The sequence below is a fragment of the Phacochoerus africanus genome, chromosome 11 (genome assembly GCF_016906955.1).
Source record: "Phacochoerus africanus isolate WHEZ1 chromosome 11, ROS_Pafr_v1, whole genome shotgun sequence".
Taxonomy (NCBI): Eukaryota; Metazoa; Chordata; class Mammalia; order Artiodactyla; family Suidae; genus Phacochoerus; species Phacochoerus africanus.
Genome location: NC_062554.1, coordinates 91,310,156 through 91,454,334, shown reverse-complemented (window position 1 = coordinate 91,454,334; position 144,179 = coordinate 91,310,156). Strand labels below are relative to the sequence as shown.

Sequence of the window (144,179 nt, the reverse complement as noted above, 5' to 3'; positions counted from 1 at the left end):
CCATGGTCATCAATATATGGCAAATCTCATTTCATCCATCCCACTCCCCTCGCCATAATGTGCTGGATTATTTAAAAACCAACTCGACACATCACTGGTGTTTGGTATGTAAATGAAGTCATGTACGTAGAGCTGAAAGAGTTCAAAGAAGGTGGAGGATGAAGAGAAATCTTTATTGAGAAAGGATGACTTGACAGTTCTTGAGTGATGAGCTACATTGGATAAACAGAGAGAGGCACGGGGAGAAGGCATTCAGGCGGGAGGAAATAATGTGACTTGAAAAAGTGACACTTTTTAAAAAGGTGGTCTATTGGTTAAGGATTTGATGTTGTCAGCACTGTGGCTTGGGTTCAATCCCTGGCCCTGGAAACTTCTGAATGCTTCGGAAACAGCTAAAAAAAAAGAAAAGAAGAAAAGGAGTATAGATGCATGTTACAATGCAGACGAACCTCAAAAACATGCTCAGTGAAAGAAACCAGACACAAAAAGTCACATATTATATGATGCTACTTATATGAAATACCCAGAATAAGCAAATCCATGGAAAGAAAACAGATTGGTGACTGCCAGTGCCTGCAGGGAGATCAGAATGGGGAGTAACTGCTTAATGACTATGAGGTTTTATTTTGATGTGGATGTGGTAAAAAAATTTGGAAACTAGATGGAGGTGGTGGTTGCATAACATTGTGAATGTACTCAATGCCAATGATTGTTCACTTTTTTTTGGGGGGGGGTCTTTTTTTCTAGGGCTGCACCTGCAGCATATGGAAGTTCCCAGGCTAGGGGTTGAATTAGAGCTGCAGCTGCTGGCCTATGCCACAGCCATAGCAATGCTGGATGTGAGCCACATCTGCGACCTACACCACAGCTCAAGGCAATGTCAGATCTTTAACCCACTGAGTGAGGCCACGGGTCGAACCCACATCCTCATAGATACTAGTCAGGTTCGTTACCACTGAGCCACGATGGGAACTCCTGAATGGTTTATTTTAAAATGGTTAATATTATGTGAATTTCACCAGATCACAAAAAAATGAACATCAGTGATTAACTCCACAATGCCTTTTGTTAGTTGTGTCAGGCATGATGCTAGAAACTGAGGATAAAAGGACTCCAGGCTTTATGAGGCTTTGTAGACCAGCTGGAGGCAGCAGCCAAGTGGAGATGCTACAGTAGAAGTATGTGAGGGTGAACATGGAGGGGAAAAAAAGGATCTTCTCAGATCCATCTGGGTAGCACAGTCAAACACAAATATAATGTGAGCCAAGTGTATCTTTAAATTTCCTGGAAGTCACAATAAAAAAAAAAGAGAGAGAGAGAGAAACAGTTGAAATTCTTTTAATATTATGCTTCATTTAACTTAACTCTAAAACATTATTTCAACATGCAATCAATGTGTGAAATTGTTCATGAGATAGCTTATATTTTTCTCATGCCAAGTCTTTGAAATCCAGTATGTACTTTACGCATACAGCATACATCAACTTAGACCAGCCCATTGCCAGAGCTCACTGGCCACCCATGCCAGTGGCCGGTGCGTCACACAGACTAGCTCCAGAGGGACAGGAACAGCATCCCCAGAGGGTAAGCAGTGGCCTGGAGCTTGTGCTGCTCCAGTCAGACAAAGTCAGGGGTGGGGGGGTTCATGGCCTCAAGGGGAGCTGAGGTCTGCAAGCCATGAGGGTGACATGCCTACCCCACAGCCGGGGCGGAGGGTCAAGCCAAATTTTGATGGAAAGTAAGTCTAATAGGGAGGATGTTTTAAGGATTCCCAGGAGTAGAGATAAAGAAGAAACATAGAGGTCGAGTCCTCATTACAGCTAATAGATTTAATGACCACTCCCCACACCCGACTGCCTGTCTCCAGCATTCTTTTCAAAGTGGAAATTTCTTGCAAAACTCGATTGTAAAATTTTTCATCTCAACTTAGTCATCAGCGCCTTGCTCAAGGTCATGTTTCAGTGTCAGCAACAGGGAAATCTCTCAGGGTATCTGATTGTAGAAATGTAAGCTATGGTCCCACAACCTTCTTCAACTTTCATGTTATTTTAAAATAATTTCAGGAGTTCCCATTGTGGTTCAGTGGTTAATGAAGCCGACTAGGAACCACGAGGTTGCGGGTTGGATCCCTGGCCTCGCTCAATGAGTTAAGGATCCAGCGCTGCCATGAGCTGTGGTGTAGGTTGCAGATGTGGCTTGGATCCTGTGTTGCTGTGGCTGTGGAGAGGGGGGCAGCTACAGCTCCGATTCCACCCCCAGCCTGGGAACCTCCATATGCCATGGGTGCGGCCCTACAAAAGACAAAAAGACAAATAAATAAATAAATAAAATAATTTCAAACATATAAGAGAGTTACAAGAATAGTATGAGAACTCCCATATACTCTTTACCCAGACTTACCAATTTTAACATTTGTCACATTTGCACACTACCTAGTTTACATATACTTGTATGTATATACATATATACACATACATACATATTATTGGTTTTGTTACGTATTTATTTAGCATTATTTGTTTATTTTTGGCTTTTAATTCAATGGATTTTATTACATTTATAGTTGTACAATGATCATCACAACCCAGTTTTATAGGATTTCCATCCCAAACCCCCAGCCCATTCCCCCCCCCCCATATTATTGGTTTTTTATGAACCATAGATTGCAGATACTATACTCCTTTATTCTTATTTTCTTCAGTTGAATTTTTTTTTTTTTGGCTGTTCCCATGGCATGTGGAAGTTCCCAGGCCAGGGACTAAACCTGAGCCATAGCAGTAACCCAAGTCACAGCAGTGACAATGCCAAGTCCTTAACCACTAGGTCACCAGGGAACTCCTCTCTTCAGCTGATTATTTCTTAAGATCAACAGTATTCTGTTAATATAAGTTCAGTGAAATTAACAAAATCAGAAGTTTAACATCAATATAACACCGCTATTCAATCCCTAGTTTATTTTCAAAATTTTCCAGCTATCCCAATAACATCCTTACAGCATGCATACCGTCCCCAGACCCTGTCCCCCCAATTTAGGATCCAGTCTAAGATCATGCACTGTATTTAGGTATTGTGTCTCTTTAGCCTTTAATCTGGAACATTCCCTCAGACTACTTTATCTTTTAAGACATTTATATTTTTGAAGAGTGTTGGCCAATGTTATACTGAATGCCCCTTATTTTGGAGTTGTCTGATGCCTCCTCATGCTTAGATTCAGGTTCTGCATTTTGAGTACGGCATAAGTAATACTACTCCCTTTTTAGAGCATTACATCTTCCAATGCCTTCTGAGCACTGTTTATTCATTAAATTGAAGAGGCTATGACTTAAAAGTAAATATATACAAACTCATGGCACAAGACAAGGCATAGAGTAGGCTCTGGACTCTTCTTGTGTTTGCTTTTTTTGTTTTGTTTTTTAAGGGCTGCACCTGTGCCATATTGAAGTTCCTGGGCTGGGGTTGGAATTTGAGCTGAAGCTGCTGGCCTATGCCACAGCCATAGTAATGCAGGATCCAAGCTGTGTCTGGGACATACACCACAGCTCATGGCAACAATGGATCCTTAATCCACTGAGCAAGGCCAGGGATCGAACCTGTATCCTCATGAATACTAGTCGGGTTCTTCACCCACTGAGCCATAATGGGAATTCCATTCATGTGAATTCCAAAACTTGGGTAGCTTTAGAGCTAAATGGTATATATTCCTTAATACTTTACATAAAATGATTGAAAGTGAAACAGGGGTTTTGCTTAATACCTCACACTGAATATGGAAAAGCAAAAGAAATTCAGCTCAGTGAAGAGTGTGTCTGGGCGCACATGGAGTGCCAGAAGTGAGACCTACAAGCAGAGTGAGGTTTAGGGCCCACCATCATGGGCCTCACCCCTGCTTCTCCCAAGGACCCAGGGAAAATGATTATGACTGAAAGCTGACACCAGCTTTCATGGATCCCCTTTCGTTTCATGCTTTTGCCACAGAATACAAATTCTATTACAATTTTTGACTCTGTGTGTGTGTGTGTGTGTGTGTGTGCGCGCGCGCGCGTGTGCGTGTGTGTGTGTGTGTGTGTGTGTGTGGAGGAGGGTGCTGATAATAACAGGTTATAAAAAGCCGGAGTTCCCATTGTGGCAGAGTGGTTAACAAATCTGACTAGGAACCATGAGGTTGCGGGTTCGATCCCTGGCCTTGCTCAGTGGGTTAAGGATCCGGCATTGCCGTGAGCTGTGGTGTATGTCACAGACACGGCTCAGATCTGGTGTTGCTGTGGCTGTGGTGTAGGCCAGCAGCTGCAGCTCCAATTGGACCCCTAGCCTGGGAACTCCATATGCCGAGGGAGCAGCCCTAGAAAAGGCAAAAAGACAAAAAAAAAAGAAAAGAAAAGTGTCTTGTTTGACTGAAGCAGTTACCACCTCCATAGCTATGTTCGAATTTCTGGCAGAAGTTTGGATAGACTATGGTTCATGGCAGGAGGCAATGCTTTAATGTTTAAAAATTTCAATATGTTGTGTTGTTGTTCTTTTGACCAATTACTTAACTTTCTTCGGATATTAGGAAATATTTACTAAGTTATAGCTATGCACTGAACTGGTCAAGGCAGTTGCTTTTGTGGAATAAAGTTTTATTTGCTATGTTTAAATTTTTTATTTCTCACTACTGCCCCTATTTCTCCCAAGTTTTTCTAGGGGAAGACTATGTGGACTGGCTCATTTAGGTTCATGCCTGGGTATTTTTTTTTTTGCTGTGGGGGAAGGTGTGGAGTGCAGTGGCTTGAGGTGGGATTTCAGTTCCCAGACCCGGGAGTGAACCTGGTGAGTGGTGAGAACCCTGAGTCCTACCTGCTAGGCCACCAGGGTACTCCATCATGCCTGGGTCTTAAAGGCAGCTGGGACTGTCAGAATAGGGCAGGGCAAGAGTGTGGGGACAGATCTCACAAAGTCACAGACTGATAAAAAAAAAAAAAAGTTCGGAAAACAGTGATATGAAGCAAACAGAGCAGCCACATTTTTTTTTCAAATTTTTAAAAAGTATATAAAACCTACCACATCCTAACACTCTCTTTATAGAGCTGGCATTTGAGGATTTCTAGGTTTAAAAGTTACACTACATTTCTTGTTATTACTTGCCCTTGTTTGATTGTACCATCATTTTCTCTTCTGCTGAACTGAGAGTGCTGAGTTTCATAAATGGAACATGTAACATGTGAGTCTGGAGAATCAAAGGGGCCACCTGTCATGGCATGCTCCTGGAGCTGGCAGCTGTAACTCAGGGCGGCTCAGATCACATGCTGGGCATTGGCTTCACATCTCCTTGAAACCTGCGTGTTCACATCCTGGCCTTTTTTTTTTTTCTACACGCAGCAGTGTGCTTTGGTTTTAAGCCATTACTTTCATTCTGGTTGTTTGCTTGCTTAACCATTGCAAAAGATCAGTCCCGTGATCCTGATGAACCAGCCATTATGCATTTAGGAGTTTTGACTCTAAGAGGGCAGACTATGAGGCACTATGCAGTCCACGGCCTCACACACCATGGGACTCTGTGCAGCCGCAGAAGGGTCCTGACTGCGCACCATTCAATTTTATTAGAAAAGACCAAACAGAACTTGTAAGAGCTACTCAGCTAACTTTTCTGCTTCTATGGTTTGAAAACCATCTGAAACTATTTGAAAAAGTTGTTCTCTTTTAAAATGAGTTATAACTCTTAGAAAAGGTTGGACTCAAGCTATTGCATATTCTACTCGGAGAAAATATTTCAGATTTCTAGGTCACCTTTCCAAGTTTAAAAATCAACCTCATCATTAGTTAACCATTAGGCAGACACTATTCATTGCCTAGCCAAAGCCATCACTTTATTCCTCGTTCCCTGATGCTGTTTATGTTTTGGGTGGCGATATCTAGCTTGCAAAGGAGGGGGTCCAGCTCCTGGTCTAAGTGAGCATGTGATCCACTGCTGGCTAAACCAAAGCAGGGAGTCTGCTGGGGTAGGGGCATCTCAGGGAATATTTTCCTCCATTATAAGAGAGGGGTATAACCAGGTCAAGTTCTTTGCCTGCATTGCTGCCAGTTTTCTGCCTTTGAACATGGTCACTTGAAGAAACTCTCTGAGGAGCTGTCTCCACTCTCTTGCAACTCTGATGGGACAAAGGAAGAGACCTTGAACCAGGGCCCTGATCTGACATCACTGAGCTACTGAATCAGTCTTACCTCTGGATTCTTTGTTATGTTAGAATTAAAAACCCCATCAGGGAATTCCCATTGTGGCTCAGCAGGTTAAGAACTTGTCTAGTATCCATGAGGATGTAGGTTTGATCCCTGGCCTTGCTCAGTGGGTTAAGAATCTGGCATTGCCAAGAGCTCTGGTGTAGGTCATAGATGTGGCTCAGATTCCACGTTGCTGTGGCTGTGGTGTAGGCCAGTAGCTATAGCTCCGATTTAACTCCTAGCCTGGGAACTTCCCTATTCTGCAGGTATGGCCCTAAAAAGCAAAAAAACAGAAAACAAAAACAAACCAAAACCCTATCAGTAGGGTGTTCTGTTACTTGAAACCAAAAGTAGTCCCATTGTTATGAATAGCACTGGTTACCTGCAAGGCCCTGTGACGGGACGTCAGGGAAATAAAAGGTCTACTGGCTACGACCCCCTCTTCAGGGGGCAGGCAATCCAGTTGGTTGACTTTTTCAGTTAAGGTCCAGAAAGTCCATACTTCAGACTTTGTGAGCTGTACAGGGTCTGTCACAACTACACAGCTCTGTCTGTAGCTGTGCTGAGAAAGCAGGTGTAGATGAGAGAAATGAGTGAATTTGGCTGGGTTCCAATAGACCTTTATTCACGGACATGACATTCATAGGTTGTTCAAGTATCACAAAATATTCATCTTCTGGTTTTTTCCTCAACCATTTAAAGATGTAAAAACCTTTTTTAGCAAGCTGTACCAAACTGTGAGGTAGGCTAGACTCGGCTCATGAGCCACAGATGACTGACCCTTGTGCTGGACAAAGGAAAAACCTACAAAAAAAAGACTCTCTTTTTGATTTACAGGTAGGGGGAAACTGAACGTTTGGTTGTTTTTCCACTTTTGTCCTTAAGCAAAGGTAACCTCTTGAGAAGGACTGACCAAGAGGTGAGGGAGGACTGGAAAACAGAAGTGAGTGGAAGAAATGGCCAAAGACTTTCATGCTTTTGAGATCTGGTTTAAGAAGTTATCTCCTCCCGAGGTTACTGAGATATTGACCCATACTTCCTTCTATTATTCTCATTGTTTCAGTTTTCAGATTCTGGTTTTGAACTGACCTTGCGTTCACTTCACTTGTAGTGGTAGGTGGGGATCCAGTTTTAGTTTCAAACCTAGAGTAGCAGGATTTCCCAAGATCATCTTCCGAGGACCCTTCTTTTCCCCCATTTGTTGTAGAGGATGGTCTGGGGGCAACCCGAGTGTCTGTCACCTGGGGAATGGGAGGTGCTTCCATCCTTTGTAAGGATGGGCATTCTGAGGTGCAGACAGCAGGGAGAAGCAAAGCCAGGGAGAAGCAAAGCCAGTAAATCCTCATAGTAGCGCAGATCCTAAGACTGCAGAGGCAACATCTTGCGTACATATGTAACTTTAAAACATGCATTCATCACCACCGCAAAGTCTTTCCACAAAGCCTGAAACAGAGTCACCTCAAGCACAGAATGCTGGCATCGTCGGGGGGCGGGGTCGGGAGGGAGGAAAGTGAATAGGAGAATAAAAAAAATATAAAGCAAGGGAACAGACTTATTAGGGAACCAATGGGACTAATTAATGTGGAGACTAATTCTTCCAAACAGAGGAATAAAATTAACTCATCATATAGGTTATTTAAAAAAAAAAAAAAAGATTAATGAGGATCTTGAAAAACCAGATCTGTTTCATGTTGTGACCTGGGGTTTCCTGCTCATTCCTGCCTTCTGAGTGAAAGCTTGGTGAGTTATCCTGCCTCAGCGAGGAAACTTCCTCTGAGGGGGGGTGGCAGACCTCTGGATGAGTGAGAAAATGCCAGAGGTTTTGTCAAGCGTGAGAGAGTGTGAGAAAGGATGGGAGCACTGCAGCAGGAAGACCATGTTGGCAGGGTTGTGAGGCTAGATCATAGAGAGTAAGTTAACTGTCACCCACTCCCAAGGGCCACAATGGCAATGACAGTGAGTGCTTTTCACATGTTGGGCAATAATTTAGATGTTTGACATCCTCACAAGAACCTGCCAAACGGGGGAAGGGTGGGAGAGGAACTCTAATTGTTCTGATTTTTCAGATGAGAAGACTAAGACACAGAGAGGTGAAGTCATTTGCCCAAGATCACACAGTAAGTACTGGAACAGAGACTTGAATCCCTGCAGTCTGGGTCCAGACTCTGCCACTGAATCCTCTTACGGGGCTAAGAGTTTCACTAAGTGTTGGCAGTACCTGGTGAAGCTGTATCACCTGCACCACTTATGGTATTATGGCTTTATCTAAAAAAGATTTAACCTTTAAAACTTAGGGAAGCATTCAGCATTACAGGGGACAATATACAGGTTTTTGGGTTTTTTTTTTCTGCCTTAAAATCTTCTTTCAGGAATATCTGTTCTGTGGTTTTCCTTCTTAATAAATTCATTTACCACAAACTATTTTTAAGTAGAAAATATTGAGGGCCATATTCTTTGCTGGTGCCACTAAACAGACCCTGAAGTGTCTTTCCTGGGTTTGAATATTGAGAATGACACAGGTGAGAAGGGGCCACTCTGATGGAGGTACAACTATGGCAAAGGAACAGGTTCACTGGACCTTTTAATCTCTATTTATATTATTTGTAACTTAATCAGTAGACAGGATCTTGGCTTGTCTTTACTAGTCTCAAGAAAAACCAAATGGTTACATTTTACACCACCAAACAGATAAAAAGAGTGTCAGTGAGCAGAATAAAATGAAGAGGAAAGAAAACGATTAGAATAATGTCAGTGAGCTGTAAAAAAAAGGGAAAGTTAAAGATTTTTGTGTTCAGGGCAGTCCAGTGTTAAACTGATCTTTCAGGCCAATGTTTTGGAGGGTGTTCAAACCAAGAAAAAAGAGTGACATTCTTCATTAGCCAGAGGTAACAAGAGGCATTTTCAGTGGGGTTTAATGCTGAGTAGCGAGTGCAGCAAGCATGGAAATAACTGAGGCTGAACTCATTGAACTGATTTGTGCTGTTTACTGATGTTCAAAAATAAAAAGACCCCATTGATTCGCATTTTCTGCCCCCCAATCCTTTCATCAAGCGTGTAAGGAATTGGCATAACACTCAAGGCCAGAAAAAGTGACACCATGAAAGAGAGACCCGTAAAGGAAGTGGACTTTTCTGGCAGGAGCACCCCACAGTCTGTGAAAGGGAACATTGAACGTCTGTGGGGCCAGGCCAGAGGCCACAGCTGTCAGATGGGGCCTGAGCAGAACACGTGGCTCCTGTCTAAGGAATTGGGTTTCTGAGGAAGAATTAAGGCTCGGCCGAGGTGGTGGAGGAGAGCTCAGAATGGTGAAAAAGACAGCTGGGGTTGGCACCAGGAGAGAACACCAGGCCCCCTGAAAGGCAGCGAATAAGGGCCATTGTTCAAGGACACAGCCCCCAGGGGCTCAACCAGACCTGCTGAGAGGAGGGGGCTGTCCCCCTGGGGTGGCTCACGCTGGACTCCAGGACACACAGAGCTGGAGCTTGAAGGCTTACTCCAACGTGAAAGATGGGAAGATTAGAAAAAATATGCTTTAATAGGTATATTTTCCAGAAATAGAGCCCACCCAAAGGGGATAACCTTGTGAGACAAACAAAAAGGACAATCAGGAAACATCAATGCAAGGAAGGGGCAGGGGGGAAGAAAGAGGATGTAACTTGCTCTATACACACTCATCTATATGTGTAGATATTTACATTTTGTTATGAAAAATTTGAGAGGTACCTAAAAGCAGAATAGTACAATAATTCTCTGTATATCCATCACCTGGATCTAATAATTACTAGCATTTTCCCACCATTTCTTTCTTTCTTTCTTTTTTTTTTTTTGTCTTTTTAGGGCTGCAGCCACTGCCTATGGAAGTTCCCAGGCTAGGGGTCTAATCGGAGCTGTAACCACCGGCCTACACCACAGGCAGAGCAAGGCAGGATCTGAGCCTCGTCTGAGACCCATACCACAGCTCACGGCAACACCGGATCCTTAACCCACTGAACGAGGCCAGGGAACCACCACCTCACGGTTCCTAGCCGGATTTGTTTCCACTGTGCCACAATGGAAACTCCCTATCATTTCTTCTTATATTTTTATATATTTCTTTACCGTTATTTAAAAATGAATTGCAGACACTTCCAGAATATTTCAGCTATGCATCGCTAAAAAAATTAAAATAGAATTTTTGTAACTCCAAATTGTAACAATTATAAGTTACTAATTCCTTAATACCACTTTATACTTAATCCATTGTATTAATTATCTGTTACTGTGTAACAACACAAACTCAGTGGCTTAAAATAGCACAAATTAATTCTCTCCCAGAACCTATGGATATGAGGGGCTGCTGTATGATTAATTAAAACAATAATTCTTAGTTAGAATATTAGTAATTATTATAATAACAAGCACATATACTTATTTTGTGACATATATTGTTTTAAACACTTTACAAATCTTAACTCATTTAAGCCCTCATAACAACCTTACTTGAGCAAATTCTATTACTATTCCAATTTTACAGATGATAACAATTGAGGAACAGAGAGGTTAAGTAAGTTGCTCAATGTCACACAGCTAACAAATGATGTGTAGATATGAACTCAAGCAGACTAGTTCTAGAATCTGTGCTTTGTATCACTACACTATGCTGCATTTTATTACCCTGCCTACTATACATCTTCACTAGTCTATCTAAAAGATACCTTGAAGTTACATGTTTAAAACTGAACTCCTGATTTTCTCCCCTGAACCAACTCCTGTGATGGGTATTGTGGATTGGCCTGCTCAACATCTATCCCAAGCTTCTTCTAAACTACCTGCCAACATTGTAGAGGCTGGAAAGCTAAAAACTTCATTCCCCAGACTTTCTTGAAGCTAGAGTTCTAGATGTCAATTAGGTTTTGACAATTAGATGCAAGACCTAAATTTCGAAATGATTTTATGAAGAGAGGCAGGACATAAGCATCTGTTTACTAGTGAGAATCCCAATACAACTGGTACAGCTTTGAGGCCAGGGTGGCTTCCTAGCTTAGCAGAAGAGGCTCTCTGACTGTAGCAAGCTTGGTCATAAGACTTTGAGAGTCGTTCCTAGAAACTCAGTCTAGAACCATATTGTCTACCCTTGTAATAATCCTGTAAGTCATTTTATACCCTGAAAAGTCATTTTCTGCTTAAATTACTAGAGTAGATTCTGTTCTCCACAACTGGAAGTTGACTGGTGATGTAGCCTGCCCTCCCATAGCAGCAATCCCACTCTTCCTGGGTGTGTGTCTATGTCAAAGTTATTAAACTATACATTGTAAATATAAGCAATATATTATGCATTACTCCTCAATACAGCTGTTTAAAATATGGTCCAAGTTAATTTTTATCTATGATGTGAGGTATGGTGCAAAGCTCATCTTTTGCATGTGACTATCCAATTGCTCCAGCACAATTTGTCCAAAGACTACCCTTTCTTCACTGAATTGCCTTCAGATATTTGTCAACAGTCAGCTGTCCTATATATGTGGATCTATTTCTAGACTCTTCTGTTCCATTGATCTATTTGTCCTTTGGCAACCCCACACTGTCTTGATTACTGTAGCTTTATAACACATCCTAAAATGAATTACATTAAAGAGAATAAAAATACCTAGGAATAAACCTACCCAAAGATGCAAAATACATTTACTTTGAAAACTGTAAGACACCAATGAAGGAAATCAAAGATGACACCAACAGCTGGAAAGATATGCCATGCTATTGGATTAGAAGAATCAATATTGTCAAAATGACTATACTACCTAAGGCAATCTACAGATTCAATGAAATCCCTATCAAATTACCCAACATCATTTTTCACAGAACTAGAACAAAAATTTTTTTAAATTTGTATTTAAACACGAAAGACCCTGAATAGCCAAAGCAATTTTGAGAGAGGAAAATGGAGCTGGAAGAATCCTTGAAGGCTCCCTGGCTATATTACAAAACTACATTCATCAAAACAGTATGGTACCTTCTGAAGAAGACAGATAACCAAAAAGCACATGAAAAGATGCTCAACAGCACTAATTATCAGAGAAATGCAAATCAAAACTACAATGAGGTATCACCTCACACAAGTCAGAATGTCCATCATCAAAATTTCTACAAACAATAAATGCTGAAGAGGGTATAAAGAAAAGGGAACCCTCCAATACTGTTGGTGGGAATATGAATTGATGCAACTATTATGAAGAACAGGATGGAGGTCCCTTAAAAAATCAAAAACGGAACTACCATATAATCCAGCAATCCCACTCCTGGGCATCTATCTGGAGAAAACCATAATTTGAAAAGATAAATGCACCCCAATGCTCACTGCAGCTCTATTTACAATAGCCAAGACATGGAGGCAATCTAAATGTGCATCAATAGAGGACTGGATAAAGAAGATGTGGTACACGTATACAGTGAAATATTACTCAGCCATAAAAAGAACGAAACAATCCTTTTTGCAGCAACATGGATGGATCTAGAAATTATCATGCCAAGTGAAGTAAGTCAGACAAAGAAAGACAAATATCATATGTGATCACTAATATGTGGAATCTAATTTTAAAAAATAATACAAAGAAATTTATTCACAAAACAGAGGCATATCAAAGATTTCAAAGCCAAACTTATGGTTACCAAAGGGGAAATACTGGGGAGAGGAATAAATTGGGATGTTGGGATTGGATATATACATTACTAAATAAAATTTTGATAAGTAAAAGGCACTTACTGTTTAGTGCAGGGAAATCTACCCAATACTCTGTGATGGCCTATATGGGAAAACGATCTGAAAAAGAATGGAAATGTATGTATATATATCTATAGGTATTCTATGAACACCTGAAGCTAACACAGCATTGTGAGTCAACACTACTCCAAAAAATTTTTTTAAAAAAATCATCAGATAGTTAGTCTTCTTTGTCCTTCTTTTCTAGACTGATAGATTCTTATTAAATGGATTTAAATCCACTAGTATAATTATTAATTTTAGTGCTCAAATTGTTCCATTTGGCTGGTGGGAGCCCCTTTGAAGTAGTTCTTTCATTCTTTTGAAATGTCCTTATAATTAATTAACATATAATAATTTATTTAATTTATTACTTTTTTTGGCATAATAAGGTATTCTAGGCTTATCTGGTATTTTCCCTGTCCCAGCACAGGAGTCAGATATTTCTCCAAGGAAATTTGCCCAAATTTCCCTTTTTCAATGAGATCTTACTTGACCATCTTATTTAGAATAGCAATATCCCCACCCCTCAGTGCAACCTATTCCCTTCCTTGCTTATTTTTTATATAGTATTTATCACTTGCCTATATATTCATATATAATTTACTCATTTTAAGAAAATATAATTTACTCAGTTAAAGAAAATGGTATCCCCCCATCAGCTCCAAAAAAAAGCAGGGATTTGGGCTTGTTTTGTTCAGAACTATAGTCCCAGCCCCCAAACAGTTCCAGACATAGTAAGTGTTCAATAAACATGCATTTAGTGAATGAATAGATTAGATTCTTTTTGTGGATCCTGTTGTAGGTGTCTTGTAAGTGTCTAGTGCTCTGGGGCAGGATAACATCTAGTTAAGGAGGCAGAGCTGGACCTACTGCATGGCCTGGGTGGTGACCCAGGTCCAGGGGCAAGTGCCCCCACCAGCTCTGACCTTTCACCCAGAGACCTACTCCAGCTTGCTTTAAAAGAGTCTATTAGGAGTATCTGTTGTGGCTCAGTGGTAATGAAAATGACTAGTATCCATGAGGATGTGGGTTTGATCCCTAGCCTCTACAGTGGGTCAAGGATCCAGCATTGTCATGAGCTGTGGTATAGAGCACAGATGCAGCTCAGTCCTGTGTTGCTGTGGCTGTGGCATAGGTCAGCAGCTTCAGCTCTAATTAGATCCTTAGCCTGAGAACTTCCATACGCTGTGGGTGAGGCCCTAAAAAGACAAAAATAAAATAAAATAAAATAAGAGAGCATGTTAGGCTGTACGGGAATACATGCCACTGAACCTCTACCTACTAAAATTTCTTGTAGGAAATTCCTGTGGGGACTCATCTGAAAATCTCAGATAAAAAACTTTCTATCTAAAAACTCCAGGAAGGGCTAAGGGTGCTTTTGGTGGTGATGGTTATTTGTTTGTCTCTTTATTTATCTGTCAGCCTTGTAATGTGACATGTAGACTCAAAAATTAACTTATTCTGAAAAATCAAGTATCTGTGTTTGTGTTCTGAGATTCACATGCTTTGTAGAACGTGGAGGAATTATCCATACCTCCCATCTGGGGTTGGCAGAATGACCAGGTACAGGTGGCCTTCTCTGCAGGCTTTTGTCCTCACCAAATCCTTCAGTTTTTCTCAAAGAGATTTATCCTGCTTAGGGCCAGGTCCATGGGTGTGTGACCTGTGCAGCCCCATGGGGCCCCCATTACAAGGGTTCTGTGGTTGTGTTAATGCTCTGTTGTCACCATCTTGAAATTCCTTTTTTTTTTTTTTTTTTTCACTTTTGAGGGCCACACCCACAGCATATGGAAATTTCCAGGCCAGGGGTCAAATCAGAGCTGCAGCTGCTGGTCTATACCACAGCCACAGCAACGTGGGATCCAAGCTGCATCTACAATCTACACCACAGCTCACGGCAACATCGGATCCTTGACCCACTGAGCAAGGCCAGGGATCAAACCCGCATCCTCATGGATACTAGTTGGGCTCATTACTGCTGAACCACTATGGGAACTCGTGAAATTCTTAATTGATGAACCAGGGGCCTTAATTGATGAACCAGGGGCCTTGCCTTGTACTTGGCCCACAGATTGTGTAGCCAGTCCTGATCCTGCCTCCAGCTCAACCCCTTAGAGTGCAAAGCCTGGAACAGCCACATCCCAAGATGTGTCAACGGGGCTCCTCTGAACTTGCTGATACTGAGGAGTTTGCAGAGCTGGCTTAGAGGTAACCACTATGGAGGTGAGGGCTGACACCCCTGCCAGGCCGCCCAAAACACACACAGAGGCTAAGCCAACCAACTACGTTGGGTCCACAAAGGGCATAGTCTTGGTTCCCCAAGTGATTTCTGATACGTGCTTTGGCCGGAAGCCTCCACCCTTGCTTAAGCAGCAGGTATCAAACAGCCCTGTGAAGCCACTACGGTGCCTCCTAGGGATGTTACTAAGGATTCTATTGATGCCTATTAAATCTAATGTCACGAGTACTCTGATCTCAGCACACAGAATGGTTAGCCTGGTCCTGAGCAGCTGTTTGTGTTCTCTTTTTAGGAAAAAAGTCAGTGTCACTGTGGGCCATATCACTCATTGTTGCCTTCACCTGTCTCACTGTTAGGAAGCCAAGAGGCAGTTCTGCCTCTGCTAGCAAGTGCAGAGCCTGTGCTGCATACATTTTGGAGACAGGCCCCATTCTTGGCTTCATTTTATTTTTCCTGCCCACACTTTTGTCCCAGTTTCCACATCTACTTGTTTAAAATTTTATCTTATTGTGTGTATTTTTGTAAGCCATCTCACATCCTTTCTAGAAAAAAAAGCTTTTAACTCAATAAATAAATGACAATTGTTAAACAATATTAAATTCTACAAGATCAAGTGCCTTCATGCCATAAAATTCCTATAAAATAAGATTTTTCTTTTTAGGACCCATGGACTTGAGCGGTATTATTTGCAGGAGCATTCTGGCACGATAGTGAGTGGGGGCAGTTCCGTGGAGTCATGGGATTTGCTCTCCAAGGGCCTGTGCCTGGTGTTGAAATGCCTCCAGGATAGCAAGTCCTGTGACTCCAAGTCAGCTGCCCAGGGCTCCTGGCAAGGAGATCATTACCTTCCTCTTCTTCTTTCTCAAAAATAAAACAAATCCAGTGAACTCAGTGGCCACTGAACAGAAAAATGCCCACCATCTTCTCTGTTACCCAAACACAGCACAGGTAGTCCAGCAGATGGACTCTGCTTTGCTGCACCAGCTATGCAGGAAAGGGGAGCCCAGAAAGCTAGTCGCTAAGTTACCTTCCTTGCCTGTGGTGGATTATTTGAAATACTGCAGGAAGAAGGATGGATGAGGGCCAGGTATCATATTATCCAATTCTGAAGAAGTATCATGACGTCTTAGGCAGAGTGAGAGAGAGCAGGGTCTTTTCAACCCCAGTCCCTCTTGTAGCACCTTCATGGTTATTGTCATATCCATGTACTTTCACTGTTTTTTTTTAAATTTACTATTTATCTTTGAATCCACTAGTGCTAACTTAATCTCATCCTAAGCAATAGTACCTAATTCAGAGGTTTGATGTGTTAGTTATGTTTCTATCTGTAGAAAAATAATTGGGGACACAGTTTTGAGGGCACTAGCCTGCTGTGGCCCCCTTTGCCTGGCAAAGCAATAAAGCTATTTCTTCTCTACTTTGCTCCCCTCCCCCCCAAAAAAAGAGAAAAAAGGAAAATAATCAGCTGTAGCTATAGAAAAGTAATCTGTCTTAAAATGAATAGAGTGAATCTATAAAAATTTCAAAACGTGTTCACATACCTTCCAGAGTCATCTCAGGGACCTCCGGTGGCAGATGTACCATACTCTGGAACACACTAGAGACGAAAAAAATCCTGGATCTCACAGGGTCACAGAAATGTGCTGCCTGTAGTGGGATTAGAGAATCTGTTCTTTTAAAAGCAACACACGTAGTAGGTACATGCATTTTTATAAACCGATACATTAAATACAATAAATGTAATTGACACCCAACCCCAGGTAATCAGGAAACACTTGTACATTTATTCACTTTCTTAATTAGGTAATGAACTTAGGCCAGCTGGGCTTTCTTCTGCTTCCAGTATTGTCTTAGTAGAAATTCTGTTTCAAGTTGAATAACTTTTTTTTTGAGCACCTCTCTTCTAAATCTCACAAATCAATGGGAATGAGGGAGCTTTGCAGAGGCAGCATGCTGCACGATAAAGGGTCACTCATATATGCAGACCTAGAAAAACAATTAGGCTTTGGAAAACCAAAACAATCACAAAGTAGGGACAAAAGCTTGTATACCATTCCTGTTTCTGTTTTGAAGCTTCTGATAAAATTGAGTCTTTTAAACAAATCTGTTTACTAGAGCCAAGTGTGGTATTTGTAATTCCCTTTAGAAAATATGCTGGCAGTTATAAGTTCTCTATACAGTTTATGAGTAGTACTTGTTCATTTGGTTTACCAAGTGCCAGTACAAAAAAAAAGATTTGTTTATAAAAATATCAGCCAACGTTGTGACCCAAGGGCAGACTGTCATCCAAAGTGGGCTGGGAATTTCCCTGCAGAGGTGAGAATGTCAACAAAGAGGGGCAGAGATCCCATCAGAAAGGGGCAGGAGAGAGAATATTTTCAGTCTGTGTTTTCACACTGCACTGGGCATGGGGGGTGAAGGAAGAGGAGGAAGACTAGTGCTATAAGGACAGGAAAATGTGATCGGTGGTGTTTTGCCATGGCACCACGGAGGATGTGAAGGAACAAGAGAAAAACATGGGGAAAAAAATTTTTTTTTCAGTGGAAATTTTTCAAAATTTCAAAAAAAAAAAATTGAAAGCTTTATTTATCCACCATAAAAGGACAGGAAGTGTAATCAACTATTAGCTGGAGATTCAGACAGTGTTAGAGCTGAGTTCTAGGACTTCAAAACTGAAGCTAGCTCAGGAGTTCCCATTGTGGCCCAGCGGAAATGAATCCGAACTAGGAACCATGAGGTTGCGGGTTTGATACCTGGCCTCACTCAGGGGGTCAAGGATTTGGCGCTGCTGTGAGCTGTGGTGTAGGTTGCAGATGCAGCTCGGATCTGGCGTGGCTGTGGCTGCGGTGTAGGCTGGCAGCCACAGCTCAGATTTGACCCCTAGCCTGGGTCGAACCTCCATATGCCGAGTGTGTCCCTAAAAAGACAAAACAAACAAACAAACAAACAAACAAAAAACAAACCTGAAGCTAGCTCAGAGAGGTTTGTAAAGACATTATTATTATTTATTTTTTTTTTTGGCTTTTTGCTATTTCTTTGGGCCGCTCCCGCGGCATATGGAGGTTCCCAGGCTAGGGGTCGAATTGGAGCTGTAGCCATCGGCCTACGCCAGAGCCACAGCAATGTGGGATCCGAGCCGCGTCTGCAACCTACACCACAGCTCACGGCAACGTTGGATCGTTAACCCACTGAGCAAGGGCAGGGACAGAACCCGCAACCTCATGGTTCCTAGTCGGATTCGTTAACCACTGTGCCACGACGGGAACTCCCTGTAAAGACATTATTTTTAAAAAAATCAGGCATCAGAAGAGAAAGAATACATGGTACATGGCATTCTTCTGAGAGATGCTGCATTTATTTAGCCAGAAGTACTGATTTATGGCTTCAGGGGGATAGGTTGGCAGGATCAGGGCATTGCTGGACAGGCAAGGCCATTAGCACAAAGCCAGAGACCAAGTCAAGGGCTAAGGAGTCAGGCATTGATCTGGGTGGGATGTCACCTCTTTGAGGATGGAGATTGGGGGGTTGTGGCAGTGGCTTTCTCTGTGACTTGAGTCATAGCAGCTCTTAGTCAATGGCAAAAGAAGGGAAATTAGAAATTTCAAGGTTTTTAACAGTTCTTTTGAAATGTTATGGTGGAAATAGAGGCTACAGGGCAGAACAGATTAGGAGAAAGTGCATCTCCCCACACCCCCAAGTGACCCAGAGATATCAAAAGACCAGTCGGGCTTCCATAGCCATTTGAAGTTTTTCTTCCAATTTTAGGGTAAACTTCGTGGAGCCCCTATCCTGACATCTGTACCACATTTGGTGAACTGAAGACAATGAAGACAAAATCTAGACCTTGCAGCCTCCTGAGGGCCCTCCTCACTTCTCTTCCTCAAAGTGGTCGCAGAAACAAGCAATGTGACATGCTGCTGGCTGCTGGTGTGATGGCAAGTTCCTTAAAAGCACAAAAAGCAAAATCAGCAGTCATGAGTTTGATGAGTTCAGTGAAGGAAGAACTGTGTAAGCATGAGTGTGCATGTGCGTGGGCAAGGTCCAAGAAAGTGTATCCTGGAATTTTTTGTGCTAGTAAATTGATAGAAAAACCCAAATGTCCATCAGCAAAGGAGAGGTTAAACAATGATGCATTCATGCAATGGAATGCTATGCAGCTGTTAAAAAGGAGCAGACCTCTGTATTAGGGTTTGGTCAGGACATCAGAAGAGCCTCTGTGTATTCCATAACTCATCCAGGAAGAGTGCATAGCCCTGATGACAGCCAGAGAGGCTGTGAGAATATGTTAGGAATTCTAGGAATCTTTTCTGTTCACTGACTCAGAAAAGACATAGGGTGGCAGGAACTGTGGCAGGAATGTTGTCAGATGAAAAGGGAGCCTGAAAAGAAACCTAATAAGCAGTAAGATCTCAGCAAGGACAGTTTGAGTAGTGGTGTCACATAGTACATGTAAAGGCTGGACTTGGAGTGCAGAAGAGAATGACCAATGTCCTCTTGGATGGCTTTGAGTTCTCTGTGAAGTATGAGGAGGGGTCATTCCTCTAAAGAGAGAAGACAGATTAGGCAACAGTGAAGAATACCTTAGGTGGGAACGGGTGCCACGTCCCCTGGAAGAACCATGTGGATTTCTGGGTAGTGTCATTGAGACAGCACGCTGTGACTTCACAGAGCAGTTTTCTTAGCAGCATTCTGCCGTGCAGGTGTGCTGGTCACAGGAGACAGCCTCCCAGGGTTTCAGATTGACCAAGCAAGCACCTGGAGGAAAGGGGTACAGAGGACTTGAAGTTTAGCATCCTCAAGAGTGGTTGACTGATGGGCCATGTGAACTAAGCTGGATAAGGATGCATGTGAGGCCGGGATGTGCCTCAATCATTTGGGGATAGATCTCTCCTCCCTTATAGAGTTTCATCTTCCTCTCCCTTTGGCAGGTTTTCCCATTTCTGCCTTAGGATTGGCCAGTTAGAAAGCTGGAGTTGTTTATTAGAGCCACCTCTGTCTACTTCTGCTCTAACTGCTGAACTGCCTAAAGTGGTACCTTCTTCTAATATCATTTTTTTTCCTTTGTTTCATGCGATTCAGCTCTCTGGTCAAATATAAAAACTGGTCTGCAAGGCAGATTATCATCAGAGCAGTTGGGAATCCTTTCTCTCTGGATCTCTGGTTTTTATTTATTTTTTATTTTTTTGCTTTTTAGTGCCCCTCACTAGCGGCATGTGGAGGTTCCCAGGCTGGGAGTTGAATTGGAGCTACAGCTGCCAGCCTACAACACAGCCACAGCAATGCAGGATCTAAGCTGCATCTGCAACCTACACCACAGCTCATGGCGGTGCCAGTTTTAACCCACTGAGCGATGCCAGGGATTGAACCTGCAACCTCATGGTTCCTAGTTGGATTTGTTTGCGCTGCACCATGATGGGAACTCCCAGGTTTTGATTTTTTTAAAAAAGCACATAAAACCTAAAGCAACATCCATTCAATACTGGTCCAGGGGCTCGCTGGAAGGGACTCAACAGAAACACTGCTGATCTGGCTCCCAGTCCTCATGGCTCTTTTGCTGTGTACATTCAATGACAACAAATTCATCATCTTTTCTCCTTTCAAATGTGAATAGTTTACATCTTCTGTTTTCAGAACCTACATGGCGGGCGGGGTGGGGGGGGATAAAACAGTAAGATATTTCAAAGAAAAATTCAACAAACTCTATTAAAAGGAAAACTTTTCACACTTTGAACTCAGCATTTTCATTCTTACAAAACACTCCCTCAATGCAAAGATGTGTGTTCTAGAATGTCCTACTGAAGAATTGGCCCATAAATAGGGGCATGGTTAAATAAATTAAGTAATGGACACAAAATGGAATACTACAAGGCCTTTAAAAACTGGTGAAGCGGAGTTCCCGTCGTGGCGTAGTGGTTAAAGAATCCGACTAGGAACCATGAGGTTGCGGGTTCGGTCCCTGCCCTTGCTCAGTGGGTTAACGATCCGGCGTTGCCGTAAGCTGTGGTGTAGGTTGCAGACGTGGCTCAGATCCCGCGTTGCTGTGGCTCCGGCGTAGGCCAGTGGCTACAGCTCCGATTCGACCCCTAGCCTGGGAACCTCCATATGCCGCGGGAGCGGCCCAAAGAAATGGCAAAAAGACAAAAAAAAGAAAAAAAACAGTGCACACAAAAAAATCAAATACCTGGGAATAGACCTGACCAAGGAGGTGAAAGACTTATATGCTGAGAACTATAAAAACTTTATCAAGGAAATTAAAGAGGATTCAAGGAAATGGAAAGCTATTCCATGCTCCTGGGTTGGAAAAATTAATATTGTAAAAATGGCCGTACTACCCAAAGCAATCTACAGAATCAATGTAATCCCTAACAAATTACCCATGACATTTTTCACAGAACTAGAACAAACAATCCAAAAATTTATATGGAACCACAAAAGACCCTGAATTGCCAAAGCAATCCTGAGGAACAAATACCAAGCAGGAGGCATAACTCTCCCAGACTTCAGGCAATATTACAAAACCACAGTCATCAAGACAGTGTGGTGCTGGTACCAAAACAGACATACAGACCAATGGAACAGAATAGGGAATCAAAAAATAAACCCAGACACCCATAGTCAATTAATCTTTGACAAAGGAGGCAAGAATATAAAATGGGAAAAATACAGTCTCTTCAGCAAGTGGTGCTGGGAAAACTAGACAGCCACATATAAATCAATGAAACTGGAATACATCCTCATACCATGCACAAAAATAAACTCAAAATGGCTTAAAGACTTAAACATAAGACAAGACTCTATCAGACACATAGAAGAGAACATAGGCAAAATATTCTCTGACATCAACCTTACACATATTTTCTCAGGTCAGTTTCCCAAGGCAACAGAAATAAAAGCAAAAATAAACCAATGGGACCTAATCAAACTGACAACTTTTGCACAGCGAAGGCAACCATAAAAAACAAATAAACAAACAAAACAAACACCAAAAAGACAACCTACAGAATGGGAGAAAATAATTTCAAATGATGAAACTGAAAGGGCTTAATCTCTAAAATATACAAACAACTTACACAACTCAACAGCAAAAAAGCCAACAACCCAACTGAAAAATGGGCAAAGGACCTGAATAGACATTTCACCAAAGAAGACATACAGATGGCCAACAAGCACATGAAAAAATGCTCAGCATCACTGATTATTAGAGAAATGCAAATCAAAACTACAATGAGCTACCACCTCACACCAGTCAGAATGGCCATGTTTAACAAGTCAACAAATAACAAATGCTGGAGAGAGTGTGGAGAAAAGGGTGCCCTCCTGCACTGTTGGTGGGAATGTAAATTGGTACAACCACTATGGAAAACAGCATGGGGGTGCCTCAGAAAACTAAACATAGAACTACCATATGACCCAGCAATCCCACGCTTGCGCATATATGTGGACAAAACTTTCCCTGAAAAAGACACATGCACCCGTATGTTCATTGCAGCACTATTCACAATAGCCAAGACATGGAAATAACCTAAATGTCCATCAACAGATGGATAAGAAAGTGTGATAGGAGTTCCCATTGTGGCTCAGTGGTTAACAAATCCAACTAGGAACCATGAAGTTGTGGGTATGGTCCCTGGTCTCGCTCAGTGGGTTAAGGATCCAGTGTTGCCATGAGCTGTGGTGTAGGTTGCAGACTTGGCTCAGATCCCGCATATCTGTGGTTGTGGGGTAGGCTGACGGCTACAGCTCCCATTAGACCCCTAGCCTGGGAACCTCCATATGCTGTGGTAGCAGCCCTAAAAAGACAAAAAAAAAAAAAAGGTGTTGTAAATATACACAATGGAGTACTACTCAGCCATAAAAAAGAACAAAACAATGCCATTTGCAAGAACATGGACGAACTGGAGACTCTCATACTAAATGAAGTCAGAAGGACAAATGCCATATGATATCACTTCTATCTGCAATCAAATATATGGCACAAAAGAACTTTTTCACAGAAAAGAAAATCATGGACATGGAGAACAGTCTTGTGGTTGCCAAGAAGGAGGGGGAGGGAGTGGGATGAAGTGAGAATTTGGGGTTAATAGATGCAGACTATTGCCTTTGGAATGAATAAGAAATGAGATCCTGCTGTATAGCACTGGGAACTATATTCAGTCACTTAGGATGGAGCATGACAATGTAAGAAAAAAGAATGTATATATGTATGTGTGACTGGGTCACCTTGCTGTACAGTAGAAAATTGACAGAACACTGTAAACCAGCTATAATGGAAAAAACTAAAATCATTAAAAAAAAAAAAAAGAATTGAGCATCGCCACAAGCTGAAGCATAGGTCATAGATGCACCTCAGAGCTGGCACTGCTATGGCTGTGGTATAGGCTAGCAGCTATAGCTCTGATTCTACCTCTAGCCCAGGAACTTTCACATGCTGCAGATGTGGCTGTAAAAAGAAAAAACAAACAAAAAAACCTACTACAGGACAACACTAAGTGTGGTACCGGCAGAAAAACAGGCATATAGACCAATGAAATAGACTAGAGCCCAGAAGTAAACCCTTGCATATACAGCCAAATAATCTTTGACAAAGGTGCCAAAACTACAAAATGGGGGAAAATCATCTATTTAGCAAATGATATTGGAAAACCTGGACATCTACATGCAAAAGAATGAAACTGAACCCCCTACTTTACTCCATGAACACCAAACTTAAAATGGATTAAAAGCCTAAATGTAAGACCTAAAAGTATAAAAACTACTAAAAGAAAACATAGGAAAAAGACTTCAGGACAATGGATTTGGCAATAATTTCTTGAGTGTGATATCAAAAACACACACGACAGAAGCAAAAATAAGACAAATGGGACTAAACTAAACTAAAACACTTCTCTGTCAGGCATTCCTGTTGCGGCTTGTGGAAACAAATTGGACTAGCATCCATGGAAATGCAGGTTTGATCCCTGGTTTTGCTCAGTGGGTTAAGGATCTGGTGTTGCAGTGGCTATGGTGTAGACCAGTGGCTACAGCTCTGATTTGACACCAAGCCTGGGCACCTCCATATGCCATGAGTGCCACCATAAAAAAAGACAAAAAATAAAAACAAAAAAACAAAACAAAACTTCTCTGTCAAAGGAAATAATCCACAGAGTGAAAAAGCAATCTATGCAATCAGAGAAAATATTTGCAAATCATATACATGATAAATGGTTAATATTCAGAATTCGTAGGGAATTAAAACTCACAAGAAAACAAATAACACTATTTTAAAATTGGCAAAGGAGTTGAACAGATAGCCTTCCAAAGAAGATATATAAATTGTCAACAAACATATAGAAAGATGCTCAACATCACTAATCGTAAGAGACATGCAAATCAAAATCACAATGAGATACCACCTTACATCTATCAGGAAGGCCACTATTTAAATAAGAAAATAAGTTTGAGGAAGATGTGGAGAAACTGAAATCCTGCTGGTGGGAATGTAAGATGATGTAGCTGCTATGAAGGACAGTGTAAAGATTTCTCAAAAAACTAAACAAAGAGTTGCCATATGATCCCGCAAACCTATTTCTGGCTATATAGCCAAAATAATTCAAAGCAGAATCTCAAAGAAATGTTCATTACAACATTATTTACAATAGTGAAGAGGTAGAAGCAACCCAAATGTCAGTAACAGATGAATGGATAACAAAAATGTGGTTCATACACTACTATTACACAACCTTAAGGATAGGAAATTCTATCATATTCTACAACATGGATAAGCCTTGAGGCCATTACACTAAATGAAATAAACCAGTCATAAAAGGACAATTACTCATGAGGTATCTAAAGGAGTCAAATCAGGAGTTCCTGTTGTGGCTCGGCAGGTTAAGGACCTAAAGTTGTCCCTGTAAGGATGTGGGTTCAATCCTTGGCCTGGCTCAGTGGCTTAAGGATCCAGTGTTGCCACAAGCTGCAGCATAGGTCACAGATGTGGCTTGGACCTGATGTTGCCATGGCTGTGGTTAGGTCTGCAGCTGCAGCTCTGATTCAGCCCCTGGCCTGGGAACTTCCATATGCTGCAGAAGCTACCACAAAAAGAAAAAATAAATGAAGCAGTCAAATAATAAAGACTGTAGAAATGTGATTGTTCTTATAGGAGAAAGGAGGGAGGGAAATTCTATTCCATATGCTGGGGTTCCAAAACTGTTTGAATCATACAGTTCTTCAAAAGTTGTAACGGAAAATCTGGATCCTCTGAGGATTGAATCCTTTGCATATATACTAAAGTCATGTGGAGTGCATCTTTTATAAGTTTTTATTTTATTTACACCTAAAAAAAATCAGTTCAATATCAGATCTAGTTTAGGTAACTATTCTCAAAGTGCCAGCTGTGTCATTTTTGAGGCTTGAGAAAGAAACACTGAATTCTGACATATATGCTTCAGCTCATGACAGGTCTTTGGCTACTTGGATCAACTACATATAAGATATACAATATATTGCCCTCATCTGAGGACACAGACAGACACAAACGTGTCTGAAAATTCTAATAGAAACAGCTGGTGAATTCGACTCCTCTACATATACTATTTATTCACATGAGATCATAATTTCCATTCCTCTTAGAATCCAGCCACCTGATGGAAGAATGTGAGGAAAAAACAGTATTACAGAAAAATTAGGCCAAGATAAAATTAGCCTAAAATTGCCAAAGAAAACTCAGATGGTCCATGAGACAGTCAATATTGAGTGGGAACAATTCTGAGAGGTGGAGTTCCCTTGGGTGCAGCAGGTTAGGGATCCTGCATTGTCACTGTGGCACTTGGGTCACTGCTGTGACTCGGGTTCATTTCCTGGTCTGGGAACTTCCGCACACTATGGGAGTGGACCATTAAAAAAAAACTGTGAGGGGAAAACGCCCCTTAGGTCCTGAAAATAAGTTTCTGCCCTTTAAAAATTGCTATTTCGTTAAGAGAATCTTCTTGAACATGAAAGTCAGGCTTCTGATATTTATTTGGTAAGTAGGTTAAACATTCAAGCATTTTTCCCTACTGGTTCTAAAAACTGTCTCATTTCTTTAAAAAAGTTTAAAGCCAAAATTTTAAATAAGACAGTAAAGTGATGTAGAATAAGAAAAGTACTTTATTCAGTGTGCATTGATCATTTTTTCAGTTTCATTCATAATAATAGTTAAAAAAATCTGTTCTTCAGTATTTTTTATGTTCCATTTAAATAGTTAGGTTCAAGGGAAAAATGTTAAATTTAAAAACTAATGTTATTAAAAGTTTATATTTCTTATAAATTTAAATGTGTATATATATTTGCTCTTTCATATGAACCACTCAAAACAATTTTAAAAACTGTTCTTTTCTATATTTAAAATTGCCCTTTTAAATATTTAGGAGTTCCACAGGTGGTGGCTTTAAGGGAATTTTTCCCAAAGTGAATTTCTTAGATTGAAATTGTTCTAGTTCTTCCACTGTTAGTTGATCCTTGGGTGTGAATAATACATTATCTGTTGTGCCATGTGAGACTGGGAGAGAGGTGGATAGGCTGCTATTTCCAAAGGTGTCATTGGATGACTTGGAAAAAGCAGCATGAGAATGTGACCCAGGACTACCAAAACCAGCCACAGAACTGCCACTTCCAAAGGCTGGGGCAACAGGGTCTGCTGCCATTGGAGCTGGAAATCCTGAAAATCCAGATGATCCAAAACCAGAAGCTGCAGGGGTTTTAAACGAAAATGAAGCAGCAGATGTGATTTCGGGCTTCCCAAGTCCAAAAGTTGGGGCAGAAGCGCTGATGGCAGAACTGGCAGAGGGTGTGGCTCCAAATGCCGGAGTACTCCCAAACACAGAAGGACTTCCAGAGGGGGCAGCAGCAAACGAAGACCTTGGTTTAAAACTAAAATTCTGAGCACTACAACTGCTGTTGCTATTCACTGGAAAACCTACAAAAAAAAAAAAAAAACCAGAAAAAAAAAAGATTAGAAAAGGTAGCTATATGTCTATCCCATGCCTCCTTTTTTTTTTCTTATTTCCGCCATGTTTAAATGATGAGAAACTTCCTGGAAGGAAGAAGAAAAACATGAAAATGAGAAGCCAGGACAAACCCACGAAACCCTGTGGTCCGTCTTTCTGCTACACTAATCTCATCTGTACTGTAATTTACCTTTACTCACAGAGACTGCTCTTGAGAAAACTCAGGGATGAGGGAGTGACTCTTCATTTCAGCTTGTCCCTCATGTCACTGGGTCTGTCACTTGAGGTCAAAATTCTGCTGTTACGTACAGGGACAAGAAAGTCCTCAAAGGTGCTACTATCATAGTAACGTATTCCTATAAAACTCTTGAAAAACCATTCCTAAAATATACTTCTAAGCTAGAGGGTCTTTCAGAGAACATGCCCATTCCGGCCCCCATTTCACAAATGCTTGATGAGTCAAATTCTTTGAAGCTCTCTTATAGAAGGTGGTAGAATTTACAAGAGTGACTTGAAATGGCACTTAATCAACCTTCAGGCTTTATGATTTGAAACCTATAAAATCCTATTTTTAGAAATCAGTGAAGTCCTGCATTACTCCATCACTTACCTGGTGACCCAAATGTTACTGCCTGACTATTGCCAAATCCAAATGCAGGTGCTACTTGCTTTACTCCATCTTTTACATCAGAGAGCTATTAAAAAAGAAAGAATATACACTTTATATAGCCAAATTAAATTTTTACAATGTGCACTTAAAAATGTGATGGTAAATGCTTAACATAGAAAAATGCCCACAAATGAATACTCAGATTAAATATGGACCAGCTTCAATGAACTCAGAGTGATTATCTAGCTGATAAATTATGGATGGTTTTTATTTATGCTTTTAAAACATTTTCTGAATTTCTTTGATGAATACATATTAAAACAGAAAGATACCTTTTATTTTATTTAACTTTTTGGCTGCACCTGTGGCATATGGTAGTTCCTGGGTCAGGGATGGAATCCACGCCATATCAGTGACCCAGGTAACTGCAGCAACAACACTAGATCCTTAATTTGCTATACCACAAGAGAACTCCAAAAAAATAATTATTCTTTTTTTTTTTTTTTTTTAAACAGCTACACTTATGTCCTGGAAATTCCCAGGCTAGGGGTTGAATTGTAGCTGCAGCTACAGGCCTATGCCATGGCCACAGCAACACCAGATCTGAGCCACATCTGTGACCTACACTATAGCTGGCAGCAACTTAACCCACTGAGTGAGGTCAGGCATTGAAACCGCATCCTCACAGAGACAACATTGGGTCCTTAACCCACTGAACCACAAGGGAGCTCCCAGGAAAAAAAAAATATATTTTTTGTCTTTTTGCCATTTTTTTTTTGGCTGCTCCCATGGCATATGGAGGTTCCCAGGCTAGGGGTTGAATGGGAGCTGTAGCCGCCAGCCTACACCACAACCACTGCAACGTGGGATCCGAGCCGCATCTGCGACCTACACCACAGCTCACGGCAACAACACCGGATCCTTAACCCACTGAGCAAGGCCAGGGATCGAGCCCGCAACCTCATGGTTCCTAGTTGGATTCGTTAACCACTGAGCCATGATGGGAACTCCAGAAAAATACTTTTCAATGATAGACTTTAGTGTCTATGGGTTGATCTGCACTTATCAAGAAAAGTAAATACGAGGGAATGGACCTTAGAGGCTACCCAGTCTACTTACTCAAATGCTTCCCTAAAGTTAATTCACACTTACATTATTAAGGAGTTCCCATTGTGGCTCAGTGGTAACAAACCTGACTAGTATCCATGAGGATGCGAGTTCCACCTCTGGCCCCACTCAGTGGGTTAAGGATCCGGCATTGCTGTGAGCTGTGTAGGTTGCAGACATGACTCAGATCCCTCTGTTGCTGTGGCTGTGGCGTAGACCAGCAGCTGCAGCTTCAATTCAGCCCCTTGCCCAGGACCCACCACATGCTGCAGGTGCGGCCCTGAAAAGAAAAAAAAAAAAAAAAAGAAGTTATATTATTAAAAACTTTCTGCTGGGAGTTTCCATCGTGGCTCAGTGGTTAACGAATCCAACAGGGAACCTGGTATAGGCCGGTGGCTACAGCTCTGATTAGACCCCTAGCCTGGGAACCTCCATATGCTGCGGGAGCGGCCCTAGAAAAGGCAAACAGAAAAAACAACAACAACAACAAAAAACTTTCTGCTAAAATCTATTTTCTAGTCCCTGAAAATATTTTATGCTCTTGCTTTTTTTTCTCTAGAAATGTCTTTCATCTTTGCTTACTGAAATCTTAATCTCCCTTTTTTTTTTTTTTTTTTTTGGTTGTTGTTGTTGCTATTTCTTGGGCCGCTCCCGCGGCATATGGAGGTTCCCAGGCTAGGAGTCAAATCGGAGCTGTAGCTACCGGCCTACGCCAGAGCCACAGCAATGCAGGATCCGAACCGCGTCTGCAACCTACACCACAGCTCATGGCAACGCCGGATCGTTAACCCACTGAGCAAGGGCAGGGACCAAACCCGCAACCTCATGGTTCCTAGTCGGATTCGTTAAGCACTGCGCCACGACGGGAACTCCTTAATCTCCCTTTAAAGGAAATTTTCACTTAATCCTCACCTGTAACAGGCCTTTCCTAATCAACCTAAGCAGATATTCCTCTCATTTGGAAGTCCTATTGGCTTTTTTTTTTTTGTCTTTTTAGGGCCACACCTGTGGCATATGAAAGTTCCCAGGCTAGGGGATGAATCAGAGCTATGCCACAGCCATAGCAACACCAGATCTGAGCTGTATCTGTGATCTACACCACAGCTCACAGCAATGCCAGATCCTTCAACCCACTGAGTGAAGCCAGGGATAAACCCACATCATCATGGATACCAGTCAGATTCTTATCTGCCGAGCCACAACAGGAACTCTGCTATTGGCATTTAAAAAAAAAAATCACTTTATTGAGGTACTTAACATATAATAAAATGCATCCATTAAAAAAAAATCTAAAACACAACCATTCAAAACCTATGGGATGCAAAAAAAGCAGTGCTTAGAGGGAAATTCATAGCAATACAGGACTTCCTCAGAAAAGAAGAAAAATCTCAAATCAACAACTTAACATACCACCTAAAAGAATTAGAAAAAGAAGAACAAACAAAACCGCAAGTCAGCAGAAGGAAGGAAATCATAAAGAACAGTGAGGAAATCAATAAAATAGAGATTTTTACAATACAATACAATAGAAAAAAATCAATAAAACCAAGCACTGGTTCTTTGAAAGGGTAAACAGAAGTGATAAAACTCTGGCCAGACTCACCAAAAAGAGGAGGGAAAGAACTCAAATAAACAAAATATGAAAAAGGATAAATCTTAACAGATACTGCAGAAATACAAAAAACCGTAAGAGAATACTATGAACAATTATGTGCCAATAAATTTGACAACCTAGAAGAAATGCACAACTTTCTAGAGACATAGAGCCCACCAAAACTGAATCAAGAAAAAAAGATCAGTTGAATAGACTGATCACTAGAAATGAAATTGAATATGCAATAAAAATACTCCCTATAAAGAAAAGTCCAGGACCAGATGGCTTCACAGGCAAATCCTACCAAACATACGAAGAAGAACTTAGACCCAGCCTTTTTTTATTTGTTTTTTAAATAGTTGATTTACAATGATCTGTTAATTTCTGTTGTACAACAAAGTGACAAAGTGACCCAACCATATATATACACATTCTTTTTCTCACATTATCCTCCATCATGTTCCATCACAAGTGACTAGATATAGTTTTCTGTGCTATACAGCAGGATCTCACTGCTTATCCACTCCAAATGCAATAGTTTGCATCTACTAACCCCAAACCTCCAGTCCATCCCACTCCTTCCCCCTTGGCAACCACAAGTCTGTTCTCTATGTCCATGAGTTTGTTTCTTTACTGTAGATAGGGTCATTTGTGCCATATATTAGATTCCAGATATAAGTAATATCATATGGTATTTGTCTTTCTCTTTCTCACTTCACTTAATATGAGTCTCTAGTTCCATCCATGTTCTTGCAAATGGTATTATTTTGTTATTTTTTATGGCTGAGTAGTATTCCATTGTGTATATATACTACATCTTCTTAATCCATTCATCTGTTGTTGGACATTTAGGTTATTTCCATGTCTTGGCTATTGTGAATAGTGCTGCAATGAACATACGGGTGCATGTGCCTTTTTCAGGGAAAGTTTTGTCCACATATATGCGCAAGCGTGGGATTGCTGGGTCATATGGTAGTTCTATGTTTAGTTTTCTGAGGCACCCCCATGCTGTTTTCCATAGTGGTTGTACCAATTTACATTCCCACCAACAGTGCAGGAGGGCACCCTTTTCTCCACTCTCCAGCATTTGTTATTTGTTGACTTGTTAAACATGGCCATTCTGACTGGTGTGAGGTGGTAGCTCATTGTAGTTTTGATTTGCATTTCTCTAATAATCAGTGATGCTGAGCATTTTTTCATGTGCTTGTTGGCCATCTGTATGTCTTCTTTGGTGAAATGTCTATTCAGGTCCTTTGCCCATTTTTCAGTTGGGTTGTTGGCTTTTTTGCTGTTGAGTTGTGTAAGTTGTTTGTATATTTTAGAGATTAAGCCCTTTCAGTTTCATCATTTGAAATTATTTTCTCCCATTCCGTAGGTTGTCTTTTTTTTTTTTTTTATAGTTTCCTTTGTAAGTTTGATTAGGTCCCATTGGTTTATTTTTGTTTTTATTTCTGTTGCCTTGGGAGACTGACCTAAGAAAACATTTGTACAGTTGATGTCAAAGAATGTTTTGCCTATGTTCTCTTCTAGGAGTTTTATGGTGTCTCGTCTTATGTTTAAGTCTTTAAGCCATCTCGAGTTTACTTTTGTGTATGGTGTGAGAAAAAGAATGTGTATACATATATATATATGTGTGTATATATATATTTATGACTGGGTCACTTTGCTGTATAGCAGAAATTGACAGAACACTGTAAATCAACTATAATAAAAAATTTTTAAATCTATATTTCAGTGAGTTTTGAAAAACTTTTAACTACCACTATAATCATGATTTAGAATATTTCTATCATCCATAAAAGTTCCCTTTTATCCCTTTCTAGTCAACCTTCTCCAACCGCTGCCTGCAGGGGAACTATTCGTCTACTTTCTATCACTACGGATGAAGTTTATCTTTCCACATAAATGGAATCATATAATAAGTACTTTTTTGGGGGGTGGAGGAGTCTATCTTCTCTCCCTCAGTCTAGTATTCATGAACAGGTATGTGGATAACCAAATTACATTATATCCATATAATGGATTAAAAGAATAAAGAATAAACCAATCAGCATGAAGAACTGATACATGCTAAACCAGTTGTAGGTAGGCCATCCAAGATCCTCACCTATGGAAGGGCACCTAGAAAGCTGGCAAAGAACATGGAACTTCCAACCCTGAAGGAAGTTCTGAAGTTCTTTGGCTCCAGTTATCCTCTACACCAGCTCAGCAATGGTGATGACGGGTCAATTCTCATCTAGAGACAAATACTTTCAAGATGTCCTATAGAATTCAAACAGCATTACAGCAACTGAAAGATGAAAGAAATGAGCTTGCACAAGAAGCTAGTTATTTAGAAGCACGTATTTAAGAAAGGAGTTGGGTGTTAGGACTTTCAAGCAGTCATTCAATAAGTTTAGGAAGCTACTACTCTCATAGCCTTTTTCAGAAAGTAGAAAGATGAGTTCCTACTGTGGTGCAATGGGATTGGTGGTGTCCCTGGAACACTGGGATACAGGTTTGATTCCCGGTCCAGCACAGTGTTAAAGGATCCGGCGTTGCCACAGATGTGGCATAGGTTGTAACTATGGCTTGGATCTGATCCCTGGCCTGGGAACTCCACGTGCTAAGGGGCGGCCAAAAGAAAAAAAAAAAAAACAAACAACATGCACACATAGAAAGAAAAACCACCAGGGAACTGGAAATATTAAATTCTGAATGTCAATATCTTATTTAAAAATAATGTTTCTGGGAGTTCCCGTCAAGGCTCAGTGGTTAAGGAATCCGGCTAGGAACCATGAGGTTGCGGGTTTGATCCCTGGCCTTGCTCAGTGGGTTAAGGATCTGGCGTTGCCGTGAGCTTTGTGTAGGTCGCAGACGTGGCTCAGATCTGGCGTTGTTGTGGCTGTGGTGTAGGCTGGCAGCTGTAGCTCCGAATAGACCCCTAGCCTGAGAACCTCCATACACTGCAGGTGCGGCCCTAAAAAGCAACAACAAAACACTGCAAAAAAAACCCCCAAAACAAATAAAAATAGTATTCCTGGAGTTCCCACTGTGGCACAGTGGGTTAATAATCCAGCTTGTCTCTGTAGAGGCACAGGTTTGATCCCCAGCCCCAATGCAGTGGGTTAAGGATCTGGTGTTGCTGCAGCTGTGGCATAGGTACAGCTCCAGCTCAGATTCGATCCCTGGCCTAGGAACTTCCAAATGCCATGGATGTGGCTGAAAAAGAGCTCCCCCTAAAAACGTTATATGGGGGTAAAAAAATAAACTTTATTGACAAAGATAATGAATATGCTATAGCAGGATCATGTTATCTTTGGAGGCACATGAGTATATATCTCCTAAAGGCATTTCTGCATAAGATAAGGAACATATACGTAAATGTCCTTTAGTCACAAAAGTATACAGTATTCTAAATATGCATTCATATCATTCATTCATATCAATTCAAAACAATTTCCTTTTTTTTTTTTTTTGTCTTTCTAGGGCTACGCCTGTGGCAAATGAAAATTTCCAGGCTACGGGTTGAATCGGAGCTGGAGCCGCTGGCCTACACCACAGCCACAGCAATGCTGGATCTGAGCCACATCTGTGACTGCTCACGGTGATGCCAGATCCTTACCTATCGAGCGAGGCCAGGATGGAACATGGGTCCTCATGGATCCTAGTCAGGTTTTTAACTGCTGAGCCATGATGGGAACTCCAAAAGCAATTTCTTTTAATGCTGATAACCTAGAACACTTAAATTTATATAATAGTTTCCAATTTTCAAAACTAGTACCACCAAAATTAAAAACCTTATCCTAAAAATAGTTTTAGATAAGCATAATTATCTGTGATTTCCTAATGAAAAGAGAGAATGCAATTCAAGGACCTTGACTTCAAGTGATAATGTAGGAGTTCCTGTCATGGACTCAGTGGTTAAGGAACCTGACTAGTAACCATGAGGTTGCGGGTTCCATCCCTGGCCTTGCTCAGTGGGTTAAGGATCCAGCATTGCCGTGAGCTGTAGTGTAGGGTGCAGACGCAGCTCGGATCCTGCATTGCTGTAGTGTGGTGTACGCCAGCAGCTACAACTCCGATTTGACCCCTAGCCTGGGAACTTTCATATGCCGGGGGTATGGCCTGAGGGGAAAAAAAAATGACAAAAAAAATGTGTATCATAATTCTTTACAGAGAATTTTATCTTTGCTTTCCAAATCCAAAGTAACATTCTGCAAAAAAAAAAAAAAAGCAACAGATAAGACAAATCTCTGCAGAAAATTCTCCAGTACTCACCAAAGCTATTTTAGTTGACGTATTTAGATTTTTGAGTTCATTTACCCTGCTCCTCCACTGATTTATTAAATGTTGTACGGAATTTAGCTGAAGAGAGAAGAAAAATAATGAGTCAATATTGAGTGTTTAAGGTGATCTTTTCAACAATAACTTCATGTCTTCATTTCCAAAGTCACAGCAAGTTTATAAAACATTTTTATACCCCATAACTTGTAAAATTTGCACTGATCTAATCCTACTTGCCAAAGATATTCCAGCTGTAGTCCCCTCTCCCTGTTCCCCAACTCCCTGTATCACCTTGTTTAGATTATAAGTACCTGGCAGCACAGATTTAGTTATACTTGGGAGACGAACACGTGTAGTAGATGAAATACATGATATTTGACTGTAGACGATGAAAAAATACGGAGTTTGTGTTATTTCCTTTAGGCACCAAAGTTACTTAAGCCCAGCTTTTCAATTTTTGGATATTTAATATGTGAGGATGTTAATCTGTATAACACACTGCATCCTGGTGTCTGTACCGAAGAGATGTTCCACAAATGTTTGTCAAATGATGAAAGGGTTTGATTTCTGGGACTGATTGCTAGATAACTGGTAATAAAAAGAATGATAGTCCTAGTTGCTACAGCCAAAGCATATTATCACCATTTCAGATAGCCAACCAATTGCAAAGAAAAAATAACTTATAAAATAAAAATAGCCTTGTTCTGAAAAAAATTATAAACTTCATCCACTTTGACGATACACAAGCAAGCCACTACAGAGAAGATAGCTAATCTGTTAAATAGATGAATAGGAAACAAACTTACATAACTCTGTAAGTTATTGCTGGTTAAGAAGTTATGGTATTCAAGTCTCAACTCCTCTGGTGAAATGTCTGTAAAACCTGAAGTGAGGAATCAAGTGGAATCTTTAAATACCAATACTTTTGATGTATAGTAAAATGAGAGATGCTAGACAGGAAAATACGCTAATGCTAATCACTAGAAAAATTTCATAATCACAAGGAAAAAAATCAAAGCCTGCACTCTACTTAATAAAGCATAAAATTAGAAAAAAATATAGTTGGTTATTTGATCTTTGACAGTGGACAATTTTCTAAAGATAAATGGAGTGGAAGGAATAATAAAGAAAAGAAAAAGAAAGCGTTGACTGCATATTAATTCAAACTTCTAAAAAATGTATTCTGCACGTCAGAAACTACAATAAACAAAACTGAAAGGTTAACTAGGAAGTTCCCATAGTGGTTCAGCAGATTAAGAACCCAACATAGTGTCTGTGAGGACATAGATTCAATCCCTGGCCTCGCTTAGTGGGTCAAGGATCTGGTGGTACAGTAAGCTGTGGTGTGTGTAGTCACAGACGTGACTCAGATCTGGCATTGCTGGGGCTGTGGAATAGGCTGGCGGCTGCAGCTTCAATTTGACTTCTAGCCTGGGAACTTCCACATGCCACAGATTGGGGCATAGAAAGGGAAAAAAAGGTTAATTGGGAGATACCATAACTGCAACATATATGACAAAAGAAAAGCTAATGTCAACATATAGCTCTTACAAATCAGTAAGAAAAATAATATGAGGAAAGATAATGAATGGGCAATTCACAAAACAATTCAAGCAGTCAGTAAATAAAAGAAATTTAAAAGTTGCACTTAGGAGTTCCCGTTGTGGTACAGTGGAAACAAATCTGACTAAGAACCATGAGGTAACAGGTTCAATCCCTGGCCTCGCTCAGTGGGTTAAGGATCCAGCGTTGCTGTGAGCTGTAGTGTACGTCGCAGACGCAGCTTGGATCCTGCATTGCTGTGGCTATGGTGTAGGCCAGCAGCTACAGCTCCGATTCAACCTGTACCCTGGGAATCTCCATATGCCACGGGTGCGGCCCTAAAAAGAAATAAAAAAAAAAGTTCAACTTATATACATACACACATACACACACACATATACACAAACAAATATATATATATTTATATATTTAGGGCATAAACATATATATTTAGGGCTGCACCCACAGCATATGGAAGTTCCCAGGCTAGGGGTTGAAGTGGAGATGCAGCTGCCGGTCTACACCACAGCCGCCACAAAGCCAGATTCGAGCCTCGTCCATGACATCGACCACAGCTCACAGCAATGCCAGATCCTTCACCCACAGAGCAAGGTCAAGGATCGAACCTGAGTCCTCATGGACACTAGTCAGGTTCGTTACCCCTAAACCACAATGGAACTCCAAGGAAAACTTTTTAAGAAAGGGGAAAAGAGGTTCAGGATATTTTCTACAGAGAATTACTTGTAACCCAGATACCATTAACTCCAAAAATCCATACCTCAGAATAAAGAAATGACCAAACATTCAAGTCAGAACCCTGGATTCTTTCTAACAACTTGTCTTTACTATCTTTATTTATTAACTGCTCATGCCACAAAACCTAGAATCACCTTGCATTTCTTTGTGTCCTCACACCTAATTAATAAGCATTGTGACAGGTCTAGCTCCAAAGCAGAACACAAATTGGATTAGTTCTGTCTCCACTGACAGTAACTCTAATTCAGTCATCAGCTAAGTTAACTCTCATCTCATCTTCATGCTTCTTCTTTGCCCCCTTATCCCTGCTTCCAATTGACCATTTCTTTTCACACAACAGTCTGACAGAGGTTTTTCAGATCATATACCTCTCCTGCTCAAAGCTTTTTGTGGCTTCCTAGTGCAATTAGGTCCAACTTGATCCGACCCCTGGTTGCCTCCCTGGACCCTATGTCATTTTACTCTTTCTCTCATTTACTCTCCTCCAGCAATTCAGGCCTCCTTAGTCCTCAAACATGCCAACCTTGTGTCTACCACGGCCTTTGCACTAGCTATGGAATTGCCAGCAACACTGTTCTCCAAATCTTCCCATAAGAGATATCGTCTCTTCATTCAAGGTCCGGCTACAATACTGCTTCCTAAGAACAGATAACCACTCTATATAAACAAATACTGTCCCTCTGGTTACTTTCTCCTCCTTTCAGCTGTTACTCATCTGAACCCTGAAGACAGAAAATCATTTCAGTGACTACTTCCTCATTTCTGTCAGGGGTGGTGCAAAAGTAAGTATCATTCTAGCTGCATAGGAGAAATCAAGTCACTATAATGGATACCTAAGGACAACCATTCTCCAACATTCTGATTTCAGGGCCCATTTACATTCTTAAAAATAATTAACGATTCCCAGGCTTTCACTTACATAGGTTACATAAATCAATATTTACCACATTTGAAACAAAAAATGAAAAATGTAGAAAATATTAATTCACTTAAAAATAAGAAACCAATTGCATATCAACATAAATGAAAAAGAATTTCCAAAACAAAACATAAAAATTTAGTGATTTATGTGGTGCCATTTTAGATTCATCTTTTAAATGTTTGGCTTAATAGAAGACTACTGGGTTATTATATACGTTTCTGCTGTTCAATCTGCTTCAATCTGTTGTAATACCTTCCAGGTTCAAGTACATGAAGAAACCTGTTCTCACGTAGATGTGTAGCTAGTAAAGGATGACTTTAACGGTCTTTTCAGATAATTGTGGATATTCTTCTTTGATACACACCAAAACTTGACAGATGGTAGTTTCTTAAAGGTTAGCTATAACATGGACTCAAATCATACTAATGAACCTTCTGTGCTCTTATATTAAATCCAATCATTTACCTTGAACTTAGAATGGATTTTTGAACCATGCATAATTTTGTAAAATCATACAATGGTCATTTGCAAAATATTGGTTTACTGAGTTATCCAGAGCCTCCAAATGTTGGCATGTGTAATCTTACAATACCAAAAAATTGATTCTTGTGTCACTTTATGTGTGCTTCCCATTTTGCCACAGAAAATATTTAAAAGGTGTGCACTTAAGGGTTAATATTTAATAAAATTAACAATTTTTACCTCTTCATCAAGGACATTCTTAAGTGAAAATGGTGTTACATTTTTTTTGTTGACTACTAGAGTCTGCCAGTACAGTTTATTGCTTCTGCTTCATCAATGCTTTTGCACCAACAGTGTAAATGTCAATGCAGTGAAAATGGCAGTTAATATCTTAGTGTAATTAAGAAAATATTTCTGAACTTCTACAGCCCCTATAATGATCTCAGGAACAGAGTTACCAGATTTAGCAAATAATAATGGATGCCCAGTTAAATCTGAATTTCTGACAAACAATAAATACCTTTCTAGTATAAGTATGTCCTAAATACCACATGGGATATTCATATACCAAAAATATTATTCTGGAGTTCCTGCTGTGGTTCAGCAGAAATGAACCTGACTAGTACTCATTAGGATGCAGGTTCAATCCCTGGCCTTGGTTAGTGGGTAAAGGATCCTGCATTGCTGTGGCTGTGGTGTAGGCCAGCAGCTGCAGCTCTGATTCAGCCCCTAGACCGGGAACTTCCATTTGCCACAGGTATGGCCCTAAAAGGACAAAAACAAAACGAAAAATATTATTCTTTATCTGAAATTTAAATTTAACTGAATGTCCCATATTTATCTGGCAACCCTGCTTAGGGATCCACATTCCACATTGAGAACCATTGCTTTAGGGCACTAGGCATTATGTTCAATTCTGAACTGACTAAAAAAGGTTTAATACTTATTTTCTTTAGAGACAAATTATTTTCTAAAAATTATCTTATTGGAGTTCTCTTGCGGTGTAGTAAGTTAAGAATCTGGTGTTGTCACTGTAGCAGCCAAGGCTGCTATGGCTCAGGTTTGATTCCTGGCCCAGAAACTTGTGTATGCCGCAGTAGCAGCCAAAAAAGAAAAAAATATATCTTATTTATTTGTATTACTTATTGCCTCTATCCCTCAAGAATATAAACTTCATAAGGGAGGGATCCTGTCTACTTAGCCACTGCTATATCCCTAGCACTTAGATAGGGCCTGTCACAAAAGAAATTCAGTAAGTATTTGTTGAAAGATTAAGTGAATAAACTTAATCTAAGGAGTATATGACACAAATGGCCACAGAGAATGAGCAGGTAGAAGGAGGTGAGGTAGAGAAATCCCAGAGTTCTGAGGAACTGAAAGGGCTCTCATCTTGTAGTACCTGCTGATCACTAAATAGGGCACAGGACCACCCAGAGTGGGCTTAGAAAATGGTGGCGGTCTAGTTTTCAGACCCCAAAAGACTATAGATAAAAGAAAATGGGAAGGAAAGGAGTAGTCTAAAGAAATGCTATTTCTACAGTTCAGCTAAGGCTTCTTACCTTCAAACATTATCTCCAGGGTGGGTCTCAACATGCTTTATGAAAGATAACCATCTTTGGGGGGAAAAAAAAAACACAGGAAAGAAAGAGAACAGAATCAGGCAGCAAAGGTCTTAACTTAGGCAGATAGAACACTAGCCTTTGCTGCAAGCAGCTAAAGGTTCTGAAGTTTTATCTACAGGGACCCAGAAAGCAGAGCCTCTTCTTGGGGTTACTGAGTTGGAAATATGATGGGTCCTGACTTTACTATTTTCTCAAGGAGTCTATATATCTTGAAAGAACTGTATCTTCCAACTTCAATCTCTGAGTTATGAAGTTCTGCTAGAATACTCGGATACTTTAAACAATGTCCAAACTCTTCTAACTGTAGCTAAGTTCATGGCTAATTTCTTTATTTGACATGGTCTTGGTTTTAGAAAATAATAGTTGTAAAACATTTTAAAAACAAAATTTCACAGTTACCTGAAATATTCAGTTTCTTTTTCATTGGTGAATATACAGAAAACATCCACTGCCCTGATGATTCCCAAACCTCCATATCTTTCACAATTTCTTCCCTGAAAAAAACGGAAAGGACAAAAGATCTTTTTCTTCTGCTTGTTAAAATTTATCATTCATAATAAATCAGTCATTTTTAATGACTGAAATTTTAAGTTGTAGTATATATATCTAATTTTAGATTTTTTTCCATTATATTTTCTGAAGAGTGTTCTTTTCACTTATTTATTTCTGGCTGCACCCATAGCACGAAGAAGTTCTTAGGCCAGGAATCAAACAGAGCCAGAGCAGTAACAATGCCAAATCCTTAACTGCTAGGCCACCATGGAACTCCTGAAGAGTTTTCTTTAAAGCAGAGGCTTATTGGGAATTCCCTTCGTGGTTCAGCAGTTAACAAACCTGACTGGGATCCATGATGATGCAGGTTTGATACCTGGCCTCACTCAGTGGGTTAAGGATCTGGCATGAGCTATGGTATAGATTGCAGGCACGGCTTGAATGCCCAATGGCTGTGGCACTGGCTGGCAGCTGTAGCTCCAATTTGACCCTAGCCCAGGAACTTCCAAATGCTGCAGGTGTAGCCCTAAAAAAGAGGAAAAAAAAAAAAAAAGCAAGCAGAAGCTTATAGAAATATGAGCTACATTTCATGATCATAAATATTACATCAAAGAAGTTCATAATTTTGGCTTTCTAGTACACTGAACCATTAACCAATATATTTACTAAGTGAGTACTATCATAGCATACATATCATTAAGAACTAAAATATAATAAAATATACAATACTAACTTTAATCTTTGTTCATTATCATAAACATCAATGATCACTTAACTGGGAAAGAAAGAACCAGTAAGTAATAAAGAACCATAAAATATTTAAAGTGGGTAGGACTTCAGAGATCATTTCATCTAATTCTCACATTTTGTAAAAAGGGAATAGACTCATGTCCATACAGTTAATTTGTTGACAAAGTTATGGACAGAGTCAGCTCTAAATTAAACATTTCCCCCCATCCAGAATGATGCAATTAATAAAATAATAACTGATAATAACATGATAATAATGGAACTCCTGTTGTGGCGCAGTGGAAATGAAGCTGATTAGTAACCATGAGGTTGCTGGTTTGATCCCTGGCCTCGCTCAGTGAGTTAAGCATCCGGTGTTGCCATGATCTGTGGTGCAGGTCTCAGATATGACTCAGATACTGCACTGCTGTGGCTGTGGTGTAGGCTAGCAGCTGTACCTCCGATTTGACCCCTAGCCGGGGAACCTCCATATGTCACAGGTATGGCCCTAAAAAGCAAAAACTAAATAATTTAAATAAATAAAATGATAATAAAATTTAGGATTTTTACAACAACATCAAATATGGGAAAGAGGGTTTCTTTTTTTTTACTTTAATTATTTATTTCAATCAGTTGGATATGGTACATGGCTCAAAATGTTTACAGCTAATTCTAATTTAGTTATGGGATGTAAAAGGCTAATGAATATATTTAAGTTCTGTTCTAGGAGCTGGGAGCTAAAGAAAAAGTTACAGCCAGGCACTGTCTTGGCACCAGTCATAAATTCTACTATAAATGTTCTCAATAAATGATAAGAAATACACTCCACAATAATGAAGGAAATCAAATTAAATCAGTTTCCATGGGGTAACTGAAGTAAAAATTTTAGAAAAATACTAGATGCTATTAGTGACCTCCCAGATCACAAACTGCTTTAAATCACTTCAAACTTTGTAACGAACCAATAACTTACACCATACTTAAGCAGGACTACTTTAGAAAGATATTCACAATACAATGTTATCAATAGAAAAGTGGAGAGTTCTGGTCGTGGATCAGCAGTTAGTGAACTGACTAGCATCCATGAGGACATGGGTTCATCCCTGGCCTTCCTCAGTGGTCAAGGATGTGGTATTGCCGTGAGCTGCACTGTAGGTGGTAGATGCGGCTTGGATCCGACATTGCTGTGGCTGTGGTGTAGGCCAGTGGCTATGGCTCTGATTTGACCCTAGTCTGGGAACTTCCATATGCCTAAAAAGCAAAAAAAAAAAAAAAAAAAGAAGAAGAAGAAAAGTGGAAAAAGCATAATTAGCCTCAAGAAGACGTTTTTCTGATACAGAAGAATGACATTTTTAAGTGAAATAAAGTCTAGCCTCATACATGCAAGAGAGTGGTTATACCTGATCAAGGACGCTTCTTCTTCCTTTCACTTATTCTGATTTGTTAGTAATTTATTTCTATTTTATTTTTTGGGTGGAGAAAAAAATAGCTTTATTGCTTTGCCAGGCAAAGGAGGGTCACAGCAGGCTAATGCCTTAAAGATCCCCTACTAATTTAATAAAGTAATAAAATTACTTCTTTTAAAATATCGTAGGTACTTTTGAAAAAAAATAAGCAAGTGGTAGGAGTTCCCATAACAGCATAGCGGAAACGAATCCGACTAGGAACCGAGAGGTTGCAGGTTTGATCCCTGACCTTGCTCAGTGGGTTAAGGATCTGGGATTGCTGTGAACTGTGGTGTAGGTCACAGATGCAACTTGGATCTGATGTTGCTGTTGCTGTGGCTGTGGCGTAGGCTGGCAGTGTAGCTCTGACTGGACCCCTGCCCTGGCCTAGGAACCTCCCCTTATGTCGACGGTGTAGCCCTAAAAAAAAAGCAAGTGGTCAATAATTTTTCTAGAGGCTTTCACTTACAGAAGTTTCTTTTCATCTTTTTGCCCATCACCATCAGAGCTAGATGAAGCAAATGGGTTCTGAGACAATCCAAAACCCCTATTTCTGCTAGTTGATGCTCCAGAATCAAAAGAACCAAAAGATGGCTTTTCTTGATCTCTGCTGCCCCCCCATGGTGTGGATTTGGAGAAACTGGATGGCTGGATAACATTGGAGTATCTCTGGTTAGTGGTATTCCATCCACGTCTGTTACTACCTGAAATAAACAACAAAATCAAAAATTTTACTAGCAACTCCTCTTTTAAATCTCAAAACTCTATTATATTTTGTCTTATTATGTGCAGACATTATGCAAAGATTTAACAGGCACTACATTTCCACTCTAAATTATAAAAAGTTTCCTATGGTGCAGCGGGTTCAGTCCCTGGCACAAGAACTTCCACATGCTGAGGCATGGTCAAGAACAAACAAACTTATCTCAGCTGAATTTAGAAATACATCATTATTTTTCTATGGATTTAGTCTTCTCAATATTGTTGACTGGACCATTACGTAATTTGTTGATATTACACTTAACTATATAAATTGAAAATGAATAGCTTTGTGGTTTTGTTTGTTTATTTGTTTATTTTGGTTTTTTTTTTTGACTGCAGAGCGAGGCATGTGGGAGTTCCAGGGCCAGGGATTGACCCTGCACCACAGTAGTAACAATATCGTATCTCTGACCCGCTGCACCACAAGGGCACTCCTGACATAAACAAACAATTTTTTTTTCTTTTTAGTTTTTTTTTTTTTTCTTTCTTTTCCCCCCCAGTCTCACCTTTGGCATATAGAAGTTCCCAGGCTAGGGGCTGAATCAGACCTGCAGCTGCGGGCCTACTCCACAAAGACAGCAACGCCAGATCCCAGCCACATCTCGCCACCTATGGCGCAACCTGCATCAATGAGGGATCCCTAACCCACTGATCCGGGTCAAAAATCCAACCCGCTTCCTCACCGATACTAGTCGGATTCTTAACCCGCTGAGCCACAGCAGGAACTCCTAGCCCGGAGTTCTTAATTGGGCATCCCATTCTCCCAATTTTACCCCCAATTTTATCATCATTTGCATTTATCTGAAGCTTATGGCTCTGTAGTTTTTATTAGATTTTTCAAAGGAGTTTACGACTTTCCCCAAATTGAGAGTCCTGACTATGACCCCAGTTGCTAGCCTCTCCCTATAAAAAAAAAAAAAGTTTAGAGAAAGTTATGCTCAAGGCGTCAACGGGAAAAAAAAAGTACCCAGGAGTACAGTAAAGCAAGGAAGAGTCTGCCTCGAACTACGCCAATTCTCCGAACCACTGCCACCAAAAGACAAGATAGTTTTGACACATAATTCCGACTTAAAAATTCATTGTTTTGCATTAGCACCCACGACGAAGCAAGCACCTGCCTTCACCTGCCCAACAAGTCTACGGAGATACTAATAAATGGATAAAAATGTCGGTGGGCGGGGCGGGCGAGGGGACGACGCAGGCACGTCCGCGTCACCCTACTGGTACGCCGTGGCGCTGTGCCCGGCGGCGGGCCCCACGGCGGCCGCTCGCACCTCTCTAGCCGGACTCACGCCAAGCTCTGCCCAGATCAACTAGCGGCGAAGGCTTGATGAGAACGTCACCTGGAGGCTGCTGCTGCTGCCGTCCTCCGCCCGCACCCCCGGCGCGGGGGTGTTCGTTCCAGCACCGGTCTCCAAAGCGGCACCGGCCTTGAAGGAAAAACTGACAAATGGTCATGGCAAGGGCGTCTCAGACGGAGAGGCCTTCCTTCCTTACCCTCTGCCAGCAGAGAACCTAAAGCTACGGGAGGACCCGGAACCGCTACTGTGACGTAATCTTCTCGCGCCTGGGAAAGGCCCTGGCTCGCTTGTGCGGTGAGAGGAGCGGATTATACCCAATAGGGTTTGAGAAGAGAGGGTCCGCCCCTATGCAACAAGGATGGCCTGGGAGGGCGGGATGTTTGAATCAGCTGTGGAGGAAAAGCGGGTAAGAGACCCTGGCAAAGGACCTCGGCCTTCAAGGGAAGCTTGAGGTCCAAAATGAGAGGAAAGCTAGTCAGGCAAACCCAGAACTCCAGCACGGCCCTGAGAGGAGGATTAGCTGTGGCTGTGGTTTGAGAGACCTAGTCGTAATTTTCATTTGTAACCGGTGAGAGCAAAGATCTGCCCAGTCATTCATCAGGATGGACAACAGTGTTAGATAAAGCCAGTTGTGAGGGTTAACAGGAAATAGTTTTGGGTTTTTTAGAGCCAGTTCCCAAGCCAGGGCTTGAACCTGGACCACATGGGTGAAAATGGTGAAAGCGCTGAGCCCTAACCACACTAGACCACCAGGGAATTCCCAGGGAAGATTTTAAGGACAAACTGTAAATAAAAAGTATCATAATAACCCCCATCTTCAGATAAGTACTACATTCTTATCTTACTACACACAGAGAAACCTTGTTCTTTAAAGTCCACATATAAATAAAAAAAGTCCACTTAATTCTACTCCTGGGCATATATCTGGAGAAAACCATAATTCAAAAACATACATGCACTCCAGTTTCCATCACAGCACTATTTACAATAGCCAAGACGTGGAAGCAACCCAAGTGTCCATGGACAGATGATTGGGTATAGATGTGGCATATTTACACAATGGGATACTACTCAGCCATAAAAAAGAATGAAATAATGCCGTTTGCAGCATCATGGATGGAGCTAAAATTCACAGGGAAGTGCATCAAAGGCAAATATAATGATATTTTATTTTTATTATTATTATTATTTTTAGGGCCACAACCTCAGCATATGGAACTTCCCAGGGGTTGAATTGGAGCTATAGTCACTGGCCTGTGCCACAGCCACAGCAACGCAGGATCCAAGCCATGTCTGCAACCCACACCATGGCTTACACCAATGCTGGATCCTTAGCCCACTGAGTGGGGTCAGGGATCGAACCCAGGTTCTCATGTATATTTGTTGGTTTGTTACCACTGAGCCACAACAGGCACTCCCAATATGATATCACTTACATGTGGAATCTAATAAGAATCATACAAAGGAAATTATATGAGTTCCCTTGTTGCACAGCAGGTTAAGGATCTGGTGTTGTCACTGCAGTAGTGTAGGTCTCTGCAATGGCTTGGGTTTGATCCCTGGCCTGGAAACTTCCACATGCTGTGGGTGTGGCCATTTAAAAAAATTATTTATGAAACAGAAACAAACTCACAGATTTCAAAACCAGTCTTATAATTATCATAGGTGAAACCATTGAGGGGAGGGAGGAATTGGGAAGGTGTGAATAACATATTCACACTACTGAATAAAACATGATTAACAGGAACCTACTGTATAGTACAGGGAAATCTCAATAGTTTATAACAACCTATATGGGAAAAAGAATAGGTATAGGTATATGTATAATGGATTCACTTTTTTTCTGTACACCTGCAACTAATACAGCATTGTAAGTCAACGCCAATAAAATAAAACAAAGTCCACATAAATGTAGCTATTTGAAATTTTATCGGTAGGAATGAAATACCCACTCTTGCCTGGAGGACCCAAGGCACTTTGACAGGGAGAAGCAGCTTTGATTTCTAACCAGGTGCAGAGCTGCAGATAAGGGGTTCCTGAAAAGAACATTTCATATTCTCTTAAATCTGTGGTTACCAAGGAAACATGACCCTACCTCCATTTCTCACTCCAGATGTGATGTTGATGCCTTTTTACACTGCTCTATCAAAACTGTTTCATTTAGATTTTACTTAAACTCCACCTTTCCCACAAATCCTACAACTACATTTTCTTTTGTGTGTGAGACACCCTGCAGTTCCTCTAGTGTGCAGTCTCCTTGGTTGCAGTGAGTCAATAAATCTGACATTGTTGGATTACAGGTTCATCCCTAGTGGTTTAGGATGGCCAGCCATTGTTCTTGCTTAAATACTTAGTTTGGATTTTGAGAACTGTGGAATCTCCAGGAGCACTGGGAATAACTGATGCAACTTTTTACTTTTTTAAAATCAGTTTATTTTGAAACAAACTTATGGAAGAGTTACAAGTATATATAGTACAAAGAACTTTTTCCTGAACCATTTGAAACTATATTGCAGACCTGATACCTCTTCACCCAACAGCAAAATGTATTTCCTACAAACAAGGACATTCTTCTACTTAACCACAATATAATCACCAGAATTAGGACATTAATATTGCTGCATCCTACTATCCAATCATTAGATTCTATTCACATTTCGCTAAATGTTCCAATAATACCCTTTAAAGGACAAAAATGCAGTTTGAAATTATCATTGCCTTATTCATATTTCTTTAGTCTTCATTCTAGAACATCTTCTCAGTCTTTCCTTGTCACTATTAGATTACAGCTAGTTATTTTGTAGAATTTCCTAAATGCACACTTATCTGATGTTTTCTAGTTATTAGATTTAGATTATGGATCTTTGACATGGTCTTCACAATGCACCTATCAGGTAGTGCACAATTTGTCTCATTAATTATAATATTCACTTTGATCATTTCAGGTGTTGTCTGCCAAACTGCTCCACTGTACAAGTACTCTTTTCCTCTTTGTTATTAATAGGGATTTTATAAGGATGTTGAAAGTATATAAAAACCTCATTCCTCACAAAACTTTTAGTTCACTCATTTACTTATTCCTATCATTACAGACTTTATGGATTCCAACTTTATTCATTGGATTATAATCTTTCATTGATTCTGATGCTCAAATCATTCCCAATTGACATATTCCATGATTCTTTGAGCACTTCTTCATTTCGTGGCCCAAAGATGCTCCAGGCTCATCTGACACTTACCTTACTCCAGTCCTGCAATCAGCCTTTTTTCCAATGGAGCCCACCTTTCTGCTGGTACTTAGAAGCCAAGACCTAAGCTCTTAAGTTTGCTCATTGCCATTGTAATGACTTGATTCCCCAACCCAATCCCAAAACCCTGGGTATTACTAGAGAATATAAAACTACAGACAGAAATGTTTACATCAATACATATTTCTGTATCTATATATTAAAAACTATTGAGTTCATACTGATAACCAGCAATTTCAACCCAAGATCACAGAATTCATTTTATTTTGCATCTGCATTTCTAAGTGTTTTTATTTCATAGTGAGAAACTTGACTCCTATTATTCCTTTTTTTTTTTTTTTTTTGCTTTTTAGGGCCACACCTGCAGCACATGGTGGAGGCTAGGGGTCCAATCAGAGCTACAGCTGCTGGCCACAGCCACATCAGATCCGAGCTGCATCTGTGACCTACACCACAGCTAACAGCAATGCCAGATCCTTAACCCACTGAGTGAGGCCAAGGATTGAACCCACAACCTCATGGTTCCTAGTCAGATTCAATTCTGCACCATGATGGGAACTCCCTATTATTCTCAACATATCTATTTTGAGCACTAGTAACCAGACCCCTTGTAGTAACCAATCTCCCTATGACTACTGACTTTTTTAAAAAATTTTTTACAGAATAAAATACATACATTTACACACAATTACATTCACACAGATTATTATTACATGGATCTTAAGAAAGAGATTAAGTGACTCCCACTGGAGAAGTGGAATGGAAAATATGCTGAGACAAATAGGAAATTTATTCTATACTTTATCCCAATTTTATGGCTTTCATCTTTACTACTTAGTTTTATCTATTACATTTCAATTTTTCTTTAAAAATTAGCATTATATTAAATTGTTATATTATGCAACTAAAATTTATAAGGAAAGCCTTATATACCATTAAATATTTTATATAGCATAGTAAAAAGAATAACAGCTGGTAAGCATAACAAAAATAATACACCCTCTGAAAATAAGTAAAATATAAAATGCATAAGGTGGTTAAAAAACAGTGTAACTATATAAATATGTCCTCACAATTTGTTCCATCTCATTGATTCTTCAATAAAGGCATTACACCATTCTAGGTGATGTGATAAACAAGACATTATAGACTTTACATTGTACCATGGAGAGAAATGGTTATTAATAATACAATTGTAGAACTGTATTATTTAATTGTACAGTGGTATTATTTAATTATAATTATCATAAGTTCTTTGATGGAGAGGAAATCAGAATCAGATCTAAGAAGACTTCAGCATTCAAAGAATGATGTCAAATGACCCCCTTCATGGTGGATTATGCACTTATTTACTATGAGATATATTTCTTCTCCAGAGATTCCTTGTTTGTGTATCAATTGTAGATTTTTGGTTTGCAGTTATTCTGAAGTTTTGATGTAAGAGTCTATATGTATATGAGATTGTTTTAAGTTGTTGTTCTCTTAATTGCAAGATCATCTCCGGGGTTCCGCATTTGTACCCACCTCTTCTCATGATTTCTGATTTTTTTTGGTCTTTTTTTGTTGTTGTTGTTATTGTTGTTGTTGTTGCTATTTCTTGGGCCGCTCCCGCGGCATATGGAGGTTCCCAGGCTAGGGGTCCAATCGGAGCTGTAGCCACTGGCCTACGCCAGAGCCACAGCAACGCAGGATCCAAGCCACGTCTGCAACCTACACCACAGCTCACGGCAACGCCAGATCGTTAACCCACTGAGCAAGGGCAGGGACCGAACCCGCAACCTCATGGTTCCTAGTCGGATTCGTTAACCACTGTGCTACGACGGGAACTCCTGATTTCTGATTTTGATGGTATAATTGTGCATGGATGATTTCGTATCTTTACTGTATATATACCTTTACTGTGAGCCTCATCATTTGTGGAATTTTTGTTTCCTGTTGCTGATCTTTTCTTTCCTGCCTAGAGAAGTTCCTTTAGTATTTGTTGTAAGGCTGGTTTAGTGTTGCTGAATTCTCAGGTTTTGCTTATCTGAGGTTTTTATTTCTCCTTCAAGTCTGAATGAGAGTCTTGCTGGGTAGAGTAATCTTGGTTGGAGGTTTTTTTCCTTTCATCACATTAAGTATATCATGCCACTCCCTTCTGGACTGCAGAGTTTCTGCTGAAAAATCTGCCGATAACCTTATTGGGGTTCCCTTGTATGTTACTTGTTTCTTTTCCCTAGCTGCTTTCAAGATTTTCTCTTTGTCTTTAATTTTGGTCAGTTTGATTAATATGTGTCTCAGTGTATTCCTCCTTGGGTTTATTTTATATGGTACTCGTTGTGCCTCCTGGATTTGAGTGAGTGGTTCCTTTCCCATGTTAGGGAAGTTTTCGGCTATTATCTCTTGGAATATTTTTTCTGTCCCCTTCTCTCTCTCTTCTCCTTCTGGCACCCCTATAATATGGATGTTGGTGTGTTTAACATTGTCTCAGAGTTCCCTGAGACTCTCATTTTTTTTCAATCTTTTTTCTCTGTTTTGCATCCGTAATTTCTTCTAATCTGTCCTCCACCTTGCTTATTTGTTCTTCTGCCTCCTGTATTCTGCTGTTAGCTGCTTCTAGTGAGTTTTTTATTTCAGTTATTGTATTTTGCATCTCTTCTTGTTTAAGTTTTATATCTTGTATCTCTTTGCTCAGTGTTTTCTGTAAGTTATCGATCTTTGCCTCCAGTTTATTTCCAATGTCTTGCATCATCTTCAGCATCAACAGTCTAAAGTCTTTTTCCTGGAGGCTGAGAATCTCCTCATTGCTTAGCTGATTTTCTGGGGTTTTTCCTTTCTCCCTCATCTGAGTTATAGTTCTCTGTCTTTCCATTTTTATAGGTTTTTGGTGTGGTGACCTTTTTATAGATAATAGAGCTGTAGCCTCTCTTACTTCTGGTGTCTGCACCCCTTATGGCTGAAGTTGGTATGGGGGGCTTGCTGTAGGCTTCCTGATGGGAGGGGCTGATGCCTGCCCACTGGTAGGTGGAGCCGATTCTAATCCCTTTGGTGGGTGGGGCTTAGTCTCTGGATGGGACTAGGGGCTGCTGTGTGCCTGATGCTCTTTAGTTAGCCTGTTTACTAAGGGGTGGGGCTGTGACCCCACCTGGATTGTTGTTTGCCCTGGGGCTTCTCAGCACTGACTGATGGGTGGGGCCAGATTTTCCCAAAATGACCACCTCCAGAGAAAGGCAACTGCTGAATATTCCCGAGAACTTTGCCTTCAATGTCCTTTCCTCACACAAGTCACATTCACCCTGTTTTCCCATGATGTCCTCCAAGAACTGCAGTCAGGTTTGACCTAGGTTTCTGTGGAGACCTTGCTCTACCCTGGGACCTAGTGCACGTGAAAGTCTGTGTGCGCCTTTTAAGAATGGGGTCTCCGTTTCCCCCCGTCCTGTGGAGCTCCTGCGCACAAGCCCTGCTGGCCTTCAATGCCAGATGCTCCAGGGGCTCTTTCTCCCAGTGACAGATCCCAGCATGTGAGGGTTTGATGTGGGGCTCAGAACTCTCACTCCTGTAGGTGAGTCTCTGTGAGCCAGTTGGTTTTCAGTCTGTGGAGCTTCCCACCCGGGAGGTATGGGGTTGTTTATATCACGAAATCACCCCTCCTACCTGTGGATGAGGCCTCCTCTTTTTCTTCTGGAGTAGGGTATGGGTTTCCAGTCCATTTGGGTGGAGATTGCTCAGTCTTTAGTTGTGAATTTTGTTGTTTTTAGGAGAGAAGTTGAGCTCCAGTCCTTCTATTCCGCCATCTTAATCCCGTCTCCTCGACCACTGACTTTTCATCAGTTGCAAATGCCAACATGTGTAAGGGGTTTGCTGGAATCAAAAACCTAAAATATCAGTGGTGGCTGAAGCTTAAATGAAGGCGAGTATGATGCTCAGTGAAAGTGGAGAGGTAGGGAAGGCCAGAGTCCTGACTGAGATCTTTTGGATGGAGTGCTGTTGTGAGATGATGATAGCAGGGCTTGAGGCATGCACTACTCAGTAGTGATAGGGGAGGGTAAGGTGGAAATCAGGAGAGTGGAGCCACAGAAAAGAAACTTCTACTCTCAAGGCAGCAAAGTAAAAATATCTCTGCTTTTCTTTTCTCCTGAAAATCATCTCAAAATAAGGGGGAAATAAGCAAAAACATCATCTTTGTTTATACTAGGAGATAACCATAATTTCAAACCACAATTAGTGAAGGCTGAATGCACATAAAAGAGTACACAGTAAATTACTTAGAGGAAGAAAATCATATTCTTGTAAGGTGGACAACTGATGTCCCCAGAGAGGGCTCAAGAGCCTCAGGAATGAACAGCCACCAGGTATCACAGAATGATGAATTGTTTGAAAATCTGTACAGGGTTCAGTTAGAACTGAGATTCATAAACCCATCCAGTGAGGTGACCATCCCTATTCTGATGGGAGATAGGTTTTTCCCCTTGGGAAAAAGGGGAACAAGAGAGGCTTCAGAATTCAGGACATAAATATGAGGAGGCAAGTTATGGTACTGACAAAAGAGGAACCCAACTATGTTTGCTGAATGGTACAATGTTTGAGCTCCAAAATCCTGCAGCCAGGCTTATAGCCAGTCTTTCCCCAGCTTGCCCTCCCCCTTCCCAAGGGTCAGGAGTTTGAAAGTTTATTTTCTGGAAAATCAGACATCCCAGAAAAATATCTATGGATCTCCAACAAAAGCAGGCAGCCATTCTTTCATCATATAATGAGGTGCACTGACAAGTCCACATTTGTACACAAAAGTTCACAACTTTTTAATGTTTCATTTTAAATATAACTGCACAGTGAGGAACAAGATATTTGAGGAAAGATTCCAACAGGAAAGAAAAGCAATCAGAAGAAGTCAGAGGAAACAGAAACACACCAAGAGTATAACTAATGTTAGGGAAACTAAAATATTCTCAGGAAAACACGAAACAAGACCAACGTGCCATATAAAAAGACAATCATAAAAAGAAAGTGGATCGGGGAGTTCCCGTCGTGGCGCAGTGGTTAATGAATCCGACTAGGAACCATGAGGTTGCAGGGTTCGATCCCTGGCCTTGCTCAGTGGGTTAAGGATCTGGTGTTGCCGTGAGCTGTGGTGTAGGTTGCAGACATGGCTCGGATCCGGAGTTGCTGTGGCTCTGGTGTAGGCCGGTGGCTACGGCTCTGATTCAGCCCCTAGCCTGGGAACCTCCATATGCTGCAAGAACGGCCCTAGAAAAGGCAAAAAGACCAAAAAAAAAGAAAGAAAAGAAAGTGGATATGATAATTCTATTTTTAGTTTTTTAAGGAAACTCCATATTATTTTTCCCAACGGCTGCACAAACTGCACCCTCTCCAGCATTTATTATTTGCAATTTTTTTTGGAGGGGGGCTGCCAGGGGTCGAATCGGATCTGTAGACACTGGTCTACACCACCACCATAGCAACGCCAGATCCAAGCTGCGACTTCAACCTAAACCACAGCTCACGGCAACGCTGGATCCTTAAACCACTGAGCTGGGCCAGGGATGGAACCTGCGTCCTCATGGATTCTAGTCAGATTTGTTTCCGCTGAGCCACGACCTGAACACCAAAAAATTTGTTGTTTTAAGCCACCAAGTTTATGGTAATTTGTTACAGGAGCCATAGGAAAGTAATACAGGGAAAATGAGGAAGGAGTGCTAATGAATATAGGGTTTATTTTTGTGGTAAAGTGTTCCAAACTTATGGTGATGGTTGTTTCACTCTGTGAAATATATTAAAAGACTACTGAATGGTACACTTGAAATGGGTGAACTGTATGACATAAATTATATCCCAATAAAGCTGTATGTTCATAAAAACCTCACATAAAGAGAAATATATCTGTCATTTTTCTTTTTTTTCTTTTTTCTTTTTTTTTTCCTGGCTGCAGCTGCAGCATGTGCAAGTTCCCAGGCCAGGGATCAAACCTGAGCCACAGCAGGCAAGGCAGCAACCTGAGTCACTGCAGTGACAACACCTGCTGTGCTATGAGGGAACTCCTTTACCATTTTGCTTTTTTTTTTTTTGTCTTTTTTGCCATTTCTTGGGCCGCTCCCACGGCATATGGAGGTTCCCAGGCTAGGGGTCTAATTGGAGCTGTAGCTGCCAGCCTACGCCAGAGCCACAGCAATGTGGGATCCAAGCCGCATCTTCGACCTATACCATAGCGCACAGCAACGCCGGATCGTTAACCCACCGAGCAAGGGCAGGGATCGAACCCGCAACCTCATGGTTCCTAGTCGGATTTGTTAACCACTGCGCCACAATGGGAACTCCCCATTTTGCTTTTTATAGTTCCTTTTTTATTTAAACATTTTTAGGGTTTACAATTACAACCCCCATATAAAGAAAACAATGAAAATTTTAAAAGAAACACTGCTTCACAAGTTTTAAAACCAACCATGACCTAAAACATTTAAAATAATGAATGAACTTAGCAGTCTATTTTAAGTTTAAAAATATTTAATATTATCAAGTAAAAACATTGATGGTGATAGCTTTACATGGCTCATTCCATACATTTCATAATGTAAGAGGGCAAAATACTACTAGGAAAGAAATAAGTAGTTGGATTTATACACGATTTACTGACCACATATAAGCAATTAATATAAGATGACAAATTGATTATGTCCTGCTAAAGAAAAATCATGTACTTTTCTAACCCATAAGAAATTCAAAGTCAGCAATGACAGTGTATAACTATCAGGGTTATTTGAGTGATCTAGAAACTTGCAATAGATAGCTTTCTTTTGCTAGGTTATAATTCATGTAATGATTGGATTTTATTGAACAGAGTGAGCACTGAAGAGGCATAATCTTTTTTTAACCCCTGGATAAAACAAGTGAAATGAATTAGTGATGGGTGCCAAGCTTGACATTTTGCATTAAAAATATGGAATTATTTAAATGGACTGAATGTATTTCATGAGGAGTTGGGTACATTTTTTAAGTCCCACTTTAATGTGTTTATGAAGTTTTTTGAGCGATACGTGTATTCCTTGACTCACTCTGGCTTGCTCTTAAAATGGAATACATTTGGTACTCAAGGGAACAAATGAAGACAAGCAAAATTATGTGAGACTAAGCTGTTCCACCAGAATTGCCTAACTTTGACTTACAATTCATACCATTTCTTAATTCTTGACTGAAGAGAAACAAATAGACCTAACTACATAGCACTTCTATAATGTATGAAAATAGAATCTAGAGCTAAGATGAAACTGCTTCAATGGTGAGTCAGTATCCCATTCTGCCATAATTATAGTTACAAATGTGAAATTCATTTAAGAATTCATATTTTCACCAAGTTCTTGTAATTTTTCAAGTTTTCTTGCTCGGTATGTTCTTGGTTATGTGGCCAACAGAAATATGATCTTTGAATTAAGTAAGGAAATCCATATAAAAGAAAATCTACTTTATAGAGCTGTTATTTTACCAGAAACTTTCTTGAAAAAAAATCAAAACACCAAACTAAAACTTTGTAGCCAAACTCTTGGAACAAAGCACTGGTGGCCATATTTTTCTGTCCCCAGTGAGTCTTGATGTTCACTCATTTTTCATGTTTCAAGGGTTTCTTCATTTGCTCCACAAGTATCGACAACACAAATTAAACAACTTGTTACTGGAAAAGCACGGACTTTGGAGTTGGCGACCCACTTATCTGTTTCAGTATTGTACTCAAGGATGTGTCCTAACCGACCCACACCTTGAAAACCAGCCAAGACATAAACTACAGAACCAACTGCTGCACACTTCACTGTGACACCCTTCCATGGCATTGGTGAGACCATCTTCCATTCATTTAATTTAATATCATAGTATTCCACATTGTCCAGACCACCTTCAAAGGAATAAAACAGCATGAACAACTAATGAAAATCCTAAGATCTCTTAAAGAATTAAAAAATTCTTTGCATTTTTCCAAACATTTTATTATGAAAAACTTCAAACATGCAGAAAAGATGTAAAAATTTTACAGTGAATGCCCACACATCTACCATCTAAATTCTTGTTCTCATTTTAACATAATAGAAATGTAACTTGATTTTTGTCATTTTAGACTCATGAATATTTACATTTATTCTATAAAATTAAAAATAACCTGTTATGGAAAGATTAAAAAGTAGACCAGTTAGTGAAGTTTTCTTCTGATTGTTTGATAATAATCATTCAAATGTCCTTTTTCCTTCTACCATCTTTCAGAAGTTTATGGAAAAACAGCAATGGAGAAAAACAGAGGAAAAGAAGTTATTTCTTTGTTATATTTAAGTGATGATTAAAGGTACTGACTAAAATGAGCATTGTGAATTATCTATAGATTCAGTCCACACTATACATTATTAAAAGCAGTTATTTAAGATTATTTAGTACAGTATTACTTAAGAAAATAAAAAGATCAGAGTTCCTGTTGTAGTGCAGCAGAAACAAATCCGACTAGGAACCATGAGGCTTTGAGTTCAATCCCTGGCCTCACTCAGTGGGTTAAGGATCTGGTGTTGCTGTGAGCTGTGGTGTAGGTCGAAGACGAGGCTTGGATCCCACATTGCTGTGGCTCTGGCATAGGCCGGTGGCTACAGCTCTGATTAGACCCCTAGCCTGGGAACCTCCACATGCTACGGGTGTGGCCCTAAAAGGACAAAAGACAAAAAATAATAATAATAATATTAAAAGAAAAGGAAAATAAAAAGATCAAATTTACTCATTGAAAAGGAGAATATTGATGTTTTCATGCAAGGTTTAAAAATGTTTAGGAAACTTTGCCATTCAAATCCTGGATACAACCCTAAAAGTTAAACTTAACAGTTTTAAAAGTTGTATTAAAGTTTGAATGTTTCTATAACTCAACAGCTCTTAAGCTAGTGTGATACCATTACCTAAGAGTATTTGGAAATGTGTGAAAGCTGTCTCCAACTGTCACAATGACTGGTGGTGGCCATTACCCACATTTCATGAACAGGAATTACTTTTTTTTTTAAGGCCACACCTACAACATGTGGAAGTTCCTGGGCTAGGGGTTGAATGAGAGCTTCAGCTGCTAGCCTACACCACAGCCACAGCAATGCAGGATCTGAGCCACATCTGTGAACTACACAGCAGCTTCAGCAACACCTGATCCCTAACCCACTGAGCAAGCCAGGGAATGAACCCACATCCTCATGGATACTATGTAGGGTTCCTAACCTGCTGAGCCAAGAACTTCAGGAATGTTAAATGTACATATAATGTATCATAAAATGTTAGTTCCCGGAAACTAAAAATAAGTATGACAATGTATGTAATCAATGCATGTATGTAGATCTTAAGAAACATTCCTATAAATTTAAGATAAGGAGATAGCAGCAAGTTCATTGGGAAAGTTGAACAGTGAATTATATCACATACCTAAGCCATTCTGACCACCCACAGCAAATATCTTGTCCTTTACAAACACCAGTCCATGATTCTTCCTGGCCTCAATCATTGGACACAGTTCAGTCCATCTGAAAAAATAAAGTTTTCAGTGTACTTGTTCACAAGAAGTAAAAGGACTCATACTAATTTATAAGAAAAGTCTGTTATCCCAACCAAGCATGCATTTACCACTCACTTATGTGTATGTACACACACACACACATGCATGCATGCACACACACATTTGGAAAGATAGAAAACAAAAGTTTAACACCTATTTATTTATAGGTGGGGTAAAAGGGGACTTTATCCTTTTCAACTCCAACAGGAAGAAAGAGATGATATGTGGAGACTATTAACATGTCTTTGGGAAAAAATCCATTTCCTGTAGTTCATAATAACTGGTAAAATAGTGTCAACAGAAAAAAAAAAAAAAAAACAACCCACAATGTGAGAGCTGTGAGTTAAGTTTTATTTGGAGTAAAATGGGGACTATAGCCCAGCAGATAGCACTTCAGATAGCTCTAAGAAAGTGCTCCAAAGAGGTAGGGGAAAGGTCAGTATATATATGATTTCACTAAAGGCGGATACATAAAGGTGAGCACACATTTTGCAGAAGGTTACTGCTAGTCACGAGGAGCGGATGTCACCATGAATAATTCTAGTGCTTTTCTAGTTATAAGGAGATGCAAAAATTGGGCTCAAAAAATCTTCCTCTGAAAATTTCTAACTATCTGAAGGCCTGTTTCTGCCAGTTTTCCCAGAGAACAGTGTGTCTCATTCCTCATCTCCACCCTGAACATCTTTCAGCAGGTGCTGAAGGTCAGCAGCTGCACTGGCTCATGATTTAATCCTTGTAGAGGTAAATGCCAAGTGTTAATTTTTGGTTGGCAATAGTAACAAAAAGAGAAGGGGAAGATACATAAGAAAATATAAGGCAATAATGTAAGAGCAAGTAAAAAAAGTAAAACAAATTTATCACGGGCCTCTAGCAAATGGCAAATGAGCATATCTCTTTACTATTTACTTGTTCATGTTTAAATACACACAGAATTTTAGCCAGCTCTAGTAACTACAGCACTATTATTCTGTCACACTTAGTAACATTAGTATGTTGCTGTGTTTCAGGCACTACTAAGAAGAATGAGACTGAGAATGTAAATGTGGATACAAGTATTGAAGGAGACTAATTCACAGGTAGCAGCATTAAACACAGTCAACTTTATTCAGTTATTTTGTTTTTTTGGTTATGAGATCCAACCACCTCTTTTACATACACCCCCATACGTACAACTGACGTTTGTGACTGTGAAGATGGCACACAGGCTTGTGCTCTTAACAACTGATATAAGCCAAAAGACTCCAAACAACAACAAAAGGGAAATGTGGCACAAGTATAAGTCTCTGATTATTTATAACTCTCTTTTAAAAAATTTAATAATTTAACTTTTCAAAATACACAGCATAATGATGAATTCTGAAAAACTAACAACACTTTTGTTGCCTTATGTTTATATAATTTTGGTCTGTCTTTAAAATGGTTTGACAGTCCCCACTCCCACTTTCTGAGCATTTAGTTAAGGTGAGTTGGGCAGGCCCTCCTGTTTTTCAGGATAAATGCACATGCTCCTCCAGGTGAAAAGACCAGCAGACAGCTCCAAAATGGGAGAGCCTGTTCCCTGCCCCCATGGCCTTGCCACAGTGAGTTGTCAAAGTGCATTAAACAGTGTCTGCTGTAGAAAGAATTCCATATACATATGCCTTTCTTCTCTAAATATGTCTTTGACATAAAGTAAGAATGTTTTTACGTATCTCTGAGTCTCCTGAAATTTCAAATTAAGGAAGTCCCACAAAACACAGTTCCTTCCTCTTGTAATTCACATGCAGAGTATGTACTAGGTCATCACTCTTCCCAACCTGAGTTTAGTGTTCAGTAGCTTTTCTTAAAATTCTGTTTGCATGGTGTTTCCATATGTTTCATTTCTTAGCTTCCAATTAAACATATTCTAGTTAAAAAAAACATTTATTGCATTTATTGGCATTCCTGCATGGCTCAGTGGTTAATGAACCTGACTAGCATCCATGAGGACAAAGGTTCGGTTGCTGGCCTCGCTTAGTGGGTTAAGGATCCGGCGTTGCCCTGAGCTCTGGTGTAGGTCACAGACGCGGCTCAGATCCAGTGTTGCTGTGGCTGTGGTGTACGCCAGCAGCTACAGCTCTGATTTGACCCCTAGAGCCTGGGAACCTCCATATGCTGCAGGTACAGCCCTGAAAAGACAAAAATACAAAAAAAAAAAAAAAACCCTCACTAAAATAACTGTCCAAATTGGGAAGAAATAGTCTTACCAAAAATAAGTTGGAGGGACATCACATATTAGAAAGGAAATCATAGTAGTATATAACATCTTTCATTTTGAGATATGGATAATTATATTCACACCAGCTTTTCACTTAGGAAAATGTAAGAGCATTGTTCAATTCCTTGTTAGTTAATTACACTATACTTACCACCACCCCACTATTCAATAGCTAGCACATTTCCTTTAGCTATATTGAATGGCTTCCACCACGATCAGAAAAACTGGCTAACCATTCGATTTTTTGTTAGTATTTTACCTTTTTTAAAAGCAAGTTATTTGCTTCCCAGTTGATTTAAGAATAATTTTATTTAATAAATATGAATCCAAACATACTTTAGCAAAGCAGAAACTCAAAAAAGGGCAGTATATCTAGGGGTGTGATTCATTAATGCAATGGACCAATATGTAAATACGTCTAATGAAAGGCAAATTTACTATTGATCATAAACTGTTTCCCCCCCAACACACACCTGCCAATCTCTCAAAGAAAAATACTTTATGAATTTGATGAATCAGTCATATTTGTCTCATTCACAGGCATTTATTGCACAAGCAGGAACAGAAAGAGAGGGAATCCCACAGGGTATAAGGTAAAACCATCTCTTAAGGTGTAGAGAAGAGTCCAGGCTGTAAACATGCCCCCCACCCCAGCACATTCAAAACTGTATGTACTTCCCCCCCCCTTTTTTTTTTGTCTTTTTAGGGCTGCACCCACAGCATATGGAGATTCCCAGCCTAGGGGTCGAATCAGAGCTGCAGCTACCACCATATGCCACAGCAATGCAGGATCCAAGCTGTGTCTGCAACCTACACCACAGCTCATGGTGACACTATATCCTTAACCCACTGAGTGGGGCCAGGGATCAAACCTGTACCCTCATCGATACTAGCTGGGTTCATTACCACTGAGCCATGACGGGAAATCCCTGTATGTACATTCTTAATGTAAGAATAAAAATCCTTCCTTTGTGTTCCTTCTGGCTTTTGACATCTTCCATTGAGCTTACAGAATACAATTAATTGTGAAATAAGAGTTTTAAATTGATACATACGTTTCTGTGGCAGGATCATAGACTTCACAGGAATTCAATACTCGCCCAGAAACATTGTTTCCTAAACTTCCACCACAAACATAGATCAGGCCATTGGCTTCCACCATCCCATGGCTGCAGCGCTGAGTCAGCATGCTGGGCTTAGTGTGCCAACTTTCAGTTCTCGTATCGTAGCACTCAAATAAATACAGAGCTGAGTTTCCTATAAAAGAAAAGGACCCCATCAAGCTTAACGTCGTGTGTGTGTGTGAGCTTGGAGTGAGCTGACTGTAGAGCTGCATTGTTAATTACTGGAGGAAAGAATTTAGGGTTATAAAGTCTTTTTTATACTGAATCAACAACAGCAAAACATAGAAATAGTTTAAGAAAAAGATACTCCTGGAGTTCCTGTTGTGGGCGCAGTGGTTAACGAATCCAACTAGGAACGATGAGGTTGTGGGTTCAATCCCCGGCCTCGCTCAGTGGGTCAAGGATCCAGCATTGCTGTGAGCTATGGTGTAGGTCGAAGACATGGCTTGGATCCCGTGTTGCTGTGGCTCTGGTATAGGCCGGTGGCTACAGCTCCGATTCGATCCCTAGCCTGGGAACCTCCATACTGCCTCAGGAGCAGCCCAAGAAAAGGTAAAAAAAACCAAAACAAACAAACAAACAAAAAAGATACTCCTGTTTGCAGAGACTTTGGAAAATATTGAAAAAAGGATTGGCTGGAGAGAGTTATTTATTGGTAATTAAACTTAAAAATTTGTATAAACTTTTGATTTCAAAAGGAAAATCAAGTAAGACATTATGCATGACTTCCGGCCCGGTTATCCATGATGAGGATTAATAATTGAACTTCAAATGTTTATACAGATGGGAAAAGCATAGCCATTTACAGAGGGTAAATCCACATGCTGAAATATGAAAACTACTAGCTCACAGTATAGTCTTGTCATTTAATTTTCTATAAGAGCCAAAACATCATTAACAAAACTATTCTTCCTGACTACTCTCAGTGGTTGTGTGGGTAGGCCCTGAAGTCACGCTAGTCCATTCTTGAGTATACACTCTGGTATACGTTGATTATACAATTTAATGGCAAACACACTCTCCCTGTTTTGCTACTTTTGCACATTATAGGAGCTCAATAAAGAGTTTTAGAGGAGTTTTCATTGTGGCTCGAAGGGTTAAGAATCTGACTAGTTTTCCATGAGGATGTGAGTTTGATCCCTGGCCTCGCTTAGTGGGTTAAAGAATCTGGCATTGCTGTGAGCTATGGTGTAGGTTGCAGACATGGTTTGGATCTGGCGTTGGTGTGGCTGTGGTGTTGGCTGGCAGTTGCAGCTTTGACTTGACCCCTAGCCTGGCAACTTTCATATATGGCACTAAAGGGAAAAAAAAGTTGAAAAAAAAGTTGTAGAAAGTGATAGTATTGAAGATCAAGTGCTTTTTTCCTTTCCCAAGAAAAAAGAAGTTAGGACTTTACCAAATTATTGTTCATCTCCCACATTTCTGGATTTTTCTAATGCTAACAACAATATCTTCATAATTTTCTATCAAAACCAAAGTGTATGAAGATTAAACAGTAACAAAATAAAGAAGCAGTAGTCATGACTAACAATAACTTTTTTTTTTTTGTAGTGACAACACAGGATCCTTAACCCACTTTAAAACAAGAGAGCTCAAATAATTTCTTTATAGGTTTTTTTTGTTTTTTTTTTGTTTTTTTTTTTCCTAGGGCTGCACCCGAGGCATATGGAGGTTCCTAGGCTAGGGGTCTAATCGGAGCTGTAGCCGCTGGCCTATGCCACAACCACAGCAAAGCAGGATCCAAGCCATATCTGGACCTACACCACAGCTCACGGCAACACCGGATCCTTAACCCACTGAGTAAGGCCAGGAATCGAACCTGCAACCTCATGGTTCTTAGTCAGATTTGTTAACCACTGAGCCATGATGGGAACTCCTCTTTTTAGCTTTTTAAACATTTTCAACTTGGTATATTCAGTCAGTTGACACTAATAGGAAACACATAGCAGATTTCAAAAGTTAACTATTTAAGTAAAAAAAAAACTAACTTAAGTAAATGCTGCTGAAATGAAGTTATCAACTATTGTTTCTATAAAAGGGTATCTATAAAAACCTTCCTATCTTTAGGATTTACTGTATTTGAAATATGATCTATTAGGCATTCTATGAAGAATGCTTTTAAACAGAGGAAAAGGAGTCCCCACTGTGATGCAACAGGCTTGGTGGCATCTTGGGAGCACTGGGACACTGGTTTGATTCTGGGCCCGGCACAGTGGGTAAGGATCCGGCATTGCCACAGCTGTGGCTTAGGTCAACACTGCTGCTTTGATCTGATCCCTGGCCTGGGAACTCCACATGCTGTGGGGTGGCCAAAAAAAAAAAAAAGAAAAGAAAAAGAAAAAAAAAGGAGAAAAGACCCCCCCCCTTTTTTTTGGTCTTTTTGCCTTTTCTAGGACCATTCTCGCAGCATGTGGAGGTTCCCAAGCTAGGGATCGAATCGGAGCTGTAGCCACCGGCCTATGCCAAAGCCACAGCAACGTGGGATCCAAGCCGAATCTGCGACCTACACCACAGCTCACGGCAACATCGGATCCTTAACCCACTGAGCAAGGCCAGGGACTGAACCCACAACCTCATGGTTCCTAGTCGGATTCGTTAATCACTTCGCTACGACGGGAACTCCAAAAGAAAACTTCTTAAATCACATCTAGAAAATCATACAAAATCATAATCTTTCTTGTATTCATTTTACATATTCTGGGGTAAAAACCTTAATAAATCTGCTGACCAAAAGTAAAACATTCTCTGGCTTAATATAAAAATCATCAAATAAAAAGACAATATTTAAATTCCATACCTTAGGTTTACTTGGTCTTCCTAGTTTTCTTTTTTTTCCCCCCTTGTTTCCTAGTTTTCTTTATAAGCCCATTATTTTGCTAAAGAAAGCACTTGAAAACATGAAAGCACATAAAAGCTATTATGTGTCTAGTTTGCACCTAGAATATTTTCTTAGAAAAATTATTCATTTAGAAAAAGACCATTAGTGGACACTAACAAATTATCAGTGAGAAAGTTTTTTACTTCTATACCCACACCCTGTTCTGATCAGTAAGTGTGAGATACCATTATCAGTCATTTTATTAAAAAGTTAAAGAATAAAGAAAACAAAAAATACTTACTTTTTTTCTGGTACAAAGAAAGCAAAACCACAGATTTTTTATTTTGTATTTTTTTGCTTTTTTAGGGCCACACCCATGGCATACGGAAGTTCCTAGGCTAGGGGTCGAATTGGAGCTACAGCTGCTGGCCTAGGCCACGGCAATGCCAGATCTGAGCCACATCTGCAACCTATACCGCAGCTCATGGCAACAGCAGATCCTTAACCCACTGAGCAAGGCCAGGGATTGAACCTGAGTCCCCATGGATCCTAGTCAGGTAAGTTACCACTGAGCTACAACTGGAACTCCTGAAAACACAAATTTTAAAAGCTTAAATGTAGTAAAGAGATCTTAAAGGGTCTATGAGTAAGCCAAACTCTGAAATCTTTAAAGCAAATAATATTACATACAATAAAACAACTAATTCTGATGTCATCAGTGAAACCAAAATCCAGATGATGTCAATGAAAGTTTTGTCATAACAAAATGGACAATTAACATAACCAAGGAAGTTGAAGTCCTTGCAAGTTAATGATTTATAAAATTTATAAAGGTTTACCTTATAAATTTATCAGAGAAATGTGCTCTGAAATATGAGTTATGTATTCATATATGTTCAAAAGTAATTGGAGAAATAACACCAATTGTTTATTTAAACAGCCAGCATACTCGGCTTTAAGGCACTTCCCCTAAACACAAATATAGAGTAAGTCCTTACCAACTTCGGAACCTCCAGAGGTATAAATTTTGCCTTCTGCAGCACAGGCAGCAAGGCTGTCTCGAGGTGTTGGAGGGCCCAGTTTGGAATACCAGCTATCCTTAACGACATTATAACAGTCCATTCGTTTTATGGGGAAAAGCTGAGAGCCACCCAAAATGTACACTACATTGTCCCAAAACACGCAAGCTGCATCTCTTCGTTTTTCAAAGGGGCAGCGGATGTCTGTCCAGCTATAATCCTGTAATAGGAAAGGATGAAAGCTTTCAGTAATGGAAAACTTGAAAAGGATGAAGCAAATACATAGTTGAGAACATAACAAAACCTAAGAGTATGTTAATTTATCAGAGTACATAAAAGAATGTTTGGTTTCCAATGGAAATGAATCCGACTAGGAACCATGAGGTTGTGGGTTTGATCCCTGGCCTCCCTCAGTGGATTAAGGATCCAGCGTTGCCATGAGCTGTGGTGTGGGCCGCAGATGCGGCTCATATCTGGCATTGCTATAGCTGTGGTGCAGGCCACCAGTTGTAGCTCTGATTCAACCCCTAGCCTGGGAATCTCCATATGCGGTGGGTAGGGCCCTAGAAAGCAAAAAAAAAAAAAAAAAAGAATGTTTGGCTTGAGATCATTATTTAATTTAATCTTGCGGGATTTCTTCAGAATAGTGGTTTAGTGGTGGCAGGAGGCAAAAGGACAGTACTGACTGCTTTGGGTCTTTTCTAGCTCTAAAATAAACTTGAATACATTTGGATGCGTCACCACCACCTGGTCTTCTATTACTTCTGTTGCTTAACAATATAAAAAAATTCTCCAATCAATTATTGTTATTTAAAGATTCTTTTTCTCTCTTTTTTTTTTTTCTTTTTAGGGCCATACCCACAGCATATGGAGGTTCCCAGAATAGGAGTTGAATACCTGTAGCCACTGGCCTACACCACAGCCACAGCAACCTGGAATCCAAGCCGTGTCTGTGATCTACACCACAGCTCATGGCAATGTCAGATCCTTAACCCACTGATAGAGCCAGGGATCTAACTTAGGTCCTCAAGGATACCAGTCAGATTTATTTCCACTGAGCCACAATAGGAACTCCTAAAGATTATTTTCAAATGTAAATATGCCCATCCCATCCCTGCCAGATATATAGTGATAGAAAGAATCAATGGGTAATATGAAGCTTTCACTGCCATTCTCCTACTGATGTCTGAAGCCAGATGGTGTTTTGCAGACTTTTGTGAGATATTAATTTTCTGTAAATGTTCAGTTGAGTCAGTATAGTCAGCTAGACCCTTAAAGCTGTGTTATAATTTATTTATTTAGGCTGTACCTGTTCCTGGGCCAGGGATCGAACCCTGTGCCACAGCAGTGACAATGCAGAATCCTTAACCTGCTGAGCCACCAGAGAACTCATTAAAGCTGTGATATTTATTGTTAAGTATTTAATAAGTAATTAAGTAGTCTGGAAACTCACTTTTTTCTTCTCAGTGATTACAAATGAGCACCTATCAGTATTTCACAATAAGGGCTGTTGGCATCACCACTCTGTTCCCTACATTTGATGATATCCAAGGATACCGGTACCCTTCTTCTATGAAAATATATGGGGAAATGCAAGTTACAGCTTGTTGGATTCTCCCAACTTTTTTTTTCTTTTTTGGCCATGACATGAAGTGGCTTCAAGTGGGATCTCAGTTCCCAGACCAGGGATTGAAGCTGCACTGCAGAGGTAAGAGCACTGCACCAAGCTCTAACCACTAGGCAACCAGGGAACTCCCTGCATCCTCACCTTTTTAAGGCAAAGAAGCTACAGTGTTTCTGCTGCTTTCTGAAAATGGCTGAAAAATAATTAGTGTCAGACAGAAATCCAAACAATTCCCAATCTCACCAAGCAAAGCACTGTGATTAATGCTGAGTTCCCTTTAGGAAAATCTGACTGATATCTACCATGCTAGCGTCATTTTAGGCATTCACTAAATTAGATCAAAGTATACAGAACATAAGAAGTGGTCTCTCAGAAAAAATAAGAGGCCCTGATGTAGAATACCTTGACTTCTAGTGATGACAAACATTCTGCTTTTGAAGTTCCCTCGTGGCTCAAGGGGTTAAGGATCCAGTGTTATCACTGCTGTGGCTTTGGTTACAGCTGCAGTGTGGGTTTGATCTCTGGCCCAGGAACTTCCACATGCCACTGACACAGTAAAAACAACAACAAAAACAAAACAAAACCCCAAACCCCCGCATTCTGCTTTTTAAGTTATCAGAAAAAAGAGCCTTAATACCTTTTTTATTCTCAAATTAGGATCTATGAGTACCACTAGGTTACTCAATGGTATTTTTACTGGTAGGCATACAAAACTGTAGGATAACCTACAGTTTTCCCAAAGCTTCAGTTTTACTCAGTGGATCTGCATAACTGAGGGAGAATATTTTAACATCTGTTTTCACCACTGTGGCCCAGATTCAATCCCTGGTCTGGGAACTGAGATCCCACATCAAGTGTTGCATGTTGTGGGAAAAAAATTTTCCTTAGGTTAGCAACATGAATGGACCTAGAAATTATCATGCTTAGTGAAGTCAGCCATACAATGAGACACCAATATCAAATGCTTTCACTGACATGTGGAATGTGAAAAAAGGACAGACTGAACTTCTTTGCAGAACAGAGGCTGACTCACAGACATTGAAAAACTTATGGTCTCCAGAGGAGACAGTTTGGGGGGTGGGGAGATGTGCTTGGGTTGTGGGATGGAAATCCTGTGAAATTGGATTGTGATGATCATTATACAACTACAGATGTGATAAATTCATTTGAGTAATAAAAAAGAAAAAAAAGTTTTCTTAGGGAAACTGTGTATCACAGAACGAAAAAAAACCCAATAAAATGCAAGTAATGATTTCTCAAAAGTAAACTAATCTCATATATTATGCAAATCTACTCACAATTCCTAACTGACCAGGTTCATAAGCAAAGAAATACAATTTCATTAATAAGATACATTAACTCAATGACTCTCAAAAGTCTTGCCACTCTTACACCTGATTTATGTGATTCTATTATAAAGTAATATATTATAAATATGAAAACTTTTCTATGCTATCTAGATAGCTCTTTCTTAATTTCAGAATGAGAGAATTAGTCAAATATTCTTTGAAATGATGTCCAAGACCTGCTACTCTACAAATTATAAAAGAACTGCCCATGTAGGAGTTCCCACTGTGGTTCAGTAGGTTAAGGACCTGATGTAGTCTCTGTGAGGATGTGAGTTCGATCCCTGGTCTTGATATGGTGGGTTAAGGATCTAGCATTGCCACAAGCTGTGGAGTGGGTCACAGATGCAGCTTATATCTGTTATTGCTGTGGCTGTGGTATAGGCCTGCAGGTGCAGCTCCAATTCAACTCTTGGCCTGGGAACTTACATGTGCTGCAGAAGCAGCTGTAAAAAATTTTTTAAAAAAGGGAAGAAAGAAAAAAAACGAACTGCCCATGTAGAAGCTGGGATTTAAAAAACAAACCAATACTATTTCTTTTACCTAGATGAACTTAAACACTTAAGACAATAGGATATGAGGTTCCAAAGAATGAAATCATTTCAAAGAGTTTGCTAACAGAATAATTCCAACTTTTCAATACTGCTCAAGGGTTTGAGTAGGTAATGGGTGATCATGTCATGTACAGTTTCATAATTAAGAATTAATATAAATTGCTCTCTTGGAACTATAAACCCAAGGAGAAACTGATTACCCTATGCGTATGCAGTAAGTGTGTGCATGTGTTTGAGATACAGTAATAGGCTCATGCTTCTATCAACTTGCAATTCGTGTTCTGATTTCTCTACAAAGTCTCAAGCTGTAAAATCTTTTCCAACTCTTTCAATACTGTCATTGGTCACTCTACATGTTAAACACTATGCTTGATAAATACTAGCTATATATAATATTCTGCCTAATAGTTCATCTTCGAGGCAGAGAAGTGACCAAATGATTGAAGAATTTCTACCTAGAATACAAAACAGACTTCATTTCAGATAAAATGTAATGTTTTACATGTGGGCTCATCAAATATATCTATCAGGTGTTGAATGCACATGTGTTTGAACGTATCTGGCTTTGGTTATATGTAGGGGAGCTTATGCTGCTATTTTTTTTTCCCCCTCTATATATATGGGCCAGCCTCCCTTGGAAATCTAAATAGCAGACTGAGAAAATGACTTAATGCCTGGTTAAATAACCTGTTATACTGCTTAGGAGATGTGTAATTGAAGAAGCAGGCAGAGAGGGTAAAAAAAAAGATGCTAAGTCAAGCTTGTCAACTTGGCAGGTAGAGTGCCAGGTCTCATTCTAGTGATGGGACCACTCCCAACCTGGGGCCCATGAGTAAAGGAAGAATTACTTAAGGCTCCCTGAACTCCAGGGCTACAGGGCAAGCTTGAGGGAAATGAAGCTTTCATGTTAGTAACATACAAATGAAGAGCACTTGAGTCAAGCACATGTGTGTGGGCAGGAAATTGTTACCCTACAATAAAATTTAATTCAGTTAAGTTTTATTGAATATCTATTCCAGGCAAGGTTCTATGCTTAGCTGCTGAGAAGATAGGAAAGTGAGAAGACTGGAAAGGCCTGGAAAAGACACAGGTAGAAGGATTTCTTAAATTCTGACACATCACCCACATAAGCATCCACATATATACATATATATGTAGACACACCCATGTATAAAGTCCTGTCCTTCCTGTCAGCCTTTCTTGCCTCTTGTGTGATATACCACATTCTAGACTTTTTTCAAGCTCAAGACTCCTCTTTTTTTTTTTTTTTTTTGTAAACTTCCCTGGTTTTCTTTTTCTGACTCCCCACCTTACTGAAGTTGGACCTGATGACTGCATACTCTATTACATCTTATCTTGTGTGATTTTCCACTTGTAGGGCACTGCTACAGGAAGTGAAAGATTTCTTGATTTGAATGCTGTAATATTTTCTCCAAATGCCTTAAGGCAAAAACATTAGCCTGATATTTTCCTTGAGTAAGGATGGATTTTCTATAATGTGTTTTGAAAACACATGAATTTTCAAATAGTAGAAACACTACAGATACAGATTTTAGTAATAAAGATAGCCAAAATGCAAAATGAAAGACTTTTTATTTTTAAGACTTGAGGACTTTATTTTGTATCATTTTGAGAGGAAATCAAGCAAAACTAGGTAAGATATGATAGGTCTTAGAAAAAAAAGAAAAGCACAATTAACAAAATGGTAAATCTTGAGATTTCCTAACTCAAGGAGTCAATCTAATCTGAGTTTAAGATGATCACATTACAGGCACTTCCTCTTAAGCCATTATCTGACTTATCTTTGTTTCTTAGGGCTGTTAAAAAAAAAAAAATCAGAGAAGAGCTCCTGTCATGGCTCAGCAGAATCGAATCTGACTAGCATCCATGAAGACGCAGGTTCAATCACAGGCCTTGCTCAGTGGGTTAAGGATCCAGAATTGCTGTGAGCTGTGGTGTAGGTCGCGGACACGGCTTGAATCCCGCACTGCTGTGGCTGTGGCGTAGACCAGTGGCTACAGCTCCGATTTGACTCCTAGCCTGGGAACCTCCATATACCACGGGGGCAGCCCTAAAAAGACAAAACAAACAAAAATCAGAGAACTATAGCAATAATCTATTTAGAAAGCAGGTTTATGCCAGATGCTACAACATTCCTAGAAGCAGTTTCATGAAAAATACATCAAAACTTTTGGCTTCATTCATTTCACAAGGTCACAAAGAATAGCCTAAGGAGCTGGGAAACTTGAGCACTGAGCTAGGCTCTTTATGGAGGAGCTGTGAGTCTCATGTACATCACTGAACCTCCCAAGGATATGAGTTTCCTTCCTGTAAAACAGTAAGACTGAAGTAGATGATCTTAGGGCTTCTCCCCTTCAGTCCTAAAGTCCAATTACCTTAAGAGTCCAAATGACTTGGAATATATCACTAAAAAACTACTATGCTATTATTTTTTCATTGTTGAGCATGTCCTTTTTATGGGAACTATGCTGAAATATCTTAAAACATTTAAATTTCCTCAGTAACCCTATAAGGTAATGTTCTCACTGAACAAATAAGAAAACTAAACCTTAGAGATGTTAAGTACCTCATCAAAGGTTACAGTGAATCCAATATTTAAATTTAAAATCTATCAGACTCCAAAAGCTTAAAGTTCTACACTGTCCCACTTCTCTAAAAATTTTCATACACGGCCTCCTAGAAAGAAGACTAGGTTGGGAGTGAAGTTTTTATTCCTACTGTGTTTCTACCTAAGTAACTCTGAGCATCTGACTTGACACTGAAGGACTTCAACAGCCTCATCTATAAAATCAGGATGTTGGCAGGATGGCCACTCTGCAAAGCCTCTTCATTTTACCACTTATAACCACAATGCTCAAGCACTAAAACCACAGCTTCTCTGAAAACAAGCATTTCCTTCATGTCTTCATGTGGTATTAGGCCTGGGGCTTAGTATGTTGAAAGGAACCACATTTACAGAAAAGTATATCCCATCCAGCTGAGCCACCTTCATTTTTGACCTTTCAAAGGCCAAAGACTTTAGGTGCTGCACTTGGCTCCTAGTTTGGATCAGTTATTCACTACAGTGCTATCCTTAAATTACACTGACTCTGGTATGCTTCTGGTCACTATGGCTCCTGGTCTTGTGGTGGCTGTACCATGGAGGAATTGGGAGACCTGTGACCAACCAGCAAACAGTCTCCACAGTTAGGGATGAGGCTTTCATCTGCCTTTTTGGTATATTTACACAGTTTCCAATTTTATCCCTTGCTAGAATAATTCTTCTCCTAAGAATTTACCCTAAAGAAAAAACTGGACAAAGTTGGCATATACAAGGATGTTTTCACTGCAGCAGTATTTTAACAGAGAAAAACAGGAAATAGGCCAAATGTGCATGAAGACAGATAATTAAACAAATTATAGTATATTCTTAAGCATTAAATGATAGTATATTCTTATGATGGAATACTCTGCAGCCCTCCAAAAGATGGTACTTAAATTGATATGAAAATAACCTCCATAATACAAATGCTGAGAGAATAAAAAAATCTTTGCAAAATAGCCTGATCTCATATATATAAAATGAGAGGGCTGAAATGATGTTCACTAACTATTGATGACTGTCTTTTATGTTGGGAGCACTTTGGCTTTCCCTTTTTTTTTTTTTGCTATATTTGAATTTCTACAATGAGCATATATTTTTAAACAGAAAAAGTAAATACAACAAGTAGTACCAAAAATTACAGTACAAAGAAAACAACTTCTCACATCAGATGTTTATAATAATGCTAAATGTCTTAACAAAAATGTAAAACATGGAGTTCCTGCTGTGGTGCAAGGGGATTGGTGACATCTCTGGAGCACTGGGATGTAAGTTTGGTCTCTGGCCTGACAAAGCTGGTTAAGGATCTGGCCTTGCTGCAACTGCAACATAGTCAACTGTGGCTCAGTATGCCACAGGGCAGACAAAAAAAAAAAAAAAAAAAAAGAAAAGGAAAAGAAAAGAAATACATAACATTAAGGCTCAAGGCTTCAGGAATTTTTTTGTTGTTGTTGTTTGTCTTTTTGCCGTTTCTTGGGCCACTCCCATGGCATAAGGAGGTTCCCAGGCTAGGGGTGTAATCAGAGCTGTAGCCACCAGCCTACGCCAGAGCCACAGCAACTCGGGATCCAAGCTTGTCTGTGACCCACATCACAGCTCACGGCAATGCCAGATCCTTAACCCACTGAGCAAGGCCAAGGATTGAACCCGCAACCTCATGGTTCCTACTCAGATTCGTTAACTGCTGAGCTGCTAGCCTACACCACAAGGCTTCAGGAATTTAAAAACTTAAATAGCTATTATACTATGAGGCTGAATTTCAACTATAAGATGGATCAGAGACAATCTTTGCCTTCCTTCCAAATAGCACACTATTAGGGCGCTCTGCTTTTTCACAAGCGAACACTTAATGTGCCAAGTAATTTCACAGGCTGTACCCATTTTGAATGTACTTATTTTCAACAGGGTCACACAGACATTTCTGTAAACATATTAACCTCCCAAAGTCCAGAAAGGGATTTACTAATCAGCCAATAGGAGAAAATACTCTTTAACTTAAAGTTCTTCGTAAAATACAACATTGCAGGCAGTTCCCATCATGGCTCAGCAGAAACAAATCTGACTAGTATCCATGAGGAGTCTGGTTCCATCCCTGGCCTTGCTCAATGGGTTGGGGATCTGGCTTTGCCCTGAGCTGTGGTGTAGGTGGCAGACTCCGATCCTGCGTTGCTGCAGCTGTGGTGTAGGCTATCAGCTGTAGTTCTGATTCGACCCCTAGACTTGAACTTCGATATATGCCATGAGTGCAGCCCGAAAAGGCAGATAAATAAAAAATAAAAATAAAATACAACATCATAACTAGAAAAAAAAAGATTCTACAGTTGGAGGATGGGTGGATTGGGCAGACTGTACTACTACTGTAAGATGCTAGGTAAAATTAGGGACAATGAACATACAAATTGGAACTTCTCAGCTGTTGATTAGTTAAAATTAGCAAGGAGTCTCAAGTGAGGCCAAAGACCAGCTCAAAGGGAATTACTAATTAAGAATCACTGCTGTTTTCATAAAGTCACAAAATGTTCTTTCCCTTCCACTCCCAAACTAAAACCATACCACCAAAACACACAACTCAAACTTACTCAGAAATTTAAGTGAGAGGAAACTGAGTTCAAAAGTGAAACTTGAGGAGTTCCCGTCGTGGCACAGTGGTTAACGAATCCGACTGGGAACCATGAGATTGCGGGTTCAGTCCCTGCCCTTGATCAGTGGGTTAAGGATCCGGCGTTGAGTGAGCTGTGATGTAAGTTGCAGACGCGGCTCGGATCCCGCGTTGCTGTGGCTCTGGTGTAGGCCGGTAGCTACAGCTCTGATTAGACCCCTAGCCTGGGAACCTCCACATGCTGCGGGAGCGGCCCAAGAAATAGCAAAAAGACAAAAAAAAAAGTGAAACTTGAGGAGTTCCCGTCCTGGCTCAGCAGTTAACAAACCTGACTAGCATCCATGAGGATGAGGGTTCAGTTCCTGGCCTCCATCAGTGGGTTAAGGATCTGGTGTTGCCATGAGCTGTGATGTAGATCGCAGACATGTCTCGGATCCCATGTTGTGGCTGCGGTGTAGGTCAGAGGCTACAGCTCTGATTCAACCCCTAGTCTGGGAACCTCCACATGCCATGGGTGCAGCCCTAAAAAAAGAAAAAGACCAAAAAAAAATGCAGTATCATACTCATTTAATAAAATGTTTTCACCAATGAGACAAACATCTACTTTTGTCTTAGATACGCAGAGTACAGGAGATAATACAGATGGCCAAGAGGTATGGAAGAGTTAGGGAAGGTAAAGAAAAAAGCAAAATGAAGATGGTTAAGTCTTTTCCTTTTACATTTAACATGGGAAAACTAGAAAAACTTAAGGATGGGAAGTTTCCATCATGGCTCAGGGTGTTAACAATCTGACTAGTATCCATGAGGATGTGAGTTCAATCCCTGGCCTTACTCAGTGGTTTAAGGATTCAGCATTTCCATGAGATGCGGTGTAGGTTGCAGATTTGGCTTGGATCCTGCACTGCTGTGGCACAGGCTGGCAGCTGCTGCTCCAATTTGAGCCCTAGCCTGGGATCTTCCATATGCTGTGGGTGTGGACCTTAAAAGAAAAACTTAACAATGGCAGGGAGAAAGTGACTGAGTGAATGAGGATCAAAGAAAGAGTCAAAGGAACATTACTGATATTCACACTAATCCTAAGATTTAAACTTTTAGTTAATAGACAAGAAAACTGAAGTTTAGCAAGGCTGACTTGCCTAAGCTCCTATACCTAGACTTGAAATGCTCTATGATACAGCTGCATTCCTTTAGAGAGGAAGGAGAGATGGAGGGAGGGAAGGCAACACCAAGGACAGAAAAAGGCCTCACACACGAAACAAGACCAATGGTGATTCCTCCAATTTTTCCACCTATATCTAATTTCTTTTTTTAAAGTACAAAGTTAGATTCCATTCAGTTAAATAATATTTTATATGCCTTTTTGGAAAAGTTGCAATATTCATACTTAGAATTCAATATATTCCTTCTTTTTTTTCCTTCTAAACTCTATCAGTTTAAGTCCCTCAAGAAAATGTCTGTGAAGTGTCCATGGACAAATCCATGGGGATTGGATTCTTTTCAGCCCACCAAGGCTGTCATTATATATCCTATCTCGGGACTTTTAACTGGCTACATTCAGTATCTGCTTCACTGACCTCTATCTCTGTGCTAATTGCTTCCAGCTTCTGCACATCTCATACACTTTGAGTTTGAGGGACAGGACTGTGATCTATGTCCCATTCATAATCCCTGCTGCTGCCCAACCCACAAATTTCAAATTCTAGATGAACTGTGATACTGGTAATATAACAAAATAGTATGTTTCAACTGCACTTTACAACCAGGTAACTGTACAATGGGCTGTTGTACAATCTACTGTTTTTAATAGCTGAGGTTAATTATCTCTTCTACTGATCAATTTTCAAAGGAAATCATCACAACAAACCTTTGTGAACATGATTTAATACTTTTAGGATAACAGATCATACTGTACCTCTGGGTCATCATATGAACAATTACCAAAGGTAGCTGACAGTAATTTTCAAGTGACATGGTATAATAAATAATAACCATTCCATTCCCTATTGGTTTCCCTCAGACTGACTCTTACCCCTCAAGCCCTGCATTTATGCACCCACTACCCTCCATCTAATTCCAGGATGACTAGAATTCTTTAAAACACCACAACACAGATTTACCTTTCCTAGTCTCCTTATCCCTTCCTAACTACAGCCCTCAAGCAAATACCTACAGCTTTGTTTCTGATCTGTCTTTTCAGGGGACTCATCTGTTAATTTATAATAATTATGGCTGCTGTGGCTTCAAGAGAGTCTGATGTCATCCCTCCCACAGTGAAGTGTATTTTCACCAGGATTTCTTGCAGGTATAGAACAAAGGAAACAGATCCCTGAAGGTGGGAGCTTCAGGCACTGCACCTACATGGGGTACAAGAGCTGAGAGGTTGACTTTAGAACAAAATTTCAAAGTATGTTATGGAGATGTGTAAGAATAAAAAAGGGGGGGCTCCCAATACTATTTTGGAAGACATTCTAGGAAGGCACTCTATTTAGCATGTACCTCATAATGTGTTCTCATCTCTCTATCTGAACATGACGACCACCTGTCTGACTAAACTGCCTAAAAACAGTACGGCCTAAGAAATATGTACTGTATACAAGCTGCGAAGAATGCAGATTTTTACAACCCGGTGACTAGTATACTGACAACTCAGGCTTAAGGAACACCCTTAAGGGACACCCACACTTTCATTCCCACAATGTCAGTCCCAGGGGAACACAGCTATAGATCCACCTGAGATGACTGCTGTCCATTTTGGATATTGTGTTCTTACAGCTGCTGATCATTTTAGCATCACTCACTCTTCAACTTCAATACACTGCTTCTACAACCCTCTTTTGCTGGTGACAAATACTACTTATGCATTCTCATAGAAGTTTCATTAATTTTTCGATCCAACAGCATTTTTCATTAACAATTACTCTTCTTTTACACACAAGGTCTTTTAAAATCATATGCAATGTTTAACTAACAACTTCCACCTTGATGAGAGAGTAGGCGCCCCCCTTGTGCGGGCCTGTTTAAGAAGGAAGGTAGCTGTGATACCTTTAATAATATTTCCAACAGGAAAATGTGTTCTGTGTTGAAGATAACTTCATTTCTTTTGACTTAGGGCTCATCCATATTTAAATCCAGTCCTGTGACTGCCTGTGAAATATTGTATAATGTTATACTGGTTCATTCACTCTCACACAAACTTGAGTACTCTCTCTAGGCCAGGCACTAAGCTCAATGATGAAACTACTTCAGAAAGTAAGAAAAGGTACTCAGGGGACTTCCTGTCATTGCGCAGTGGAAACAAATCTGACTAGAAACCATGAGGTTGCAGATTCAATCCCCGGCCTTGCTCAGTGGGTTAAGGATCCAGTGTTGCTGTGAGCTGTGGTGTAGGTCACAGATGTGGCTCGGATCTGGCGCTGCTGTGGCTCTGCCATAGGCTGGCTGCTATAGCTTCGACTAGACCCATGGCCTGGGAACTTCCATATGCCACAGGTGCGTCCCTAAAAAGCAAAAGAAAAGGCACTCAGGGTAAATCTTTCCATTGGTTTTCTGCCTTTGCAATTTCCAGGGTCTAGTCCTCATCCTGCCAGTCTTCCTCCTTGTTTGGCTTTGGCAAGGAATATGCGAGTTCCTCTTGGGTAATGTCTCCGATTTCTCTACCATAAGATAGTGGTGAGCCACAACTCTAAAGTTTTAAGCCTTCAAAGCTCACCATTTCACTGACTCCAAGAATCCAAATAAAGTGGTCAATTAAGTTAATTTTTATTTTGGCATCAATAGCAAAAGATATTCCCATGCTACAATTTGAGGCTACCAATACTAAGAGAAAATTGCACTGGATTCAGATAACTAACTTTTATTAATCATTAAGCACTTGAGAATTTTAAAAAACAGATACAGGTTGGGAAGTGGAGACTTAGCAGGCTTCATGAAAGGACCATGACAAGAACAATATCATTTCAATTCAATACAGCAACCCAAGATTTCTTTATCTGCTTATCTACTAGGAAAAATGTTAAAGATTTTCTTTTTTACCATTTTCCTACCAGCAATTAATACAAATATTGGCTGCATCTCACAAGAGATACCCAAAGAATATCTAAAGATAATAGTTTATAGGGATACTGGCTTAATTCTATATAATTCAGCTAAGGAGTACTGCCTAAATTGTCCTCTCTGAAAAAGATCAATTGAGTGAAAATAATCCTTTGGAGCTGGTATAGGATACACATAAATGGGTCCCATTTAATGACAGTTAAAACAATTTTAACATCTCTGAAAATACTAAGCTCAAGGATTTTAATACAATTCCTTAATAAATAATTATTATTAAGTGGTTTACTTGTACTGAATAAGGGAAATAATGTTCACCCTAGGATAATCAAGGTAAAAAATAATAATTTATAATGAAATCAGCCTTCCCAATTGTTTTAATATTAGGAATAATAAAGAAACAATGTACATTAAAATATTATATTCAAATAACAGCAAATGGTGAAAAATTTTCAAGATGATGTTTTTAAGCAAAAGGAAAGGAGAGGCTAATACTTCTAATAGAAACCTTAGTAAATATTATAACTGGATTCTAATGGTGTTAGCATTATGGAATGAGTAATAATTGATGGAATGAGGATGTTTTATTGGTAATTACTGCCTCAGTTATTTAAATTTTTCCACTGGAAGTCTAAAAATTTGCGGTTGAATATACAAAAGAACATTAAGCATGTGCCATTTTTAAGAGCAAAGTCAGACATCTAATGAGAATTCTGAAGTTACAGTCTCACTTCCAAGGTCGTGCAGAATGTACATCTTTTTTCAACTGTCCAATTAAAAAAAAAATCAAGTGTTAGAACTACAGACAAAAAACAAAGTGCTAGTGGTCATTCCACATTTGCCTTATTCTAAAAACAATGCTGTCTCCCAAATGAAATCAGGATTCTCTTTGCCCCTCTGTACATCAAAATAGACATCTACTTTAAGATAAAGTATTTTCTACAAAAACATTGTTTAATTGCTTTTTAACTGTCAAAATCAACACCAAAGTAGGCTTTGGGAAACAAGAGGGGTATGTAACTATTATCAACATCTGAAAGCTGTGGTTAATAGAATTACAATTTAAACTTCCATAATTTCATATTTTTCTTGGGAAAAAAGTTTATGTATAAATTTCTTGCTCTTGACTCAAAAGACTCCTGAAAAATTTAAAAACATTGAAGTTAAATAGCCACTGAAATGCCAATAAACTTAACCTTACCTAATGTGAAACAGACATGCAGGCGTATCAACCTTTTACGCACAATGACATCATGCTTATTGGATTGCACTGCACAGACCATGAAACCTCATGGTACCTAGCAATCACCTAATCTTCTACTGAGAAAGAAAGCCAGATGTCATTAGTGAAAAATCAGCCTATATTTTGGAGATAGAGGAATGGACCAGAAATAGATGTATGACCTAAGAGCAGCCCAGAAGGGCAGTCCAAATATAATGGTGTTTAATCTAATACTCCTTCCTTGGAGGTCTTATTGATCTCTGGCAGCATATGTGCTCTGTGAGTTATATAACTCACACTGGTGACTCTATCTGCTGAGCAGTGCCAGATGTGGCAGAGAAAATAAAATAATTTCGTAGCCTAAACCTTAAGATCTCTTGGCTAATTCTATGCCATAATCTCAGCTTCAGGAGCCCTGGTCTCTCTCACCTTCCCAAAGGTCTCCTCTGGAAACAGAACTGAAGAGGAAATGGAAAGGATCCCACACATCTTGCTTGCTAAGAGAGTGCTTGACAGGACAGAGGAGAAGTTATCCTAGAGTATCCTAGATCAGTTGGTCACTTCAGAGTTCTCAGACATCCACAGGTTTGCAGCAGGGGTTGGCAAACTATGTTCTGCAGGTTAAATCCACCACATTGACTGTTTCTGAAAATAAAATTAGACTGGAATACAGCCATCCCCATTTGTTTATGTAGTTTTTTTTTCAGGGATGCACCTGTGGCATATGGAAATTTCCAGTCTAGGGGTTGAATTGGAGCTGCAGCTGCTGACCTATGTCACAACCACAGCAACACTGGATCCTTAACCCACTGAGTGAGGCCAGGGATCAAACCTGCATCCTCATGGATATTAGCTGGGTTCATAATACACTGAGCCACAATGGGAACTCCTGTTTATATACTATTTATGGCTGCCTTCCTGTTACAGCATTAGTTGAGAAGTTATGGCAGAGACTATACAGCCTACAAAGCTGAAAATATTTATTATTTGGTCTTCTATAGAAAAAGTTCGCCAAGCCCTGGTCTACGGCATGTTGGTATAACCCTTTGGAAATGAAGGATAGCCTCCTGCCCCAAGTATCTTCTAACTTTCTACAGATGACACATACCCTCTATTTGGGTGTCCTGCATTTATATTTTTACTGGGTAAACAAAAAAGCTGCCAGCGGCAAGTAAAAAGCTTTCTAAGTGGGACAGGCTGCAGTAGTATGGCTCCAGCTACCCAGGCTATCCTGTAATCCTCGGGCATCAGAACACTGACCGAGATGCTGCATAAAATTTGAAGAATGTCCCAGTACAACCAGAGAACACCCTGGGACTCTGGAGCAAGGCCAACCTACTTTAAACAAATACCATTTTTTCAGCAAATAGTTCCTGGCTAGCCACTAGGGTCTGACAGACAGCCAATGTCTGATCCCAAGGGAAACCAGGTGATGATATCATTAACCCATTTTGAGCAGTTTTACCTTACCTACCAAATCACAAATAGCATGCTTTCAATGCAGGATATAGTGTTTAAATAAGTCTGTGCTTATGGATGTCCCAAAAGCACAGAAGACCCAAATGGGATAATCACAACCCTTACTTGGTCGGCTTTCTTCCTCACTCAGGATTATATCTCCATAAAGGCAGTCCCTACAGAGCAGCTGACACATTTACGAGACCTGAGTTAGTTCTTTTGTAATAGTACTAGCCAAAACTGGACTGCCTAAGCATCACAGTCCCTTCAGGAATGGTACTGAAGAATAATACACAGAAGAAACATGACCTGATTTGGCAGAATTTTAAGCAATTCCTTTTATTGTTCATTTTAACTTTCAGGTCAATTTTTATCAATTCTTAGATGGTGAATAATGACTACTCAGATGGATCTAGACTTGAAATGAGCAAAAATAGTAGACTGCTAATACAGAGATCTAGGAGGTCCCATAGTGGCTCAGCAGAAACGAATCTGACTCGCACCCATGAGGACGCAGGTTCGATCTCTGGCCTTGCTCAGTGGGTTAAGGATCCAGCATTGCCATGAGTTGTGGCATAGGTGGGAGACTTGGCTCAGATCCCATGTTGCTGTGGCTGTGGTGTAGGCCAGTAGCTACAGCTCCGATTCAACCCCTAGCCTGGGAACTTCCATATGCTGCGGGTACGGACTTAAAAAGACAAAACAGGAGTTCCCGTCGTGGCGCAGTGGTTAACGAATCTGACTAGGAACCATGAGGTTGCAGGTTCGGTCCCTGCCCTTGCTCAGTGGGTTAAGGATCCGGCATTGCCGTGAGCTGTGGTGTAGGTCGCAGACACGGCTCGGATCCTGCATTACTGTGGCTCTGGCATAGGCCAGCAGCTACAGCTCCGATTCGACCCCTAGCCTGGGATCCTCCATATGCCACGGGAACAGCCCTAGAAAAGGCAAAAAGACAAAAAAAAAAAGAAAAAAAGAAAGACCCCTAGCCTGGGAAGCTCCATATGCCGCAGGAGTGGCCCTGGAAAAGGCAAAAATACCAAAACAAAAACAAACAAACAAACAAACAAACAAACACAAAGACAGAGATTTGAGGAAGGATAATATATGTGGCCCTCCAGAAAGGACACAAATTTTTGTCCCACATGAATCCTTACTGAAGTACCCACAACTGTAGCAATGTCTCTTTTAATAATCATGTGGACAGGATTGCATCTCTGTCTTCACTCCCCAATCTGACGCTTGCTGAATGGGCTTGTGAGTGACTACAGTGGCAGCTACAGATATCTATGTAGTTACTGCATAAGCCAGTGGCTATAGATGCTAATAGACATTCCCGCTCCCTGAGGCCAATGTGGCTATCCACCACTGGCCAGCACTCACTTTGTTGGCAAGGCTGACCAATCCTAAGACCTTGATTGGTTGTCATACCTCGGGGGAATCAGTTAGTTGCCTAGTAACAAGCTAACTACACTGGAACCCTTCCATCTTTAAAGGAACAAAGCTCTATCCTCACTGGAATTGATACTTATTTTGGATTTGGATGGGCTTTTGCTGTCTTTTGCGCCTTTTTTTTTTTTTTTTTTGCTTTTTAGGGGCACAACCTGTGGCATATGGAGGTTCCCAGGCTAGGAGTCTAATCAGAGGTACAGGCTGCCAGCCTACGCCACAGCCACAGCAACATCAGTTCCAAGCTGCGTCTGTGACCTACACCACAGCTCACGGCAATGCCAGATCCTTAACCCACTGAGCGAGGCCAGGGTTCAAACCAGCAACTTCATGGTTCCTAGTCAGATTCGTTTCCACTGTGCCATGACAGGAACTCTGTCTTTTGCATTTTTGCCAATACTACCATATGTGTTTTTACAAATGTCTTGTACCTAACACTACAGTATTACAAAGAGAAATAGAAAGCCTCCAAGAACCCACTCCTCAGAGAAAACCAAAGAAGTATCCTGATGTAAACAGGATACTCTGGACTCATCAGGTATCTATCATCCAAAAAAAAAAAAAAACAGGGGGGGAGGAGGCCTACAAAATGATGAAAGAGACCATTATGGGCTGAGATTCAACACCAGTTATGGGCACCACCTCACAAGCTTGGGATGCTTATCTTTCAGGATTATGGTACGTGCTCTGCTTTGGCAATACATGAAGTAACAGCAAAGTATGGTATTATTTCTCCCATAGCCAAACACAAGTCTAAGAAATAAGAAGCAGAAATATGAGTGGTCTTTCTCATAATCTAGTTATCTATTTCTTCTTTCTTTGTGATGGTTTAGATTTCCCAAATTTTCTAGAATGACTATGCAACATTTTCTTTTAAAACATAATTACTAAAGGAAACACACAGAGAGAGCTCCAGAAGCAGATTTGCACTGAAAATGGCACATAAGGAAAGCAAGGAGTTGTAACGAATGCAAAGAATTCCTAACAAAATGGAGAAGAGCTGTTTCCCATTTTCTGTGATAGTGGTTACTATGCAGCATTCCAGAGCAATCTTGGAAACATCTGACTAACCCTCCGTTTCCTTTTGTAAAATGAAGGTTTTTTGTATCTTATGAGGTCTATGAAAGAACACTATAAACTGTAACATCTCTAATGTGAATTACTACTACTTGTGTTAGATGTGTGTCTACATGCTCGGTGCCTTTTTTTTTTTTTTTTTTTAAATTACTGCTACACCTGTGGCGGGTGGAAGTTCCCAGGCCAGGGGTCTAGTCAGAGCTATAGTTGGCCTATGCCACAGCCACAGCAACATCAGATCCTAGCTGCATCTGTGACCTACACAACAGCTCACGGCAATACCAGATCCTTAACTCACTGATGGAGGCCAGGGATCGAATCCAAATCCTCATGGATACTATGTGGGGTTCTTAAACTGCCAAGCCACAACGCGAACTCGTCGGTGGTTTTAAAAACAAAAACAAGACTGAAAATTAGTTACCTTTGGGTTAAAATATCTACAAGATTGTGGTTGGGAGCCTCCAAACAGGGCTATTCGGTAGTCATGTTTCTTTCTTCTGGGCCTTGTGCCTTCCACCAGTTCTTCTCGATCCTCAGGAGACAGGAGATGATACCTCATTCCACCTATAGAAAAATACATGGCAACTCTTCAAGAACTTCAGGCACTTTAATGCTTTGAAATGGAAATATCCAAATAAAATAGTGTTTTTATTTCTGTAATTTTTTTTCTATCATCTCTCTATAGCATTTAAGGATAAAGCGAGGGGAGGAGTTACCATAGTGGCACAGTGGAAAGGAATCCGACTAGGAATCGTGAGGTTGCGGGTTTGAACCCTGGCTTCGCTCAGTGGATTAAGGATCTGATCTGAGCTACAGTTGCCGGCCTACGCCACAGCCACTGCAACACCAGATTGGAGCCGCATCTGCGACCTACACTACAGCTCATGGCATTGCCAGCCAGATCCTTAACCCACTGAGAAAGGCCGGGGATCAAACCCACAACCTCACGGTTCCTAGCTGGGTTCATTTCCACTGAGCCATGACAGGAATTCCAGAAATTTCTTAATTTGGTCAATTCAGGGCCCATCCGATAATTAAAAAACTTTTCAAGAGTTCCCACTGTGGCACAAAGGAATCAGTGGTGCCTTGGGAGTGCTGGGATGCAAGTTCAATCCCTGGCCTGGTACAGTGGGTTAAGGATCCAGCATTGCTGCAGCTGGGCCTTATCTGATCCCTTGCTCAGGAACTCTATATGCCTAAGGGCAACCAAGAAAAAAAAAAAAAGAGGAAAAAAAACAAAAACTTTTAGGGTGTTATTTAAAATCAATGTGGGAAAGGTGGATTGTTCAATAAAGGATGTTAGACAACGATATGGAAAAAATATTTATACCCCTACATCATATTTTACTGAAACAAATTCCAAATCAATAGAATATTTAACAATGTAAAAAAACCTCAAAAATGTACAAAAGAAAAAGACAGTTAAAAAAAAAAAAAAAAGGCCCAGAACGAGGAAGCCTAAGACAAAAACCTCAGAGGCTATGAGAAACAAAATTCAGAATCTGCATGGCAAGAAGAAAAAACAAAATCAAGACAACGACGAACTAAAAAACATCTATAAATCATATAAATGACATATAAAAGATACTCAGTAAGATTAAAACCAGCAACTAACAGAAAATTAGATTAAGTATCTGAATAAAGTTCACAGAAGAAGAATAACCACAAACAACTCTTAAACATATGGAAAGATATCCAAGTACTCTAATTAGAGAAATACAAATTAAAATCATACTTTCTCACTTATCAGACTGCTCAAGATCAAACTATCTGGAACACAGGGTACAATAAAGGAAGCAGCACCCTCCTAGATTGCTGGTGGGGATGTGAATGGGCACCAATTATCTGGAGGGTAATAGAGCTTGCTATGTGAAAATTATAAGTGCACAACCCAAACTGGAACACTACATTCTGTATCTCACTTTTAAAGCTCCTTTAAGTAAAATGATTATTGGCTTTATTAAAAATATCATTAATAATTATTTGTATCTCTCTTTAAAATGAACAACAGTAGATCCGTAAAAAAAAAAACAACAAAAACAAATGCATACACCTGTTAGTAACTTCCCCTTTAGGAGAATTATCAACCTAAAGTTCAGTGTCAAGGATGTGATTAAAGAACTATGGTACATCCACACAATGGAATATTCTATGTGGCAGTTAAGAAGAATTTGGAAGGGTAATTTGTACACATGGAATGATCTCCAGGATGTAGAATGAAAAAAAGCAAGACGTAGAGGAGTACATAGAGTGTGTGCTATCATTTGTGTTTTAAAAATATCTTAAAATTTTTTTTTTATTTTTAGTCTTTTTAGGGCCACACCCAGAGCATATGGAGGTTCCCAGACTAGGGGTTGAATCGGAGCTGTAGCTGCTGGACTATGCCACAGCCGCAGCAATGCCAGATCCGATCTGCGTCTTCAACCTACACCATAGCTCACGGCAACGCTGGATCCTTAACTCACTGAGTGAGGCCAGGGATCGAACCTGCAACCTCATGGTTACTAGTCGGATTCGTTTCTGCTGTGCCACAAGGGGAACTTCTAAATATTTATATCTTTACCATACCTATTTATACATAATTTATATGGAAGTAAATGACTGTGTATGCAGACTCAAAACCACCTTTGGAAGGCTGTAACAAGATAATAATGGTTACCTCCAGTGCAACTTACTTTTCACTCTATACACCCTTTTATATTTTTTTGAATTGTGTATGATGTGCAGTATTACTGATCTAAAATTAAAATAACGTAAGCAATTCTCAATACATCAGAAAACACTTCTGCTCATGAGGCTGTGTTGGGTCTTTATAAGAAGGATAGAGAGAGGATAGGTTTGGAGAACAGGTTGTCAGTGAATAAAAAAAGGTTGAAATGAGAGGTTCCCAAGAGGATGGAGACAGACCCCCCACTCTGTGAATGTGGCTGTTCACCTTAGAGACCTGCTACAGACATGGTCTGCAGAATAGGACTGATCCACAGAAACCAAATGAACACCTTGCAATCAAAATTTACTATGACTCTTCTAATGCAACAAATAAATAAAAAAGGGGGAGATGTTGGAGACTACTGAGCTGCTGAACTCTGCAGAAAGCAAACTTGGTGTTGTGGCGAAGCCAGAAAAGCATGCATGCCAATGCAGAGTTCTGCTTAAAAGACAAGATAAAGGACTTATGCATTAACCATGCTATTCTATAAACAGCTGCACTATGTCCTAAGGGTATGTGCCTTTGATATCACTAAGAGATAGCTTTGTTTTGTCCACTAATCTCCTCACCTTCTTTAATAAAAGTCAAGTAGTCTAAAGCCTAGGGCCTTTGTTCTGCTGAATAGAGTGCCTCCTGGTCCCCCACTCTCTAAATGTAAAAAAAATAAGTAAATAAAATAAAATAAATTACATAAGCAAATTTTCAATACATCAGAAAACACTTTTGCTCATGAGGCTGTGTTGGATCTTTATAAGAGGGATAGAGAGAGAAGACAGGTTTGGAGAACAGGTTGTCAATGAATGAAAGTCAGTATCAATATTTTTAGTATTTCCTTCTATTTCAGAGTATAAATAGAACCACTCTGTGTTAGAACAACTGTCAGCAAACTTTCTCTGTAAAGGGTCAGACAGCAAATATTTAAGGCTCTGCAGGCCACATATGGTTTTTGCCACATAATCTTCATTTGTTTTTTACATTCCTTTACAATCGAAGAAACCACTTTTAGTCCAAAGCTGGCTTCAGCCTGTGGGGTGTGGTTTGCTGACCTCATTCCCTTCCCTCCCATTCTAGATCTGAGACTGCAGTTCTTCATGTGTAGTTTTCTAATCAGAAGCATCACTTGGAAGCTTGTTAGAAATCCAAATTATTGAACACTACCCCAGAAGAGATCTTGTGCAATTTGAGAGCCACTGGTATAGGAAGGCTCCACACAAGGCAGAGGGATACTGTGGAATCTATGAACATAATACTCCCAACAAGAATTTGGTGTTCCCATTGTGGCGCAGCGGAAACAAATCTGACTAGTAACCATAAAGTTGTGGGTTCAATCGCTGGCCTCGCTCAATGGGTTAAGGATCCAGTGTTGCAGTAAGCTGAGATGTACATCACAGATGCAGCTCAGATCTCGAGTTGCTGTGGCTGTGGCATAGGCTGGCAGCTACCGCTCTGATTCACCCTCTAGTCCTCTTCCACTGGTGCGGCCATTAAAAAAAAAAAAAAAAAAAGATAGGGAGCAGGGAAGGAAAAAAACAGAAGTGAACTGCTCCAGGCCACAGGCCACTGCGCCAAAGTGGCTGACTACGGCCAACTGTGTTCATCCCTGGAGGAACAGTGGCTCCTTCACTCCTTCACTGATGGTCTTTTTCTATCCAAGTGCCAGGCAGGACACTCTGGCACCTTTTTCTGAGGTACACCTTGCTCCTTGCTTATTTCCTTGGGAATCAGGTACTGCTGCCTGCAAATTTTGAATAAGAACTTGGTGTGGACCCTCATGGTGGCTTTATGTTCATTTTGATTTTATGTCTCATTTTCTTTTACTTGTAAATTCTTTTAGTTCTATTCTATAAACTTATCATCTTGTCTGTTTTTCTTTTACTCTTAAAAGGCAGCCCCTAAGTCAGACAGTAGGAAGGTAACTGATGATCTGAAGAAGGGATGTCCTCTTTCCTCCCCTGAGCTCTGCCCGGGCTCCAAAGCCTGGGAGAGTCTCAGTTGCTGGTGCCTAATCAAGGAATTTTAGAACTCACTGTTCTTCATAACAAAACAAAAAAAGGAAAAGTAAAATAAAAAACTGAACAGAAAAAAAAAAAAAAGATTCCTGCTCAACAGCCTAATCCTCATACTTGGTTGCATTTCTGGAATAATCCTATTATCTTATTTCTACATCAATTCAGAATCCATACAACTAAATACTACACCTAGACTAGGTGGTTATCTTCAACAGCTTATAACATGTATGAACAAACAAGGGCAGCTCTCTACCCAGAAATGTAACACACAGTTTGCAAATAGAGGCAAAACAAAAAAATCTGATATTAACATGCATGAAATTCAAAAAATGAAATACCTAATCTAAAGGCATCTTCTTGGTCCTGATTTTCTTTCACGTTCCTGTACTTAAACCAGTAGCAACCTACACGCCACTGGTTATTTGTTTGGCCATAACCATGGCATGTGTAAATTCCCAGGACAGGGATCAAACTGCACCAGAACAATGACCCAAGCTGCCGTGGTGACAACGCTAGATCCTTAACCCACTGTGCCACAAGAAAGCTCCTATGCTCTACTTCTTAAAATTCCCTACACCTTGATTTTCAAGAAATCAGCCTTTGGTTCAAGCGGCTTAGTGAATTCTCCTTTCCTAGTTCTTTTCCTTCTATCATTAAGTGTAGACATTCACAAAGATATGTCCTTGATTATATCCTTTCCTTGACACCCTAACTAACTAACCAAAATGTCACACACTGCTTCATACTTTTACCACTTATGAAAAAATTTTATATTAGAGCTTCATCTATTATTATTAGTAGTATTTTTTGTCTTTTTAGGGCTGCACCTGAGGCATAGGAAGTTCCTGCGCTAGGGGTCTAGAAGAGAGAATAGCTGAGAATTTTCCAAATTTGATAAAAAACACAGATTACTCAGACTCAGGAAACTAAACAAATATTGAACAGGATAAACACAAAGAAACAAATGCCTAGACATATTGATACTAAACACCAAAAACAAAGGCAAGCTCTTTTAAAAAGCTCACAGAAAAAAAAAAAATCACATTGTCTACAAAGAATGACAACTATGCCAACAGCAGACATCAATGGTAATGATGGAAGCAGGGTGAAATATCTTCAAAGTATTGAGAGCAAATGTATTCAACACAGAGTTATATGCCCAGTTCACCTTTCATTTAAGAGTAGATAAAACAGGAGTTCCCATCGTGGCGCAGTGGTTAACGAATCCGACTAGGAACCATGAGGTTGCGGGTTCGGTCCCTGACCTTGCTCAGTGGGTTAACGATCCGGTGTTGCCGTGAGCTGTGGTGTAGGTTGCAGACGCGGCTCGGATCCTGCGTTGCTGTGGCTCTGGAGTAGGCTGGCAGCTACAGCTCCGATTCGACCCCTAGCCTGGGGACCTCCATATGCCGCGGGAGCGGCCCAAGAAATGGCAAAAAGACAATAAATAAATAAATAAATAAATAAATAAATAAATAAATAAATAAATAAATAAAATAAAGAGTAGATAAAACAGAGTGTCTGCTATGGCACAATGGGATCAGTGGCATCTTGGGAACACTGGTATACAGGTTTCAACCTGCTGCCCAGCACAGTGGGTTAAGGATCCGATGTTGCTGCAGCTGTGATCCCTGGCTTGGGAACTCCATATGCCTCAGAGCAGCCCCCCAAAAAAGAGTAGGTTTAAAAAAAAGAAGACATTTTCAGATAGCCAAAACACTTTTTAAAAAACCAATGGACTGTAAATGTATGAACTTTGTAAAGAATGCTCTTTGGGAATATGGAAAAGATCTCAGAAGAAGCAGGGGAAGGATCAAGACGCTGGAGGAGGAAGACACGGCACTCACCTTCTTCCACAAAGACATCAAGATCTTGGAAGGCCTAAGAATCAAGAAGAAATAGTGGGCAAAGAAATTGACAAATGTGGATAAATCTAAACAATGTATTTTATGTCCCATTTGAAAAGTTTTTTTTAAAAAAACTAAAAGAAAAAAAAAACCTAAAAGACAAACATATTTAGATGTAAATTGAATTAAAGTGTCTTAAAATCCTTGTTTCTTTCAGGAGAGTAAAAATATTAATGTCTAAGGTACATATATATATTTTTCTCTTTTTAGGGCTGTATCCAGGGCATATGGAAGTTCCCACGCTAGGGGTTGAATCGGAGCTTCAGAAGTTGGCCTACACCACAGTCACAGCAGTGTGGGATCTGAGCAATGTGGGATCCGAGCCGAGTCTGCGACCTACACCCCAGCTCATGGCAACACTGGATCCTCAACCCACTGAGTGAGGCCAGAGACTGAACCCGCAACCTCATGGTTACTAGTCGGATTCGTTTCAACTGCACCACAACAGCAACTCCGGTACATATGTTAAAATATAAAGGATAACCATTAAAAGAACTGATAGAGTATAAAGCTTCTTAAACAGTAGAGGGAAAAAAATTAATGGAAAAAACCTCAATCCAAGAAGAGACTAGAGAGAAAAGAAGCAGTGAAAAATTGAGATGAACAATAATCACAAAATAAGATGTTAGAAATAATTAAAGACATAATGGTATTTACATTAAATTTAAGTGAACTACAATTCATTAGTAGTGAATATGATATGGCACAGTGGATTAAGAATCCAACTACAGCGGGTTACTTAGGAGATGCAAAATTAATCCCTGGCCTGGGGACGTCCATATGCTGTGGATTCAGCCAAAAAAGGGGGAGGGGAGTTAAGAAATATATGGCTGAAAAGATAGAATGCCTAACACAATAACTTTAAAAAAAGAAAAAAAATGCACACCACTGTGAACTTTCAAAACACCAAGGATTAATGATTTTAAAAGCTTATGAGGAAGAACAATAAACTGGCATGAGATTTCTCAAAAACAACACTGTAAATTAGTAAATAATGGAGCAGTGCCCTTAAAATTCTAACTGAAAATGATTTTCAACATTGTTCTTTTTTGGGGGTGTGGGGGGGGAGCTACACCCAGGGGCATGGCATAGTATTCAAGCCACAGCAGTGACAGGGCCAGATCCTTAACTCACTGGGCCACCAGAGAGAGAACTCCTCCAACTTAATTCTACACCCAGTTTAACTCTCCTTCAATATTTTATGATAAAGATAGGAGATTTGTCAAGTCTCTAGATATTTACCTATCATATACTCTTTCTTAGGAAACTTTTAAGGATATGTTCAATCAAACAATTAATAAACAGGAAGACCTGGGATTGAGGAAGATAGTGAATCTAACTTTTTTTTTATCTTTTTAGGGCTGTACCCTCAGCATATGGAGGTTCCCAGACTAGGGCTCGAATCGGAGCTACAGCTGCCAGTCTACCTCACAGCCACAGCCATGCCAGATCCGAGCCAAGTCTGCAACTGACACTACATCACAGCTCATGGCAACGCCGGATCCTCAACCCACTGAGTGAGGCCAGGGATCAAACCCGAAATCTCATGGTTCCTAGTCGGATTCATTTCTGCTACGCCACAATGGGAATTCCACTTTTTTTTTTTTTAACTCAATGAAATGAATCTAATTTAGGAACAGAGTGAAAGCACATTCTAGGATGGCAGAGAAGGGAAGCCCCAGGATAAGAACTGTGCTTTAGGCCTAAAGAGCAAACACTCCATCTGGAATAGGCAGAAGGAAGGTTCTATGAATTGTGTTTCAAAAAATAAAAGAAATATATTGTTTAATTGTACAGACAATTTTATTAAAATGGTATTTTACAGAGGGATTGGAACATAACCTGTAAGTTAAGAGATTATTAAGTAAATGAAAAAATGTGGCAAAAAATGTTGTGTTCTGGGTGCAAACAAACCAAACTTTTTCGCTAAGAAAGAAAATGTGATCACAGTACAATACTTGACTAAATTATTTTAAAAAGGAAACACAAATACCAATGTGCATGGAAGTTACTGTACACAAAAGGAGACAAAGCGTAAGTAATTTTTACCTTCTATCACACAAGTCCCTATAAAATAAGGGTTGAGGCTAAGTTCCCTCCAGATAGACAGTTAAGAAAATGAACAGATTAATTACCTAGAGCAAAGTTTCAGCTGTTTTGCCCTGGCTACTGAGTCTGATCCATTCTCAAGGGGTTTTTGTTTTGTTTTGTTTTGTTTGTCTGGGTCTTTTTAGGGCTGCACACACAACATATGGAAGTTCCCAGACTAAGGGGCCAAGTTGGAGTGCAACAGCCAGCCTACACCACAGCCACAACAACTCAAATCTGAGCTGTGTCTTAGACCAACACTGCAGCTCACAGCAACTCTGGATCCTTAACCCACTGAGCAGGGCCAGGGATCGAACCTGTGTCCTCATGGATACTACTCAGGTTTGTTACCACTGAGCCACAATGGGAACTTCTCTCAAGGGTTTTAAGTCCATGAGAAACTGGCTACATCATCAGCTTATAAATGGATATTAAGGCAACTTACTTATCACCATCTTAAGGCATTCAGGATTGTCTTGAATAAGTGGTTCAGCTTGTACTGTTTTGCTTAAGAAATTCTTTGATATAAGAGGAAACCTGACTTTAGCAAGGATGTCAACCATAAATGGCTGGCGATTAGGTTCATCATATTTCAACCACCTGACTGCAGCATCATAAACCTAAGGGGAGAAAAACAGCATAGTAAAGTTCTTAGATGGCAACAACAGTTCAAACTACCTATCTTTATTCTCACACTGAGGGGGCAGAATTTTATGAAGGCATAACCACTTATTCCCCATATTTTATTCAAATATTTGTTTTAATTCCCAAATACCTCTCTGTATTTTAGAGCAATTCACGCAATGCTCTAGTGATTCTTCTAGGTAATTTATTTATTTTTTTCTTTTGAGGGCTGCACCCTCGGCATATGAAAGTCCCCAGGCTAGGGGTCGAATCGGAGCTACAGCTGCTGGCCTACGTCAGAGCCACAGCAACTTAGGATCCGCGCCACATCTGTGACCTACACTATAGCTCATGGCAATGCCAGATCCTTAACCCACTGAGCAAGGCCAAGGATCAAACCCACGTCTGCATGAATCCTAGTTGGGTTCATTACCGCTGAGCCACAACAGCTCCCGGTAATATGTTTTTTAGGATTAATTACTACTACATAATGTAACGAGAGGGAGGATGTTAAATCTGTAATTTTTTAAAACAAAATTTAACTTCCTTTTTGAAAGGAGATAAGATATACATTTCTATTGAAAAAAATCTATTGGTCAGTGATAATTTCTATATATATTCATATCCATGAAAAACAGGTTAATTTCCTCACAGGACTTCCATCCCAAGAGATATAGAGGTCATTTATGATTTTATTTCAATCTAATAATCCTGGATTATGAATTGATATACTTATCTGCTTTATAGAAACTTTATTGTATAAAAATTCTATATTTAAAAAATTAATTATAGGATATTTACGCAAGAATTGTTTTCCAAAATAATACTGTAGCATTCATTTAACTGTACTAACCAAGTCCAAGCTCATTAACATTATTAGATTTACAAATCACTAAACGTGCTGAAAACAAACATTATTTCATATACATACACATCTACCACATAACATGTTTGAGCTAGTTAGGTTAGTTATTTTGGGTTGGTGTTAATAAGGCCTAAGTCTGGTCTCCCTATGAGTTTGTTTTAAATAGGAATTGGTCCTTTTTTAAATAAACTTTTTATTTTGGGAGTGTCTGGTTTACGGAAAAGTTGCAAAGATAGTGCAGAGTTCCCATACACTTTGCATGCAGCTGTTAAAACATTACATCAGTGTGAAACTCTTCTCACAACTAATGAATCAATACTGATACAAACGTACTAAACTTTTTTTTACTTTTTGTCATTTTTTTTTCTATTCCACAATCCCACAGAAGTTCCATTACATTTAGTCTCTATGTCATATTAGGCTCTTCTGAACTGTGACAGTTTCTCTTCCTTGTTTTTGATGACTTTGACAGTTCTGAGTTCTGATCAGTTATTTTGGAGACTATCCCTCAATTTAGGTTTGTTTTGTGATTAGGCTTGGGTTGTAGTTTTTTTAGGAGGAAGACCACAGAGGTCAGATGCCATCCCCATTACATTATATTAAGGGTACATGCTATCAACATGTTATCACTGATGATATTAACCTATAGGCAGTGTTAATCAAATGTGTCAGGTTTCCTCAGTCTAAAATTACCTACTCTTGGAGTTCCCATCATGGCTCAGTGGTTAACGGACTAGTATCCATGAGGACACGGGTTCGATCTCTGACCCCGTTCAGTGGATTAAGGATCCAGCATTGCTGTGAACTGTAGTGTAGGTCACAGACAAGGCTCAGATCCCATGCTGCTGTGGCTGTGGTATAGGCCGGCAGCTGTAGCTCCAACTGGAATGCCTAGCCTAGGAACCTCAATATGCTGCAGATGAAGCCCTAAAAAGACTAACTAAATAAATAAAATCACCTACTCTTCCCTTTCTATACTGCTTATAAGCAGTCAATTTTGATATATAACTGAGGGTGTTTTGTTTTTGTTTTTGTTTTTAATGGCTGCACCTGTGGCATATGGAAGTTTCCAGGGTAGAGGTTTAACTAGAGCTGCATCTGAGGCCTACACCACAGCCACAGCCAACACTAGATCTGAGCCACACCTATGTTGCAGCGTGTGGCAATGCTGGATCTCTAACCCACTGAGTGAAGCCAGGGATCCAACCTGTATCCTTGATCTGCTGAGCCACCGTGGGAACAGCTTGAGTTTTCTTTATACCTAGTCAGATCCTCCAGGTGCAACCTGTCAACTTGCAAACTGATACTTTGGGCCATCAAGAAGACTGGATGTAAGAATATGGCTCATCGAAGCCTCTTTTTTTTCGGGGGGGGAGGGGCTGCATGTGTGGCATATGTAAGTTTCCAGGCTAGGGGTTGAATCAGAGCTGTGGCTGCTGGCCTATGCCATGGCCACAGAACTCATGATCTGAGCCACATCTGTGACCTACACCAACATCTCACAGTAGTGCCGGATCGTTAACCCACTGAGCATGGCCAGGGAAAGAATCTGTATCCTCATGGATACTAGTTGGGTTCGCTACCGCTGAGCCACAACATAAACTCCCTCACTGCAAGCCTTTTATCTTTAGAACAAAAGTAACTCAAAGCATATGGTCTTACAGTACCCCTATTAGCTTCCTAGTGCTGCTGTAACACATTATCACAAACTTACTGGCTTTAAAAACAGAGGATTCAGGACTAAAGACAAGGATTAAGTGAATGTCTGCATATTGAAGCAACCCAAATGCCTGCACCCAGTTTATACTACTGACAGTTGATCTGACAGTCTTGGAGGTCTGAGTCACACACTGAAAATCAAGGGCTACCTGAAGGCTCTAAAGGAGAAACCATTTCCTTGCCTCTTTCAACATCTAGGAGCCACCTGTACTCCTTGGCTTGTGGCCCTTCTTCCATCTTCAAAGCCAGCAAAGGCCGACCATGTCTATTTTACATTGTACAGCACTCTGACACTGACTCTTCTGCGTGCCTCTTCCATGTTTAAGAGCCCTTGTAATGATGTTGGACCCATCCAATTACCTCATCTCAAGATCCTTAACCATATGTGCAAAGTCCTAACTGCCATGTAAGGTTAACATATTCACAGGTCCAAGGATTGGGATGTGGACAATCTGGGGGGAGGCACTACTTTACCTACCCAACAGCATCTCTACCAAGTGGCCTATCTCTCAAATAGTTCCTACAAGCACCCAAGACTTACTTTTCCCATGAAACAGACTTTGGAATACTCTGTTTAATAAAAAGAAGATATTCATAATATGATCATTTCCCTTGTTATGTATTCAAATATGTATAAGAAATCAATAGGGGCATTTTTACTAAGGAAAATGTGGGAAGGCAATTTAGCTACCTGGTCTTCTGCTCTCACAGTCAAAGTGTCCTGGTTGAGGAGGTGTGTAACTCGTTTGACATCAAGCTGTAGAAATTCATCGGTTTTATAAACTTCAGTAAAATGTTGATGAATAAAGTCATCTGCTGTTGCTTTCAATTCAGGACAGTCTAGACACTCTGCTAGCACACTTATACCTAAAAACAGAAAGAAAATAAATAAGCACTTAAAACTCCCCCAAACATACACTGAAGATACAGTATGACTCCAGGAAAATGAGGTAATAGATTTCATAAATCTGAATCCTTTTCTTTTCTACTGATTTGTCTATTCTTATGACCATACTATACTGCCTTATGTGTAGCTGATTTTGACATTTTGTAGGACAGGCCCCCTTCAATGTTTTTTTCAAACTTTTCTTGGCTACTTTTAAAACGTTTTCTCTTGCAAATAAATTTTAAAATAAGCTGGTAATATTCTACTTCTTAAAAATTTTAATCTGATTTCAATTAGGATTTAATTTTTGGATTACTTTAGGGACAACTGACTGTTTCGAAACATGGAGGAGTTCCACTTAAGAACATGACATGGGGAATTCCCATTGTGGCTCAGTGGGTTAAGAATCCAACTCAGATCTGGCATTGCTGTGGCTGTGGCATTGACTTGCTGCTGCAGCTCTGATTTGACCCCTAGCCTGGAAACTTGTATATGCCATAGGTGCAGCAGTAAAAAGAAAAAAAAAAAAAACATGACATAGATCTCTACTTATATTTTTATTATTAATTTTTTTTATGATTTTCATTTTTTTCCATTATAGCTGGTTTACAGTATTCTGTCAATTTCTACTATACAGCAAGGTGACCCAAACACACATACATACGTACATTCTCTTTTCTCACATTATCATGTTCCATCATAAGTGACTAGATAAAGTTTCCTGTGCTACACAGCAGGATCTCATTGCTCATCCATTCCAAAGGCAACAGTTTGCATCTATTAACCCCAAATTCCCAGTCCATCCCATTCCCTCCCCTTCCCCCTTGGCAATGACAAGTTTGTTCTCCACATCCATGATTCTCTTTTCTGTGCAAATATATCGTACTGTATATAAGATTACAGATATAAGCGATACCATATGCTATTTGTCTTTCTTTTCTGACTTATTTCACTTAGTATGAGAGTCTCTAGCTCAATCCATCTATGTAAATTTTTAAATGGTCTTCAATGTAATTAACAATTTTCTGCAGTTCTGTTGTGGCTCAGAGGTAACAAACCTGACTAGTATCCATGACTATTCCAGTTCGATCCCTGGCCCTGCTCAGTGAGTTAAGGATCTGGTGTTGCCATGAGCTGCAGTATAGGTTGCAGATGTGGCTCGGATCCAGTGTTGCTATACCTATGGAGTAGGCTAGCAGCTGCAGCTCTGATGTGACCCCTAGCCTAGGAATTTCCATATGCTGTAGGTGTGACCCTAAAGAAAGGCAAAAAAAATTTTTTTTTCTTCATAGAGACCCTACACATTTTCCATTCAGCTATTTTATTTTCCATTTAGGAGGCAAGTTCTCCTCTAACTGAATACTAATGTTCCGTATCAGGCATCAGGAAAATACTGTTCATGAGCCAAATCCACCCTGCATCTGGCTGCAGAATCAGCAGCTAAAAATGTTTTTGTTTTTTTTTTTACTTTTAATGGGTTGTGGGGGGGAAAAAAAAAAAAAAAAGCCAAAGGATAGGAGAAGCAGAAATGGGAGAAGTAGGAAGAAAAACAAGGACCACATTTGACAGGTAGCCCACAAAGCCTAAAATGTTTGCTCATCGGCAATGAGCAATGTTGTTGGCACATGAAGGTTCCTAGGCTAGATGTCCAATCTGAGCTGTAGCCGCTGGCCTACACCACAGCCCTATTATCACAGGATCCAATCCGAGTCTGCAACCTACACCACAGCTCGCAGCAAGGCCAAATCCTTAACCCACTGAGCAAGGCCAGGGATGGAACCAACGTCCTCATGGATGCTAGTTAGACTTGTTAACCGCTGAGCCATACAGGAACTCCCTCAATTCTTAAGGAAACTACAAGTTTAAAAAAAATCTGGAGTTCCCTTCGTGGACCTAAAAAAAATTCAGATTTTTTTAATCATAGATTATTGGTATGATTTAAGACAGACAGACAATGGACCGGTATTCAAATCATAGACTTGGTCCTATAGCCTATGGACTATTGGCAGATTAGTAGTATTTATATATTACATTAAAATTAAAATAACACCCTTTCAGCAGATAACATCTTATTCAAAAACTCACTGTTTTTGTTTTTTGGGGGGTTTTGGGGGATCTTTTTAGGGCCACGCCTGTGGCATATGGAGGTTCCCAGGCTAAGGGTCAAATTGGAGCTGTAGCTGCTGGCCTACACCACAGCCACAGCAATGCGGGATCTGAGCCAAGTCTGAGACCCACACCACAGCTCCTGGCAATGCTGCATCTATAACCCACCGAGTGAGGCCAGGGGTCAAACCTGCATCCTCATGGATGCTAATTAGATTCGTTTCTGCCCAGCCACGATGGGTACTCATTGTTTTAATGAAATTTTAAATTCGCCAACTATTGTTTTGATTATGCCTGATAAGGAAAACTTTGTTACTTTATTTTTTCTTGATTGACCACACTGATGGAAATCTTCAGCACAAAGTTGAATAGCAGCATGTTTCCAGGTAAAGAATAGGTTCAGACACATAGAGGTTAACTAGGTATTATTTTATTTCCAGTTTAAGGTTTTTTTTAAAAAAGAATGAATATTGAAAACACAAAATGGGTTCAGCATCTGTTGTTACGATTTTAAGTATTTATTTTTTCCTATAGCATATTAGTATATACAGTGAAGTATGTTAGATTTTTTTTAACACTGAATCATTTTAGCATTCTTCTTTTTTTTTTTTTTCTTGGTCTTTTTGCCATTTCTTGTGCCACTCCTGTGGCATATGGAGGTTCCCAGGCTAGGGGTCTAATCACAGCTATAGCCGCTGGCCTACACCAGAGCCACAGCAGCGGAGGATCCGAGCCGTGTCTGCGACCTACACCACAACTCACGGCAACGCCAGATCGTTAACCCACTGAGCAAGGGCAAGGATCGAACCTGCAACCTCATGCTTCCTAGTCGGATTCGTTAACCACTGTGCCACGACGGGAACTCTTTTGGCATTGTTGAAGTAAATCCTTACTCCTATTCCTAGATACACAAAAACTCATTATTGAGTTTTTCATTTTGGAAAATGTTGATACAGTATTTAATGGCTTGTTTCTGCCTAGGTTAATATGCAACTCCCTACCCTCCTCTCAAAGCATATTACTAGAAAATTTGGGGAGTTCCTGTCACACAGAGGAAACGAATCTGACTAGGAACCATGAGGTTGTGAGTTTGATCCCTGGCCTTGATCAGTGGGTTAAGGATCTGGCATTGCCATGAGCTGTGGTGTAGGTTGCAGACGGAGCTCAGATCTGATGTTGCTATGGCTGAGACCGGCAGCTGTAGCTCTGATTCAACCCCTAGCCTGGGAACCTCCATATGCTGTGGGTTCGGCCTAAAAAAGCAAAAAAAAAAAAAAAAGAGAGAGAGAAAAGAACATTTGCAGTAGACATCATTATGGTTAAATTAGGATAGTTATAACAATGCTTTATTTTCTGTTTTAAAATACACATTAAAGGTGTTTTTTTGATTTTGGTTTTTAAAAGAAATAGGAAGCTGACTTCTTACCAAGACAATTTGAAGCATCGACTTGTTCTTTCAAAAAATCAACACACATTTTCTTCACAGGTTCAATCTGGTACTGGTTTGCAGCATCTAACAGAGACTGAACATTGTTGCTATTGACTGAAATTCTGTAAATAAGTTACAATGAATATTAATTTCCTATATTTTATTAAATGCTACTATAAAATGTATCCTATTAGCCCCTGAAATTAAATAAAAAATTAGACTTTTTTTCAGTCCCTGAATTACTATAACATGGATCTTCAAACCCCTCCCCACCACCCTTGTAGATTTTCATTCTGAAGAGTCTGGAACACACCAATTTGTTACCATGCTTTAACAAGGTGTTAAAGTTGGAAGATAACAGGAGTCCCCTTCGTGGCTCAATGGTTAACGAACCCAACTAGGATCCATGAGGATGAGGGTTTTAATTCCTGGCCTCACCGGTTAAGGATCTGGTGTTGCTGTGAGCTGTGGTGCAGGTCACAGACGTGCCTTGGATTCTGCATTGTTGTGGCTGTGGTGTAGGCCAGCAGCTATAGCTCCAGTTCGACTCCTAGCCTGAGAACTTCCATATGCCACAGGGGTGGTCCTAAAAAGAAAAAAAAAAAAAAAAAAAAAGATGGATGATCCCGACCTTACTCCTATAGCACAAATGATCCTTCTTAACTTACCTAGCAGTATAGGCAAATTCCACAAGTTGTTCAATAATGTCAGGTTCAGCATCTTTGAGTTCTACTTCAAATGACTTTGATTCAAGCATGTTAGCTAATACAAAGAGAAGAAACATAAATGACATGAGTACTATCATGAGTTTAACTGAGAAACCAGATCATTCTAGGCTGTCCATGTTAAATGCTCATGAGAAAAATAACAGGACAGAAACCTCCCTGAAAGAAAAGGCCCCAGAAAGGCCTACATTCCCACAATAAATGCAAATTGCTTCTGATGTAGCTAGAACAAACCTACAAGAACAATGGCAATTGTTTATATATTCAGCTTTCACTAGCAAAGCTCTTATTCTTCCCCAAAACCTTGTAGGAAGCCAGAGCACTAAAAAGAAAACTTAGGAGTTCTCGTCACGGCTCAGTGGAAATGAATCCAACGAGTATCCATGAGGGATGTGGGTTGGATCTCAAGCATCGCTAAGTGGGCTAAGGATTTGGCCTTGCTCTGAGCTGTGGTGTAAATTGTAGGCATGGCTAGGATATGGCATTGCGGTGGCTGTGGCGTAAGCTGGCAGCTGCAGCTCCAATTTGACACCCAGCCTGGGAACATCCTTTTGCCATGAGTGCAGCTCTAAGAAGCAAAAAAAAAAAAAAAAAAAAAAAAAAACCAAAAAAACAAAAAAGGAGTTCCCGTCATGGCACAGTAGAAATGAATCCTACTAGGAACCATGAGGTTGTGGGTTCAATAGCTGGCCTCGCTCAGTGGGTTAAGGATCTGGATTGCTGTGAGCTGTGGGTTAGGCTGTAGGCATGGCTCAGATATCACACTGCTGTGGCTGTGACATAGCCTGGCAGCTGTAGCTCCAATCTGACCCATAGCCTGGCAACCTCCATATACCACGATTGTGGCCCTAAAAAGCAAAAAAACAAAAACAAACAAAAATACAAAAAAAAGAAAAAAAGAAAGAAAACTTGAAGTGGACACATTGTGTAACTTTATCAAGCTCATGAACAGTACCAAGTAGATGAACCAGGATCTGAGTCCAAGTCTCAATTCCAAATCTAGGGTTCTTTCTAGTATGATATGTTTTTATTTCATTTTTATTTACTTTAACTTGCCAAATAAATGCCACAAGATTTAACTGCTCCTCTGCCTTTCCACCTGAGGTTAAGAAGAAAAACCTGGGCAGGTCCCCTTGTGGCTCAGCAAGTAAAGAATCCAGACTGCAGCTATGGCACAGATTCGATTCCTGGTCCCAGGAACTTTCACATGCCACAGGTGCAGCCAAAAAGAAGAAAACTTAGGATTCAAACAGATACTGTATCTCCATTAAAAAAGACTTCAGGACTTGAGAGCCAATAAAAGGACAGTTTTCTTTTTCTCAGTCATCACCATGACTGCTCTTCAATCTCTTCACTGTTCTACAGCTGTAAGTGCTTTTAAAACTAGGAAAAATGGCATATTCTCAACTAGACCCCACCTACTTCTCATAGAAAAAATACTATGTTTTACTTTAAGATACTTACTGGTGAACATTAAGTTAAAAAAATGACTGGCTGCAGCAAGGACAACACGATGAGCAGGTATCTTTCTTTCCTGGACCTTAAGGATCACATCACACAATGTTTTCTAATCAAGAGAGAAATAAATAAAATTAAAAGGGGCTCAATGGGCCTTGCTCAGCAAACAAATGCTTTATCTGTATTTGCTATTTAAATCCAGCCTTTTCCCAACACAGAATTGGTTTATAATGTAACACTTATTTAGGAAGAACTCAGAGTTGCTGTCATGAGTTCGTTGTATCAAAATTTGGCAGTAAGCTTACCAATAGTCAGGAGAAAAAAAGAGATCTTTATAATCAGATAAGACAGTCTACTGATCTTTGCAGGAAGCCAATTTCAAATTCTAATGTAGTTCTCATGATGAGATTTTATGGGGGCATTAAATGACAATTTCACAGTCCTTGATGGTTTTTCAAACATAACAATCTGCTTTTTAAAAACTGTCCTTGACAGGAGTTCCCCTGGTGGTACAACAGGTTGTCACTGCAGCGGCTCAGGTAGCTGCTGTGGTGCAAGTTTGATCCCTGGCCCTGAAACTTCTGCATGCCTCAGGTGCACCAAAAAGAAAAAAAAAAACTGTCCTTGATAAAATGCAGAGTGCATACTTCATTTCCCAAGAAAGCTGCCTTCGAAGATCTAACTGTAAAGACAAACAACTCCATATACAGAGTAGAGGAACCAAATGTCCACTCAGCACTCTTTCCTTAGACACTTCTTTAAAATGCACTTCTGATAGGACCTAGATAAGTCACTTTTTTTTTTTTTTTTTTGCTTTTTAGGGCCAAACCCATGGCATATGGAGGTTCCCAGGCTAGGAGTTGAATCAGAGCTACAGCTGCTGGCCTACACCACAGCCACAGCAATGCCAGATCCGAGCCGTATCTGCAACCTACACCACAGCTCACAGCAACACAGGATCCTTAACCCACTGAGTGAGGCCAGGGACGGAACCCGAAACCCCATGGTTCCTAGCCGGATTCATTTCCACCACACCACAATGGGAACTCCAGCAGTCGCTTTTAAATTGTGATTTCTGACCAAGGCCTAAATGTTTCACTCTAGGTTGCTGAAAGAAGGCAGATCTAGATTAAATAGTTAAAATGTTGGGAAAGCAGAATATTAAAGAAAAAATTTAAGGTTTATTGGAACCCTTAAAGATGAATTTCAAGGCAAAAGAAATGTCCTTTTTATAAAAAAAAATTCAATTTCTTGATGTCAAAGATATAGTGGACAGATTTGAATCAGAGAAAAATTGTGTTAAGACACTCTTTTAGGCACTGACAATGTGAGACAAACAACATTTTCAGAGTGAAAAAAAAAAATAACGGTTACAAATCCAAATAATGGAATAATAGTTCAGAGGATGTGGAATTTTGCAAATTTTAAGTATTTTACTGAAACAGAGTTTCGGATAAATAAATCATTGCTATTTACAATAAAAATCCAAATATGATGGTAATGATTAGAATGAGAAAAGAAATGTGCCCAATTAAGTGGAGTAAGAGATGAACAAAATTTCACTTAAATTACAGCTTATTCGAGCAGTTCCTGTCGTGACTCAGTGGTTAATGAATCCGACTAGGAACCATGAGATTGTGGGTTCGATCCCTGGCCTCGCTCAGTGGGTTAAGGATCCAGCGTTGCCGTGAGCTGTGGTGTAGGTCACAGACGCGGCTCGGATCCCATGTTGCTGTGGCTGTGGCTGGTGGCTACAGCTCCGATTAGACCCCTAGCCTGGGAACCTCCATATGCCGCAGGTGCAGCTCTAGAAAAAGGCAAAAAGACAAAAAAAAAATTACAGCTTATTTGAAGATTGTCTATGAAGCCTATAGATTACTGCTTAGAAGTTATACACATATTATACTTAAAGCTACTGCTATTTCAGTAGTGTCTTAAATTTTTAAATTTTTATTTCCTTTTATTTGGGGGGTATAGAATAGGCATAGCTCTCAGGTGATTTTGCCACATCAAAAAATATCAAGTAGTATAGCAGAAACTGGCACAACATTGTAAACCAACTACATTTAAAAAAATCAGATAGCAAAATCATGCCAACTATTGGGTTACTACCCAGACAAGCTGGATCAAGTTGCTTAAGAGAAGGAAAAAAAAAAAAAAAAGAAAAGGAAGGGAAGGGAGGAAGGAAGAAAGGAGGGAGGCAAAGAAAAAAGAACACTGACAGAATAGTAAGCAAAATTAGATAGACACCTATGGCTGCTGACAGGAAGTTCCAGAAAATGTAAAGCTAAAATGGAGTTCTCTTTGTGGTTCAGCAGTTAACGAACCCGAGTAGGATCCATGAAGATGCAGGTTCAATCCCTGGCCTGGCTCAGTGGGTTAAGGATCCAGTGATGCCGTAAGCTATGGTGAAGGTCGCAGACTTGGCTCGGATCCTGCGTTGCTGTGGCTGTGGTGCAGGCCGGCAGCTGCAGCTCTGATTTGACCCCTAGCCAAGGAACCTCCATATGCTGCAGGTTCAGCCCTAAAAAGCAAAAATAAAATAAAATAATAATAATAATAAACTGCGATATAATAAAGGCATACTCAGCAGTAGGAATGTTAGTGCAGTGAATTTACAAGCACTGAAAGAAGTTAGAGAAATCAGAGAGATCTTTGTTCAACAATTTAATCTTAGTCTAAGGTTAATCTCTAGCTGGATAATAATGTTGTATGAGGCAGGTGGGAGGAGGTAAAATGATAACAATTGTTTATATCCACATGGTACATTTATTTTGACTGAACTACAATAGACTAACAGGTCTGGAGTTCCTGTTGTGGCTCAGTGGTAATGAACCCTTATCCATGAGGACAAGGGTTAGATCCCAGGTCTCAGTGGGTTAGGGATCTGGCGTTGCCGTGAGCTGTCATGTAGGTTGCAGACACACCTTGGATCTGGCATTGCTGCAGCTGTACCTTATGCTGGCAGCTACAGCTCTAATTTGACCCCTAGCCTGGAAACTTCCATTATGCCATGAGTGCAGCCCTAAAAAGACCAAAAAAAAAAAAAAAAAAAGAAAAGAAAGAAAAAAAGAAAGAAAAGCAGGTCCTATTCAACAAGTAATAGGACTGACCTAAAGAGAGAGGTCCCTCCTACTATCAATCCTCTGGGGAAAAGGTGTATCCTCACCGACAGGAAAATGGAAGAGACAGAGACTCAGGTAATTTGAAGAACATGAGAGGTAACAAGTCCCAGGTGAAATGAAGAGAAACTTAAAGCAAACAAAACTACCTTTTGAACAATGTATTTTTCACTGGATTAAACAAACCAAAAAACTCTGCAATTTCTCTGTTTACGTTCTCCCATATTTGCTAGAGAATTATACTTTTTATATTTATTATTTTCAGCTTCTTAATCTTTAGTCTCTCATAAACAGCACAGATTTTTATTTATCTTAGTCTCACCATCTAAGATTATTTTTAGTAGGGTTTAGTTGAATCTTTCCTGTTTATTACCGATAATTTATGTTTCATCTTACATATGCCATCTTTTTAAAAGCTATTTATTTTGCTTCCTTGCTGTCTTCATTTTTTTTTAAACTATCTTTTTCTATTTTGGTCACGTTTTCTTTAAACTTTTTTGTTCTTTTAGGAACTTATATATAGATGTCAAATATTTGCAAACTGAATCCAGCAGGCTCTTGTTTTAGGGATGCAAGGAGGGTTCAAGAATAATTATATTAATGTAATTTATCATATTGACAGGTTAAAAGAAAAATTTCACATTGAGAAACTTAAATATATGACAAAAGGGTGTGTGATAAAATAGAAATATGGAGTTCCCTTCGTGGCACAGCAGAAACGAATCCAACTAGGAACCATGAGATTGTGGGTTCGATCCCTGACCTCGTTGAGTGGGTTAAGGATCTGGCATTGCAGTCAGCTGTGGTGTAGGCTGGCAGCTACAGCTCTGATTAAACACCTAGCCTGGGAACCTCCATATGCTGCGGGTGTGGCCCTAGAATAGACAAAAAGACAAAAGAAAAAATTAAAAATTCATTTTCTGAGATTTTTTAATAAAGCAAATGATGTGTCTACATAGTGAAGGTCATTCATCAGAAACCAACAGCAAGCATCATACATAATAGTGAAATAAAAGATGCATTCTCATTCAAGTTTGAAACATACATACATATCCTGTCACAACGTTTTGGAAATTTTAGCCATATCTGTAAGAAATTAAAGATAAATCAATTTAACACCTATAGAATTAACAAGAAAAGTCAGTAAGGTGGCCAAATAAAATAAATATGAAAAAGCAATCAGATGTGAGTAATAAGCCATCAAAAAACACACAAATGAGGAAAAAAAATCCCAGTCGTGGCAGCAACAAGATAATTAAATGTGAAGAAATAAACCTAAGAAATTTGAGGGCTCTACATTAATGGGAATTTAGTATGTGATAAAGATACCACTGCAAATATGTGGTGAGAAGGTGGAGCACAGGTAACGTTTAAGGCTGAGAGACTATTTTGTATGATATTCTAACAGTGGATACATGACAGTATTCAACTGTCAAAATCCAATAGAAGGTACAACACAGTGAACTCTAACATACACTAAGATTAATAATGTAACAATATTGGCTCATTCGCTGTAATAAATGCACCATATTTAGGCAAGATGTTAATAATAGGGGAAATGGGCAGGTGGGGGTAGGGGAGCAAGGGGGGTTAATGGAAACTGCACATCCTGCTCAGTTTTTCTGTAAACCTAAAACTGCTCTATAGTTTGGAGTTCCTGTCACGGGGCAGTGGAAATGAATCTGACTAGGAACCATGAGGTTGCTGGTTTGATCCCTGGCCTAGCTCAGTGGGTTAAGGATCCAGCATCGCCGTGAGCTGTGGTGTAGCCTACAGATGTGGCTTGGATCCAGAGTTGCTGTGGCTATGGTGTAGGCTGGCAGCTGTAGCTCTGATTCAACCCCTGGCCTGGAAACTTCCATATGCTGCGGGTGTGGCCCTAAAAAGCAAAAATAAATAAATAAATAAATAAAATTTAAAAAAATTAAAGTTTAATTTTTAAAATGTGGTGAGCTGAAGTTCCCTTGTGGCTCAGCAGGTTAAGGATCCATCATTGGCACTGCAGCAGCTTGGGTTGCTGCTGTGGCACATGTTCAACCCAACCTAGGAACTTACATGTGCCACAGGTGCAGCCAAAAGAAAAATGTGGTAAGAGATTTAATAAATGAAAAAATGGTATTAGAATAACTGTTACCAATTTATAAGAAATAATAGATTTCTCTCTCATAATGTACTCTCTCTCTCTCTGAGGAAGGTAGTACTGGGAAGGAAGTTCCCATCCTTTTCTCTATCTGCCATCTGTGGAAGAGTGACTACAGATGGGCAGGAGCATGGTGGAGGTAGGTCCCTGACCACATAGAGCCAGGCCTCCTAGCTCATTCCTCTTCCACGAATCTGCCTCCAAAGTGGAATATCATTTATTAGGACAGGCTTGCCCCTATCTGTGGCAGGAGAGGCCTGTTTCCATTCCTCAGCTGCTCTGCATCAGATTGGGGTAGGTAAGATTTTAGTTAAGGGGGGAAAAAATGACAATTTTATGCTCAAGTCAAGGCCATGTTCTTTAGACTGCCATGACCATCAATTTATCTGTCTCCTACATCTACTTCTCAACTATTTAGCACCAGAAGATGAAGAGGGCCCTCTCAAATCCATATGCATAGACACTCAGACACAGGGAAACAGAAACTGTGGTGCTGCTGTATTACCTGCAAGTACTAGGTGCTCTCGTAAGAAGAGTCCTTAGGTTTGGAAGACTCACCTGAAAACAGGAAATCACTTTAGGCATGTGTTAGTGGAATGACCTTTTGCTCTATGTTTGCCAGACACGACTGAAAAAGGCAGCTTAGGTTTCTGCAAGCTTACAGCTACAGCATTGTATGAGGTTCTAGTTTTGAACAATATGTGCTGGTTATTAGTAGGAAGCATGCAAGCAGCTGTTCCAAATTGTATTCTTTATTGTATCCCAAGGAGAGGACTGAGGAATGACTAACCTTTGAATTTATGTAGCTTGTCAACAAGGTTCTGCAATCAGTCCCTCCCAGTGTGATTTCAAGTTGACCCTGGGTATAAATCCCTGGGTAGACTGCAGATTCAACTATAGTTGGGTGGTGGATTTAAATCACTGAAAAGATAAAGGTAAATGGAACCCTTATTATATAGGGATAAATCATCATCTTGGATTGAGAGATACTAGCAAAGTCTCAAAAAAGTCATAAAAAAACCCAAGGTTAAGAGAAAATTCTTAAGGCCTCTTTAGAAATCATGTTTGTTCAGAAAACCAAGAAAAAGAACACTGGTCTTAAACAACAGGTATAATAGCAATAAGGCAAGCAGGAAAGTGAAAGAAAAACAAAGGAACACACCTAGATTATTAAAGGATGGAAGGTCCCTGGTGGCTCAGAAAGGTTAAGGACTTGGCATTGTCACTGTTGTAGCACCGGGTGCTGCTGTGGTGCAAGTTCAATCTGACCCAGAAACTTCCGTGAGCAGCAGGGGAAAAAAAAAAAAAAGGAAAAGGGGATTTTCTTTCTTAAGCAAACATGACAAGCTAGGCTAAACAGCTTTGAAAGGGAAAGGAGATAAACTTGGGTCTAATTGCTCTTTAAAAGATGAGATTGGGGGAAAAATAACTTTTTTTTTATTTTGTTTATTTATTTTGGCTATGTCCATGGCAAATAGAAGTTCCCAGGCCAGGGATGGAACCCAAGCCACAGCAGTGATAATGCTGAATGCTTAACCACTAGGCCACCAGGGAACTCCTACTGTTATTTATTAAAGGAAGGTAATATGTACCAGAGAGATGTAACTAGGGAGAAAAGAATTCAAGAGCAGACCAAATAATTTCTCTCAGAAAGAAGCTTGATCCAGGATTTTTTTTCTTTTCTTTTTTGCTTTTTAAGGCTACAGGTGGGACATACAGAAGTTCCCAGTATAGGGGGTCGAAGTAGAGCTATAGCAGCCAGCCTACACCACAGCCACAGCAATGTGGGATCCAAGCCACATCTGCAACCTATACCACAGCTCATGGCAACGCTGGATCCTTAACCTATGGATCAAGGCCACAGGTTGAACCTGTATCCTTCATCCTCATGGACACTAGTCAGGTTCGTTTCCACTGAGCCACAATGGAAACTCCCTTTAAGAATTTTTAAATAAGATTCTTTTAAAGCTAAAAGTAAAAAATCAAACACATAATTAAAGGACTGCCCTCAAAAGACAGGGACAGTTATAGCAGTCCCAGTGATTACAGTAAATTCAGATAGATTTGAAAAGGGAAAAAGAAGATCAGTAATAGTATATTTCATACAACATTAAATAATCTGCAAGATGATCTGATGGGAAGACAGGAATAGTACATGCTCTCCTGAAACATACCTGGGAAGTTTGTGGAGATAAGACTAAGGAAGAGCACTAAGTCACATTATGGGAAGCCAATAACTCAGACACAGTCCAGGCCTATATTAGATGTTGGGCTTCCCCATAACTGCAATTACCTTACTGAGAGTGGTAAGGGTTGGCAGTAATTACTACACAAAGACCTCTTAATTGCCACGATGGCAAAGTCTACAGACTTTCAAAGGCACTAGTAGAAGTATGGTAGCAAAGTATCTGGGCCAAAAAGGAAAAGAGGCATTTGATCTCAACGATGTTAGCTCTATAGGACAGGGAAATATTCAACTTAAATGGGTTAACAACTCAACTGGGGACTGTCTGAAAGGAACAAATGGATTCACAGCCAGCCAATTTTGACACAAATAAGTAACAGAAACCAATGTGTCTGCTCTGACCAAAGCCTAGAAAACAAATAATGAAGAAAGGCAAGGTTAGAAGAGCACAGGCCTTATAGGAACCCCTTAAATGTCATGCTTCAGCTGAAACAAATGGAAAGGAAAAAGAAAGGCTCCTCAAAGAAGTAAGATTAATTTATATAAGGAATTTCATAGCAGGACAGGATTGTGATGAGGACACAAAGGTACAGATAGACCAGGAGGATCAAAACTGGAGCGCATGCAAAGCCACAAACTTGCTTTGCACAAGTGCCCATTACAAGTGCGGATCACTCTCCTCCCAAGGGAAAGTGGAAAACTTTGTCACTAGACAAAACTCAATCATTTGAGCACTGGGTAGCCAGGACCACAGGGTTCAAAAACAAAATGAAGGGAGTTCCCGTCATGGCGCAGTGGTTAACGAATCCGACTAGGAACCATGAGGTTGAGGGTTCGGTCCCTGCCCTTGCTCAGTGGGTTAGGGATCCGGCGTTGCCCTGAGCTGTGGTGTAGGTTGCAGACGCGGCTTGGATCCCTCATTGCTGTGGCTCTGGTGTAGGCCAGTGGCTACAGCTCCGATTCGACCCGTAGCCTGGGAACCTCCATATGCCGTGGGAGCGGCGCAAGAAATAGCAAAAAGACAAAAAAAAAAAAAATGAAAATTAATCTTTAAATGTGACAACAAGGAAAAAAGAAACCTCTAGGAGAGAGAAATCCCCCTGACAAATTTCTAACATTTTACCCAAGTAAAACAATGTCTTATGCCAACAAAGCATTATCATGCACAGGTGAAATTCCTTCCCTATCCAGTAAACAGTGTCCCTACTGGCCTCTGGATAGGTGATTCTTCCCAACTGACTTTAGTCTTAGAGTCTATCAATTACGAACAGCTGACACAGACTGGCAACCTGTCAACACCAAAAGCCAAGATTTTGTTTTCTTTGAAAACTCTGTTCCCCCAGAAACGGAAATTTCTCTGTTTTTGGCTGGAAACAATGTGGGTTAGGGCTGTATAATAATATGTCAGCCTCTGCACTATTTATTGTAGAGATAAGAGATGTATCTTTTCAGGTTTGTGGGGATGGGGTGATGAAGTTCTCTTCTTGCACAGCAGGTTAAGGATCCAGTGTTGTCACTGCAGCGACTTGGGTCATTGCTGAGGCGCAGGATGGATACCTAGCCTGGGAACTTCCACATGTCACAGGCACAGCCAAAAATAAATAAGTAAAACAAAAATAAAACCAAAAAAAGCCCTAGAGACCTTTGACATAATGAAAACATGTGACACCAATGAAATTGGAGAAATTCAGATTTGAAATTGGAGAAATTCAGATTTGGAGGTGCTAAACTAACTTAATCTATTCCAAAGGAAAACAGTCTATGCTAAAGTTGCTGAAGAAGTTATCCTGACTTGGAGTTCCCATTGTGAGGCAGTGCTTAATGAATCCGACTAGGAACCATGAGGTTGCAGGTTCGATCCCTGGCCTTGCTCAGTGGGATAAGGATCCAGTGTTGCCGTGAGCTGTGGTATAGGTTGCAGATCAGATGTGGCTCGGATCCCGTGTTGCTGTGGCCCTGATGTAGGCGGGTGGGTACAGCTCCAATTAGACCCCTAGCCTGGGAGCCTCCATATGCTGCAAGAGCAGTCCAAGAAATGGCAAAAAGACAAAAAAAAAAAAGTTATCCTTACTTGACCCAAACACTTAAGAGAATGGCTTCTGGCTGAGACTGAGCAGTATAAGAAACCAGAGAGCAGACTTTTATATTTCATTTGCTTTAATTTTAATTCATAGGGATATCATAGCTGTGGGAATTTAATAAGAGGGTTCATAACAAACAAATTTGGGGGATTTTCTGTTGCTAACATGGAATGGGAGGGCTTTAAGCTGTCATTCTGTTCAATGCAGACAATCTGGAGTGCAATGAATGACATTTTCGCTGAGAAAAATTTGAGAAATGGAAGTGAATTTCCAGTCCAGGGTTAACTTAAGAGATACCCATTTCAAATCTTTTTGGAGTAAAAATTTAAATAACCTAAACTAGTCTTCAGAGGATACACAAAGGAGCAGTTATTGATAGAGATGCCTCGTCAGCATTCAAGATAGAACAAAGAACTCCCTGTGCCAATAAGAAAACAGAGCATCTAAAAGACAAAGCAAACTTGGGAATATGAGCTCACAGTACTTTGTCCAGCTAATTTCTGTGAGGAGTTGTGGTGGGAATTTGGTGTTTAAATTCCACCATTTAATCCTCTAAAATTCTCAACTTGGGGAGTTTACATAAACACCAATAGTCAAATGAGAGGTAATGAAACACCCTACCGACAGATGGGCAAGTACTTGGTAGTCCCTCATTTGCAGTGTTTCTCCAGTAAAATAAAGTTAGAAGATGAGGCTTTGCTTAAGAAGTCTACCCCTGCAAATCTCAATAATCTAAATTTTGTAATCTGCATATTCATATGTCTGCAAACTAAAAATTGGGCCCAAGTACAATATACAGAGTTCACCCTAAGACACATCTTACCTGTCCTGCTTAGCAGATAGAGACCTTAAGCAGAAGTACGTGAATAATCTCATCATTAATAAAATAGCAGTGTCTTAAGTTCTAAAGTAATTTTATAAGCAACTTCTCACTCATTGGGCAAAATCAGGAAGAGAGGTGTGAACTCAAGGTCTCTCCAGCCTTTCCTTTGTAAGATGTGAAGGTCAGAAATGTTCTTCCAATTCTGTCAATCCCTTTCCTCTCTGTTCCCCAAACCACATATACACAGAGACAGACAGACAGACACAAATTATTCTCTTTTCAGGGAAAAGCCTAGGTCAGTGGTTTTCAAACCTTTTTTAAAAAGCACCTTAATCTGGAGTTCCCATCGTGGTGCAGTGGAAACGAATCCGACTGGGAACCATGAGGTTGTGGGTTGGATTCCTGGCCTCACTCAATGGGTTAAGAATCTGGCCATGCCTGGAGCTGCGGTGCAGGTTGCAGACAAGGCTCGGATGCTGCATTGCTGTGGCACAGGCTGGCAGCTGTAGCTACCACTGGATCCCTAGCCTGAGAAACTCCATTGCCACGGGTGCGGCCCTAAAAAAAAAGCAAAAAAAAAGAAAGAATATATATAAAATCATTGCAATTCTCACTTAAAATAAAAAATGAAAAAAAGCAGCTTAATCTGTTTCCAAATGATGTGATTTCATGTAATTTATACAGACAGAATGGTTTCTCTATAGCCAGAACTAGCTTGGCATCCAAGATATGGAAGAGGCTCCCCTCACTAATATGATTAATTCATTTACAAAAATTTTGTTTCTGATCTCAGCATTTAGTCTTTCTGGAGGTGGGTTCTGCTAATGGTTTAGAGATTTGGGGACCCAAAAGAAGAGTTATTTAACCATGTGACATAACAACAAACATTTCCAAAGAACTAAAAGTTAAGACTGTAACCTGGCCATTTTGGCCTCCTCACGCCACTAGGTAAAAAGTTCTTACATTTGGATAGGTGTCTGATCATGGCCATCAGGAAAAAAACTTGCTCTTCTCCATGCAGTGAGAGATGACTGGAAGTCATGGGACCCCCATTGGGTACCTTCTGGTTGTTGGGAGAGACAGTCTTCCATGGGACTCTTGAGTTCCTGCTTATCTTCCTAGACATGCCAAAAATGCAAGGCCCTACCACTTTTTACCCATGAAGTCACCATTTCTCAGAGTTTTGTTAGCAGCGACTGACCATAAGGGTGAGATAATGTCTCCACTCCAGGATAAGTGGATTTGCCTATTGCTTGCTTTAAAAATGACAGAGTTCCCATTGTGGCTTAGTAGTAACAAACCTGACTAGTACCCATGAAGATGCAGGTTCAATTTCTGGCCCCTGCTCAGTGGGTTAAGGATCCAGCGTCACCATTAACTGCGGTATAATCACAGATGCAGTTCAGATCTGGTGTTGCTGTGGCTGTGATGTAGGCCAGAGGCTGCAACTCCAATTCAGCTCCTAGCCTGGGAACTTCCATATGCCGTACCACAGCTCAAAAACAAAACAAAACAAAACAAAACAAAACACAGATTCCTTTCATTCAGTGTTCATTACTCAGCTGCAACACAAACCCACTGTGTGTCTAACATCCATTGGGCCCCACCATGTCATCCTCATAGTTACTTGTGGGGCAAGGGAAACTGATGCAATGAAGTCTACTGTCTCTGACCTAGGAATCTCATGTCTTCTGCCAGCATCCACTAAACATATACAGGCTAACTAATCAGCTTTTAAGTAGAATAAAATAAATCCAAGGCCCAACACTAGTACTGCCAAATCTAGTGGTAAATGTCAATATAACACTAAAGTAACCCTAAACAAGCAAGATCAAAGGCTCAGGATACCTAGGAATAAAAGATCAGATCACCCTGTTGTGGCGCAGTGGAAATGAATCCAACTAGTATCCGTGAGGATGCTGGTTAGATCCCTGCCCTTGCTCAGTGGGTCAGGGATCCAGCATTGTTGTGAGCAGTGGTGTAGGTAGCAGATTCGGATTGGATTCCTCATTGCTTTGGCTGTTGGTGTAGGCCAGCTCCTATTTGACCCTTCCATGGGGAACTTCCATATGCCACAGGTGCAGCTCTAAAAAGCAAAAAAAAAAATAAAAAATAAAAAATACAAAAAAAGAAAAAAGATCAAATCATCCCATCAAATAAAGAACTTTAAGGTGTTGGCTAAAGACAAAGAATAGGAATAAGCAGTGAAGAAAGAAATCACAAATACAAAAATTAACAAATAATAAAAAATGAATGTGGCTCCTACCTTTATTTTCATCTTTGCTTTTCTTTTTTTCTTTTTTCTTTCTCAGGCCACACATGCGGCATATGGAAGTTCTCAAGCTAGGGGTCAAATCGGAGATGCAGCTGTCTGCCTATGCCACAGCAATAGCAATGCAGGATCCGAGCCTCATCTGAGACCTGTACCACAGCTTGCAGCTACACCAGATCCTTAAGTTGATCCTTAAGCACTAAGTGAGGCTAGGAATCAAACTATCCCGTATCCTCATGTATACTAGTCAGATTCTTAAACTGCTGAGCCCCAATAGGAACTCTTTGGCTTTTACATTTACATAAGTTTTAACTAGTTTCCTTCCCTTCCACAATCATATAAAGAATCTATTATTACATAAAACTTAGGATCTTAAAAGGACTATAGAAACAATGGATATCACCATGTGATCTTAGAGTTAGATATGGCAAATAAATTTAATTGGTGATAAAGATATACTTTTTAAATTATAGGAATAAGAGCATGCATGTTTGTACTGGACAGCCTAAGGTATATTTGTGGGATCTGGCAATTTAGCATCCAAAATCCTCTGCCTATTAGAACCCCCAAACTGTCATCTCCGGAAAAAAATCTTTTTTTTTTTTTGTCTCTTTTAGGGCCACACCAGAGGCATTTGGAGGTTCCCAGGCTAGGGGTCTAATTGGATCACTAGCCGCTGGCCTACACCACAGCCACAGCAATGCCAGATCTGAGCCACGTCTGTGACTTCCACCACAGCTCATGGCAACAATGGATCCTTAACCCACTGAGCAAGGCCAGGGATTGAACCCACAACCTCACAGTTCCTAGTCGGATTTGTTAACCACTGAGCCACAATGGGAACTCCAGGGGAAAAAAATCATCATGAACGATCTTGGTCAGAGGGCAGTTCTCAGCTTCTGCCTCTCATTATGAAACTCCTAAACCAGATAATAATTCTACCCACTTCTTAGTAGGGCTCTAAGCTGGCAAACAATCTAAGGTCTGCCAATTAGACACCTACTTCCAGGATTTTGAATTGTGAGTGAATGACAGAAGGGGCAGTGTGAGGGAAACGACAGGATGTCTTTGTGGAAGCATCAGCTGCAGTGGAACCTTGACAGCTACACAAGAATCCCTGGTTCCTGCTTGACTGCCATGCTTGCTTGCCTGCCAGCCTGTGGTAAATGCTGTAAGCTTCCAACATCCTTGCTATAAATTATATTTACTTAAGACAATAAGTTTCTATTGCTGGCAACCAAGAATTCCAGCAGATCCACTGTGGGATTACCACAATACCAACAGTATTTGTTAACAATGAATAATTTATCAAAAGTTTTCACATTCTTCTCTCACTAGTCCTAGCATCAATAAGGTAGGTTAGTATGATATTATGCTAATTGTTAAGCAGATAAGAACATAAAAGGCAGAGTCCTGCTACAGCACAACGGGATCAGTGGCATTGGGATCAGTGGCATTGTCTCTGGATGTAGGTTGGGCTGTAGTGGATGTCTCTGGGCTGGGATGTAGGTTGATCCCTGGCCTGGCAGTGGATTAAGGATCCAGCGTTGCTGCAGCTACACCATAGGTCATAACTGTGGCTTGGATCTGATCCCTAGCCAGGGAAATCCATATGCCACAGGGTAGCCAAAAAAGGAAAAAAAAAAAAAAAGAAAAAAAAAGAACATAAATGGCTGAAGAAGTGACTGGCCCAATGTCACACAATAAGACAACAGAATTCAAACACAGAAATGTGTTTGAATCCAACATCCATGTTATTCCACTATAGCACACTGCTTCCTAAAGCAATGAGTCACTAAAGACATTACTAAAAGAGGTTCTAAAGAAGACACAAAACCATTTTAAAATGATTTTTCACAATGAAAGCTCATAGGGTCAAATTAAATTGTGACTCAATTTAATTATGATTCAAGGAGAAAGTCTAAGAAAGATCATGTTTGTGCTACAAGGCCCTAGCCCACTTAGCACAGATAATTTATTCAAAGGATTAACATTTAACCTAAACTATGACTATCAGATTCTCTCTCACCAGCATTTGAAATTCTGAAAAAGACTTCCAGTAGTCAGAGCTGAGGTATAATGAAGGCAGTGTTCTAGAAAAAGGGTAGAGACCTTTGGGGCTAGCCTGGTCCCTGTATCTCCCAAATCTTGATTGTCTTTATTCTTCTCAGAAGGGAATTTTAATGCAATCTTCTCTCCCTTAAGATGTGCTTCTGGGAGTTCCCATCATAGCACAGCAGAAACAAACTGGACTAGGAACCATGAGGTTGCGGGTTCGATTCCAGGCCTTGTACAGTGGGTTAAGGATCTGGTGTTGCCATGAGCTGTGGTGTGGGTCACAGGCGCAGCTCCGATCTGGCATTGCTGTAGCTCTGGTGTAGGCTGACAGCTGTAGCCATGACTAGACCCCTAGCCTGGGAACCTCCCTATGCTGCGGGTGCAGCCCTAAGAAGCAAAAAAAAAAAAAAAAAAAAAAAGGATGTGCTTCTGTACTAATTCATTCAAGACACATGTGGTATCATGATGGCTGTATGCACTAGATACCATGGAATTTAGCAGGAAAACATTAATTCCACCTGGGGAACTTGGCTTGCACATGGACAGTTTCCTCTCCAGGTACTCACCACTCTGTTCCCTCCACCACTGTATTAAAACTTTGCTTGCTGGCATTCCCATCGTGGTGCAGCAGAAATGAATCTGACTAGAAACCTTGGGGTTGCGTGTTAGATCTCTGGCCTCATTCAGTGGGTTAAGGTTCCGGCACTGCTGTGAGCTGTGGTATAGGTTGCAGATGCAGCTAGGATCTGGCGTTGCTCTGGCTGTGGTATAGGCCGGCAGCTGTGGGTCCGTTAGACCCCTAGCCTCGGAACCTCCATAGGCCGCAAGTGTGGCCCTAAAAAGATAAACAACAACAACAAAACTCTGCTTGCTAAAACCACCAATTTTCAAATCTACTGGACAATATGTTTTTTGACCTCCCTATATAGCATTTGATACTCCCTACTGCCTCTTCTTCTTTTTAACTTAATCTTGGTTTCAATGACATTATTCCTTGTCTTTCTTTTCTCCTGTTCTTTAATCCCCAATGCACTTTTCTTCCTATCCTTTAAAATGTTCATGCTACCGAGTTTCATCCTCTGTCCACATATCCTCTAGGTGTTATCAACCACATCTATGACATCAACTATTAAAAAGTATTTGAGGAGGGAGTTCCCAACGTGGCTCAGTAGCAACAAACCTGACTTTACTATCCATGAGGATACAGGTTCAATTCCCGGCCTTGCTCAGTGGGTTATGGATCCAGTGTTGCCGTGAGTTGTGGTATAGGCTGCAGATGAGGCTCTGAGCCTGTGTTGCTATAGCTGTGGTGCAAGTCAGCAGCTCTAGCTCTGAATGGACCCCTAGCCTGGGAACTTCTATATGCCACAAGTACAACCCCCCAAAAAGAAACCATTTGAGGAGGAGTTCCTGCCATGGCTCAGCAGGTTAAGAACCCAACTAGTGTAATGAGGATACAGGTTTGATCCCTGGCCTTGCTCAGTAGGTTAAGGATCCTGCGTTGCTGTGAGCTGTGGTATAGGTTGCAGACACAGCTCGGATTCTGCAGTGCTGTGGCTGTGGAGTAGACTGGCAGCTACAGCTCTGAATCGACCCCTAGCCAGAACCTCCATATGCCACGTGCAGCCCTAAAAAAAAAAAAAGAAAGAAAGAAACAAAAACAAACCCCCAAGTCCCCAAATAACTGAGCATCTATGTGGTAAATATCGGCAATATAGTTGAGTAAGCTAAACACAGTTCCTGGCCTCATGGAATATAGAGCCTATGGTAACAAAGATATGTATTAAACTAAAAAGTGTTTATTGCTTTTATAGAGTTGATTAAATGCATGAAGGAAAGGAACAGAGTGCTTTAAGAGTAGATGTTATAGAAGGCCTTGACATAATCCAGGGCATTCAGGGAGGAAATGCCTTTTAAGGTAAAACTGAAGCATGAGTAAGAAGAGAAGAATAGCATAAGCCCTGGTACAACATTTTACTCTCTGAAAGAAAGACAAATGCGTAGAGTGAAATGGCTAAGAGAAAAGCAGTTTGAGATCCGACTAGAGAAGCAGGTTGGGATCAGATCACACAGGGCTGGGAAGGCCTGGTTATGGATAAATCTTCATTTTAAGTTCATGATAATTAATCTCAAAAGCACTACCAACCATCACCATTTCTATTCTTCACAAAAACAACTTTCTTCAGAGTTCCCGTCGTGGCTCAGTGGAAATGAATCTAAGATCCATGAGGATGCAGGTTCAATCCCTGGCCTCACTTAGTGGGTTAAGGATCTGGTGTTGCCATGAGCTGTGATGTAGTTCGGATCCCTCATAGCTGTGGCTGTGATGTAAGCTGGTGACTACAACTCAGATTTGACTCCTAGCCTGGGAACCTCCACATGCTGTGGGTTTGGCCCTAAAAAGACACAAAAACAAACAAAACCCTTCCTCAACCTCCAGCTTCATCCCCAACCTTCATTTTAGCAGATTATCTTATCTACTTTTCAGAGAAAACAAGAGACCCTAGACAGAAACTCCTTTATTCTCTAGATTCCGAACACACCCATCTATGTACCTACCAACTCTCTCCTCCTTCCCACACCTATGCAAGAGGAACTGTCCTCCCATTTGAGCTTATTCACCTTTATTTTGTATCTCATCTCAGGAATCATCTATTAATCAACCATTTTGTCTCATATAGCCAACCTCTTTGTCTCAAATGAATTCTTCCCACTAGTTTTTATTTTTTTAATGGTTTTTATTTTTTCCATTATAGTTGATTTCCAATGTTCTGTCAATTTCTGCTGTATAGCAAAGTGACCCAGTCATTCATATATATATATATATATATGTATATATATATATATTCTTTTTCTCACATTATCCTCCATCATGTTTTGTTACAAGTCACCAGATATAGTTCCCTGTGCTATACAGCAGGCCCACTCATTTTTAAACACAGATACACCTCCTATTTAAACAAATAAGACCAAAAGCCTTCATTTGATTTCGTCACTTCCTTCAGGGCCAAATGACTATCTCCAATTTTCTCATATCTGACTCACATCCACTTCTGTCTGACTTCCATCTCTGTCTCCTCCCCATCAAACCAACTCTCACTACAGTCAAAAACCCCTCTTTTGGAGTTCCCTGTTGTGGCGCAGAAGAAATGAATCTGACTAGGAATCATGAGGTCACGGGTTCGATCCCTGGCCTCTGTTCAGTGGGTTAAGGATCTGGCGTTGCCGTGAGCTGCACTGTAGGTTGCAGACGCAGCTCAGATCTGGTGTTGCTGTGGCTCTGGCATAGACCAGCAGCTGTAGCTTCAATTAGACCCCTAGCCTGGGAACCTCCATATGCTGTGGGTGTGGCCCTATAAAGACAAAAGACAAAAACAAAAACAAAACCCTCTTTGTAGCTACATCCTATGAGCATTGTTAGTTCTAATCTTACTCTGTCTTCTCATAGGCTTAAAATTTGCCATCCTCCTTTTGAAATAATTTCTTTGATCTCAAAACTCTCCTTTTCCATCCACTCTTCTGGGCATTCCTTTTCTGTCTCCTTTCTTCACAGGCTCATTCCCTACTTAATCTTTACCCTAGATTCTTTTTTTTGGCGGGGGGAGGGGCACACCTGGGCATATACAAGTTCGGGGCCAGGGGTTGAATGGGAGCAGCAGCTGAGGCCTACGCCACAGCTTCACCAGATCTGAGCTGAATCTTCAATCTACACGGCACCCTTAACTCACTGAGCACGGCCAAGGATGGATCTGCATCCTCATGGACACTATGTCGGGTTCTTAACCTGCTGAGCCACAATGGGAACTATGAGACTCTTCTTTTATCTGCACACAACTCATAAATTCAAACATTAAAAAATTAAAAACACTAAAAAATATAAATTAAAAAATTTTTTTCTTTTTTTGGCCATGCCCAGGCATGCAGAAGTTCCCGGGTCAGGGACTGAACTCTCACCACAGTAGTGATAACATCGTATCCTTAACCTGCTATGCCATCAGGGAACTCCGTGAATTTATACTTCCAACCCACAATTTTCCAGACCTCAACTCATCAGATATCTCAGTATCTCAGGGGCACCAAGAACTAAACATATCTAAAACACAAAATAAAATTCTTTCCTCAAAGACTTGATCCATTTCTAGTATCTCCTCTCTTGGTGAATAGTGTCATCATCCATCTATCGAGCTACACATTCTAGAACCCTAGAGGTCACAAATGACATCCTATGCAGAACCCCTTAGCATCTAATCAACTACTACCACTACAACAGCAATAAAAATAGCCAATATTTATTGAGAACCTACTCATTATCAGGTCCTGCTTTTAAGTTATCTTAATTTGGTGATCTAGTTTAGTCACCACAACCACATGAGATCATTATCATCACTAATTCCGGTTGATCTTACCTCCTAAATCTTTTGAATATATCTTGTCTTTTCTTCACTGATATTGTCATTGCTGCTATCACCTTAGTTCAAAGGACCATCTCACTGGGCTACTGTAACAACTTCCAGTTTGCTCTGCCAGCAACCATTCTGAGAGCTAATTCATTCACCACAGAGCTGTCAATCATCTTTTTCAAAAGAAAAACAGGTACCATCTATTCTTTCTCTTTCACGCACATATATTTGAAAGGGTTTTAAAATAAAGGCAAAACTCCCTAACTTGACTTATGAGGCTATACATGGGCAGATCTCTGGCTACTTCTCTAGTTTTATCCTTCACTATTCTCCAAGTTGTGCTCCAGTCACACTGGCCTTTTAGCAGTCACTTTTAATTGCCTTTTTTTTTTTTTTTTTGTCTTTTTGCCATTTCTTGGGCCGCTCCCGGGGCATATGGAGATTCCCAGGCTAGGGGTCCAATCGGAGCTGTAGCCACCAGCCTACACCAGAGCCACAGCAACACGGGATCCGAGCCGTGTCTGCAACCTACACCACAGCTCATGGCAACGCCGGATCGTTAACCCACTGAGCAAGGCCAGGGACCAAACCCGCAACCTCATAGTTCCTAGTTGGATTTGTTAACCACTGCGCCACAATGGGAACTCCTGTAATTGCCATTTTATAGAAAGTAGGTCTCCAACTCAGAGCCTCTGTCAATGCTGTTCCTTCTACCTGAGAGGCTCTTCCTTAAGGTGTCTGGTTAACATTAACCTCTACTCTTCTTTCAGCTCTTGGGGGTGGGGGTGGGGTGGGGTGCGGGTTTGTTGTTGTTTGGTTGTGTTTTTCTTTTTAGGGCCATACCTGCGGCACATGTAGGTTCTCAGGCTAGGGGTCAAATAGGAACTGCAGCTGTCAGCCACAGCCACAACCACAGCTACGCCAGATCTGAGTTACATCTGTGGCCTATGCTGCAGCTTGTGGTAATGCCAGATCCTTAACCCACTGAATGAGGTCAGGGATAGATCCTGCATCCTCATGGATATTAGTCAGGTTCTTAACCCACTGAGACACAAGAGAAACTCTCTCAGCTCTCCATTCAATTATCCCTTAGGGAAACCTTCCTGATGATCAAGTCATCCATCCATATATCCTCACTGTACCATGTTCTTCTTTTTTTTGTCTTTTTGCTATTTCTTTGGGCCACTCCCACGGCATATGGAGGTTCCCGGGCTAGGGGTCGAATCGGAGCTGTAGTCACCAGCCTATGCCAGAGACACAACAACGCTGGATCCGAGCCAAGTCTGCAACCTACACCACAGCTCACGGCAACGCCGGATCGTTAACCCACTGAGCAAGGGCAGGGATTGAACCCACAACCTCATGGTTCCTAGTCGGATTCGTTAACCACTGCGCCACGACTGGAACTCCCATGTTCTTCTTAATATTGGCAATTTTGCATTGTGTGTGTGTGTGTGTGTGTGAGAGAGAGGGCGAGAGACTGCTTGACTAATGTCTCACTCTCCTGCTAGTCTACAACATTCGTAAGAACAAGGACCACTGGGTTTTGCTCACCAAACTCTAGAACCTAGCAAAATGCCTATTAACACACAGTGGGTTCTTAACAAGTATTCATCTGAATGGATGAGTCAGAGAGCCAAACTGATACACAGAAATACATAAACAGTGTACCAAAAAAGGCGGTGACTCTATCCACCTTCTGGTTTTCACAGGAGGGGAAATGTTTTCCTTATAGGGAAATGTTAAGACTAAGAATGAGCTGACTGGTTTGTTGGTTGGTTTACAAGCTAGAAAGGTTAAAACATGACTAAATGATGCTGGTTAAAATCTTGCAAACAAGTTAAAAATGCTCAACAAAGATGGAATAACTGCAGTTCCCTGGTGGCCTTGCAGTTAGGGGTCTGGCACTGTCACTTCTGGGACTCAAATCACTGCTATGGTACAGGTTTCATCCTTGACCCAGGAACTTCCACATGCTCTAGGCATGGTCAATAAAGAAAAGAAAAAAAAAAAAAAAAGAAAGAAAGAAAAGAAAACTGGAATAACCAACTGTGTAACTTTTCTGACTAGTACTGAGGGAGTCAGAGCCCAGGTGAAAGTACTGCCTTTAGATGGAAAAGAGGCAGCTTCTCCATTGTATCAGAATAAAAAGACTAAGTGTCAAAAGGTTTATAGATTTGATGGTGGGAAGTTAAAAGTTAGACATTTCCAGATTAATGACTTCTATTTGTTTGTGATGTCAAAAGAGGCATTATCTAAGGAGTTTTCTTCTGGCACAGTGGGTTAAGGATCTGCGTTGTCACTGCAGCATCTTGGATTCGATCCCTGGCCCGGAACTTCTACATGCTTTGGATACGGCCAAGAAAAAAAAAAGAAGAAAAAAAAAGAAGAAGAAGGATGTTCTACTGAAAATGAGGATACAGAGAAAGAACTTAGATTAGGGGAAAGTAGTAGACAATAGTCAGGGCTGCTCAACCAGTAGTACTGCTGGCCTAGTTGAAGTTAAGACTCACCTGACAGAGGATTGCCCAGTAATGGGATATTCTCCAGGTGTGCTTGGTAGCCTTGCACAAAGGAGGTGAATAGTCATCAATGCTTGTTGCCCAAAGGATGTGAATAAAGGACAGAGGGCCAAGAAAGCTTGGGATATTGAGAAGAGAGAGACGCTATCTCCTTAGCTGGACAGACAAAAAGAGAACACAGAAGAGAGTTAGGATAGAAAGGTCTGGATAATGGGAGTTATGAAACTAAAATGAGACAATCCATGTAAAACACTGTGAAGGATGGCTGGTAGAAAATAAGTGCTAGAGAAGTGTTACTCAAGATTTAATGCACAAGGTTTAGATTACTCACAAGAGACCATAAGATTAATGACATAGTAATTTATAGTCTTGGAGAGGTGAGTGTACAGAAGCTGAGTCATTTTACTAAGTGAGCCCAGGTGAGCGAGTAAGTGAGTCAGGTGATTTAGTGAGTCCAGCACTCAATCCTCAAATCAGCTTTGTGGTTCTCTCACTTAACTTACTCTCAATGGGGCTTTAACATAAGCTTTTAAATTCTAATTACTCATTTAATTAGAACGAATTAAATTAATTCATTTAACCAGAGGAAGCTGTGAACTACAGTGGTACTCAGGAAGTTCTCAAAACATACCTCTCAATTACTAAGGGTCTTCTAGACTTCCTCAACACAACAGCAACAGCACTGGATACGCACAATAGTGACTATGACCCTGCCCTGCTTTGCAGAGTCCCTTTCTAGTTTAACAGGTAATAACATCTAAATGAAAAGTTAGAAAAATGAATGAAAAAGTGCTCAACCTAATTAAACCAGAACAGCTAACACTGTAAAGACTGACAATATCAGGTATTGGCAAGGATGTAGAGCAAAAGTCTCTCTCAAGTAGAGCTGGCCGAAATGTAAACTGGCACAACTTTGGAAATTATACCAGACTATCTATTAAAACTGAATACTCCATACTTGGGTATTTCCCAACAGAAATGCATACATGTGCACATCAAAAGACACACATGAGCAGTTCCCTAGTGGTCCAGTGGTTAAGGATCCAGCAATGTCACTGCTGTGATGTAGGTTCGATCCCTGGCCCAAGAACTTCCATATGCCAAGGGCGCAGCCAAAAAAAGGTATGTACAATATGTACAAAAATGTTCAAAGTAATACCCATTTTAATAGTCCCCAAACGCCAAATGCCTAAAATGACAGAATGGATAAACTGTGGTGTATTTATAGAATGGGATACTATACAATGAAGATGGATTAGAGCACACACAGCAATATAGATAAATCTGGCATGTGGAAATTCCCTGGCCAGGGACCAAATCTGAGCTGATGCAGCGACAACTCCAGATACTTAACCTACTGCACCACAAAAGTACTCCACAAGATGCCAGCTTTAAGAAACCAAGATGAGAGTTCCTGCTGTGGCACAGTAGTTTAAGAATCTGACTGCATTGGCTCGGTTCACTGCAGAGGTGTGGGTTCTATCACTGGCCTGGCGCAGTGGGTTAAAGAATCTGGTGTAGACTGCAGCTGTGGCTTGGATTCAATCCTGGCTCAGGAACCTCCATATGTCCTGGGCGTGGCCATTTGAAAGAAGGAAGGAAGGAAACATACAAAAAAACAAACCAAGATGCAGGAGTATATATTCAATGATTCCATGTATGTATTCAAAAACAGGAAAAACAAATCTATGGTAATAGAAGTTAGAATAGAAATTAGGTTTACCTTTGAGAGAGGAGCAACTAAGAAGGGTATATAAGGTGGGGACTTCTGGTGTATTAGTCATGTTTTCCCTGGTGGTGGTGTGTTCATTTTATAATAGTTCAATGAGCTGTGCATTTACGATTTGTAGTCTTTTATGTGAATCCTACATTTCATTGGAAAGTTTACTTAAAAACAGAAGGCCAAAAATGGGTATGTGTATAAATATAACTGAATCACTCCATTGTACAGCAGAAATTATTCAATAAGTTCGATAAAACTTAAAAAAAAAAAAGGCTAGAAATGACTTAAAGGATGATGGAGGATCTACAGTGAAATTTTCCCAACACTCAAAGTGGGGGATTATTTTTTGAGCACGTGGAACTTCTCATGAATATAACATGCTTTCCAATATCTGCAAGTTACATGAGGTTATTCTTTATATCTTGAATTTTTCTTCTCATATTCATGTTTTCTGAGCCTATTAAAAATACTATTTTGGAGAAAAAAAAAAAAAAGGATGATGGAGGAAAAGGATCCACAGGAGCCAGCTCCTTTTGCAACTATGTATAAATTGGCTACAATGTTAGAGATGAAATGACCTAAATCACAAAGATCACAAACTAATTAATGGTAGAGCAAGAATTGGGATTCAGGAATTCTAATTTCACAGTGTTCTTAAATTCTTGTACAGCTATTTCTGGGTGTATAGAGAGTGGCCCTTGCCATCCAGGCACTCATTATTCTGATCCCCAAGGTAATAACGTCATAAGGCAAAGAAAAAACAGTAATAACACAAGAATATTCACCATGGAATTAGAACACTTTTAAAATGGGTCCTCACTCAAATATTCCTTCCCTGGCTCAGATCAGCTTCAACTTCTGCCACTTCCCATCAACTGCCCTTCTCAGTCTCTTCTGTGTTACAATGTTAAACAGAATAGTATGTGTATAAGGTAAATCAACTGCAAAGTGAAAAAGCACATCTTACAAAAGATGCAGGATTCCATGAAGTTGGTAAAAGAACTGCTGGAGAATTGTTTGAATAATAAGCAAAGCCACTGACAAAAGGAGAATCTGGCAGGTTAAGGTCGGTTAACCATTGTAGAAGAGATCCCTGATGGCTCACCCAATCTATTTTCCCCTTCCTACTCAATAATATAATCTTGGTATCTCATAACTATTTCTATTTTAACAATAAAAAACAGATGCTAACATTGTTTAAAGCTAAGTCTAAGAAATGGATATGAATCAATTTTTAAACTTCAAAAGCTAAAACAGTCTCAGACTATCCCCTCCTCTTCAAGTAAACATTTGATGCTGCAACACAGTTGCACCCTATCCTATCTATGTAAGGACTGTGACACAACATTCCCATGCTATAGTCTGCATATGAAAACACATATTTAAAGGGGGGGGGGAGTTGCTGGAAACAAATTTGGGCACTGGTGAACTGTGGATCAATTACCTTTTAGAGGCAGACACTAACTAAATGTACCAGTAAGATGAAGTCAGTGGTGTCCTAAGTATAGAAAAGGTTCACATGAAAGGAGCATCAATTTATACATGAAAATAGATGTATGAATGTAAGTTATGTAAAATACTGAATTCAGACATTCACAGCTACTTCAGCCCAAAGGCCAGTCAAGATTTAAAGGCACTCCCAGGAATATCTACTGCATTCACTGACAAAGATAAGAGCTGATGAACAAAGGTCCCAGCAGACTCTGCTTAAAGAAACAGGAGGTTAGTATCTTCATAAAAACCTTAAACTCCTCTACTGTCGTCCATAGTCCCACCAGGACCACCAGATGTGCAAACGAGGTTTTGCCAAGTACTGTATACTCATGTTCTGCTTTGTCATGAAAAACAGGACCACAGTCCCCAAACTGAAACATTCCCACACATCTCCCTAGATGCATATTTCTAGAAATAAGGTTTCCAGAATCAGAAAAGAATCAAGTGACTTTTCCATGTTTACTGGTATAAGATGTTATGGAATTTGAAAACAAAGCCATTCTCTACATTCTCTGGCGTTAAAATCCGTTCTTTTCATAACCCACCTCTCGCGACGTGCTGAAGACTTCCACTAATGCGCCACACATCAAAGCCAGAACAAAGAACTCCTCTTAATAGCAGGAGCACGGTGCCCTTAAAAGACGGCACGGTATTTATCCATGACTGTTTCTGCTCTAAATTAACACGTACGGGAGGATTTGTCTTCAACTAGCTCCACCCTGGGAACAGAAGGGGGGCGGGGAATTCTACTTAAGAGCAGCTGATTTCAAGCCAGCAATACCTCTCCCTTCCTTGGGGGCCTGGGGCTGTGCTGTGCCAATGGGCTTCTTCGCCCAAGATCTCACGACACCTTAAAACGGCTGGCCAATGGAGGGATCCTCGCCTCACAAAGAGATAACTAGGGCACAGCTGTTACACAACCGATGATACCCGACGCCGAATGCCAGCCCAAGGGGTCCCCCAGGAGTCTGACTTGAGCCACAGCATCGCCGGACGAAGCACTTCTGCTCCAGAACTGTTTAACGCGACCCTCCACAAACAGCGGCTTCGCCGGCGTGCAAAGAAAGAAAGGGAGAACGAGGACAGAGGAAGAAGAGGGGCGCGATCCACAGGGCGCGGGTTTCGGTCGCAACAGCCAGGGACCCGAGTCCCGGACTACCTCCCCTGCCTGCCGCCGGTCACTCCCACAGAGGCGGTACCTGTTTTCTCATGTTATTCATGACGCCCATGAAGCCTGCCAACAATTTAGCTTCCTCTCGAGCGGCAAGTTTCTTCTCGGTCTTCTTCTTGCTGCTTTTCTCCACCCCGGAGGCTGCCATCCTCCGTCAGCACGGTTCACGCCCGGGGCTCACCGGGTCGGGCAAGAGGTTGCACGCTCCTGGCACGCTGGGGCTTCTGTTTACCACACACTGAGGCCGGGACTGCGGCTGCCACGCCGTGCTCCAGGACAGGCAGCCGGCGGCAGTGCGGCCCCCGCGGTAGGACAAGGCCCAGCGGCCCCCTCAGAAGCTCCCGGGGAGGCGACGTCGCGGGCTCGGCTGCGTCTCCCGCAGAAGCAGAGCCCGGAGGTGGAGCCTGCGCACTTCGCCCAAGGGGGCGGGGGCACTATGAAGGCAGGAGCGGGGCGGGGCCTCCACGCCACGGCTGCGCGCCGCACAGAGACACAGGGCGAGGGCGCTGCGCTGGGCTCTGGCGTTGCACACAGTTCCTTAGCAAGGGAGGGTTTCGGCGGCCAGCTGGTCCGAGTTTGCGCTGCGCTTTGCCCAAGACAGATTTTTAAAAGTTAGATTACTTGGCGAGGTTATCTTTTTTGGAAAATTGGGTGATAGAACACATTAAAGTGTTTTCCATCAGGGTAAGCTCTGTAGAAACAGAGTTGGTGTTTTCACTCCTCTATCAGAACTGGCATATTGTAGGCACCCAGTAGAAAGATGAAAGACTATCACATACCCTAAGATAAAGGCTTCCAGATAAAGATTTGTTTACCTGAGCTTCATAAAGCAAGAACACACAATCCCCATTGGTGTCTCGATGTGGAATGCATGCCCAGCGTAGGCTAGTTCGGTCCTCAATGTTTGAAAATAAGATCAGGTGTCAGCTCCAGAAATCTTCAATTAAGCTTCCTCAAATGTTCTACAGGAACACGAAACTCGGTCATAGAAGACATGATCGTGCTTTTTGTAACTGAAATAACTTCTCCTTTCTAGCATATGATAGTATACAAAATTATTTGAAATTGTGTATTTTACATTATGAAAATTTCTACATATCCCTTTAATTTTCTACCTATGTCTATATAGGAATATATAGAGACATGTTTTAAGTAAAATAATTTACACTACCAAAATATTATGCGCTCTCTCTTTTTTTTTTTTTTTTTGGTCTTTTTTTAAGACTGCACCCATGGCATATGGAAGTTCCCAGGCTAGGGGTCAAATCAGAGCTGTAGCTGCTGATCTACACCACAGCTCATGGCAACACCAGATCCTGAACCCACTGAACAGGGCCAGGGATCAAACCCACATCCTGGAGTTCCCGTCGTGGTGCAGTGGTTAACGAATCCAACTAGGAACCATGAGGTTGCAGGTTCAATCCCTGGCCTCGCTCAGTGGGTTGGGGATCTGGTGTTGCGGTAAGCTGTGGTGTAGGTCCCAGATGCGGCTTGGATCCTGTGTTGCTGTGGCTCTGGCATAGGCCAGCGGCTACTGCTCTGATTAGACCCCTAGCCTAGGAACCTCCATATGCCAAGGGAAGTGGTAACTCCATGCTCTCTCTTGATAAGGGCAAAACAATATTGTATAACTGAAATGAGAAAGCAAGTGGCCTACAGGCCTCCATTTTTAACAAAAGAATAAGACATTTATGCCTCTATGTGCTTTATCTTTTTTCTTTGACTCTAAACAGACTCAGGAGTTCCCATCGTGTCGGAGCAGAAACAAATCCCACTAGGAACCATGAGGTTGTGGGTTCGATCCCTGGCCTCACTCAGTGGGTTAAGGATCTTGCGTTGCCATGAGCTGTGGTGTAGGTCGCAGACACGGCTCGGATCCCACGTTGCTGTGGCTCTGGCCTAGGCTGGTAGCAACAGCTCCCATTAGATCCCTAGCCTGGGAACTTCCATATGCCGAGGGTGAGGTCCTAAAAAGACAAAAACAAAAACAAAAACACTAAAAGGTCTCAGATCTTCTATTTTAAACAGTAAATAGTTTACTGTGTCCCTGGGTATTTGCGGGGACTTGGTTCCAGGCCTTTCCAGGGATACCAAAACCCACGGATGCTCAAAGTCCCATAATGAGCCCTCTATATCCATGACTCTACATCAGGTGATTCAACCAACCATGGGTCATGTAGTACTGCATCTGTTTATTGAAAAAAAATTTCATGTATAAGTGGACCTGGGCCACTCAACCCCATGCTGTTCAAGAGTCAATTGTAATTTGAGGTTTTAGAGTGGACCCTGGCAATAGGAACCATTTATTCCTAATGGACATAGAAATGAGGAAAAATGTGTTTCTTAAATGACCTAGGACACTGAAGAGTGAGTGTATTTAAACACTTTTTTGGCAACACCCATGGCATGCAAAAGTTCCCAGGCCAGGGATCAAACCCAAGCCACGGCTGTAACCAGAGTCACAGCAGTGACAACACTGGATCCTTAACCTACTGAGTCACAAGGGAATTCCTAAACATTCATAAATTTAAAGCCAGTGGAAACCTGTCTTCTTACTCTAATACCTCAGGAGACAATAAGGATCCAGGATTCAAAGGCAGAAATATAGGTGATGAGATGAGTGCTGATCTGTAACAAGGCGGAGGAAACAAGAAACAGTATCCTTCCTCCTTGATGTTGGAACAGTCCTTTCACATACTGAAGAATCCAGAACACCAAATGTTTTGGAAGAGCTTTAGGGTTCAGAACTGAAAGAGACCATGGAGGTTATATAGCACAGAAGTTATGCATGAGGCCTCACCTGAATTGCAAGGTCAAGCAGGCCACTCTCTAGTTGTTCAACTTTGGGCAAATTGCTTAACTTCTGTGTTACAATTTCCTTATCTGTAAAAATAGAACCTACCACAGAACTGTCATAAAGTTTACAAAAATGCTTAGATTGGTGCCGTCACAAGACAAATGCTATTACCTTATTGAGTTAATAATATTAATTATTAGTATTTAATCCAGCATTTCCCAAAATGTGTTCAGAATGAGGTAGCAGGTAAATGGACCCATGGGCTGCAAATAGCTGGGACTTGTCAGGCTGAGTAAATTGGGCCTTGCTTCTCTTTGACACCTCAAAGAAAAAGTTAATTGCAAGAGCTGAGCTCTGATGACATAGAAAGATAAGATGACCACTTCAGTCACTCCTGGGGTCAAGGAAATCTCCCCAATAACACATGCACAGTAAGACTCCTAGGGGTCCAAAAGGGAGGAGGTGTCAAGCCATAATAAGTCTCGATACTGTCCCAGAACCCCTTGCTCTGGAATCCGCCTTTGCCAAAAGATGTGCACGTATATTGGGGAGGGTCCTGTGTCCAGTCAGGTGTGAGAAATAAAATATTTGGCCAAAGGAAAACAAAGACCTGGAAGAACTGTCCTATATAAGTGATGTAAATTACCTCTCTTGTGTGCTCTTCAATCAAGGGGATCCCCACACCTGCACACCTGCAGGGTGTGTAATACTGCTTTGCTTCTGACTTAAGCTACTTCTCTGTGTGCTCTCCCACATGTTGTGCTGTGACTGTAACAATAAACTTTGTACCTGTTTTTACATTCTTTGCTTCCTTGAAACACTCTTGCTTTCAACAGGGGACAAGAATCAGGGCAACTCTGCTTCTAGCCTTTAGTTTGTCTAGTGGCTAGGATTCCTGGTTTTCACTCGGGCTGCCCAGGTTCAATTCCTGAACAGAGACTTAAGATCACACTTCAAGTCATCACTCACTGCTGTCTCTTCAAGAATACTAGGGCTATTGGAGATCCTGCTGTGGCAGTGGTAACAAACTGTAGTACCCATGAGGATGAGGGTTTGATCCCTGGCCCTACTCAGTGGATTAAAGATCTGGTGTCACTGTGAGCTGTGGTGTAGGTCATGGACCTGGCTCGGATCTGGCAATGCTGTGGCTGTAGTGTAGGCTGGCAGCTGCAGCTCCGATTCAGCCCCTAGCCTGGGAACTTCCATATGCTATGGGTGCAGCACAGAAAAGACAAAACCAAACCAAACCAAACCAAACAAAAGAATACTAGTACTGTGAACCATCCCCCGCTGCTCTCCCTTCCCCTGCAATAGGATCCCTGGAAATTCAAATAGGTAACATGTCATTTTTTTTTTTGGACAAAATCCTAAATATATATTCACATTAAGTGTTTGGAGAAGACTGGCTATACCCATTGCTTGAACTTTATTAAGTATACTTTGTTGTAGTATACTGTATTTTGAGTTTTGTCAGCTTTTCTAAATGTCAAAAGATCTTCTTTGTTTCTTTTATAAAAATAAATAATGAATGAAGGGATCATTGCCCTAGAGGAGGGGGTCCCAAGTGGACAAGGAAACTGGCTATAAGCTTGGAGATATTGAGATCACTGGGCTTTTTGTTTGGTTGGTTTTGGTTTTTGGTTTTTTGGGGGTTTTGTTGTTGTATCCATCTTTTTAGGGCCACACTCAATGGCATATGGAAGTTCCTGGGTTAGGGGTCCAGTTGGAGCTGCAGCTGCTGGCCACAGTGTTGCTGAAATTCAGCCTCTGTCTGCCAGTGCCAAACTGAAATGCGGAGACAGAGTTTTAGGTAGATAAAAAGATAGCTTGTTTGGCCACACAAAGGGGATTACAGCAGCTAATGCCTTCAAGACTGTGTACCCCTTGGAAGGGGTTAGGAGGTGGTTTTATAGTTTGGGGAGTGGAATAAAGATCAGGGCTGTAGATAAGGATCAGGGTAGAGGCATGCTTGTATTGTCTTTCAGGGATGGTGTTTAGTGGCCCCAGGACTGATTTTGGAGGTCTTCCTTACAAGAATGAAAAATGCTTCATCAAGTAGATCTTCCATTTGTTGGGGGTTTTAGTTCTACAGAAAGGCTCAAAGATGTTGTTGTGTATATTTCTTTTTTTTTTTTTGTCTTTGTTGTTGTTGTTGTTGTTACTGTTGTTGTTGTTGTTGCTATTTCTTGGGCCGCTCCCGCGGCATATGGAGGTTCCCAGGCTAGGGGTCGAATGGGAGCTGTAGCCACCGGCCTACGCCAGAGCCACAGCAACGCAGGATCCGAGCCGTGTCTGCAACCTACACCACAGCTCATGGCAATGCCGGATCGTTAACCCACTGAGCAAGGGCAGGGACTGAACCCACAACCTCATGGTTCCCAGTCGGATTCGTTAACCACTGCGCCACGACGGGAACTCCTGTGTATATTTCTTGAGCAGGAACCAGGACCCTGCCCCAAGGCTGTCCTGCTCCTCCCGGGTCTCTGATTCCCCTCCCTTTCCCTTCCCTCATTAGAAACTGCCCTTTGGAACTCAGGCGATGTCATGCAGGCTGAGGCTTATTCCCTAAAAACTAAGCCATGGAGGACATGGAAAGTCTTCTGTGCCTAGGAACCCCACAGGGCATTAGCTCAGGTACAGTAGCCACAGCAATGCAGATTTGAGCTGTGTCTGTGACCTATACCACAGCTCACGGCAATGCTGGATCCTTAACCCACTGAGAGAAGCCAGAGATCAAACCCCCGTCCACATGGATATCAGTCAGATTCTTAACCCACTGAGCCACAAGGGGAACTCCAAGATCACTAAAAACAGTTCTGGGTATTCCTGCTGTGGCTCAGTGGTAACGAATCTGACTAGTATCCATGACTACTCAGGCTCGTTTGCTGGACTTGCTCTGGTTAAGGATCTGGAGTTGCCTGTGAGCTTCAGTGTATGTCAAAGACATGGCTAGGATACAACGTTGCTGTGGCTGTGGTGTAGGCTGGCATCTACAGCTCAATTCTGCCTCTAGCCTGGGAACTTCCCCATGCTGGGGGTGCAGCCTTAAAAAAAAAAAAATTTAGATCTGGATTATGACAGTGGAAACATTTTCAATGTAACAGGCAAAAAAATGCTTATTTGGTGTCATTTTTAAAAATTCCAAATGTGGCTGAACATTTCCCCATGTTTATTGACCGTTTATGTTTTTCTTTCATACATTGTCTATATTGTCTATGTTCTTTGTTCATTTTTCTTTCAGCTTATTGAAGGCTCAGGATGAGGTCACCAAGAAAATAACACACATGAGGAATTTCCTTGTGGCACAGTGGACTAAGGATCCAGCATTGTCACTGCAGTGGTTCAGGTCCCTGATGTGGTGTAGGTTCTATCTCTGGCCCGGGAATGTCTACATGCTGCAGGTGTGGGGAAAAAAAAAAAAGAAAGAAAGAAAGAAAAAAGAATGAAAATGAAAGAAAGTGTATTACTGATTCAGAGCTCAAGGAGGGAAAGGATCAAGTAGAGGCAAAAAGGGTAGTATTCAGAATAATCTGGAAAAAAATATCCTCACATGATTCTTACCAGTCATACTTCTTTTATTTTTTTTTATGGCCCCACACAAGGTATATGGAAGTTCCTGGGCCAGGGACTGAATGTGACCTACAGCTGTCTCCTACACTGCAGCTACAGTAATGTCGAATCCTTTAACCTACTGTGTGGGGCCAGGGATCAAACCCATACCTCCAAAGCAACCCAAGCTGTTTCAGTTGGATTCTTAATGAATTGAGCCATGGTGGGAAGTCCCACACCACTTTTTATTGTACAGTTTAGTGCAACATTCATGACTGCAGGTAGTCCAGTCATTTTTGAGTTTTCTTTCCCAAGAAGCTCCAGGGGTGCTGATTCATATCCAAATGTTTATCCATGTATTATTTTTTCTTTGCAAACCCAAAACTCAGAGTGCCCCCTTAAGGCCAGAAGATTCCACAGAGCAGCCCTGATGCTGTAAACTCCAGAATGTGCTGCCTAGGCAGTGCTGACTAGATGCCTGTTAGGCTGCCACTGCCTTCTGAAACATGAGCCGTCTGAAGACATACCCTGATCAGGCCATGCTCCTGCTGCTCAGTCCCTTACCCCTTGCTGACCCTGAACCTCAGGATCACTGTCTGCTGACCCAGGCCAGCCCAAACAACTGCAGCTCAAGCTGTGGCTCTGATTATGCCACCAGGGATATTGCAGGTCCTAGCCCACATAATCTATGGGTGTTCCTTACTGTACGAAGGAGAAATGCACAATTTGTTAGCACATGAGATTGAAACTGTACCCTGTAGGGTTAACAGAAGCTGGCTGTTTTTTGTTTGTTTGTTTGTTTCTGTTTGTTTGTTTTTGTCTTTTTACCATTTCCTGGGCTGCTCCCACGGCAAATGGAGGTTCCAAGGCTAGGGGTTGAATCAGAGCTGTAGCCACTGGCCTACGCCAGAGCCACAGCAACGCGGACATCTGAGCCGTGCCTGCAACCTACACCACAGCTCACCGCAATGCCAGATCCTTAACCCACTGAGTAAGGCCAGGGATCAAACCCGCAACCTCATGGTTCCTAGTCGGATTCATTAACCACTGAGCCATGACAGGAACTCCCAGAAGCTGGCTTTTGAAATTTATTTTTATTTTATTTTTTTATCTTTTTCAGGCTGCACCCATGGCGTACGGAGGTTCCCAGGAAGCTGAAGCCTCTGGCCTACAGCACAGCCACAGCAACGTGGGATCTGTGGAAAGTAACGTAATGTCTTTTCTATCAAAGGAAATCTTGGTTACTCCATTTTGCTCCAGTTTTGCCTTCCTGTGACCCACCCCCTTCCCTCTTCTCCCATTAACAAGGTGTTTCAAATTAGCCAACGGGGAAGAGTGTGCGCCCTGACCTGGCCAATGGGAAGGGGACAGATAAATCACCTGCATTAGGGACAAATAGGGGAGGGTCCTTTGTTCAGTGCACAGTTTTTGGAGTGTCCCCGCCCATCTGCAGAAGTAAAGAGCCTTGTCAAGATTTCTCCTTGTCCATGTGTCTCAATTTCTGACACTGACGACCCGAGCCAGAGTTACTGTAATTTCCAGTAGATCCAAGACAAGTCTGTGACCTACACCACAGCTCATGGCAATGCCAGAGCCTTAGCACACTGAGCAAGGCCAGGGATCGAACCTGCATCTTCATGGATGCTAGTCAGGGTCGTTAACCGCTGAGCCACAACGAGAACTCCTTAACAGAAATTTTTAAGTAAGTCTTAACAGAACAGCACATAAAGGAATAGCCTGTTAAAACCTCCTCTGCTTGTGACCTCCCTTTACTAATTCACATGCTTTAGTTATTTTCCTTCAGTTGCCTACCATCCACGATTCAAGTAGCGTAGGTAATATCTTACAAACTCCTTAACTACCCCTATAGGTAGTGCCTCTGACGTATGGGTCACTATAGTAACAGAGGGGCTTAAGTTGTTTTCTAGTTATGTGGGGTTGGCTCCTGCCCAGTTCAAACTAGCCAAGACTGGTTGGGACCACTGACCCCAAAACTGGGCCCACCCAGGAGTCCAGTGAATGGCTTTTTGGCATCGGAAGTAAAAACTCCACTGTTTTTGAACATGTATCTCAAGAAGAAAACTGTAACCTGGATATGCCTCTGCAAAGTACCAATTACCTCAGCTTTTCCCTGTCTCCAATCATATTTCCCCACACCTGAGACCATCCTTTGGAAATTGCATACACAGATTGGGACCCAGATACAGTCACACCTCAGATGGGACTCAAACCCACAATCTCTGGCTTAGGAGGGGACTCAAGCTCACAATCTCCCAGCTGAAACCAGGCACCTGGTCCTGGTCCCAGGACTTAATGAAGCACACGTTCCTTTTTTCTTCCTTCCTTCCTTCCTTCCTTCCACACTTCCTCCCTCCCTCCCTCCCTCCCTTCCTTCCTTCCTTCCTTCCTTCCTTCCTTCCTTCCTTCCTTCCTTCCATCCTTCCTCCCTTCCTCCCTTCCTTCCTTTCCACACTCGCAGCATATGGATTTTCCCAATTTGCCAGGCCAGGGATTGAATCTAAGGCGAAGATGCAACTTATGCCACCTTGGCAGCAGCAATGCCAGATCCTTAACCACTGTGCTGCAGTAGGAACTCTGAAGTTCAGGTTCAGGTTCTTTACGTTTCAGCACATAAAGAATGCAGTGAGAGGGAGTTCCCGTGGTGGTGCAGCGGAAATGAATCTGACTAGGAACTGCGAGGTTGTAGGTTCGATCCCTGGCCTCGCTCAGTGGGTTAAGGATCCAGCGTTGCCGTGAGCTCTGGTGTAGGTTGCAGACATAGCTCAGATCCTGCATTGCTGTGTCTGTGGTGTAGGCTGGCAGCTATAGCTCCGATTAGACCACTAGCCTGGGAACCTCCATATACTAAGAGTACAGCACTAAAAAGGAAGAAGAAGAAGGAAAAAAAGAATTCAGTGAAGGACAAAGTGATAGGTAAGAAGTTGATTTATTGAGAGAGATACAGACTCCAAAGACAGAGTGTGGGCCATCTCAGAAATCGAGACCTGGGCATGATGGTTAGTGTTTATTTGTTGGGTAATTTCATTGGCTAAGAAGTGGGAGGATTATACCAACTATTTGGATAAAGGGACAGGGATTTCCAGGAATTGGGCCACTGCTCAATTTTGACCTTTTACAGTTGCCTGGGAACTGTCATGGCACCTGTGGACGTGTCATTTAGGTAATGTATTTCAGTGAGCTCACTGTCCAGTGGAAGTCAACTCTTCCGCCAGCATGGGCCTTGTAGATTCTAACCAGTTTTTGTCAAATCCTCAATAGCTATGTCATTCTACTCTCTCTCTCTTTGTCTTTTTTGTTTTTTTGTCTTTTTAGGGCCACACCCTCGGCTTATGGAGGTTCCCAGGCTAGGGGTCAAATTGGAGCTGTAGCCACTGGCCTACACCAGAGCCACAGCAACTGGGGATCCGAGCCACATCTGCGACCTAGGCTGCAGCTCACTGCAATGCTGGATCCTCAACCCACTGAGCAAGGCCAGTTATTGTACGTGCAACCTCATGGTTCCTAGTCGGATTCGTTATCCACTGAACCACAATGGGAATGCCAACAAGTTCTTTTGTATCATTTTTTATTGTATTTGACATGTAAGTGATACCATGTGATATTCGTCTTTGCTTACTTGACTTAGTATAATAATCTCAAGTTCCATCCATGTTGCTTCAAATGGCATTATTTTGTTCTTTCTTATGTTTGAATAGCATGCCATTGTACATTCCATTGATATGTACCATATCTTCTTTTGATAGACATTTAAGTTGTTTTCATGTCTTAGATCTGGAAAATTGTGTTGCAATGAACATTGGAGTGCATGCATTTCTCAAACTGTTGTTTTCTCCAACAACTATTTTATTCTTTTAAAAGTTGTGCCCTGGAGTTCCCGTCATGGTGCAGTGGTTAATGAATCCGACTAGGAACCATGAGGTTGCGGGTTCAATCCATGGCCTTGCTCAGTGGGTTGGGGATCTGGTGTTGCGGTAAGCTGTGGTGTAGGTTGCAGATGCGGCTTGGATCCTGAGTTCCTGTGTCTCTGGCGTAGGTCAGCAGCTATGGCTCCAATTCCACCCCTAGCCTGGGAACCTCCATATGCCTCAGGAGCAGCCCAAGAAATGGCAAAAAGACAAAAATAAATAAATAAATAAAAGCTGTGCCCTGCCCTGATTCCATCTTATCTCACTTTTTCTTTCTTTCTTTTTATAGGGCTGCAGGGGTGGCACATGGAAATTCTCAGGCTAGGGGTTTAGGTGCAGCTCCACCTGCCAGCCTATAGCACAGTCACAATAACAGATCTGATCCACATCTAAGACCTATACCACAGCTCACAGCAATGCTGGATCCCTAACCCACTGAGCGAGGCCAGGGATTGAACCTGCATCCTCATGTATGCTAGTCAGATTCGTTTCTGCTGAGCCATGACTGGAAGTACTAGATTCTAATAACTTTAAAATCACACTGCAAAACAAGGTAACAAATTTTAAAAGACTAATGGAAACAAAAAAAGGACTACCTACATAGACAGAGTAAATTGATGAATATGGTTATAATATTTATGGTTGCTGTATAAAATTGTGTTTTCCTGTCTTTGGGTGAAGATCAGATGTCCCTTACCTGCAACATGGAGATTAACACCAGGCTACGGTCATTAGTTATTTTATATATTAAATTTTGTTAATGTATATATTTTTATATTTATAAGGTATACTGGCATCATACGGATGTTCCCAGAGTACAGTAAGAGCTATGCCTGCCAGCATACAACACAGCCATAGCAATGTCGATACCAGTCATATCTGAAAGCTACACCAAAGCTCTGGGCTAAGCAGACACTTGAACTAGAGAGCGAGGCTAGGGGAAGAAACGGCATCCTCATAGGTGCTAGACGGGTACATTAAGAGAGGAGCCAACAGGGTATTAAAGGCATTTGTAGTTAACCGTGATATGCTCAGCAACTGCAACATTCAACTAAAGTCAGATATGATGGTATTTAAAAATCACAGCGAATCATTGGACAAAAGAATAAAAAAACAAAAAATTTATGCGAGGAAACAAAAAACCAGCAATGAAACATTCAAAAAAAATTTAAAAACACTGAGTAAATACGTGAACACAAATCGAGCTATCAACTTCAGGGACGCCTGAGACCTCTGCCTGGCAGGGGGCCTCTGGGAGCAGAGAGGCCCAGGTGCCCGGAAAACGGCCCCAACCCTCTGGGTGCTGCCGGTGGGTTCCGCCCAACAGCCCCTCAAGGCCAACGCTGAGCCTGGCCTTGCAGCCTTGCAGCCTTGCAGCCGCCCCTGGGTCCAGAAGGTACACTGGCGCCGTCTTGTGGACACCTGCTCGAACAGCACCTCTCAGGCTCTCCTCCTCTCTCTGGCTCAGCAGCCCCCGGGGCTTCATTGGCCTTGGGCGATATGCTGGTGGGGTTTCCTGTCCCCTCGGGCTTCATTGGCCTTGGGCGATATGCTGGTGGGATTTCCTGCCTCCCCGTGCTTGAAGCACCAAGAAGGGCCCTACAAGCTGGGCCGTTCCTCTCCCCAAGCCTTTCAGAGCCCTGAGGCCAACCTGCCCCAGGCCCCTCCGGTCAGACCCTCAGCTCCCGACCCATCCTGTCAGGACAGCCTTCCGCCCCTGCTCAGACAGGCAGGCACCGAAGCGTGGAGGAAGAGAGGTGGGTGTCCGGGAAACTGCTGGCTTCGATTCTGGACGTCCCAACTGGGAATCCTTCCTTCCTATGGGTGTTGCTGCTTTTATGTCTGTCATCCTTCTTTCTCTCTTTCTGTCTCTCTTCTCTGTGTGCCTGCCTGCCTGCCTGCCTGCCTGCCTGCCTGTCTTTTGTCTTCCCTTCGTTCCTTCGTTCTGTCCTTCTGCCTTTCGTTCGTCCTGAATCCACCCCAGCTGACGGGTGTGTGTGCTGTGCCCGGCCCACGCCGCCACCCCAAAAGGGGCCGACGGTGTTCAAGGCCACAGGGGTTCCCGAAGCCACCGCAGGGACAGAGACACATCCTTGAGCCAGGGCGCCGGGAGGGATCTCCGCCAGAGCTTTCTTCGGATCCATCTACCGGCCCGCATTCCCCAGACCTGGCTTTGGATCAGGTCCTCAGGCCACGTGTATGGGCAGACACAAAGAGGCTCCCATGGGAAGAGAAGAACGGAGCTGCGGGAGGCCTCTTGAGAGAAAAAGCACAGGGAAGAGCGCAGCTGCTCCCCAAACGATCGCCGTGTGTGCACCTTCCACTGGCCCCCCCGCAGGCACGTGATCCGGATCCCAACCCCCGGGCCTGGCTGGGCTTTCCAAATGGCCAGCTCAAGCCCTGACGCCACGCAAGGGCCAACGAAAGCCACGGCCCACTCGACAAACGGGCCAAAGACCCGAAAAGACCTTTCTCCCCACAAGATGTGCAGATGGCCAAGGAGCACGTGACCCAAGCCATGCTCCCCACCCCGCGTGTGTCGAGAAGCGCACGGCCAAACTGCTGCCGAGGGACCACCTCACACCTGGGCGAATGGCCACCCGTCGCCAGACGACCAAGGACCGATGCGGCAGTCGGGGTGGGGCAAAGAGCACCTTCCTCCAGGGCGGGTGGGCGTGTACGTTGGTGCAACCACTCCGGACAACAGTGCGGAGGGCGCTCCGAGACCTCCGTAGAGAACCACGACCCTGCGACACGGCCATCCCGTCCCGGGGCGTATGTCCGGACACACGTTCTTTGAAGAAGACCCATACCCTCCCCTGTGCCTTGCAGCACTCGTGACAACCGCCAAGACATGCAAACCAACCACCAAGATATGCAAACCAACCACATGCCCGTCGGCGGGTGAATGCGTGGGGGCGATGTGGGACGGACACACAAGGACCACCTCCCGGGCCGTTCCAGAGCCAAAGGACGAAGCAAGGCCCTGCCTGGCCACCTAGAGGGAACAAGGAACACTCCCCCTGAGGGAACTAAGAACGCCCGACACAGACACCTGCCGTCGGCGATCGCTTCTGCCTGGCATCGAAGCTAGGGCACAAACGCACCGACCTTTCCACAGACAAGAGACGCATGGTCTGGAGAAGCGATTGCTGGGGGCCAAAGGGGTTGGGGAGGGTGCGGGAAGGACGGGGAGTTGGGGGATAACGGAGGCACACTCTGGCACTTGCAGCGGGGGAGCAATCAGATCCTGCTCTAGAGCACAGGGAGCTCTGTATCTAGCCATGTGGCACGGCACACGAGGGAGGCGAATGGGGGCAAAGGGCTAGGGACACGCCTGGGAGGCTGGATCTCTTGGCTGGAACAGAGACAAGGACAGGGCCGCTACACATCAGGTCTGGTGGGGACCAAGGCATCCAACCCCAGCAGAAAGAGCAGCCCCGATTCCTCCAGAGAAGATCTCTGGGTGCGGAGTCCTGCCGCTCATGAGAGTCCAACCGGCCATCGGACCGCGTGGGAACCGGCCAAGGGTGGCATGGCAGCGTGACGCCCGGCCAGGCGTCCGTATCTCCGGGGTGTGCGTCTGTTGCCTTCTTTCCTCACTGAGTAGTCTGGACCCACGTGTGGCAGGCAGATACGGTCTGGCCAGGAGGCCAAGCCACGCTCCCGCCGTTCCGAGCCCAGGCTCGTACAGGAGACCCTCTGCCAGCACGTGTGTATGAGGCCAGGAGTTCCCTGCCGGCGGCTTGGGCTCTCGATTCCCTCAGGGACCGTGGAGCAATGCAGGTATGTCTCGAGGGACTTCTTGCTCCATCGAGCTCGACCTCTTCAGTGTGCATTTGTATGCGTTCATGTGCGACGGTGGGCAGGGGTCCGGCCAGGCTTGGAGCGCCCAACGCAGCCCTTCCCACAGCCAGCCACGGCAGGGACAGAGACAGGCCCTTAAGGGAGGCAGCCACGCGGAACTCCCCGAGCGCGTGCGTGGTACCGATCGGCCCTGCTCCATGGTGGGTCGGACCTGCTTTCGGTCAGGCCCCCATCCCCTGGCGCGGGAACGGGAAAGAGAGGCTCATGTGGAAAGGCAAGCAGGACGTTTCCCTAGGGCTCTGGAGCGACGAAAGCACAGGGATGAGCACGGCCGCCCACCCAAAGGCCCCCGAAGTCCCCCAGCCCTCCACAGCACCAGCCTCTACCCGGGCAGCCAAACCTCGACGGTCAGGGGCTGGAAAATGGCCAGCTCCCAGAGCCAAGCCGCCGCCGCGTGGGTCCAGCTCTTGCCTCGGCAGGAACACAAGGCCCTCCCACAGCCAGTCGGACCCTCGAAGCCTTGGAAACCTCTGCCCCCCAGCCCCCGACCCCGCCCCGACCAGGGCGTCCTCTGCCTGGCAGGGGGCCTCTGGGGGCAGAGCCAGGGGCCCAGGATGCACGGCGGAAAACAGCCCCAACCCTAGGGAGTGCTGCCGGTGGGTTCCGCCCAACAGCCCCTCAAGGCCAACGCTGAGCCTGGCCTTGCAGCCTTGCAGCCTTGCAGCCGCCCCTGGGTCCAGAAGGTACACTGGCGCCGTCTTGTGGACACCTGCTCGAACAGCACCTCTCAGGCTCTCCTCCTCTCTCTGGCTCAGCAGCCCCCGGGGCTTCATTGGCCTTGGGCGATATGCTGGTGGGGTTTCCTGCCTCCCCGTGCTTGAAGCACCAAGAAGGGCCCTACAAGCTGGGCCGTTCCTCTCCCCAAGCCTTTCAGAGCCCTGAGGCCAACCTGCCCACAGGCCCCCTCCGGTCAGACCCTCAGCTCCCGACCCATCCTGTCAGGACAGCCTTCCGCCCCTGCTCAGACAGGCAGGCACCGAAGCGTGGAGGAAGAGAGGTGGGTGTCCGGGAAACTGCTGGCTTCGATTCTGGACGTCCCAACTGGGAATCCTTCCTTCCTATGGGTGTTGCTGCTTTTATGTCTGTCATCCTTCTTTCTCTCTTTCTGTCTCTCTTCTCTGCCTGCCTGCCTGCCTGCCTGTCTGCCTGTCTTTTGTCTTCCCTTCGTTCCTTCGTTCTGTCCTTCTGCCTTTCGTTCGTCCTGAATCCACCCCAGCTGACGGGTGTGTGTGCTGTGCCCGGCCCACGCCGCCACCCCAAAAGGGGCCGACGGTGTTCAAGGCCACAGGGGTTCCCGAAGCCACCGCAGGGACAGAGACACATCCTTGAGCCAGGGCGCCGGGAGGGATCTCCGCCAGAGCTTTCTTCGGATCCATCTACCGGCCCGCATTCCCCAGACCTGGCTTTGGATCAGGTCCTCAGGCCACGTGTATGGGCAGACACAAAGAGGCTCCCATGGGAAGAGAAGAACGGAGCTGCGGGAGGCCTCTTGAGAGAAAAAGCACAGGGAAGAGCGCAGCTGCTCCCCAAACGATCGCCGTGTGTGCACCTTCCACTGGCCCCCCCGCAGGCACGTGATCCGGATCCCAACCCCCGGGCCTGGCTGGGCTTTCCAAATGGCCAGCTCAAGCCCTGACGCCACGCAAGGGCCAACGAAAGCCACGGCCCACTCGACAAACGGGCCAAAGACCCGAAAAGACCTTTCTCCCCACAAGATGTGCAGATGGCCAAGGAGCACGTGACCCAAGCCATGCTCCCCACCCCGCGTGTGTCGAGAAGCGCAAGGCCAAACTGCTGCCGAGGGACCACCTCACACCTGGGCGAATGGCCACCCGTCGCCAGACGACCAAGGACCGATGCGGCAGTCGGGGTGGGGCAAAGAGCACCTTCCTCCAGGGCGGGTGGGCGTGTACGTTGGTGCAACCACTCCGGACAACAGTGCGGAGGGCGCTCCGAGACCTCCGTAGAGAACCACGACCCTGCGACACGGCCATCCCGTCCCGGGGCGTATGTCCGGACACACGTTCTTTGAAGAAGACCCATACCCTCCCCTGTGCCTTGCAGCACTCGTGACAACCGCCAAGACATGCAAACCAACCACCAAGATATGCAAACCAACCACATGCCCGTCGGCGGGTGAATGCGTGGGGCGATGTGGGACGGACACAAGGACCACCTCCCGGGCCGTTCCAGAGCCAAAGGACGAAGCAAGGCCCTGCCTGGCCACCTAGAGGGAACAAGGAACACTCCACTCCCCCTGAGGGAACTAAGAACGCCCGACACAGACACCTGCCGTCGGCGATCGCTTCTGGCTGGCATCGAAGCTAGGGCACAAACGCACCGACCTTTCCACAGACAAGAGACGCATGGTCTGGAGAAGCGATTGCTGGGGGCCAAAGGGGTTGGGGAGGGTGCGGGAAGGACGGGGAGTTGGGGGATAACGGAGGCACACTCTGGCACTTGCAGCGGGGGAGCAATCAGATCCTGCTCTAGAGCACAGGGAGCTCTGTATCTAGCCATGTGGCACGGCACACGAGGGAGGCGAACGGGAGCAAAGGGCTAGGGACACGCCTGGGAGGCTGGATCTCTTGGCTGGAACAGAGACAAGGACAGGGCCGCCTACACATCAGGTCTGGGGGACCAAGGCATCCAACCCAGCAGAAAGAGCAGCAGCCGGGCCGCCCGGCGATTCCTGGGCGGAGGAGGAGAAGATCTCAGGGTAGAGAGTGACGGAAAAAAGTCCCTTCCGAACGAATCAGTTAAATTCAAGGGGGGGACCCGTCCAGGGGGGGTCGGAAAGTCGGTAAAGGAACCAGCAAGTTGAA

At 41.6% G+C, this 144,179-nt stretch overlaps 2 protein-coding genes and 1 long non-coding RNA gene across 10 annotated transcripts; all 3 read right to left on the bottom strand.

The window, feature by feature from the left end:
• Window positions 1-12,945: 12,945 nt before the first annotated feature.
• On the bottom strand, window positions 12,946-21,041 carry LOC125110842 (uncharacterized). Of its 3 annotated transcripts, XR_007130749.1 has the most exons (5): window positions 20,631-21,041; window positions 19,754-19,928; window positions 19,017-19,116; window positions 16,715-16,820; window positions 12,946-12,991 (listed from the first exon to the last, which is right to left on the bottom strand). It is a non-coding gene; the product is annotated as an uncharacterized LOC125110842 (long non-coding RNA). The 3 variants fall into 3 exon arrangements; XR_007130748.1 differs by lacking the exon at window positions 20,631-21,041 and having other exon boundaries at window positions 19,754-20,387; XR_007130750.1 differs by lacking the exons at window positions 19,017-19,116; window positions 20,631-21,041 and having other exon boundaries at window positions 19,754-20,387.
• Window positions 21,042-25,458: 4,417 nt separating this feature from the next.
• NUP42 (nucleoporin 42) lies at window positions 25,459-45,007 on the bottom strand. Of its 4 annotated transcripts, none has more exons than XM_047753613.1 (7): window positions 44,789-45,007; window positions 43,153-43,387; window positions 40,417-40,511; window positions 35,520-35,596; window positions 34,708-34,794; window positions 27,747-27,831; window positions 25,459-27,105 (listed from the first exon to the last, which is right to left on the bottom strand). In XM_047753613.1, the coding sequence occupies exons 1-7, from the start codon at window positions 44,901-44,903 to the stop codon at window positions 26,546-26,548; spliced, it is 1,254 nt and encodes a 417-aa protein (XP_047609569.1). In that variant the 5' UTR covers window positions 44,904-45,007; the 3' UTR covers window positions 25,459-26,545. The 4 variants fall into 4 exon arrangements, with proteins under 4 accessions (XP_047609569.1, XP_047609572.1, XP_047609571.1 ...); XM_047753616.1 differs by having other exon boundaries at window positions 44,943-44,982; XM_047753615.1 differs by lacking the exon at window positions 44,789-45,007 and adding an exon at window positions 44,720-44,767.
• Window positions 45,008-55,411: 10,404 nt separating this feature from the next.
• On the bottom strand, window positions 55,412-127,611 carry KLHL7 (kelch like family member 7). Of its 3 annotated transcripts, XM_047752370.1 has the most exons (13): window positions 127,244-127,364; window positions 107,277-107,407; window positions 106,992-107,044; window positions 101,231-101,333; window positions 99,710-99,803; window positions 99,039-99,163; window positions 95,312-95,487; window positions 91,858-92,032; window positions 83,120-83,262; window positions 64,700-64,940; window positions 60,815-61,016; window positions 57,394-57,491; window positions 55,412-55,852 (listed from the first exon to the last, which is right to left on the bottom strand). In XM_047752370.1, exons 4-13 carry the CDS (start codon window positions 101,238-101,240, stop codon window positions 55,569-55,571), a joined length of 1,548 nt encoding a protein of 515 aa, XP_047608326.1. In that variant the 5' UTR covers window positions 101,241-101,333; window positions 106,992-107,044; window positions 107,277-107,407; window positions 127,244-127,364; the 3' UTR covers window positions 55,412-55,568. The 3 variants fall into 3 exon arrangements, with proteins under 3 accessions (XP_047608326.1, XP_047608325.1, XP_047608327.1); XM_047752369.1 differs by lacking the exons at window positions 106,992-107,044; window positions 107,277-107,407 and having other exon boundaries at window positions 127,244-127,611; XM_047752371.1 differs by lacking the exons at window positions 106,992-107,044; window positions 127,244-127,364 and having other exon boundaries at window positions 107,277-107,390.
• Between the last annotated feature and the right edge of the window lie 16,568 nt (window positions 127,612-144,179).

Bases quoted from the DNA above. Each gene is read 5' to 3' on its own strand.
- KLHL7 (XM_047752369.1), bottom strand. From the start codon at position 127,363: ATGGCAGCCTCCGGGGTGGAGAAAAGCAGCAAGAAGAAGACCGAGAAG. The intron at 99,804-101,230 runs GTAAGTATCTTA...TCTTTGTATTAG, and splicing joins TTTTAACTTAATGTTCACCA to CTAACATGCTTGAATCAAAG. The intron at 57,492-60,814 runs GTATGTATCAAT...TTATTTTTTCAG, and splicing joins TATGATCCTGCCACAGAAAC to ATGGACTGAACTGTGTCCAA.
- NUP42 (XM_047753613.1), bottom strand. From the start codon at position 44,903: ATGACCATTTGTCAGTTTTTCCTTCAAGGCCGGTGCCGCTTTGGAGAC. The intron at 43,388-44,788 runs GTGACGTTCTCA...TGTTTATTTCAG, and splicing joins GCAGCAGCAGCAGCCTCCAG to GTAGTAACAGACGTGGATGG. The intron at 27,106-27,746 runs GTAAGTGATGGA...TTTTTTTTGTAG, and splicing joins AGTAACATTTGGGTCACCAG to GTTTTCCAGTGAATAGCAAC.